This window comes from Molossus molossus, unplaced genomic scaffold, assembly GCF_014108415.1.
Source record: "Molossus molossus isolate mMolMol1 unplaced genomic scaffold, mMolMol1.p scaffold_m16_p_22, whole genome shotgun sequence".
NCBI lineage: Eukaryota > Metazoa > Chordata > Mammalia > Chiroptera > Molossidae > Molossus > Molossus molossus.
In genome coordinates, this window is record NW_023425358.1 from 37,566,521 (window position 1) to 37,706,981 (window position 140,461).

Consider the following 140,461-nt stretch of genomic DNA (forward strand, 5'->3'; position numbering starts at 1 on the left):
CCTATCCTGATCCAAGAAAACCGGAAACGCCGTCCGGGCCTCGCTCTGTGAGCATGTTCTTGTTTCCACGGGAGTGATCCTGATGGCTCCATGCCCACGCCGTCCGAGCTCACACACGCGTAAGAAACGAGCTCGGAAGGAGGCTCGGCGCGGAAGCTCTGCGTGTCCGGGTGTGCACGTGTTTGCGGACGAAATGACTCAGCCCCCGCTTGGTCCCCTCTGGGGAAGCTCCCGCTGGAGTTATTTGTTGGTTTGTTTCTTACAAGAGGAGATACCCACACAGAGCACCTGATTGAAAAGCTGTTAGCGGGTCCACAGGGAAATAGATCGCTATTTCTCCCCGTTACCCCGTCCCCTAGGACAGGAAACCACTTTCTACCCAATGAGAACGTGTGGCCTTCCGGGAGGACCCGTGGGCTCGCGCCGTGTGTGACTCAGGTGAACGTACCACATGCACATTGTGCTCAGTGCTTCCCAACGGCGGTCGATTTGCCTCCCGGTGACGTCTGGCAATGAGCTGGGGACCTTCTGGCTGTCACAATGGAGGTGCCACCGCCCCCTGAAGGGTAGAGACCCGGGATGCCCACTGTGCCCCTCCACCAAGCGCCATCCCGCCCAAACATCGGTAGCACTGAGGTTAAGAACACCCGGCTTTTATCACGAACCCTCGCTCCGGAAGCTGCTCTGACTACTGTCCCTCAAGCTGTCGGAGCGGTTTGAGGGCGGCGGCGATGGTGTCATGATGGAGATGTTCCCATAGGACTAAAGTAGCTTAAATTACCGGGTCCTCTTGGTTGTCCCGTGAAGTCCGGAATCCCCCCGAGTCCTGCACGCGGATTCGAGCTCGACGGAAGGTCCTCGGAGCGGGGACAGCGGCGGAATTCCCGGGACCCCAAGGAAAGAGCGTAGGTTCTGAAGGGAAACGTCTAGCTTGGACGCAGACGTCAGGGAAATGCGCTGCCAGAGTGGCCCCGGTATTAAATGCAGGCACAGGTATTAAAATCAGCAGGGAGCTGGCCCGGCTTTCTCGGCGGCGAGGGCAGCAGAACACCCATCGCGGGGTGGACGGTGTTGCAACCTCATCGAAAGCGGGGCGGGCCTCGTGCGGTGCTTCCGGGGGCTTCCGGGGGCTTCCGGGCCGGCGCGTGTCCTACCTTCGAACGGCTCAGAGCGCCCGGCACAGCGCCACCCCCACGATGACCTCTACCATCCCGGGCCCGGCCAGGATATTATTTTCATAGAGAAAAAAAAAATGGGTCTCTTTAATCAGCTTTAAAAAAAAAAAAAAAAACATTGTGGATGGTCACCCCTCTTATTTAAAAGTTTAACTTGACTTTCATCCATGTATAATCAGAGTTCCTCTGGTATGTTTGATTCCTGACAAACATGGATAAAAGTCTTGTGGCCCATTGCTAATGAGATGATGAAACAGCAGGGATCGGGGTTTTAATTACTGCCGGCGATGCGCCGGAGTGGGACCGACGGTATTTTCCGTTGCGTGGAGAAGTTGTAACTTCAGGCTTATGACAGGCCCTGCTGTGCTTCCCGGCCTTTGATGATCACTCATTTTTGTCTCCCGAGAACACACAAAAATTTCTGAGCCAGGGTCCTGAGGGGCTGGCAATTATTGGCATAACCTGCTTCAGGTTCCCGCTCCAGCCATCCCGCGCAGTGAGGGTCCCCCTCCTTAACGCCACTGTCCCACCAGGGACGCCGGACATTCAAGATGTCTGTGAACTTTGCCTTTCATTCGGCAGCATTCTGTCTCCCCCAGCGTGGGCTTCCTGGCAATCATGAAATGCTTAATTGAACTGGGAGGTTTCTGGGATATACGTTTTCATTTCCTTTCAAAGTCACGCTGGACGTTTTTTTTTCCAAAGCCTTATTTTTATTCGCTTTTGTGGACGTTCATTATCCTCATCACTCTCATCTATTTAAACATATTTCTGACAACGGCCCCTTTGTCGCTGCAGACGGCTGGCGATGGGGATGTTGAAAGGTGCCGTTTGGGTCGAGCGTGTGAAATGTAAAGAAAGGTCTCGGCTCTCCTCCCGGTGGAACGGGAGCTGGGCGGGGACCCCTCAGGGCTCGCTCACGGGACATGCACCTGTGCACACACCCCTCCCTAGATGGCCAGGGCAGTCGACAGACAAGGCTCAAAAGGCTGTGTTTAGCCATAAAAGCTAGAGCACGGAATTAATCTCACTTGTGGTCAATTACCAACCCAATTTGAATCCAGCTAACCAGCTGATCAACTAACTCCCCAACTCATCAAACAACTAACCAGCTTATCAAACCAACTAACTCCCCAACTCATCAAACAACTAACCAGCTTATCAACTAACCCCCAACTCATCAAACAACTAACCAGCTTATCAAACCAACTAACTCCCCAACTCATCAAACAACTAACCAGCTTATCAACTAACTCCCCAACTCATCAAACAACTAACCAGCTTATCAAACCAACTAACTCCCCAACTCATCAAACAACTAACCAGCTTATCAACTAACTCTCCAACTCATCAAACAACCAACCAGCTTATCAAACCAACTAACTCTCCAACTCATCAAACAACTAACCAGCTTATCAAACCAACTAACTACCCAACTCATCAAACAACTAACCAGCTTATCAAACCAACTATTGAACTCATTGACCAATTAATCTTTGACTCTCCAATTAACTTATGAATTATAAGGTAATAATTGAGAGTCAGAATCAGAGTCATTGACTGAGTGGCCAAGTGGTTTCCATTTCCAAGGTCTTGGATCATAGACATAAAAATGTGTCCTCAAACACTACATTGGGAAAAGCCCACAAATGAAAACAAATTTACAGGAAACAAAGGCAAATGGACTTTGTCCATCAGCCTCTGCATCCACTCATTCGGAATTTCTGTTTTTATCAAGACGGCTTTTGTGGCTTCTGAAAATGTCCTGTGTGTGACCTGTGAAGCCCACACACCGGCTGTGTATTTTCTTCTTGGCAAAGGGAAGCGGAAAATGTTTTAATTGTGTGTGTGTGTGTGTGTGTGTGTGTGTGTGTAACCAAATCTTTATCACTCGTACCAGTGAGTTCAGACCCGTCGCTGTACCCAACGGCACGGAGTCTCAGTGGCTGAACACAATAGATGCCTGTTTCTTGTTGGCGGATGTCCATGGATGGGCCTGGCTGGGCAGCTGTCCTCCAGGCCAGCTCCTTGTAGCCAGTACTCTCCCTCAATTCTCAGCTGGAGCAGCCCACTGGACTCCCCACGTCTGGCCTCAGGAGCAGAACCAGTTTGAAGACCTCCTGGAGGCTTCTGGGGCCACCTCCGGAAGGTGGTGACTTGACTTTACCACCTTCCACTGGCCAGAAGGGGTAACGAGTCATCACTTAGAGGCAAGGGAGCCCTGGGAGACAATGAATTGGCTTGGCAAAAACTTAAGTGACTTTTCTGAGTTAATTATAGTACTTGACCCATATAGAATGCTTTTTAGTTGCTGAGAGTTTTATTGACATAGTACCTCATTTCCTCCTCAAAGTCATGGAATTAAACAGAGATTACTGTTATTTGCAGAAAAGAAAACTGAGGTTCAGAAATACACATCTTCTTACGCGAGGTCAGATAGCCACTCAGACAGACAGGAGCCCAGGGCTGGCTTCCCCACGCCCCTGTGAGGTCTGCTCTGCTCATGCCTTGGTTTGTGAAGTCTGTTGTCCTTTGGAAATAGTTATTTAGATGAAAGTAGTAGCCCTCCAAGAATTAAGAGGTTTAATCATTAAAGACCTAAGTTACTCATTACCGGCGTGCAGTGAAATAGTGCATTTCTAGGGTTTACTGGGTTCTGGGCATTGTTCCAGGGGCCTTTATATTTGTGAACTTTTTTAATGCATTGAGCTACGTTATCGGGTGTTTGTCGTTATCATCGTGATCATCATTACCCCCTTCACCATCACCATCACCATCACCACCACCATCACCATCATGATCGCCATCATTACCATCACCATCACCACCATCACCACCATCACCATCATCACCATCACCATCACTATTATTACCATCACCATCACCACCACCATCACCATCATGATCACCATCATTACCATCACCATCACCATCACCATCACCACCATTACCATCATGATTACTATCATCACCATCATCACCACCATCACCACCATCACCATCATGATCACCATTACCATCACCACCACCATCACCATCATCACTATCATTACCATCACCACCATCACCATCATCACCATCACCATCACCACCACCATCATCACCATCACCACCATCACCACCATCATCATCATCATCACCATGATCACCATCATTACCATCATCACCATCACCACCACCATCACCACCACCATCACCATCTTCTTCATTTCTGTCATAAACAGTATCTCCACTTCACAAGGAGTGTGAGTGGCTTGTCCGCGGCCACACACCAATGAGTGGCAGCAGGGGTTGAGCACAGGCAATGACTGCAGGGTTCACACCTTGCCTCCTGCAGGCTCAGTACTTACCCGAGGCAGCCAAAGTCCACTCACTAATATCTCCCCAACACTTAACAGAAAAGTGATGAAGGTAGAAATAAACAAGAACACTTTATTTCTTTGATTACCATCAACATTTTTCACTTCAATGAGAATTTTAAAATACAACTTACATGCAAAATATTTTGTAGAAAATGTTATTTTGATACACACCCATTGTATGTAAGCTCCCTCTGTGCGCCTATTTTGTTGGCATTGTAGCAATAGAGACATAATTTTTCCTGCTTCTCTCTCATTAGTGATCTTTTCTGGCGGCGCCCCCTGTGGAGGTAGCTGCTGTGCTGGATCAGCTGAATGTGCGTCCGTTCATCACACTGACTAGCAGTGGGATTCCTTCCCGAGTTTCACCGTCACAAATGCGTAAGCTGTGTGCTCTGGGTAAAGTGTTTCTAGAGGAACAGCTTCCTGGGTTACGGGCCACAGAGTGGGACCGCAGCTCACAGGCAGGGACCACTCCGTAGCTCGTACCAGGTGTTTCCTTCGACAGGAAAGAGTGTGTCCATGTGGCCGGAACGCGGACAGAACCAGCGCACACAGAGACGCACACAAGACGGGGGCACACTGAGACGCCGTCTGCAAGGTGTCCTGCTTCTAGACTTAAAGATTCTTATTGAACTGAAAACATTTTATCATTCTCCAAGAAATAGAGCATTCTTCTTCTCTGCCTTTACCTTCGTTGGCTTTTTGTTCATTTAAATGAAGTTCTATAACACGGAATATGTCGTAATTTATGACTTTTAAGTTGAGGTGTATCAGTTCGGACAAGGAGCAGGGGCCGAGGTGAGTAAGAAGTTTGGAGGAGAGCCCTGGCCGGTTTGGCTCAGCGGTTAGAGCGTCGGCCTGCGGTCTGGAGAGACCCGGGTTCGGTTCCCGCTAAGGGCACGTACTTCGGTTGCAGTTTGTCCCCGGCCCTGGTTGGTCGTGCGGGTGGCAGCCACTCGATGTGTCCCTTCACGTCGATGTTTCTCTCTCTCTCTCTCCCTCCCACTCTGTCTGTACAAAAAATGGAAAAATATCCTCGGGTGAGGATAAAAAAAAAAAAAGAAGTTTGGAGGAGAAACAGGGCCAGGTGTCAGCGGGGACCCCAGTTTTCCCCACTGGTCCCCTCTGTCATTCATGTGGCCGTTTATCCATCTGGGTCCCGAGGTGGCTGCCAGAGTCCCAAAGGGAGAGCCAGGGGGGAAGCCGGGTGTCGGGGTCACGGCGGCCACTCGTCGTCGCGGCGACCACCCTGGTGACAGATCGTGGTGCTCAGGCCGTGCGGCAGCTGGAGAAGGGGGCGGATTCTGGAAACGCTGTGGAGACGAAGCTAAGAGGGTTTTCTGAGGGTTGGGTGTGGGGTGTACGGGGGCAGCGGGGTCGACCAGGACTCCCCGTGAGCGCAGACCCACCTGTTCCCCCAAGGAGCCGTCGTAGGACAGTTACCTGCGAACAGAGTCCCTGGCGTCCTCGCCACGCGGGGTGCTGACGCGAAAGGAAAGGCGTGGAGAGCGGAGGGCCCATGGCCACGCCCCTGGGAAGAGAGCGCAGGGGAGGGCGGGGGGCGGGGCGAACATGGAGCCGCCAAGTCCTCGCGTCACATTTTCACTGTGAGCCCAGCTCCTCTGCCACCTACGTGATGTGCGCGAACGTTCGAGACAATGCCCAGAAATTAAATTTCCAGAGTGTAGCATGATTTGCAAAAAAAAAAAAAAAAAACCACACAGGGCAATTTTAGGATGAAGATATATTTCCCAGTGTGACACCATTGGAGTCATTTTTATTTATTTATATTTTTTATCCTCACTCGAGGACATTTTTCCATTTTTTGTTCAGATAGAGCGGGAGGGAGAGAGAGAGAGAAACATCGACGTGAAAGGGACACATCGAGTGGCTGCCACCCACACGACCAACCAGGGCCGGGGACAAACTGCAACCGAGGTACATGCCCTTAGCAGAACCGAACCCGGGTCTCTCTGTGCCTCAGGCCAACGCTCCAACCACTGAGCCAAACCGGTCAGGGCTGGAGTCATTTTTAAAGGCCCCTATGCAGACAGACAGACGGATCTTCTCGGCGACAAAGGTGATCGTGGGAAGGACACGGGACTCTGGTCGGAGCGGCTTCTCTCGGCAGAGGGGGCGGGAAGTCCCTGGCCTGGGGTGGACTGTGGCTTCACCCCTTTGTACCTGGTGCCTTTGGAGTGTACCATCTTGTACACGTTTCACCTACTTAATAAAGGCTGATTACTCAAACGTTAAAAGAAAAAAGAAAACATCTAGCTGCCCAAGTAATACATTAATACTTACAAACCAAAAACAAGCCCAAATCTGACACATCCATGTCAGACTCAAGTCCCTGGGGCCATGGCCAATTCTCCAGACTAGCTTTGGGGGACCTCTGGGGGACAAGGTGAACGCCAGGGGCGGGGGTGTGGAGAAAGTCTCCGCGAGCCTGAGCGCGCCTGTGACTTCCCACGATCGGGCCCAGCAGAAACGGACTGGGACAGCCCCTCTTCTAAATGAGAGAAACGGTGCGATTCGAGAGGCAGCCACTCAACGGAAACCAGTCGATGCTGGTCGACCGGCGCGGAGGGGGCACCAGCCTGCTTCCTGTGGGGAATGATGTAGCGCGACTTTATTTTGGTGGGAAATAGAGAGAAAGCACTTGCAGTGACATCGGCAACGGAAACACCAGGGACCCCCACAGCTCCAGCACCGGCCTCAGAGCCGTGCCAGACACGGCGTGTTTGGAGGAGGACAGAGGAAGACCCCGCCTAGTACGTCCAGGTGCCTGCCTCTCCCACGAGCCTGGGGCGGCGCTGGTCTGGCCGCCCGTGGCCTCTCTCCTCACCGATCGTGGGTGGGCCCCTGGCCCCCGCAGAGCTGCTGAGAGTCCCCGCGTGGGGAACGGGGAAAGCGGGCGGGTGGTTTGGGGAGACCCGACGCAGCGCGCCCGTCGCCCGTGGCCTCGGAGCGGGCCAGCCCTGAGCCATCGCTGTTCCAACACGTCCGAAATGGAAAACAAACATTCTTTAACCGACAGCGCGGTTCGTGCCAGCTCCCGAGAGGCAAACACGGGGAAATCCATCCCGTGACAAGGCCGACTCGTTGGCAGGATCCCGGCGCCCCTTCCGGAGACGGCCTGCGGTGTGTCCCAGGGCCGACCTCCACCGGCCCCGCAGAACTCGCGCCCTCCTCCGCACAGGCTGGTGCCCGGCCCAGGGCGCGACTTCCCAGCCACTTCTGTGGAGCTCGCACACGCCGTGCTCTCTGTCCACACCATGGCCACACACATGCATGCACACGCACACCTGGCAACACACACGCATGTGCACACACACACCCCCGTGGCCACATACAGGCGCGCGCACACACGCGCACACACGCGCTCTGGGGACAGCGCCGAGTCCCCTGCCATGTTGAAAACGCGCCGCCGCTTCTCTGAGCACGCTTCCATTAAAGGGGCACATCTGTTTCAAGTCCTCTTTTATGAAAATTGCTGAGCTTCCTCTGTGCACTTTTAATTTTGAAATTCTTTGTAGCAATAACTTGAGATAATAACCAACCATATTTTTGGCTCCTTTAAAAAACAAATGGGGCGGGGGGAGCCTGACTGAGCCATCCCAGGGCTTTGAACTCCCTCTTCTAATCCCCCCCGAGGCCCAGGGGGACGGCCTCTCATCTGCGTTTAGAAAGGCTGAGTCCCCGCAAGGGCACTTGGCTCCTCTGGGAGGCGGCAGAGCGATGCCCGGCCGCAGGCAGGGGGCACGGCTCCTCACATCCCTGCTCAGGGGAAGGTGTTCAGCTGCCCCTTCTGAGCCTCTTTATCCCCCCCAGACCCTCCCACGCCCAGGGGGCCGCCTGACCGCACAGACGCTGGGTCACCTTTCAGTGCGGGAACCGCCCACCTGCCGCACCCGGCCTGGGACAGCACACAGCGGGCGCGGCTCTTCACAGTCTGTCTCTCTGCTTTCCCAGGGGGTCCGGGGGGGGGGGGGACACCAGCAGGGACTGAGCGGACTTGGATCCAGGCGCTGAGATTCCTCCTCTGGACTTCCTGGCACCAGCCCTGTCCTGTGTCCTCCAAGCGCTGATTCAGAGGGACCGCGTTGGGGGCAGCGGCACCGTGAGCGTGTGGGCCCGGTGTCGCCGGTGGGGGTAACATGGCACGGGCCGCCGTCTGGCTGACCCCTTCAGAGAGAGACACAGCTCCCCTCGTGTGCCTGCCCATCACAGGAGCATCTGGAGAGGGGTCCCTACAGCCTGGGCAGGAGGGGCTGCTGCCGCCCGCCACTTGGGAGCCCGACACCCCGTCCTGGAGCTCTCGAGGGCACCTCGGGAGTCACGCCTGGGAGGTCCGCTGGGAGGTTCCCGGGACAGCCGGCCACATGAGACCCTGGGTCAGGAGGTGACCGTCCAGTTAGCAATCCCTGCGCCCCCCGCGCCATGCCGGGGTCTTTCTCCCTTGCTCTGGGTGTGGAGGGTCAGAGGGGAGAAAAGGTGCCCAGGCCGCCCTCAGGGAAGAACCAGAGCTCGGTGCCGGGAAGAACGCACTCCTGCTGGGGCGGCAGTGTGAGCTGCAGCTGATACGCGCACACAGACCCCTTCCTGCGAAGCTCAGAGCTTCTGGACCGTTTGCGCATCCGGCCCAGGGAGAGCCTGGCTTCCTCCTGGTGGGGGGGGGTGCTGCATACGTGTTACCCGGGTGCAGAGCTGGGGCCGGCTCTGAGGATGAAAAGGCAGGTGTCACGGCAGGGAGCCGCATCCAGCCGGTGACAGGGCTGGACGTCCACTGCCCGGGATGTCTTATCCCTCCCGCGGCTGGAACGCCTGCCGTCTGCCGCCGCTGACACAGGCCCCGAGGAGACGCATCGGCAGCCCCCGCCCCCGAGACAGCACCTGACAGTTCCGATAAGGCCCCGGGCATCGCCAAATGGAGATGGGCAGATGGGTGAACAGAGGGCTGGACAGACAGAGAGATGGACAGCCCAGCAGGTGGACCAGAATGCGAATCATAGCACCCAGGGTGTGGGCCCTGGGTGCTCCCACTATGACTCCGCCCTTTTTCTATGTGTCTGAAAATTTATGATCAAATCTTGGGGGGAGACCAGGCCCTCGTCTTTCTGTGTCTGCCGGGCCGAGAGCTGGTACACGGGGGGAGGGGGGCTCCCTCTGTCACCCGGAAGTCCCTTCACAGCGAGGGGGTTGTTCCGGGTGTGAGCCAAGGCAAAATACCCAAATAGATTTTGGAAATAATTTTTAAAAATATGTTCTTATTGATTTTTTTTTAAGAGAGAGAGAAACATCGATGTGAGAAACATCGGTCGGCTGCCTCCTGCACGCCCCCTACTGGGGATCGAGCCCACAACCCGGGCCTGCGCCCTGACCGGGAATTGAACCGGGACCTCTCAGTCCAGGGGACGGCGCTCAGTCCACTGAGCCACACCGGCCGGGTGGAAGTAATTATTTTTACTGTTAGATTATTTCTCTTTGCATCTATTTTTGGGCAGTACATAGACTTCTTTTAAGTCCAGCCGTCTAGAAAAAGGCAGGAGGTCCCTTCCAGAGCCAGAGAAGGAGGCGAATCCCTCCCCCCCCCCCCGACGACTCGTCATGAACTGCGGGGTCGGGACGAAAACCCGGAGGGTCACTGGTGAGGCAGAATCACAGCTGTCCCCAGGTGCTGAGGGACCACCCTCCCAAGAGGGGGCCTCGCAGAGGAGCGCGTTTCAAAGGAGACACGTATTTTCCACCCCTTTTTGTGAAGTGTTTTCAAACACAGGCCCGGCTAAACCTTGTCAGAAGCGAGCAAAGGGGGCTCATGGCAGACAAGGGGGCTCATGGCAGACAAGGGGGCTCATCGCAGACAAGGGGGCTCATGGCAGACAAGGGGGCTCATGGCAGACAAGGGGGCTCATGGCAGACAAGGGGGCTCATGGCAGACAAGGGGGCTCATCGCAGACAAGGGGGCTCATGGCAGACAAGGGGGCTCATGGCAGACAAGGGGGCTCATCGCAGACAAGGGGGCTCATCACAGACAAGGGGGCTCATCGCAGACAAGGGGGCTCATGGCAGACAAGGGGGCTCATGGCAGACAAGGGGGCTCATCACAGACAAGGGGGCTCATGGCAGACAAGGGGGCTCATGGCAGACAAGGGGGCTCATGGCAGACAAGGGGGCTCATCGCAGACAAGGGGGCTCATCGCAGACAAGGGGGCTCATGGCAGACAAGGGGGCTCATCGCAGACAAGGGGGCTCATCACAGACAAGGGGGCTCATCGCAGACAAGCGATGAAGCAACGGACGCCGAGAGGGGACAGGTCAGAGGGGAGATGGGAGTCCCAGGTACGTCGTCCCCGCAGAGAAAAAGGGTGTCATGGCCGCTGAAACTCATGCACCCCCGGAGGGTCGCGGCAAAGGGCGGGCTGGCGGCTCTCCCGGCAGCGAGCAGCACACACATCGCGACCAGAAGAAGCCGAATCCGTCATTTCTCAGGCGAAGATCCACCATCGTGTCGCGATTCCGCCTCTCCCCGGAGACCCAGCGGTGCAAGCCCTCGGCACCTGTACTAAGAGAAGCCCGTGCACTCGGGTTTTCTGCGTGCGCAGGTGACTATTTCCAAGAAGTGTCCGAGGGCCAGGGTCCCGAGAGACATTTGAATTAGGTGCTGGCGTGGAGGTGCCTCTTGTTCGCCATTGACCCTTCGAGTCGAGTCTCACAGAGAGGTAACGACAGGATATTTCCAGTTCAGTGGGTCTTTACTTGCTCATACTTGTCAATCAGTTAAATGTTTTTATAAAAGTGAAATATATTTATAAGTTTCTTTTTTTTTTAAATCCTCACCCGAAGTTAGTTTTCTATTTATCTTCAGAGAGAGAGAGGGAGAGGGAGAGAAACATCGATGTGATAGAGCCACACTGACTGGTTGCCTCCCGCCCGACCCTGACCACGGCCAGGGGTGAACCACGACCGAGGTACGTGCCCTTGGCCGGAATCGAACCCGCAACTCATTGGTCCATGGGCCGACGGGCTATCGCTGGGCCAAACCGGCCAGGGCAGAAAGTTTCTTTTCCATTCACCATTGTTTTTTATTTTTTTTTTTTATTTTATGTATTTATTTTTGTACGTGCCCCTAGCGAGAACCGAACCCGGGACTCTCTGGTCCGCAGGCCGATGCTCCAACCGCTGAGCCAAACTGGCCAGGGCTCACCATTGTTTTTAAATCACACACACGACCTTGGCAGTCTGGATAATGTCCACGCTTCCGAGTATAACGGAGCAAGTAGGTCAACTACGCTGCGTGTAACAATACGTAGTCTGCAGCCCGCGTCAGAGTCCCGCGCTGACCTGGGCCCACTGGGCCTTGGTCTTGCTCTGCACCGTGCCTCGATTTCCCCCATGTGTCCCGTGGGGGAGCACCTGTACCCAGAGGGTCACTGCAATAGTCGCACTCCGCTTTCTCCGTGGGCCTCGGGCCTGCACCCCAGCCCCGGCTGGAGCATCAGCGACAGCGACTTGCCCGGGTCCCTGGGCATCTGCCCCCATCCAGCCGAGTTCGTCCCGGAGCCACTTCCCGTCCAGGTGCAGGCTGCCCTCTGCCCTTCGCCCTCTGCGCTCCGCTGGCGGGCACTCAGGACACCCAGCGCTTGTTTTTGCCACGGGGCGGGGGGCAGGGGCACAGCACACACACCACAGTGGAGGCTGAACGGGGAAAGGCTGTCAACCTTCCCAGGACCCTGACGATGAACCTAAACCGGTCGTTTGACCTGAGAAGCGCTCCCCTGAGCGCGCACGAGGTCGGGCTTGGAAAGGCCAGGCCGTCGCCCGCGTAGCTGACCACGGGACCACCCAGACCGAAGCGTGCCAGGGTGACGCCCACACCCTCCGCATGCTCGGCGGGGTGCAGAGCTGTTTGCTGGCCCGATCCCCGCAGCTCCGCCACCTCCACGTTCACACAAGCTGGTGGTTTGGAGAACGGAGCAGCCTGCTCAGCTCGCCCCCTTACCAGGGAGGCTGACGTCGCCCGTGTGCCACCCAAGTGGAGGCTGGTGAGTCACTCTCGATTCCTCTGGCCATCTGGACAGGTGGGATTCGGCACCGGAAGGGGGTGGCACAGGTGTTGGAGGGCTGACAGACACAAAGGAAACATGGAATAACCCCCCGATCATAACCGCAGAAACCACTGCCACCCTAGGTGGGGGTACCCAGGGGACAAGGTTGGGGTCATCAGCACCCTAAAGCTCAGAAGAGGGGGTGCTGCCCAGCTGGAGCAAGTGCCTCAGGAGCTCACAGGAGGGGCCACGCTGCTGGTACCCGGGACAGCTTCTGGGAGCGCTGGAAGAGGCGCTGGGGCCCACAGCTGCTATTGGGGTGAAGGGAGCGTCCCGGCTGGACACAGGGCTGTGGCCAGGTCAGCAGCAGAGAGGAGCAGGCGGCCGTCCCCGGCACTGGCCATGCCCTTCACAGGCAGAACCGCCAGCAAAGCAGAAACCCGCGCTGCAGGGTCCTAGCCCGGCGTGGCCAAGCAGAGGGTGGGCAGATGGACTGTTGCTGATTGAGATGAAGATGAAGAGAGTGGGACAGACTGATGCCCGCGGGCAGAATCTCTCAGACAGAGCGAGCCCCAGAGAGGAGTCTACCTGGCACGTTCCAGGGCTCGTGCAAAATGACCAGGGGCTGTTTCTCTTGTTACCCATGCAATGGCTCGTGTTTGCCCACTGTGTGTACAAACAGCCACATTCCCCTCTGTCTTCCCATGTCCTGTTACCACCTGGTACTCTACACGGTGTCTTACAAATCGGCATCGAGCATCTACCAGTCTCCTACCTTTTATTTTCCTCCTGAAGGTGCTCGAGGCTCTTAGAAGATGTTTCAAGGCCAGGACTGTGACATATATACTCTTTTCCTAACTTCAGCTCCTGTCTGGAATCCTCTTTCTTCTTCCTGCCTGGGACAGTGCACATCTGGGCAGCGGCAGCCACTTTGCAGCCATGAGGAGACCTAGGAGATGCCAGTTACTCACTAGGGATGATGGGCAGGAAGTGGGCGGAGCCGCAGATCCTGGTCGCATCATGGAGTTGCTGTACCAGCGTGATTTTCCTTTCTCTGGACTTCTTGTTCCATGACAAAGGCAACGATGGTTGTATTTCAACCCAGTAGTTTAAGTTGGTTTATTAGGAAGTAAGGAAGAAAAGTCCCTGCTAAATAGAGGAGGACACGATGTCTTTGTGATCATCCGTCTGATGGGACTTGGCGAGCCCGCGGCCACTGCCTGGCACGCAGGGGCTAACCCTTCGCGCACGTTGTGGCCCCATCGACTTGTGGGTGTCTTCGTTCTTGGGTCCCCTCAAGGACTTGGCAGAAGAAAGTGTGGAACTGGAGTCCTTGCTCTGAGGACAAGTATTTGCCTTTGTGGTACGCTATCCAGGCCCGCTGTCCAAAACCGGGTCCGAGCGCAGTCTGGGTAACAGTCAGCGGCCGCTAACCTCGCCGTGCCGACGACTCGTGTGAGTCCGGGGAGCAGTGGGAGGGGACAGCTGCGGCCCAGCCCGAGCCCGGCGGCAATGACGGCAGCCCCTGCCCACACACGGTGCCCTCGGCAGGGTCCCCGTCGAGGCAGAGATGCCGCCTACCTTCCCACCTTCCTAGGAGGGACTCCCCAGGAAGGACTTTGGAGACTCCCCCCCTGCCCCTTCCATTGCCGAGGTTCCTCCTGTAAGAGGCAGGGGCACCCAGACAGGTTCTGGGGTACAGCTCTCGAGAGACTCAGCAAGCAGGTGAGCTCCCACCGCGATGCACAGACCCCGAGACGTCGTGCAGTCGGGGGGTGGCCGGGGAGTCTGGAGAGAATACGCAGGCGGCACCGTCCGAGGGGCACACGGCTGCTGTTGGGGGCAGCACAGCCGAGGAGGAGCAGAGAGCAGGGGCGGGACGTCAGGGTGGGAATCCGGCCTGAGAGGGAGGCGTCCCCAGGACTTGGTGATTCGTCCCGGTTTGGCCAGAGCCGTCCGGGCTCACACCTGCTGCCCTGGTCTCACGTGATGCCCCCTCCCCCCGCATGGACCATGAGCACACGGACAGCGCTACCTGGTGAAGGGCGTGTCCTTGTACTGGGACAAAACTCGCCCTAAGACGAACCCCCACGGGAGGGTCCCGCAGGACGCCTGCTTCCGAAACAAGGGGTCGACGCCACAGCATGGAAGTCGGGGCCCCCAAAACAAGACCTCCCTGGTTGATCATGAAACCAGTAAAGTGGACGGCCCAATAAAATCCTCTGTCGAGGTTTCAGAAATAGGACGTTCGTTCCTGTGTGTAAACACCCTTGTCAGAGAAACTCCACCGTGAAACGCGGCCTGAAATATTCCAGCCCTTGAGAGGAAAAGACCCATCACAGAAATTCCCTTCCACTCGACGAGTCGTGCGTTTACAGAGCACGGAGGGCTCTTGTTCTTCATTTATATTCCTTTGATAAATAGCTATCTGCGCTGATAAATATTCTATCCCCCTCGACAGAGACTCCGAGATCAAATCCTCATTCTGTGAGGCGGTGTTATAGATCGCGTTACACTGGCTGATTAATTCTAAACCAGAGGTATTAAAAAAGATTTATAGGATGTGAGGAGCATAACGTTTTTTTTAAAAGGAGACTTTGATGTTTGCAAACAAAAAAAAAAATATTGCTTTATTTCATCGTTGAGAGGTGATTTGTTAAAAGTCGAGATGCCGGGACGTGTTTCTAGGCCGCCGGGAAGACAGCGGAGCAGGGTGCAGGCTCCCGGAGGCGACGGGAGGCGGCCCATCTGCGGACGCAGGTGAGGACCAGGCCCAAGCGGGGAGAATGGGAGGCTGTGCTGAGGTGAGAGCAACACGGGCCGACTCTCACGAGAAGGGGCCAGCCCTCCAAGTGACATTATTGAAACAGATACTCTTTTTCCTACGAAGAACTTGGCAAGATCACAAGAAAACAAATCATTTCCGAGGGTCTGGAACTTTTCAAGTAAAGGTACCGAATGATCACCCACATGCAATAAATTTGCCCTTTTAAATCGGTCAGTTTTCTGGGGTTCACTGTATTCACACGGTTGGGCCACCGCCTCCAATGTCGAATTTGAGAAGATTGTCGTCTGCCCTGGCCGGTTTGGCTCAGCGCTTAGCGCGTCGGCCTGCGGACTGGAGAGACCTGGTTCGGTTCCCGCTAAGGGCGTGCACCTCAGTTGCGGTTTGTCCCCGGCCTCAGTTGGGGTCGTGTGGGTGGCGACCACTCGATGTGTCTCTCTCACATCGATGTTTCGCTCTCTCTCTTCCTCCCTCTCCCCGCTCCCCGCTCTATCTGAAGATACATGCAAAAATGTCCTCAGATGAAGATAAAAATTTAAGATAAAAATCTTCAATTTAAGATTGTCATCGGCATAAAAAGTCCCTCCTGCCCTCCCCAGGCCTGGGCTTCCGTGAACACACTCCTGTCCTGGAGGACTTGCCTTCTCTGCACCGTTCATGCCAGGGGACCGTACGCCCTGTGGCCTATGTGTCCGGCTTCTCGCCCTTGGTATTAGGTGTCCAAGGTCATCGTGTTGTCACAGGTGTGAGGACCCCCTTCCTTTTTATGACAGAATACTAGTCCGAGTCCTGCGGTCACGTGAGACAGTGTCCAGACAGCAGGGCCGTGCCCGCCAGGCGTACGGCCTCACTGCAGGGACCCAACGCTCCCAAGCGGCAGACGGAGGCTAAGACCCTGCCCCAACCACTGGAGGGCGCAGACTGGGGAGCGGCAGGGGCAGAATCTGCATTCAGAGCCCCCAGCGTCAGAGTCGAGAAACCCACGTTCTCCCCAGGTGACCCGTGGACTTGGTGGCGGTGATGAGGGGACACGAACCGGTGAGGGGAGGCATCTTGATTGCTGATGAGTGGCCTCCTCAGTCCGTCCCGAGCACAGAGAGATCGAGTCCTAGGCTCGTGAACCCACAGGCGTCTTCCAACAAAACAAACAAACAAACAAACAAAAAACCCCAGGGCTCTGCCTCAGATTCTAAGTAATAGGCATGGGGATTTGAGCCATCCCAACAGCCCGTAACCAAAGCACCGGAATTACAGTAGCCAGAAAAAGCAACCTTTCAAACCTTATCCCCCAACGCGAGTCATCTTTTTACTTAAAAAAAAAAAAAAAAAAAGGCAAAATGTGGCTCCAACATGCGGTGTCTGGGCATGCAGACTCATCCCGAGCGGCAGGGCGGGGCTTTCCCCCCCACGCCGGCCCGCGGATTAAAGGCAGGCATTTCAGAAATTATTCTGTCGCTTAAGAAAACATACTTCAACAATTACTGCTTCCTCTCCCATGTAACCGAGTTCGCTGCACGTCAGGACATCCAAGGTTCGCATCAGCCCTTTAATCCTGCCTCTGGCTTCAGGTCCTTCCTGCTCTTTATGGGGAGGGCTCCGGGCCAGCAGCTGCCTGCAAACGGGGGGGGGGGGGGGTCAGGGCGAAAGAAGTCCGCTGGCCGGGAGGCGGCTCGGCAGCGGGAAACAGACTGAGCCTCGGCACAACCAGCACTTGAAGCTGTGACGACAGGGATGATGCTCTGTCAAGTGACTTGGGTGCGACGTGTGTTCGACCTTCTTGCCCAGCGTGGGGCCGGGAACACGTGCTCCGTGCCAGGAGCCGCTAAGCCTGTTTACACGACGGAATGCACCCCCGTCTCCACTCGGCTGCCTCGTTCCGTACTTACTGTTCTCCCCCGTTCATTGGCTTGGCTTCACTGTCCTGTCCGTGAGGACGGCACTGTCCTCCGGGAAGCCTGACGCCGAAGTCGACGTCATGACTCCACGCAGACCCTTCACAGGCCCAGGTTCGTGGGTCTGAATCACGCTCGCGACTGGCCAGTGGGTGGCCCTGAGCAAGTGGCTTCGTCCCCTCGGCCTCCCCCGGTTCCCGCCTGCAAACCAGCCACGGGGATGAGCATGTCGCGGTGACAGGCAGGTGGTGACGGGCAGGTTGGCAAAGCCGTTTGCTTGTTAAGGGCAGTGTCCAGGCCGCTGGCCGACCCTCCCCAGCTGCTGCTCACGGCCGTCCCCTTAGGAGGCCGTGGAGAGACCGGAGGCAGGCCGTCCCGCCCTCTTAGGAAGAGAGGAGGCTCCGCTGGCATCTGCAGGTCACAGCCCAGGTCAGGGAGGGGAGATGCCGGTTTCAGGGGCAACGGCTGGAAGAAGGTAGAGAGGTTCAGGCTCGAGAGCGGCGTGAGGATCTCCCCGCGTGCTTATCCCTCCTGTTCGCATACGGTTTGGTCTCCCCGGAAATGCTGGTTTGTCATTCAAGATGTTCTAGAACACATTTAACACGACCTTGGACCCCGGTGGTCCGCCAGAGAGACGCACGCGGGTGGCAGGGTTGTGGTCCTTGTCGCACGGGATTGCTGACACCCTGACGTGCGCCTGGCCCCATTCCACGGTCCAGCTCTTCTTTTCCTTTTTTATTTTTTCAATTTTATTATCGTTTTAATCATTACCCGAGGATATTCTTCCATTTATCATCAGACAGAGTGGGGGGGGGAGAGAAACATCGACGTGATAGGGACACACCGACTGGCTTCCTCCCGCACGACCCGACCAGGGCTGCGGACAAACTGCAACCAAGGTACGTGCCCCTGACTAGAATCGAACCCGCGACTCATCGGTCCGAGGCCGACGCTCTAACCACAGAGCCAAACCAGCCAGGGCGGCCCGGCCTTCCTTAACTCGGACCAGGCTGTGTCAAAACACGGCTCGACTGGGCAGCCTGTGAAGACACAGGCCACCCCGAATTACCGCCACCCCGACCCTGAGCAGCTTGGGAAGGTCATCGGCTCCCCTGCCCTCGGGTACGCTTGGGGCTGAGTGTTCGCTTCTTGAGAACCAGACAGGGAGGACGAGTTCAGACTCTAAAAGTCTGTTTCTATGGATGTGCGTGAACCGGCCGTGCAGGTGGGTCGGTCGACGCTGGCCAGCTCTGCCACTACAGACGTCACAGCGAGGGGACAGGCCACGTCTCCCCTCTGCTCCGCCGCATCCCTTCTCCCGAGGGCCAGGCCGCGCAGGCTCACAGCTGGCCGCCCGCGGCTCCCCGCTCCCAGGCTTCTTTCCTGTTTACACTCGAACATCAAATGTGCCTTTGGAAAATTCCCTGGTTTCTTTTGTCCTGTTTTCTTTGTTCTGATTCCATTTAGAGATGACATGTAAGGGAAGTGGTTTATTGCAACCACTGGAGATGGTGGGGAAGGGAAGCTAAGTCGGAAAAAGAGAGCACACACACACACAGGCACACGCACGCGCGCACACGCACACACACAGGCACACACACACACAGGCACGCGCACACACGCACACACACAGGCGCACGCACGCGCACACACGCACGGGCTATGCGAGCAAATCCCAAAGCCCAGCCTTCCCAGATGACCGCTGGCTGCGGCCCCGGATGGGGGCTCAGGAACCGTGAAAGGTGGACCTTCGGGGGGAAATTCCGCACAAAATGGCGTATCGGGAACTTTCCGGGAACTTTCAGGTTCAAGGCAACTTTGTTTCTGGTGACAAAGGCTGTGGAAAGCTTCTGGCCCCGCCCGCCCCAGGCTCTGCCTGCAGGTGCCTGAGCACCAGCCGCCTCCCGCAAGGACACACAAGTTCAGGTCACGCAGACCCCAGAGGGGCTAACGCGCGAGGGGCTTGGCCATAGAGGCAGGAGTCGGTCCTGGTCTAAGTCGCCCCAAATGAGCAGGACGCTGAAGTCCAAAGGGCTGGCTTGTTAGGTCTGAAGTCAGCCCACTGCCCCCCAAGCACATGCCGTCCCTAAGCCCTCGAGGAAAACCCGGGGCCGTCACTATCCGCTCCAGAGCTGTGACCAATGAGACACCATGGAGAACGACATTCACAGGCATTTGCTCCCATTTGTCGTGTTTAGTGGGTTGGGGAGAGACCAGGAGACACAACCTCGAACAATTCCGAACTAACAACAACCCGCATCTGTGGACGTGACTCGGGGTGGGGGGCGCAGTCCCATCCTCACTGTTTACGAGCGTGGTTCTCGTTACAGTCCCCGGCCGGGGTGCTCTCGCCCCTTCCTGGGCAGGCACTGAAACAATATTGTGAAGGGACTTCGAGAGTCCTTCTGTTTATCTTTCCGACCAAGCTGAGCTCCGATGATTCTCAAACCCTTTTCTGTGGCTTGAACCCCCCCCCCCCAGGAGGCTCGGCAGGCAGCTCCGTGATAAAGTCCCCCGCCGAGGGGACGCGCCCAGGGCAAGTGCGGCCCCATCGGGAGACGGTCTGCCTCACAGGACTCCGCTCGGTTGTGATGAAATATTCATCTCTATTGATATCGCAGCAATAAAAATTATGGCTAAAAAGTCCCATGGTCTCTTCCTGAGCTCAGTCGATGTGTTAAATGTCACCTTCTCAAAGGGCCACTGAGCTTTTGATTTCGTGGGATGGGTTCCTGGCCTTAATGGTGAGAACTGAAACACAGTAACAACCCTTGACCCCCCAGGGCCGACCAATGTCAGGGGCATATACTGACCCACTATTTTTTTTTTTTTTTTTAATAGAAATAAGCTGTTTTTACTGTTTTGAAAAGAGTGTGGGTTGCCGTGGCCGGGTTGCTCAGTGGTTGGACGTCGTCCCATACACCAAAAAGGGTTCGGGTTCAATTCCCAGCCAGAGCACATACCCAGGTTGCAGGTCCGATCCCCAGTTGGGGCGTGGACGGGAACCACAGTTTCCGGTTTCCCGAGATCTCACACGCTCCATCCAGTGGTCTCATGCAGCCGCCCCAGTCTGCTCTCGTTCTGTGCCCGTGGCCTCCTTACATGTCCACCCTCCTTCCCCATTACCTTCCCGATCGGGGCAGGAGAGCACCCGCACCCCGGACAGCTCTTCATAACCTACCGGTGATGCATCACGTCACCGAGCTCAATGTAACTTCCTGTGATTTTGTAGCAACGAACAAAAAACTGCAAGGATGTGATTTTTTGCTCTTTGAATGTAAGCAACTGAAGTGAAGCTGGTGAAATTTCAAAGGCTCCAATTCACAAATAACAACACAGCTCAGGTTGACACATGGCCCACACCATCTCTGCGTCTGCCACTGGTCAGTTCAGATGCTCAACAATTTCCAAAAGCGGTGTATTTCAGGTTAGTTAGAAAGCCAGCCTCAAACTAATACAAAACAATACTGAACGCAAACTGTCACTGAAAAATGAAATGTTTCTGAAAGCTTCCACAACAAAGGGTTTCAAGAAGGAAGTCTTAAAAAAAAAAAGGAAAGAAATAAATCCAGAGTAACTATGTTATTAAAGATAGGTGGACATTAAAATGTCCACCAATGAATTTAATTATGTGATTTTATTATCATCGTTCAAGACAATATGAGTCTCTTTCCCGGTGATATTTTTCAAAGTACCCTCTCCTATGCAGGCTTCCTGTACCCCAGATGTGGGGACTTGGTGACAATTTCTACTAACACAGAAAGTAGTTTGGGTATCGGTTGAGGTTCAGCTTGGTTCAGAACAGAGATCAATGAGCACTGGATACATAGGAAAAGCACACTTTTTTAATATAAATGGAATCCTGTAGTTTTCTCCTGCTTTTTAAAAAATGTTCCTCAATATGCAGGTTTATAAAGTTCATCCATGTGGGCATATGAAGCTGTAATTTATTTTCACTGCTGTATTGTATTCCATTTATAAAGAAACTATAATTTAATCATTCAAAAAAAGAAAAAGCACTTTTTTCCCCCCATTCAGTTTCCAGAATCTGACACACAGTTTCATTTAGTAACTGATGCCACAGAGGGTATTGGTCCTGTGGTTAATATAGAAACAATGTTTCCCCCGACCTCTCTGTAGCTTTTCTTTTTAAATTCTAGGCTAGCTTGGTGAGATGAAACATTTGCACCATCAGAAGAAGGAGGGTTAGAGAATTACCTACATCTTGCTGTATCACAACTTACGTCTTTAGAAACCCAAGATTTCACACACTGCACACCCCAAGACACTCCGGCGATATTTCACACACACACTGTATCTTTGGCAGCCCCAAGGAGTTCAGGCATTCAGGGAAAATAAACACAGGGAAAGTGTCACTTTTACCCTCTAAAGTCCATTCAGGATATTTCTATCCCTTGTGATTGAAGCTACAAAGATCGATTTCTTGCTTTATTGCGTCATCTACTGGCCAAGTTGCAGAACATCTTTTTCAACCAAATTTTACATCCCTTCTGCCCAAGTTTATGCTTTTATTGTATTCCTAATTGTGCCTTTTATTTGATAAAAAGTGCAAACCTTTGTGAGGCCGTGTGTGTGTGTGTGTGTGTGTGTGTGTGTGTGTGTTTGCCCCAAATTACTTGTCTTCAAGTGTCTTGCTTTTTCTCATCAATTGTTTAAGTCAGGATTAATTCTCATCTAATGTCAGGATCACAGACCTTGCCTCAAATTATTCAAACTTTTCTGAGCATAGGACTCGCTTGGCATCTTTCAGTAAAATTATTTGCTCTCATCCCAAACCTACTGAACCCGCATGATCTGCGAATGTGGGTTTTTTTTTTAGAGATTCCCCCAGTGGATCTTTACAATCAAGTTAGTGTGGGGAACAATGAAGTCCAGCCTATTTATTCCTTGCACCCCGCAGACAAGAGTGGGGCTTGGGCAGGTGCTTTAGGGAGATTAACCCTTCCCCAGCCCGTCCCCTCCCCACCTCCGTCGACACAGACCCGCTCAAATATGAATTCTAAAATGTTCGCTACACGAACGCAGTTTTAAGACACGTCCCCAGAGGTAACCACATTGCCACCACCCCTACACTCTGCTGCAAAGCAGCTACTGAATTGTTACAGGACTTAGCTCGGCACATAATTAGTGCCCATCAGCCCCACTTCCCAGCCGACAAATAATTCTGTTCTACGTTTCAGTGCTCGCTGTAGTTCTGTGTGGTGTTGCCCGGTGGAAAACCAGACTCCTATTGAGGTCACTCGGGCGCTGGCCCGGTGACTCACGTCCACGTGACGCATAAGCATCACCTGGACCTGGTTAGAGATGCAAGTCGGCAGGTCCCACCTACCGAAGCCGCCGAGGCAGAGTCTGGGGGGGCGGCGACCCGGGGTTCGCCAGCCCTGCAGGAGCTGCGGAGGCAGGGAGTTTGGGGAGCCCTGCCTTGCACGTTGACGCCCGCGCTCAGCACCCCGCTGGCCGACTTGGAGAGCTCCGTCTGCTCTGTCCGGGACCCCGCCTGCCGTCCGGCCGTGCACCCCTCCCTTCCCGAGCTCACGCGCGGACTGACTTACGGAGTGGAGGGCCCCCCGGGAGCCGGGCCGGCATTTCACAGCGGGGCGCCCGGAGCGCGCCTGGGCTCCTCGTCACAGTCTCCGCCGCGCCCCCGCACCCCCGCACCCCCGCACCGTCCCACGTGCGGGCGGGCCCCCGGGGCCACGTGAGGCCTGGAGGGCGGGGCGGGGCGGGGCCGGAGGAGAGGGGCGGGGCCGGGGGCGGGGCCAGGCGAGCCCCGCCCCGGCCGCCCGTGAAACCGCCGAGCGCGGCAGCCAATCAGGGCGCAGCGCGAGCGCCCGCCTCGCCGTTGGGCCGCGTCACGTGCGGCGCAGCGGGCGCCTTGAAGCCCGTGTCCGTCCGCCCGGAAAAAGAGGGCGGCGCCCGGCTCCGCGGTGGCCCCGGGGGCGAGCCCACGAGCCGGCCCCGGGGGCGAGCGCGCGGCTGGGCCCGCGGCCGGCGCGGAGGGATCCGCGGGGGGACCGTTGGGCGCGGCGCGGCTGTTGGTGCGCGGGCGGCGGCGAGGCTGCGGGCTCCGTGCGGTGCCGGCTGCGGCCTGCGGGCCCGGTAGGCGGCGGGCGGGCCGGGGCCGAGCCGCGGGTGGGCCCGTCGCGGGTGGGCCGTGCGCGCCCCTGGGGGCCATGTGTTGGCCGCCGGCCGGGCGCTGGGAGGTCGCGGGGACCCGGGGCCTGCGCGCCGCCACCGTGGGCATCACCGCAGCCTCGCGCCCCGCAGGGTGGGCGGGGACCCCTGCGGACCAGGGGTGTCCGGCGGCCCAGGCCTGAGGAAGGCCGCACCCGCACCCCGGCTTCAGCGCGGCCCCTGGGTGGGGGGCGGTGCCGCCCGTCACGGGGTGAGGAACAAGGTCGCCGGGACTGCGGGGCGCCCCGCGCCGGGGGGGGGGCTCCTTAGGGCGCGGGGGGGGGGGTGGCGACAGCCTGGCCCGGGTGCCCCCCACGCCTGCGCGGCCATCGCCCCGGGTCGCGGGCACACGCGGGTTTGGGGTGCTCGGGACTCGGCCGCGGCTGAGGGTTTCGGACACCGGTGGGCTGCGTGGGGGACTGGCTGCCGGTCCTGTCGAAATGCCAGGAAGTGGCAGAGGCGTGTCCCGTGCAGGGGGACTGGGGGTGTCTTTTCTAGGAGCGTGGTCACAGAACAGCCTCTGGGAACCTGTTAACACTCAGGAAGGATGATAACCCGACTTGTCATACCTGCTGTGGGGAGCACTCGGTGGTCCCTGGTGGGGGCTCCCCTCCCACCCACGGCTGTCGCCCGCCAGCTCTGCAGGCTCTCGGCACTGTCACGGGGTCCCCTCTTGTCTGCAGCACTGGGACCAGCCACCTCTCAGCCTAACCCCCGTCTGGGGGGAGTGTTGGCCTCACTGGAGGCAGCCTCCGCGGGAGCGTTCCGCTGACTTTCGTTAAACTTCAAAAAATTTACAGTTACAAGTGATCTGCCTTTTCCACTGGGGTTAACACTTGCTGACTGCTTCCTCTGTGCCAGGTACTTGTGTTTCACGTGTGTTCTCACGTGACCTGTGCGGCAGGTTGTCATAACTGCGTCTGCAGGTGAAGGCCCAAGCCCCAGCTATGTGAAGGAGCAGGGTCTGGGGGTGAGCACTGAGGTCTGGCCCTAAACCTCCTGGTGCTGCTGCTTCCTACGGGGGGCGGGGGGGGGGGGGCGAGGGGGTCACATGGCTGAAGCCCAGCACGGATCCTGGCTCCTGGCTCACCTGGTGTTGCAGGAGTGGAGGGGGCTGGGTCAGGCGCAGCAGCAGCAATGAAGGAGTCAGTTAGAGAGAAAAGCTCGGCGTGCTTCTTGGAGACCAGGTGCACGGTAAGGCCACACGCCAGGAGAGAGCCGGGGGTCCTGAGTGATGTAGACCTAGGAGGAGGAGGTCTGGATGCACAGGGCCTGGCGTGGAACTTGCCACCCTGCCCGGCCCCACCGTAGATACATCCCCGTGTTCAGTCTCCTAACGGTTTTACCGTCTGTTTATAACAAATCAACTGGAAAGTGAAACCCACGTTAAATGAGCGTCCACGTTAGCCCGGCCAGCAGCACAGCGCCGTCCGCAGTAGGCGCCGGAGCTGGTCCTGCCTTGAGTGGGTGTCGAGTGGTTGGAAACGGAATCGCCAGGTGCTTGTGTCAAGATCCAGACGGAATCCGTCTGAAGGTAACCTGGGGAGACGGCCACCCCCGAGTGCACTGAGCGCTGTCCCCTCTGTTCCCTTCCAAGAAGAGAAGATGACGGGGCGAGCCCGTGCAAGAGCGAGGGGAAGGGCTCGCGGTCAGGAGACCGTGCCACACGTGGGCGCTGCTGCGGTGAGTGCCCACCATTTCCCTCCTGACGCTGCCGGGCCCAGCCTGTTGTCCCCCACCCGCTGAGGCTGGCCTGTCGGCGGGTCTGAAAGGTGTCTGATGGAGGGGCGGGCACCAGGAGGAAGACCGGGCTCCGTCTCGACTTCCTCAGAGCAGCGTCTTTACGATGACGTTTGATAACTAGATCAGATCGGTTTGAGTCGAGACCAGTTACTTCGTGTCCTACCAGGGACGTCTGGACACGAGGAGGACGCTCCTCTCTTTGCTCCTCACTGCAGGGCCAGCAGCCTCGGCCTCTGCAGCCGCTGTCCGAGGGGGACCTAGCCGGCCGCGGGCGACAGCGAGGACCAGTAGGAGCAGCAGCCAAGTCACAAGGTGAAGAAGTCACAAGGTGAAGGGAGAGTGTGAGTGTGTGTGTGGGTGTGCTGTGTGGGGGGGTGTGAGTGGTGTGTGTGTGTGTGTGTGGTGTGTGCGCTGTGTGTGTGGTGTGTGTGGTGTGTGTGTGGTGTGTGTGCGCGCATGCTGTATGGTGTGTGCGGTGTGTGTGGTGTGTGCACGCATGCTGTGTGGTGTGTGCAGTGTGTGTGGTGTGTGCACGCGTGCTGTGTGGTGTGTGCGGTGTGTGTGGTGTGTGCACGCGTGCTGTGTGGGGTGTGTGCGGTGTGTGTGGTGTGTGTTAGTAGTGTGAGCGGTGTGTGTGGTGTGTGGGTGTGAGTGGTGTGTGGTGTGTGAGTGGAGGGGTGTGTGTATGTGAGCGGTGTGTGTATGTGAGTGCTGTGTGTGCGTGTGTTCTCACGTACCCGTGTGCTGGGCTGTGGGCGGGGCAGCAGGGAGCGGGCTCAGAGCACGGGGCCTGGAGGGAAGCCTGTGCTGACTCCCGCCGAAGGCGCACGCCCGCTCCCTACCCGCGGACACTCCGCTCCTCTGAGAGGCAGCAGCTGCCCACACGGTGGGGCTCTGGGGCACCGCAGGCCAGGCCCGTGAGCACCTGCTCCTGTGGGGACCACGAGAGCACCGTCCCGAGAGCTGTCCAGTAGCTGCGCAGCCTCTAGTGTGTCCTGGGGAGACACAGCGAGCACGTCTGTCGAGGCGTGACGGGGCTGCGTGAAGGGCTCGCGTCGCGGGCGCGAGTGCCCTTGGTTCTCTGATACCTCCTGCTGCCCGGAGGGGTCGGCAAGGTGCCCGCCGCCTGCTGCGGAGCCTGCTGCCTGTGGGCGGACAGCAGACCGACACCCACCCTGCGGACGTGTCGCGGCAGACCGCCTTGTATTTGTATGCAGATACTTCAACCAGGTTTTTGCGTCCAGAGCTGGTTTTTAAGAAAGACAAAGTCATGTTTTTCGGGGAGAAGCTCAGACCCAGCCTTGCTGCCCGCTGCTGCCAGGGGGGACTCGCACGCCCGGCCTGTTGACGCAGTTCTTGCCGGGGCCACGGACGCTGGGGACAGGGTCCTTGGCTGCGGAGTTGATGCGAGGGACCGATGGGGACGGCTGACCCGGCAGCACGGCCTAGCGGCTCCTGCGCAGGTCCGAGGGGACGGGGCGGTTACGCTCTCCGCACGCCGTGAAGCCTGCGTGCTGGGTCGTCCGGGGAGAGCGTGAAGCGCCCGTGGAAACGCCGCCGTGATCCGGAGCCACCCCCGCCGCGTGGGCTCGTCCGTGCTCCCGGTCACTCAGGTGTCAGTTTTCTTTCTTTTTTTAAGAACTCCAGATTTCTGCAGGATTTCAGGAGTTGTCATTAGCAGAGAGAGGGGGTCGTCGCCGAGATTTCCACGACCTCGGGGTGAACACGAGGCAGAACATCGACCATGTGAAAGAGTCGAAGACAGGTGGGTCAGCTCGCAGGCGGTCGCGGGAGCCGACTGCGCGTGCTCGAGCCGCGTGTGCACCCGGAGATGCAAGGCAGGCGCGGGTCCCCGGGGGGCTGCCTCCAGCTGGGCCGAGTCGTGTGAAGTCTCAGAGGTCATCCTGCCTCTGCACACCTTTGCCACGGGTGCGGCTGGTCCAGCTGAAGGTCAGCCTGAGGAGGATTTGTTTCTAAGGGGCTGTCGGGGGTGGGCAGATGGCATGGCGCCCCAGCCGGGCGTGGGCGAGGGTTCCTGTGGCCTGCTCTGCCCTCGGCTCCCAGAGCCGGCCCGCGTGGTGCCCGGACGGACAGACGCAGTGCCCGCTGCAGACCGCCTTGTTGTGCAGGCTCCTCCGGCATCATCGTGAGGCTGAGCACCAACCACTTCCGGCTGACCTCGCGCCCCCAGTGGGCCTTGTACCAGTACCACGTGGACTACAGCCCGCTGATGGAGGCTCGCCGGCTGCGCTCCGCCCTGCTCTTCCAGCACGAAGACCTGATCGGAAGGTGTCACGCCTTCGACGGAACCATCTTATTTCTCCCTAAACGGCTGCAGCACAAGGTGGTTCCACACGTCGGGATGGGGAGGGGAGGGGAGGGCAGGGGTTCCCAGCCCACAGTACGCTGCCAGTGTCGGGGCCCCCAAAGGACCCAGTGCGGCCTGTCTGCCACCCTGCTGCGTGTCCCTCGCGCCCGCCAGGGGCCGGCTTGTCCCCGGACGGCAGACAGCGCTCTCCTCGGAGACGCCGGCTCGTCGTCAGAACCTGCTGTGCTGGCCGCTGGGGTCCCCAGCTGCGTCCGGGGTCAGGGCTCCTCTCGCAGGTTCACAGCTCGCTCCCCGCCACCCGCACCAGGTCACGGAAGTGTTCAGCCAGACCCGGAACGGAGAGCACGTGAAGATCACCATCACCCTGACCAACGAGCTGCCCCCGACGTCGCCCACCTGCCTGCAGTTCTACAACATCATCTTCCGGAGGTGCGTGGGCGAGTCCTCCTCACGCGCGAGCTGGGCACTCAGACTGGCACCGCTGAGGTGTGGCACCCCGACCGAGACGCAGGTGGGCTCGAGCAGGCCGCTCCGCCCGACGGCCCCGTCTGCGGACACTGCAGTTTGTGCTGAGGACCCCTTCTCAGCTCAGCCCCGACTGCTCCTCCGCACGACGGGGACGCCCCGGAGGCGGGCCGGTGGGCTCGGGTGGATGCTTCTTCCTGGGGACACTGCACCTCTGTGGCCCGCCTCCAGCCCAGGTCCCAGACCCCAGACCGAGCTGGGACGACCGCAAAGCTCCCCCTGGGTCGGGAGGAGGCTGCAGTCTGCCTGTGAACAGTGAGACCTGACGGTGGTTGGACTTAAACTGACCCCTTCAAGTGGGTTCTGCCATAGCTTTGGTGGGTACTTGTTCTGGGTTAACGAACGAGGAGACTCTCTCTAAGTGAGGGGTTGGCAGACGTCCCCTGTGAAGGGGTGCGTGGTGTCATCTCAGCCACGGAGCCCACGGCAGTGCGAGCCCACGGCCGGGCTCAGCACAGCTTCCCCGATGCGCACCGACGCTGGGATCTCACGTAATCCGTGCGCCTTTCCGCGTCTCCGTCCCTCGCCAGGTGAAAGAGCCATCTCAGCCGCACGAGGGCCGGCGGGCAGGCTGGCTCTGGGCCGACCGGGGCCTCGGCCTCCAGCCCAGCCACTCCACGTGCCGCCGCGGTCACGGCGCTGGAGGGGGTCGCGGCGCTCACTCCTATCCTGACCTCTCCCTTCCTAGGCTTTTGAAGATCATGAATTTGCAGCAAATTGGACGGAATTACTACAACCCGAGCGACCCGATTGATATTCCCAACCACAGGTGTGTGTGAAGGTGGGACGGGGGGGGGGGGGCTCCGCTCGCGTGCGGCCCGTGGTGCCAGCCAGGAAGGGCGCATGCCGCTCGGCTCAAAGAACACCGGAGACACCCCAGAGCACGGGCTTTTGCAGGTCACGGGAGGTCAGCCACGGGTCACGGGGAGGCACACAGCAGTCCCCCCCCAGGTGCACCCGCTCCCGGGGATGAAGTCCCTCAGCTGACGGCACTTCGGAAGCTGGTGTGCGGGAGGCGCCCGGGTGCTCTGGGTCATTACAACCTCAGACGCGCTCGGTTAGGTTGCCAACTTGTTCGAGCCTTGGGCCAGGGCACGGGGCACTTTAATGGAGCCGCCGTGCTCAGTTGAAATGATTTCCACGCTTCCTGTGAGAGAGCAGCGGAAGACCTCGCGAGGACGGGTCTCCTATGGGAACGTGGAAACCCAGGCGTGCGCGCCTCGCCGTGGGGCTGCGCAGACAGGGTGCTGTGTCGCAGGTTGGTGATCTGGCCCGGCTTCACGACCTCCATCCTGCAGTACGAGAACAACATCATGCTGTGCACCGACGTCAGCCACAAGGTGCTGCGCAGCGAGACGGTGCTGGACTTCATGCTGGGCCTGTACCAGCAGACGGAGGAGCATCGCTTCCAGGAGCAGGTCTCCAAGGAGCTCGTGGGCCTCATCGTGCTCACCAAGTAGGCTGCTGGCCCACGCGTGTGGGGGGGTGCTGCTCCCTCCTGAGGGGCAGAGGCTGGAGGGTCCTGCTCCCTCCTGAGGGGCAGAGGCTGGGGGGGTCCTGCTCCCTCCTGAGGGGCAGAGGCGGGGGGGGGGTCTGCTCCCTCCTGAGGGGCAGAGGCTGGGGGGGTCCTGCTCCCTCCTGAGGGGCAGAGGCTGGGGGGGGGGGTCTGCTCCCTCCTGAGGGGCAGAGGCTGGGGGGGTCTGCTCCCTCCTGAGGGGCAGAGGCTGGGGGGGTCTGCTCCCTCCTGAGGGGCAGAGGCTGGGGGGGGGGTCTGCTCCCTCCTGAGGGGCAGAGGCTGGGGGGTCCTGCTCCCTCCTGAGGGGCAGAGGCTGGGGGGGTCCTGCTCCCTCCTGAGGGGCAGAGGCTGGGGGGGGTCTGCTCCCTCCTGAGGGGCAGAGGCTGGGGGGGGTCCTGCTCCCTCCTGAGGGGCAGAGGCTGGGGGGGGTCTGCTCCCTCCTGAGGGGCAGAGGCTGGGGGGCATGCTCCTCTGCAGAGGGCAGACTTCAGGGGCTTTGACCCCTTTCTGTCCTAACCTTACTGCCTCATAGTAACTCGTCCCTTCCCCATCCATCCACCCACCAGCATCCTCTAAGAAGTCCTCTCCCCTTTTTCCTTCCGTGACGGGCACGTCACTGCGCGACCTGTAACCTTAGCGTTGATCTGACCTGCGAACCAAGTGCTAGTAAAGGTCCCTGTGGCACAGGTACAACAACAAGACGTACCGAGTGGACGACATCGACTGGGACCAGAACCCGAACAGCACCTTCAAGAAGGCCGATGGCTCTGAAGTCAGCTTCTTGGAGTACTACCGGAAGGTAGGGCTGGCATCGGCTCGCCCACGTGAAGGGTGCGGACCTTCCCCCAGGGCCTGCAGCCGGTCCCAGCTGGGCCCGTCCGCCCCGTCGGGGTGTGTCCTGCCGGCTCCCTTTGAGTAGAACAAACGACGGCATTTGAACCTGAGTGTGTGGGGACAGGTGGGCAGGTCGCAGGGCGGACCCTGCGGGTGAGCTGCTGACCACCGTCCCTTATTCTGTCAGTGCTTAACTGGGGACAGGGACGGGGGACCCCTGAGCACCCCGCGTCCACCGTGCCCCATCCGCACGTGCCTGCTCCTGACCGCCCCGTGCCTGCGGACAGTCAGGCGGGTGCCGGCTGACCTCCCAGCACGGTGCTCCCGAGACGGCTGCAGCCACTGGCTCAGTGGTCACTCGCTCGGAGAAAACACCAGGGGCCAAGAGAGCGTGGAAACAGTGCCTGAGGGGACAAGGACATGTTCACACGGGGCTGGAACTAGCGCGCGGTCTTCAGAGGGGAGCGCTCCAGCCTGCCCACGGCTAAGCTCGGTGCCTCAGGACCTGGGGACTCGCATCTCTGTGCGACCCGTGGTGACCTGCTGCCCCAGGGCTCAGCAGGGCCGGCTCGGGGGGTACCCCGCCCTGGCCGGGGGGCCAGGGCCTGTGGGGGGCGCCTGGAGCAGCGGGTCCCACGGCCTCCCTGCCCCCACCCGGGGTCGCCGTGGTCACCGCCTCTTGCTCTCCTTTGCTCTGAAGCAGTCAGCTTTCTCAGTCACTGGCCCTTCCCTTGGCCACTCATCTGGTCTCTTCGTGGTCACTTCTGCCTCCCGATCCACTTGTGGGCGTGTCTTTCCCCGAAGGAGTCCGGTGGCTTCCCACGGCTCTAGCGCCTTGGTGCACGGGCTTCATCGGCGAGCCCGAGGGGACCCCGCCTGCCTGCTGCCCCCCGTCACGCCGTCCCATCTGCCCGGGCCTCTGCCCACTGGCCTCGGGCTCCCAGCTCGGTCCTTTCTGAGGGGCACATCTCGCCCCAGGTGTCTTTAGTGGCTGCGATCAATCGAAGCGGCGTGGGGTTGGAGTGTCTGAGAGAACCGCGTCAGCCCTTCCCGGGGACACGTGGCGACTGGGAGGCGCTCGGCGGGGGCTCGGGGGGAGACGGCCAGTCGTGCTGACGCGGAACGTCACAGTGACAGAAAGAGGGCCAGGCGGGCTCAGCCAGCAGACTGCACGGGCCTGAGGAGACGGAAGGGGTCCCACAGCCCTGCACCAGGACCTGGGTGGGAGAAGGAAGTGGGAACAGATCTGAAGTCACCCAAGTGTGCGGTCCCAGATAACTGTGCGGAAGGAGGGTCGATGCACGTGTTCTACGTGAGGTTTTCTTGTCTGAAATACAATTAACTTCTCTGGATGGTTGGCAGAGTTCAGTGCCGGACGAAGCCAAGACCCGGCTGGAATCCGCAGCCTCCGTCCACGCAGCTGCGTGGCCGGGACCTTGTGGGGCAGGAGCGAGGGATGGGCGGTTCCGCGCCGTCTGTTCAGAGACTACGACCAGTGAAATGTGTGTTTAGTGGAGACTGATGCTCTTAATAAAGGGAGCTAAGTCCAGCTGGTGCGGCTTAGTGGACTGAGCATGTCCCATGGACCGAGAGGTCCCAGTCGATTCCCGGTCAGGGCACACGCCCGGGCTGTGGGCTCCATCCCCAGTGGGGGGCGTGCAGGAGGTGGCCGATGGGTGTTTCTCTGTCACATCGATGTCTCTCTCTCTCTTCCTCCCTCCCTCTCTAAAAAGTCCATAAAAACATTTAAAAATGAATAAAGGGAGCTGAGTTAACCAGACAGTACAATGCTGGGAGGGGACCTACCGCCAGTGACCCAGAGAAGACCTGTCAGCCTCAGGCCGGAGCCTGTGGCGGCTCTAGACTCGCTGAGCTGAGCCAGAGATCCGCTCGCTCGTGCGCACGCTCGCCTGAGCCGACCTGTTCTCAGGTGCAGACTCACCCAGGGCTGCACCTGGGGGCTCCCGGGCGGGCTGGACCTCAGTTCCCAGGTGTTGGTGTGTGTGAAACTTCGGGAACAGCCCGCGGCCGCGGATCTCTGCCCTCCCCCACTCGTCCTCTGCGCGGGGAGGTGTGTGTTTTAACGCTCTATCCTTACAAACTGCGCTTTCCCAGGCAGTGTGCTCGAGGGTAGACCGTCTCGGGGCGTCTCGGGCAGCTGGGCGTCTCGGGCAGCTGGGCACGCGTCTCCTCGCAGAGCGGAGGGGAGTGAGACACGTTCTCTGTCAGCCTGTGAGCTGACGTTTGCCCTGATTTGTCTGCTTGTTGCCAAGTGAGACTTTCAGAAGCTGCTTGTTTCTAAACCAAGAAATCAAGTCACAGTGTAGCCCCCTCCTGACCTCAACCACCAGGGTTTGTAGGAAAGAGCCGCTGGGGGAGCATCGGAGGCACAGCCTGGCTGAGCAGGGTTAACAGTGTGTTGTAATTTCTTTTTAAATCCTCACCCGAGGATACTTTTTCATTTATCTTCAGATAGAGTGGGAGGGAGAGAGAGAAACATCGATGTGAGAGAGACACACCCACTGATTGCCTCCCACACGACCCTGACCAGGGCCAGGGCCAAACTGCAACCGAGGTACGTGCCCTTGGCCAGAATCGAACCCGGGACCGTGTGGTCCAAGGGCGACGCTCTAACTGCTGGGCCAAACCGGCCAGAACTAAAAACGCATTTTTAAAACTTGACTTGGAAACTGCTGTCTTGCTGTGGGTTTATTCTTCAGTTAACACCTGCCTTTGTCGGGCACCGTGTCGCTGGAGGCATCTCCTGTGAACAGTGACCCTCTCTCTCCTCGAGCAGCAATACAACCAGGAGATCACAGACTTGAAACAGCCGGTGCTGGTCAGTCAGCCCAAGAGGAGGCGGGGCCCGGGCGGCATCCTGCCAGGCCCGGCCATGCTCATCCCTGAGCTCTGCTACCTCACAGGTACGCGCCCGCTCGCTGCCCGCCCGGAGCCCGGGAGCCGAGCCCCTGAAACACCCTCCTCACCACCTCCGCTCCCGACAGCGAGATGCGAGTCCCGTTCCTTCAACGTGCCCCTGTCGTGTTTTGTTCGAAGGTCTGACGGATAAAATGCGCAACGATTTCACCGTGATGAAGGACTTGGCTGTGCACACGAGACTCACCCCGGAGCAGAGACAGCGCGAGGTGGGGCGGCTCATCGACTACATCCACAGGTGATGCCGCCGCGCCGCCTGCTGCCCGCCTCTGCCCCCCACCCTCGTGCCACAGTGCCAGGCGGGCTCCCCCTGTGCTCAGTGGGCTGATGGCCCAACTCGGGACCTTTCCAGTCCGTCGGGAGCCAAGTTCCTTGGGCAGTGTTTCCTCCATGTGCCCTCAGGGTGGGTCTGCTCTGAGGAAGGTGTCGGGGCCTCAGCCCTGTGAGTGGGGGGCTGGAGGAGGAACATGGACTGGAGAGCACACGGGGTGCCCTGCGTCTCCGCAGGGTCTGGTCAGATGCACAGGGAGGGGCGGGCGGGGGTCCCTGCGCAGGCCGCTTGGCTGTGCTCCCTGACGCCTGGCGCCGCGTCACGTGCACTCGACAGAGACGACAACGTTCAGAGGGAGCTTCGAGACTGGGGCCTGAGCTTCGACTCCAACCTGCTGTCCTTCTCGGGGAGGGTCCTGCAGGCCGAGAAGATCCACCAAGGCGGGAAGACAGTAAGGCCCTGGCCCCCTGGCATCGCCGAGGTCTGGCGGGGCATTGGCGCAGCACGGCAGGCGGGAGCGCGCAGGGACGGCGGCACAGCCGTCCCCCCCCAGCCCCGGCGCGGCCCTCGGGCACCACTACGGGCTCCTTCGCCTTTGTGAGGAGCCCGAGGCCCCTGCGCTGTGGGCGAGGCCTGCGGGTCTGCCCTGAAGGGCGTCACAGGGCACCCCAGACGCCTGGGCCCCTCCCGCGGGGACCAGACCCGTCCCACCTGGGCTGGGGAGGGCGGGCCGAGTGCAGCCTCCCTCCACCCCGGCCACAGCCAGCCACTGTGTAGTCTGTACCGGCCGGTGCCCGCGGCCAGAGCGCACTGCCCGCCTCTGCCACCTCGGTCAGGTGCGCGCCCTGCACAGCCACCGTGTCCTCTGCCCGAGGTTAGGAGAGACCGTGACAGAGCAGCTCAGACAGGGGAGCACCTGGGGCCACTGTCCTTCAGGGACACGATGTCCCCGAGAGCTCCTGCCGTCTGCGCCACGTGGGAAGGGGTCAGGTCAGCGTGGCCCTGGGTGTGGCTGTGGCTTTGTGGCTGGCCCTGGCCCACGAGGACGCGCGGTGTCTCTGCCCTCTCCCCTAGTTCGAGTACAACCCCCAGTTCGCAGACTGGTCCAAGGAAACGAGGGGTGCGCCCCTGATCAGCGTCAAGCCCCTCGATAACTGGCTGCTGATCTACACGCGAAGGAACTACGAAGCGGCCAACTCGCTGGTGCAGAACCTGTTCAAGGTGACGCCGGCCATGGGCATCCAGATGAAGAAGGCGATCATGTGAGCGGGAGCCGGGTTAGGAGAAGGTGTGGGGCCTGAGGTGGACGGACGTGCTGTGAACCGTCAGGCGACGAGCTCAGCGTGAGGACTGCCCACGGTGCCTGTCCCGGGCATGTGGGCGCGGGCGTGCGGGGCCGACGGCGGGGCCTGCGGGCACTGAGGGCCCAGCACTGCGGTGCCCGGCGCGGGTCCACCGCTTGCTCAGTGTCGGCGCGCTCCGCCCTAGGATCGAAGTGGACGACCGGACGGAGGCCTACCTGAGGGTCCTGCAGCAGAAGGTGACATCGGACACCCAGATCGTGAGTAGCTCGCCGGCCCGCGCGGTCGTCCGGCAGCACCTGTCCTGGGAGGGGCACGTGGCATCTCAGAGCCTGAGCTCATTTCCCGAACGTGGTCATTCGGTCTCTGGCCTGGCCACACTGCGTTCCACCTGCAGACAGCGCCGCGTGGGTGCTGGCTGTGCCGTGTGCAGCGGGGGGCGGGGGCGGACCCATAGAGCCGCGCACCTATCTGGACTTGGAGCCTCTCTGGTCCTCTGGAAGGGGAGGGTCAGCCCACGCTCAGCGCTGGGGGTTCTGTGCGGGGCGCGTCGGGCGAGGGCACAGGGCGCCGCGCGCAGCATAGGCCTGGTGCTCCAAGCCAGGAGGTGCATCGGTCCATCGACTGTCCCTTTCTTGAGCCCTCCGTCCCCGAGGCAGGTCGCTGTCATGTTGTCTGGGGCCACGGAGACTCGGGGTGGAGAGGGTTTGCTGGGCCTGTGGAAAGGGGAGATGAGCCTCTGAGCACGTACGTTGGAGAATCCCTGTGGCTTAAAGCTGGGGTCAGCTCCAGACATACACTCGGAGCCCCAGGGTCTAGGCAGGGGCGGTGGAGGGTTATCCTCCTGCTTTACCAAGACGTAGTTGGCGTGTAACATGGTTCAGGTTTAGAGGGCGCAATGTACACACTGCGGAGGTCACCCAGCGGGTGAGCCACACCTCCGCCAGCCCTCAGAACCCACCTCGTGTGCTGAGCGCGGCAGCTTCGGGCACCCAGTGTGGCCACTGGTCGCCGCGCTGTGACGCCCCAGCACCGACTGGGCTGTAAGTGGGTGTTGGCGCCCGTGGACCAGCACCCCCGTGTCAGGAGGGGTGGTGTTTTGACCATTTCATTGTTTCCAGATTGTCTGTGGAGACTCGCTAGTGCGGTCAGGTTCTCAAGCCAGAGGTTTAAAAAGTTAAGAACCATGATCCTAGGGGTACCCTACAGGGATTGTGCGTAAACAAAAAGCATTTTGGAAACCCTCCTGTCGGTCCCACGAGTTACCTGTTCTGCCCCGTTTGCTTCCTCCCGGGCACTCCTAGCTGGTGATCGACCATGTTTAGCTGGGCCACGTATGATGCATCCACTGCGGGTCGTTTGCCTGAGACATTGATCAGCGTCCGTCACTCAGTCAGATGCAGTGGACAGTGTCTGTCACGTTCACAGTCTGACGCAGTGGACCGTCTCGGTGTCGCACTCACAGCCGGACGCAGTGGACCGTCTCGGTGTCACACAGTCGGACGCAGTGGGCCGTCTGTCGCACTCAGTCGGACGCAGTGGACAGTCTCCGTGTCACACTCACAAGTGGGCAGAGCTGAGCAGGACATGGGACCGTCGTCCCTGCCCTGGGGGTGGTTTCCTGTTGTCTTCCCTGAACGCCATCCTCAGTTCGATTCCCTGTGATGTGGGTGTGTCTGTTTCCAGGTGGTTTGTCTGTTGTCGAGCAATCGGAAAGACAAATACGACGCTATTAAGAAGTACCTGTGCACAGACTGCCCCACGCCCAGCCAGTGCGTGGTGGCCCGCACCTTGGGCAAGCAGCAGACGGTCATGGCCATCGCCACGAAGATCGCCCTGCAGATGAACTGCAAGATGGGCGGCGAGCTGTGGCGGGTGGACATGCCGGTGAGCCTCCTCCACGCGTGGCGGAGCCCTGCTGCAGGGACGGGCTTCCTGGCGCTCTGCGCCCTGAGCGGCCGTGTTTGTGTCCCAGCTGAAGCTCGTGATGATCGTGGGCATCGACTGCTACCACGACACCACGGCCGGACGGAGGTCGATCGCGGGCTTTGTGGCGAGCATCAACGAGGGGATGACGCGGTGAGTGGGGTCCCCCAGCGCCCGCGTGCAGGGCTGTGGCCCAGGGCTCTGAGGCTCCTGCTGCATTTCCACCCGGTCCCCTGACTGTGGAGCCAGCTGCAGAGGTCGGGAAGGACAGTTATCAGCTGCCCTGTCACCGTCCACTGTCCCCACGGGCCCTCGGCCTGTGCAGTCGCCCTCCTTCAGCTCCCCTGCCTGCCCTGCGTGTCTGTGGGAGGCACGTGGCACCCCTGTGGCCCCTCTGACACGCCTGTTTGTCACCGACCTCTGACCCATAATTCGTGTTCACATGACTTCGTGCTGGAAGGCCCACTTCGGCGTCACGGTCACTCATGGTTGGACAGCGTGGAAGTGTCTGCAGTGCCCTCGTTGGCACTGAGGGAGCTGCGGGGAGCAGAGCAGGGGCGGGGCGCGAACAGCCCGGCCTCTGGGGGCCACGCTGGGGCCCTGGGAGAGCATCTGCGCGGGGGGTTCCACAGGACTCGCCGTGACCTCCGCCCGGCCTCCGCCTGGGCCCCTCTCGGTGCTGCTGTCTCGGGAGGGGTCAGTCTGGAGGGTGTGGGGGGTTGCTTCCTCGCTATCCTGTCTGAGGTGCGCGCGTGTTCGGAGGTGGCAGCAGACGTCCTTGCGGAGGGAGCGGAGGTCACGCGAGGCTGGAACAGCGGGGACACAGCCAGGCGAGCAGCGGCCGCGTGCTGACCTGGCCGTCTCTCTCCGAACAGCTGGTTCTCACGCTGTGTGTTTCAAGACCGAGGCCAGGAGCTGGTGGATGGGCTCAAAGTGTGTCTGCAAGGTGAGTCGGCCTGCGGCTGTGAGACCCCAGGCCCCCGAGGCCCAGCCCCACGCAGGCCAGGGTGGGGGAGCCGCGTGCGTGCGGACTCAGCGGGGTGTGTTACAGCCGCGCTGCGGGCCTGGAACACGTGCAACGAGTACATGCCCAGCCGCATCATCGTGTACCGCGACGGCGTGGGCGACGGCCAGCTGAAGACGCTGGTCAGCTACGAGGTGCCGCAGTTCCTGGACTGCCTCAAGTCGGTGGGCAGGGGCTACAAGTAAGCACGCTGCCGCCGGTCAGGCACCGTCCCTCCTGGGCCTGCGCCCGGGAGCGCCCGGAGGCGGGGGATGGGTGTGCAGACGAGGGTCCTGCGCCGGTCTCCTCCGCCAGCCGCCTCACCCGGAGCCGTGGAGCGCGGGTCGGGACTCCCGTCCCCCTGCAGCCTCCCGAGTGGCTGCAGCGAGGACCCCCTGCGGCAGGCCTGCCTGGTGTCCGCGGCCGGTGGCCGGCTGCATTCAGCGCCGCTGGAGGGCGCTCCTTCCGTTGCTGCCCCCTTCGGACAAAGGTTGCTTGACACCCACGGTTGTCCTCGGGACCGGGGTGTGTCCCTGCCCGGAGGTCAGTGACTCAGACCTGTCACAGATGAGCTGATCCCAGACGTCTGACGGGACGAGCCAGACGTCAGCCGAGCACACTCGTGACTCGTCTGCGGCCACATTTGCTGAGCTGCTGCTTGTGACGTCACAGGACTGAACCCACGTCCCCTTTGGTCCTGAGACCCTGGCTGCTGGCAGCTGAGGGCGGCGGGCAGAGTGGCATTTCTAGGTGCCCTGTGCACACTGACGTGGCGCCAGCCCCTGCCCCCCGGGGGCTCTGCGGGTCTGCGGGTCCTTGTCCCGGCAGCACCTGGGGCAGCCCTCCCGGTGCCCTCGGGAGGACCTCTGCTTCCCGGGGCGGGGGAGAGTGCCTGTGCCCGAGGGAATGAGCGGGGGACCGGAGGCGTCCCCAGAGCGTCGCCAGGCACTTGTCGCACACACTAGCGTGACTCCGGGCTTCCCGTGGGCTCACCCCCATCCCGAGGTGACGTGTGGGTGGGGGTGGGGCGCTTCCAGCAGATCCGAGATGAGCCTGGGAGGCGGGCAGCAAAGGCGGCGGGAGCTCCTCGGGCGGCCACCTGCAGGGAGGCCCTTGGGGGACCAGTGGGCTCCAGACGCAGGGCCGGAAGTTCACCAGGGACGCAGTCAGTCGAGGCACAGGAGCCCCCAGAAGAGCTGACACGGGCAGAGAGGACAGACGTGAACCCTGTAGTGTGACGGGTGGGGGTGCGGGCGGCTGAGCCACGCGGGACAGGCCGAGGCCGGCGTCGCGAACCAGGCACTGAGAAGGAGGAGTTGGAGTTGGCGACCGCGCGGCAGCCCCGGGACCTGAGAGTCGGCACCTCTGTGCCGCAGGGAGGGAGGTGCTGCTCATAGCGCGCGGGTGGGGGCGGGGTCCGCGGGCTGGCCTTGGGCGTGGACGAGACCTGGCTGCTGTCTTCTCCCCCAGTTCTCTGCTGGTCCTTCACGTCGGGGTCTCCCTGCACAGCGTGGCTAGCGCACGGGCCCGGGGCGAGTGTCCCTGAGCTGGGTGTGGGGGCCCCGGGAAGGGGACACTACCTGTCACCTTGTTCCCCTCTCAGCCCCAGGCTGACGGTGATCGTGGTGAAGAAACGGGTGAATGCCAGGTTTTTCGCTCAGTCTGGAGGACGACTTCAGAACCCCCTTCCCGGGACGGTCATCGACGTGGAGGTGACCCGGCCGGAGTGGTGAGCGCCCCTGCGGTCAGGCGAGGACTGTTTCCGGTTGTCTCTCTGCGTGTGCTGGCCCCTGTTCCTGGTCAGCTTGAACACGTGGCCTCTGTCCTGGGCTGCAGCTGTGCCGGACACTGAGGCCTCCCCCGCTGGCTGGCGCCGAGATGACCGCACAGCCCTGGCCGTGGCGGGCGGCACTCTGCCCACAGCGAGGCCCTGTGTGGTGGCCGGGGCACCGCAGAGCAAGGAGGGTGCAGGTTCAGCAGGAAGCGGGGGAAGCTCTCCTTGCCGGAGCCGTAAAACAGCGTGGCTGCTGCGACTCAGATGCTGGCGCGGCCGGGGCGCTGAGGGGCCGGCCCGGGGCGAGGCTGCGGTTCCCGCGCCCCTGTGGTCTTTCTGTTCTTGGGGGAAGTCGTTTCCAAAACCTTCCTGCTCCTGAACAGGCAGAACCTGGCGGTTGGTTCCGCTCTCCAGGCCCGTCTGTGGCTCTTGGGGGGTCGCAGAGGGGCTTCCCGCCTGCCAGGCCACGTGCCGTGTCCCTGCACTGCCGTCGGTGCGTGCGGACGGGAGCCTCGGTGTGCTTTCTGTGTTCACACCGCGTGCGGACGGGAGCCTCAGTGTGGTTTCTGTGTTCACAGCGCGTGCGGACCGGGAGCCTCGGTGTGCTTTCTGTGTTCACAGCGCGTGCGGACGGGAGCCTCGGTGTGGTTTCTGTGTTCACACCGCGTGCGGACGGGAGCCTCGGTGTGGTTTCTGTGTTCACAGCGCGTGCGGACGGGAGCCTCGGTGTGGTTTCTGTGTTCACACCGCGTGCGGACGGGAGCCTCGGTGTGGTTTCTGTGTTCACAGCGCGTGCGGACGGGAGCCTCGGTGTGGTTTCTGTGTTCACAGCGCGTGCGGACGGGAGCCTCGGTGTGCTTTCTGTGTTCACAGCGCGTGCGGACGGGAGCCTCGGTGTGCTTTCTGTGTTCACAGCGCGTGCGGACGGGAGCCTCGGTGTGCTTTCTGTGTTCACAGCGCGTGCGGACGGGAGCCTCGGTGTGGTTTCTGTGTTCACAGCGCGTGCGGACGGGAGCCTCGGTGTGGTTTCTGTGTTCACACCGCGTGCGGACGGGAGCCTCGGTGTGGTTTCTGTGTTCACAGCGCGTGCGGACGGGAGCCTCGGTGTGGTTTCTGTGTTCACAGCGCGTGCGGACGGGAGCCTCGGTGTGCTTTCTGTGTTCACAGCGCGTGCGGACCGGGAGCCTCGGTGTGCTTTCTGTGTTCACAGCGCGTGCGGACCGGGAGCCTCGGTGTGGTTTCTGTGTTCACAGCGCGTGCGGACGGGAGCCTCGGTGTGGTTTCTGTGTTCACACCGCGTGCGGACGGGAGCCTCGGTGTGGTTTCTGTGTTCACAGCGCGTGCGGACGGGAGCCTCGGTGTGCTTTCTGTGTTCACAGCGCGTGCGGACCGGGAGCCTCGGTGTGGTTTCTGTGTTCACAGCGCGTGCGGACGGGAGCCTCGGTGTGCTTTCTGTGTTCACAGCGCGTGCTCTGCTCGACCGGCTCCCTGCGATCCGCTCTGACCCCGAGCAGTGGGGCAGCGGGGGCAGGTTCTGTGGGAAGGGGAGTCTGGGCGACAGCTTAGCCTGGGCACCCCTCCCCACTGCCCTCCTCCCCACTGGCCCCCCACTGCCCCCCCGCCATCCCCACTGCCCCCCCTGCTGTCCCCACTGCCCCCCCCGCTCCCACTGCCCCCCGCCATCCCCACTGCCCCCCGCCCCCACTGCCCACCCCCACCCCCGTGCTGTGGACGTGGAGGCGTGGACCCCGGTGCACCCAGCAAACATCTGCGGAGCCCAGGGCACCCTGACCTGCTCCTCCACCTCTGTTCACACAGTGACACCTCAGCACCTTTCACACTGCTGGGCGATGGCTCACCTTGTGCTGGACTTGAGGGGAGCCCTGTGTCTCAGGGACCAGGCTCCATCGGTGTCTGAGGTCTTTCCGCTGCAGGAAAGGCGACCCTCTTAGCCCAGCCTCCGGAGGGGCTCACGCCCGTGGTGTGTGCTCGCAGGTACGACTTCTTCATCGTGAGCCAGGCCGTGCGCAGCGGCAGCGTGTCCCCCACCCACTACAACGTCATCTACGACAGCAGCGGCCTGAAGCCCGACCACATCCAGCGGCTGACCTACAAGCTGTGCCACATCTACTACAACTGGCCGGTGGGTCTGCGGGGCGGCCGGCCGGGGCTGCAGGCGCCCGAGCGGGGCTGACCGCCAGTGACCGGCTGTTTCCTTCGCTGCAGGGCGTCATCCGCGTGCCCGCTCCTTGCCAGTACGCGCACAAGCTGGCTTTCCTGGTGGGCCAGAGCATCCACCGCGAGCCCAGCCTGTCCCTGTCCAGCCGCCTCTACTACCTCTAGTGCCGGCCGGTCTCGTCTCCAAGCTCGTTGTCTAACTGCTCTTTGTGGCTGAAACACGGGAAGGGCATTAGGAGGTCTGGAGTCTTCATTTTAACATTCTTATTCACCGACTTATTTTATAGGTAAAAGTCAAATTTTTTTTTTTTTAATCCTCACCCGAAGACATGTTTTTATTGATATTTTTTTTGAGAGAGAAGGGAAGGGGGAGAGAGAAAGAGAAAGAGGGAAACATCGATTGGTTGCTTCCTGTACGCGCCCTGACAGGGGATCGAACCTGAAACCTGGGCATGTGCCCTGACCGGGAATCAGACCCGCCACCTTTCGGTGTACGAGACGACGTTCCAGCCCACTGAGCCACACTGGCCAGAGTAGATTTTATATTTTAATCGTTTGCCTCTCAAATACACTGTGAAGATTTTTGTTTGTTTTGAAAAAACGCGGCTAGGGTACCTTGTATCGTAAACAGACTCGGACTGTCTGAAAGTACTTCCGGGAGGGAGAGTCTGCCTGTGACCTGCACTGACCTTGTCTTTGGGATATTATCTGAACGTCAAGGAGAAAGGGCGGGAGAGGGAAGCCCCCTGCCGTGGTAAGGTGGCTCGTATTTGGGTGTCTCTTACCCATTTTTAAAGGTAGAGGCTGCCGTTAAAACCCTGTCCAGGCACAGGGAGGCTGGAGGAACAGGGTGGTTTCGTTGGGGGGCTTTGTGCTATGGGGTTAGAAAGATAGTTGTGCCCTAGCCGGTTTGGCTCAGTGGTTGGAGCGCTGGCCTGCAGACCAGAGTCCCGGGTTCGGTTCCCGCTAGGGGCACATACCAAAAAAAAAAAAAAAGTTGGGAAGTTTTACATTTCTGTCCAAGGAAAAATTTAAGAGTCTTCAACGGAAGAGGCCAGTAGTGTGTGTTCATGTTCCTAGTTGTTCTGTTGTAGCTGAGGCATCATTCTGTTGTTACACAATAAACTGAAGTGATTGTTCCCGCAGTGGGGTCGCCATGTGGTTTCATTTTCCCGGAAAGCGCGCGTCATCCTCGGGCTGCTGGGGCTGGGGCGTCCCTTTCCAGGGCCGACCCCTCCCGCCGCACCCTCGGTGTGAGCTGGATGCCCAGGGAGAGGCGAGAGCCACCCGCCTGTGGGAGCTGTCGGGGTGTCATCAGGGGCAGGCTGGGCACCGGGGGTCTGCGAGGTGAACAGGGCACGCTGGCCACTGGAGCGACGCTCGCTGGGGTGACCGTCTCAGTCACCATGCCTTTCGGGTTTAGCCTCGTTGACCTTACAGATGGACCACTTCAAGCTTTCTCTTCGTTCTCCGAGCGAATGACTGTTGTTCACATTGTTCTAGTGTTAGTCCAGGGTTCCTGACCTGTTTGATTCCTAAAAACTGGACAGAAATGGGGTGGTGACGTTTCAGAAGGACCGCCACCCAGACGGGGCTCCGGGGAGATGGTGTGGGGGCAGGGCCCTTCGGGCATCGGTTTGTTTTCAATCCGCACCCAAGGGCATGTTTTGTTGATTTTTATTTTATGTTTTTTAGAGGATGGGAGAAAGAAACTCATCTGTGCAAGAGAAACATTGTTGCCTCCCACTCTCGCCCTAACTGGGGATTGAACCCACACCCAGCACGTGTCCTGACCAGAAATCAAACCCGCCACCTTTTGGTGTGCAGAGAGGTGCCAACCAGCCAGGGCTGGTCTTTTCTTTATGGACCTTTCAGCCCTCGAAGTCTCAGCAGGCGGCACTGGCCCTCCGAGCTGAAGGCTGTCACGTCTCGGACCCGTGACAGATGGGAAAGGTGACTCTGGGGAAGGTGCCGCAGTCAGGGACCCTCCCGCTACACCGTCAGGACCGCTCAGGACGGAGGCGCTCAGATCAGTGTGAGCCAGAGGTGCACCGCCCAGCGGGCTGCCCTGGGCCCTGGCCCAGCCCTGGGGCCCCTGCCCCTGCCGGAGTCTGTGAACAACCCTGATTGGCTGGTACCGGCTCTGATTGCGGGCTCCTGCAGACCCAACTCCGAGCCAGGGCCCGCTATCCCGACCTGGGCAGTGACACCCAGCTGTCTCTCCGGGCTCCACTTCCTGCTGCTTTGGCTTTAAAAAAATTTTTGTTAATTCTCACCCGAGGATATTTTTCCCTTGATTTTTAGAGTGGGAGGGAGGGAGGGAGACACATCGATCAGTTGCCTCCCTGACTCGGGCTGGGGATCGAACCTGCAACCCGTCAGTGCACAGGCTGACACTCTAACCACTGAGCCACCGGCCGGGGCCATCCATAGTTCTGAAACTGGAATTTTTAAAAAAATGTAAACACTCCATTTAACCCAGCATTTCAGCTTTTCTGTTTTTTGTTTTCACATCAGAGCTCCAGAGTTGATGCCCTCTGCACCCTGTGCCCTGTGCCCACCACCTCCCCACCCACCCCCAGCCACAGCACCCGACTGCGTGGACGGCGACCCTGCCCATCCCAGTGCAGGGCCGTGCCCTGCTCCCTCCGCCCTCGTCCGCGCCCTGGACGCAGCCCTGGACGCAGCGTGACGGTGATGCCCGGATGCGGCTGCAGTAATGCCTCTGGGTCACACGTCCACCTGCCTGCAGCACGTGGGCATTACCTCTCCCAGGACACACCCCCTGTGGGAGGGGCCTCTCCCGGGACACGCCCCTGTGGGGAGGGGCCTCTCCCGGGACACGCCCCTGTGGGGAGGGGGCCGGACCGAAGGCTGGAGGAGAGCCTGCGCCTGCGCCTGCGCATGAGCCCGCCACGCTGTGGCCAGCAGGTGCTCTGACTCTGCCGCGGAGGCCGGAGCCCGCCAGCTGTGAGCGGGAGTGTTTCTCATGCAGGGCATGCTGGCTCAGGGCTGGTGGCCTGTTTTTGTCACTGACTGGGTTGTCCCCAGAGCAAGTGTGACTGCGTTTTGGGAATGAGCCCGAAGCACAGGTCAGACGGTTTCAGAACAGGCGCCCAGGAGAGGGAGGGTGGCCGCGCATCCTGTTCGTGGTGGAGACTCAGCTGCGCTGCATGGTCGCGTGTTCAAAACAGAACAGAATAGGTGCGTCGTAGAAAATAAGTTTATTTCCAGAAAATATCTGACACCATACACATGCACAGTCACAGAGTCATGTCCTTTTAATAAATCTGCCTTGAGGTCACATGGCAATGGTCAGCACAGCGCTGGAGACAGTGGGGAGCCCTGTCCACGTACACCTCCACGGGTACAGAAGGAGTGGGGAGCCCCGTCCACGTACACCTCCACGGGTACAGAAGGAGTGGGGAGCCCCGTCCACGTACACCTTCACGGGTACAGAAGGAGTGGGGAGCCCCATCCACGTACACCTCCACAGGTACAGGAGTGGGGAGCCCCGTCCACGTACACCTCCACGGGTACAGAAGGAGTGGGGAGCCCCGTCCATGTACACCTCCACGGGTACAGAAGGAGTGGGGAGCCCCGTCCACGTACACCTTCACGGGTACAGAAGGAGTGGGGAGCCCCATCCACGTACACCTCCACAGGTACAGGAGTGGGGAGCCCCGTCCACGTACACCTCCACGGGTACAGAAGGAGTGGGGAGCCCCGTCCATGTACACCTCCACGGGTACAGAAGGAGTGGGGAGCCCCGTCCATGTACACCTCCACGGGTACAGGAGGAGTGGGCAGCCCTGTCATTTACACCTCCATGAGCACACAAGAAAGGCAGCCTGAAAGTCTGCATAAAGAGTAAAAACACTTCACAGTGGACAAGAATTACAGAGCAGTGACCATTGGACGCGCCCCCGCGAGTGCCAGTGGGGAGGGCGGGGCATCTGGACCGACAGTGGGCTGTGCCGTGGCCTGTGTGGGGCGGGGATGGCTTTTTGTGTGCTGTTGCTGCTCGTGTCTGTGGCATTTTGGGGAAGAACGAAGGAGCAGAAGGGGGTGTGCCCCAGAAGGACGGGGTTGGGGGGGAGGTCTGCTTCCTGGCAGGTGGCCACACAGCAACTCTGCCTCCTGCTTTGGGGGTTGAACGAGGAAACGTTCCTGCCGATCGCTCTGAAAGGTGCAACACCAGGGTCTGGGAAGGGACGGCCCGGCCGAGGCCGACAGCCTGCCTGTGTGCAGGGTGGAGCGCACTGGACACCACACGGACGAGTGGACAGCGGAGCTTTATTGGAAAGTACAGACCACGTGCCGCAGTAAGGCAGAACAAGGCGACTCCACGAGGGTCTCGAGACCAGAGTGAGGGGGCGGGGATGCAGTGGGGGTGGGCACTCTGGGGGGGCCACATGTGCTCGGAGACTGGGGTCCCCGGGGAGCTGCCCAGCCCTGGCCCTCCCGGCGGGGCCCTCCCCTGGGGCCTGGGCAGTGAGAGCCGCCCGGACGAGCCGGGCGCAGGTGCCAGTTCCGCGCCGCAGGTGCTCGGTGGCGCCGCGGCGGCTCCGCGGTCAGGGCGGGCGGTCCTGGGGGCCCGGTGCGCAGCGGGAGCTGCCGGCTGGAGGCCTCGCAGCGCCGCCTCACTTGACGGCGCCCAGCTTTTTCAGCAGCCTCTTGCCTTTGAAAAGCAGCCCCTTTTTCTTTTTCGAGGACATTTCCCCGCCTCTCCCAGGACTCCCAGTACCCACAGATGACGCAGGTGACCCCGAATGGAGATGGGCTGTGGGGGATGGCGCGCTCCTTGCTGTACCTGACCCCTCAGGAGGAACCTAGTAGGTACAGTGTGACAGTTGGTTGAGTGTCAGCGCCAACACACCAAGCCACGCGGCCGCGTCGCACGCCCGGCCCCCGCACAGGGAGAGGGGAGGGTGATCTTGGTTCTTTCAAGGGTTCAAGTGCGTGGGCAGCACGCCCCGCCCCCCACCCCGGGCCACGGGGCAGCTGGGAGTCCCGCTTTGCCCTCAGACCAGAAGCGGGGGTGGGGCGGGCGCTACTCCACACGGACAGTAACACTGGCCGAGGGCCCGTCAGTAATGGCGGACGTTCTGAAAGGGGTTTTGTTGCCTTTGAAAGCCACCTGGGTGTAGGAACCCTGGTGTGGTCGAGTGCGTTCCTGGGTTAGAAACATTGGAGATGGCACACCGGTTGAAAGAAAAAACAAAAACAAAAAACTGAAATGAACCTTAATTGCAATCAAAGGAAGCCTCGAGGCCCTTAGTGAGTGCGGGGCTAGCGCGTAACCCACGGGAGGCGTCGCGCGCACGCGGTCAGGTCCCAGCGTCTCCACGACCACGTGGGAGCGGCTGAGCTCACGTGGGGCCTGCCGCCTCCGAGACGTGGGCCCGCTCCCCTGCCTGACCTCGCCAGAGCAGGCGCCTCCTGGCGGGGGTGCAGGGCTCCGCAGGCGAAGGGCGCCAGCCAAGGGGCTTCAAGCTTGCTTGGATTTAAAATCAAGGTCTAACTAATGGAAACACCTCAAGCACCCCAAAGTCACCTGAAGATACCATGGCCTCCACTAAGGCAGCACTGGAGCTGCGTCCCGGGGGACTTAGTATTGCATTGGTAGGCCACCAGCCCGCCTGCCCCGCGTCTCCGCCGGGGAGGCTGAGCGCACTGGGTGGAGGTCTGGGGACTGGCGGGGACACGCGGTCCGCGGGCCAGCTCGGGCAGCGGGAGCGGACCGAGGGCCCTGCTCCCTGCCGGCCGCCTGATCTCCCCGAGCGTTTGGAAGGAAATCTGGTAAACATAGAGGTTGTGCTTTTCCAGAGTGTCTAGCAATGCAATACGCAGCTTCCGCTACGAGTCGACATTGGGACGCTACGCAGACAGACAGCCAGCCTCGAGAAATAGGTTCCCGATGTCGGCCTCCCGGGTGTCCTTCCCGGGAGCAGGAGGAACCGGGCAGGAGAGGGCGGGTCTCACCGGCTCGGCTGCGCCACCAGACCGAGCGGCGCCCTGGCTCTCGGTGCTTTTCCGAGACCAGACCTCTCTCTCTCTCCCGCAGTGCACGTCAAGTCTACCGCGCTAGCCGGCAAGGTAGCTTGGTGGGCATGTGACAGGTATCTCCGGTTGCTCACTTACGTGAAGGCTACATTGCCTGATTAAGGTGTGAAATGAACACTCTTCTTCTGTTTCCAAGCAGATGAGCAAAGAAATAAAAATATATATATAAAAATATAATATATAAAAACTCGCAGTGATGAAGTAAAATAAAAATGAGACACTAACATGACTGTCATCTGCTAGTCAGATGCGCCCGCGGAGCTCAGGGCGGGTCTCCGCTGCCGCCCTGGCGTCTAAGGCCCGCCAGCCCCTCGCCCCGGCCGTCAGAGCGTCTGCCGGGGGCGGGGCGTCCCCTCGCGAGTCAAGGTGGGTCGCTGAGCCTCCAGAGGGTCATTTTTTTGTGAAATAAACTCAAGTCAGAAGTAAGCGCTTTTGGGCACGACCCCCATGGAAGGGTGGAGGGCAGACTCGGGGTGTATGCTTTCGGCCCAAGACGTGAAAATAACAAAGACTATGAGCGCGTGGGTGGCAGGGACCCTGGGCGCGCCGGGGGCGCTGCTTACCCGTTTGGCCTTGGACCGCGCAGGCGCGTCCTGGGCGCCGTGCGACGGGGCGTCGGAGAGGTACACCTCCACGTCGTCAGGCACTTCTTCCAGGAAGTTCGAAGGCACGAGGCCTTTCTGCCCGTTGAGCTCCCCCTGGAAGCACGGGCAGGCAGTGAGGGAACCCTCCCTTCCCACAGAACCCTCGCCGCCCTCGGCCGAGGACCAGCCCAGAGGCCAGCGGCCTGCGGGCTCCGTTTGGTTCAGAGCATAGAACCCAAAGGGGCTCCAGCGTCCGCAAACTACCGCGATAGTCATCGTGACCTCGGCGACCCCCGTGATTTGGCTGGTAGGGCAGAGCCGAGGCATCTGATTTGCCGTGGGGCGTGGGCGGTTCTCGGCACCAGGCACCGGTGCAGCCTCTCCCGGGGGTCTCAGCTCTGAGTCCTCCGAACCCAGGACACCCACCCGGACACTCAGTCCATCTCGAGGTGGGGGCAGGGTAGAGAACAGGTGGGCGAGGTGACCTGCGGCAGGGCCGAGCGTGGGGGTCCACTCAGCCAGGCGTGGGCGCCCCCTTACGCGCATTCTCACTGTAGAAACTCGGGCACTGAGGGGCAACCAAAGTGACGCAGAGGCCACCGCCTCAGGCTGCTACACATCCTCCAGGCCTTTCTACCCAGTCTCATGTCTCGGGAGGTGACGGTCCGCAGGTCCAGCCACCATCTGGACCAAGGTGGTCACAGTCCCCTGTGTCATTTCTTCCCTCCCCCCAGTGCCAACCTGCCCCACAAGTGCCCAAAACCAAGGCCCAGGTTGGCTGCCCCAGGCCCCCGTGGGAGTCTTTTCTCTGTTCACAGGCCTGGGAGACAGGGCCTGAAACAGGACCCTCCTGCACCAGGCTTAGAACTGCCCAGCACACGGGCACCAAGGGGAGGGGTCCCGCGGGGGCACCCCCACACCAGCTGAAGGAGACCTGCACCTCAACCAAACACAACCCGATGAAAAAGAGGCACAGGACGCAAAGATGCTTCTCCAGAAAGGCGTGCACACCCGTGGAAAGATGCTCCGCCAACCTCATAACCCTTAGGGAACTGCAGCCAAAGCCACGGCCGCGCCTCACCGCTGCTGTGGCGGCTGCTCCCCAAAACAAAACAAAACAGCCACAGGCAGAAACCAGCGCTGGCACAGGAGGAGGACCTGGAGCCCTGGTGCAGCTGCTGTGGGAGACCAGCCGGCAGCTCCTCAAGTCCCGGTACCGCCACCCCATGACCCAGCGCGCCCGCGGAGGGGGGTGGGGGGGGACAGCACAGACCGGACATCCCAGGAAGGAAAAGTACATCTTGCTGCTTCAAAAACTTACATAGTAAAACCCATCCTCGTCGATGTCGCCAAAAACAGAGATGATGTCTCCTGTGCAAAAGGTGAGCTCCGCCTGGGGGAGAGAACGTGGGGTGAGCCCCCCGCTCCCACACCAAGCCGTTTTCTCAGGAAGGTTCTTCGTGATGATCCTTTTCCTTATGGTGCTGATGCGAGCCTACCCCTTCAGTGGGGTGAGGAAGCAAGGGACAGAGCTGGCAGAGCCGCCGTACCTCCACGTCGATGTTGGGCGAGCTCTCCCTTGGGTCGTAGTCGTACAGGGCCACCATCCTGCGCGTGGGCACCGAGTGCTGCCTCCCGCTCCTCCTGCCCCTCTCTGCTGAGCACAGGGGAGAAAGCCCCCGTGACGTTACTGCTGAACAGCAACTGGCGAGTGACCAGGTCTCAGGTCACGGGCACTGGCAGCAGTTCTGCCCGGGGCCAGTCGCCTGGGCATCCTGTTGCTAGGTCTTGCTTTCATTCAGAACACGCAAACACACCTTTGTAGGACCTGGGGATTCTGCTTCCTCAGAACAAAATATACATGTTGCAGGGGTGATGTCAGCGCTCCGAGGTGCTGGTTCACAGGGGACATCCCTGTGAACCTGAGGCGACAAGGACAGTCCACGTGCTGTCTCCGGAGATGGAACCCATCACAGCCCCCTCCTTCTGGTTTCAGTCAGCTCATCGGGTCACAGCACCACCATGGCCTCCGTCCAGTCTGCCACGCCCCTGCATCGTCCCCTCCAGCCCAGGTGGCGAGTGACCTGTCTTCTGTCCCAACATGCCTGCCTCCTCCACCACACTGTCTGGGACCACGCGGCATGCGGCTAGAAAGACAGGCCTGTCCTCTGGACAGTGCACCCGAGACCGTCCGTCATGGGTTCTGTCCACCCCTGGTTCTCTCTCGCTAGTGAGCACCGTGCGGATGCACCAGGGTTGTTATGTCCCTTTTCCGTCAAAGACACTCGGGTTGTTTCCAGTACCGGGGTTTGCCGCGTGGACCGTTTCCATCGCTCTGAGTTGCTGGCCGGTACTGAGTGTTTTGCAGAGTTCACTGTGGACAGTTTCCTCGCTGTGTCCCCACATGACACAGGGGTACGCTCTGGGGTGCATTGTATGGGGGCATTCATTCCACCCTGGGGGCCCCACTCTCATGACCTCATCACCTCCCACTCTTCTCCCCTCCTAACAACTGCCCTGGAGTTGGGCTCTCAGTGTAAGAGGGTGGGGAGTGGGTGGGGGTGGCGGGAGGGACAGACGTGCAGTCCAGATCCACCGGGGAGCAGGGTTGCCCTGGCCGGTAGCTCAGCGGGTCAGACCATCGTCCTGCTACACCAAGGTTGCAGGTCGGATCTCTGGTCAGGGCACATAGGAAGCAACCAATGAACGCGTAAGTGGACCGACAAACCAACTGTTTCTCTCGCTCGCAAATCAGTTTTTAACAGCAGCAGCACAGGCGTCTCTTTTCTAGGGGTGGCAGACGGCAGCGAACAGAGTGTCCCTAGAGCACGCGGCCTCTCGCCGGCGCTGGGCGCAGCGTCGGCCGGAGCACAGCGATGGGTCGTGGTCAGGCTCCCCTGCCACGGGCGCGGGGCTGGGCCCCAGCTGCCCTCCGGGGCGCGCCCAGCACAGTCCCGCGGTCCGGCCGAGCAGGTGGCCCCTTACCTATTTTCTCCACAGGTGTGTTGAGGGGGAGGAAGCCTTGTCTGAGCAGCTGGTCCATCATCTCCTGGTCGTCGGCGTGGATCTCCGAGACCATGTTGCAGGGAATGAGGCCGAGCCGGGCACAGGTCTCCCCGCGGTAGAAGCCGTCGGCGTCCTTATCACCGTAAACCTGGGGCGCGGGAAGAAACCGAGGCCTTGTGAGTGGCAGGCTCAGAATATGTCACACACGTACAGTGCGGTGATTGGCTGCCTCAGAATAAGTCACCGGCTTACAGTGCAGTGATTGGCTGGCTCAGAATGCCTGTCACCCTGCTTAGAGTGCAGTGATTGGCTGGCACAGAATACGGCACCCTGCTTACAGTGCAGTGATTGGCTGGCTCAAAGTACACCACCTGCTTACAATGCAGTGATTGGCTGGCTCAAAGTACACCACCTGCTTACAATGCAGTGATTGGCTGGCTCAGAATAAGTCACCTGCTTACAGTGCGGTGATTGGCTGGCACAGAATAAGTCACCCGCTTACAGTGCGGTGATTGGCCAGCTAGGAAACAGGGCACCCTGCTTTCCACGGTCCTGTCCCGTGTCCCTGTGCATTCAGGACGGGCAGCCAACAGCGGGTGGCGTCGGGGCCTCCAGTGGCCCGCGAGGGCACAGCCCTAAGGCCAGGCCGGGACACCTGCTGGGCTGCCTGCATGCGGGTTTGACATCGCGCCGTGGGAGGTGCATGATGGGACACCCCACCCCCACCGCGTGGATGGCCGGGGACCATGGGGGAGCGGGAGCGGCTGGTCCACAGTCAGCCGTCTGGACTGCCCAGGACACTTCATGTAGGACCCCGTGGCGCTGTCGGCAAGACAACTGTCGCGACCCCCACGGCCACCGGGTGCCGCGCGTCCCTCCTGGCCCGTGCTGCTGAGCCCCTCCGCAGCACCGCCCACGTCCCCACCTTGATGATCTGTCCTTCCTTGAAGGGCAGCTCCTCCTCTGCAGCGTCGGGGTTCGGGGACATGCTCAGCGGGTCGTAGTCGAACAGGGCCACAAAGATGCGGGCCGGGGGCTCCTCAGCGCCAGGGTCGGTCTCAGACTCCTCGTAGAAGTCCGGGGACAGTCGGTCTCGGTCGCCATATTCATCTGGGAGCAGGAGGCACAAGGACAGAGCTGGGTCATCCCGCTGGTGCCCTGGGGACCCAGGCACACGCACTTTGCCCCCTGGAAAAAACATGCAGTGTGACGTGTGGGCAGAGATGGGTCATCTCCACCAGGTGGGTGCGCCGAGCAGACCCCTACCAGCTTCGGTCTGAGTGTAGCCAGCCCAGGACACAAAGGGCGGAGCGACCTGCCTCAGGGCAGCCTGAGCGCCAGCTGCTGGGCCGTCCCTGGGCCGCACCTGGCAGGCCATTCAGCGGTCACAGGCGCCCAGACCTGTCTGCACCGGGCTCCTCGAATGCATTTGTACGTTCTAAATATCTGAATGGCAAGGGCTGCATTCTCCCTCAGTGCGAATGAGTGGCCTCCACCCAGTGCGAGCGGCCAGCAACGACTCTCTGAAATCCTGGTGTCTGCGCCTAGACGTTAAACATCGCTGTCGAACGCACCATGTGACCACCACCTGGATGAGTGTGCACGGCACCAGCAGAGAGCTGGGGCAGAGAGCGCAAGGGCCATCTGCTGGCCGGTCCTGGGGTTTGATGGAGGAAGGACCTGAGGACGAGCGTCCATCCTCACAAGAGGGGGCAGGCGGGTGAAGCAGCCAGAGCTCGGTCACCAGCGCAGAGCCCACGAGGTGGGACGGCAGGGTGTCACAAATGTGAGGAAGGACAGATGACAGAGACAACCGAGCCACTGGCTTCTGCCAGCAGCAACATTTAGTTGAAAAAGAAAAAGCACCTCGGTTGTGGGAAAGGTCGATGCTTCCAACGCGGTGAGCTGTTTGCATTATTAGAACTCGGGACCTTTTTGGGTGCCTAGCTCAGCCGAACGTTCAGCCGCCTGCCTTCGGCGAGGCCACCCAGCGAACACAGCGGCCTTTCCGCCGCCGCACAGGACTTCGGTTTTGTTTGTAACAAATGGCAAGACTGGCGCCTTCCTCGTTTCCAGTGTCATCTAAACAGCTGCCGCCGCCTTCTCGGCGGCCGCTGGGCACACTTCACCTTCGTTTTCTGGGAAATCTAACAGCACCTTTCCATGTGAGAGTACTTACAAACGGGCTTTATTTATCTTGTGCTGTTTCTGAGCCACAACTAACGGAGAGTTTTCTGTATTAGGATGAAAATGCCAGTCCCGAGCCCGGCTGGTGTGGCTCAGGGGTTGAGCGTCGACCCTGCACCAAGAGGTCACCAGTTCAATTCCCATTCAGGGCACATGCCCAGGTTGTGGGCCCGATCCCCAGTGGGGGGTGTGCAGGAGGCAGCCGATCGATGTTCTCTTTCATCAATGTTTCTCTCTCTCTTTCCCTCTACCTTCCTCTCTCTCTAAAGTCAATAAAGAAAAAAAATTTAAAAAGAAAATGTTACTCCCGATCATTTTTTAAAAACGTTTGGATTGAAGACTAAGCCGCCATGTGCCCGGTGTTTGAAAGAAGACAATGGTGTCAAGCAGGCCCACTAACCGATGGACCGGACCGCCGCGGGCCGGGACCTCTGAGGACCAGCGCCTCCGTGGGGAAACCTCCGGCCCCCGTGATCTGCCCTGTTGGCCCGTGCTGCAGCCGCTGGGTTCCCTAAAATCTGAAGACAAAACAGCAAAGTCATAAGTCTTGCCAGCCCTGGGGCCACAAGAATGAAGGAATTAAGTCAGCCAAATCAATCCAGCTTAGAAGCAGAAGCTATAAAGGCAACTAAACTTAGCTTTTAACTGAAAGGTTAGCTGAATGACCTGGAAGACAACGCCACCCACGCCAGCCGCTCATCCCGGGCACCCCGACTTCCACAGCGGAGTGGCTTTTCGACTCCCCGGGTGGGAGGGTGGCGGGGGGGCCGGGGGAAGGGAAGAATTCCTCAGGGGGCATCTTTGTATTACTGCAGAAGCCAGATGTGTGGACCCGAAGGGAGAAGGGCTTTGATGCGACTCATGGTCCCAACGGCCCCTTTGAGCTTGTACAACCCTGAGCTACAGGCCCCCCTCCAGCGACCACAGAAGTGGGACGGTGCCGCGTGGCCTGGTGTCCCGCTGAGACAAATCGTCTGCGAGGTCAAGGACAGAAGTTCTGGGAAACTCAAGGCGACATCCTGGCTCGGAAGATACCGGTCCCATTTGGGGCTCCCCTGGATGGCGACCTGCATGGACCTGCGCCCCTACACGCACTAAAGGTTAGCATCGTGTCAGAGGATCCAGGCAAAGTCTCCAGACCCTGGTAAGTAGTTTGAGCCAGACGTTCTCGGGGACCCAGGAAAGGAGCAAGGCTTCCGCATTCCAGTGACAGAGGGCTTGTTACTGGCGGGGCCCAGGCCACCGCCCAGGGTGAAGTGTGGGGTGTGGATCGGTGCCCCCTTGTGGACAGAGAGCAAACTGCATGGGCTCAGAGCCCCGGCCAGGCCCACCTGAGGTCTCACGGGAGCGGTCATTGGAAAGGCAGGCGTGACAGGAGCACGTGCTCTGGGGAGAGGACACGACATACAGATGAGGGACGAGCCTGACCACCACTAACAAGCCTGGACGACCAGGCAGGGGGTCTAGAACTGATGATGGAAATTCATTCTGGGAGCCGGATTTCGGGGAGGAGCCCTTGGTAAACCACGTGCAAACATGAACTCCTGGACAATCGCCATTGTCTCTGCTCAGTCGCGGACGGAGGCCACACAACGACCGCCACGGGACCCACACCCACAGCACGAGCCGACCTTCCGCACGACACCCTGCTCTGAACCTGTCCCCACCTTCACTCAGAGAGAGGAAGTGCTGTCACCGTTCAGCTAACCCTTAATTAAAATTTAGATTCAGTTGCCCTTTAACCAAAGCAGCCAGAATCATCGCTGATTGGGGGGGGTGGGGGAGAATCGTTACTCAAAAGCAAAAGAAAGAGATCCTCAGCAGGGTCAACGGATCGGGAAGCGATGGGCCAGTAAATCAAAACCGCATGGAAAACGGGCAGCAGCCGAGTCCCAGGGAGGCGCCAACATAAGAGGTCAAACGAAGGTGCAGACGGATTGGTCTGGCAAGCGCAGGTGAGGAGGGCTCACGTCACACACCACGGGGCCTTCGGCCACTCGGGGAGACGCCTGTGTGTGTTGGGTGGTCGCCCTACTGGGGGGCGTGTTTATGCTTTTCTTCCAGACGTCGGGACCCACGGGCTGGTCCCAGCCATACTTCCTGGGGGCGGACCTCTCCGGGCTCGGGCGGGCGTCCTCGCTCCTGATGACAAGGCCGGGGTCCACCTGCTCCCCAAAGTCCTCTTCGATGCTGCTCTGCCGGGTCAGCGTCCGCCGCCGGGCCAGCAGGGGCCTCAGGCTCCGACAGGGACACAGCCCGGGGCTGGGGCTGCCCGTGGCCGCCGTGTTTCTGAAACTAAATCGTGGGTCCTCCTCCTCACTCCCACAGTCCAGTCCGCTGTCTGGGCTGAACCGGCAGCCCCTGTCTTCGAGAAGGAAGTCCTCAGCGTGGGAGCCAGCTGCGGGGCCCCTGGGTTTCGAGGGGAACCAGGAGCCCCGCGGGGCCTCGCTCCCCCAGCAGCGCCTGCCGGGCCTGGGCTCCCGGGCCCCGGGCGAGCACGCTGAGCCCTGTCTGTGCTCTGGGTCCTCCTCGGCTACTTCGGGGATACTGAACAGTCTCGTGCTGTGCGGGGCCTGCGGGGGGCCCTCGGGCTGCTCCGGGGAAGGCCCCTCGGAGCTCCTCTGCTCATAGCACTCCTAGGGGGCGCGGCAGCGGTGTGCGAGCAGACGTGAAGTGGGCGCGGGAGAGAACACAGACAGCGTTAGTCTCGGAGGCCAGGAGGGGCGAGCATGCGGCGGGGCGGGGTGGGGCGGGGCGCAGATGAGGGCGGAGCCGGGAGAGGGTGGCACTGGGCAGAGCAGCAGGGGCCAGGCCAGACCATGCAGCTGAGCCAGGGAAGTGGGTGGAGCCGGGGTGCACCGGGCAGCGGAGGCAGGATGCTGCCCGCGGGCCAAGCTGCTTGGTTCTGGGAGCCGGCTGTGCCCAGAGCGCCGGGAGATGGGAGCCCTCTGCCAGCTGGCCGTGCCCACCACCGCAGGGCAGCTGCCGCTGGCTGCCGGGCGTGACTGAGCCAAGCCGCAGAGCAGTTCCCGCCCACCCTCCTTCTCTCCCTGGCACTCAGCTGAACCCCTCTCCCGTTTTCCATGTCTTCTAAGTGTGAGACGGGGCCTTGTCACTTGGCACCGGGCCTCGCTCGGGGACCAGCACCTGCTCACAGTCTTGCCCAGAAGTGTCTGCAAAGGCTTGGGGGTCTGCCTGACCCCCTCCAGGTCCTGGACTTCGAGGCCCAGGTGGACAGCCCTGTCCTGGTCCCAAGCTGGGCGTCTGCACAACCTGCCTGGACTGTCCTCCCAGCTGCGCTGATAGGCCCCGCGGGGCGCCCCTGCCTCGGGAAGACTGACCCTCCAAGCCGGGCAGCCCCGGCTCTCCCTCCCCGGCCTGCCGGGTGTTTGTCGGACAGACTGCGTGGGAACATCATGATCTGTGTCCTGCCTGTCTCCACGCTGGCCTTCAAGCTCTGTGAGCACACAGTGTGGCAGGGTCACCTGCTGCGGCTTCTGCCAAGGGTGTGGGTCCATGGAGTGTCAGGTGAGCAGGTGAGTGAGCAGGTGAGTGGGCAGGTGAGTGGGCAGGTGAGTGTCAGGTGAGTGGGCACACGCCCTGGCTGCTAAGAACACACCTCGGGGGCCAACAGGACGGCAAGGGCATCAATTCTGGGAACATTATGGTGAAAAGCACCATGGTGAGTGCAGGGGTCCACGCGGGAGCGTCCCAGGGCCAGCAGGGACCATGCGGGCGACTGGACCACTCCAGCCGGGAGTCGGCTCCGCTGCAGCTCAGCGAGCTCAGGGCACCAGGTCCCAAACCCTGTCTTGGAAGTTCTAGAGAAGCCAGATGCCAGGTCAGTCTGAGACATCTCCTGATTTTTAAAAATGTGAGAAGGCTGTGGACAGACTACAGTGACTCTGCAGCTGTCAGCCACCCCACTTCCTGCCACAGCCTCAGGCCACTTCCTGCCACGTCCTCGGGCCTACTTCCTGCCACGGCCTCGGGCCACTTCCTGCCACAGCCTCAGGCCACTTCCTGCCACAGCCTCAGGCCCACTTCCTACCACATCCTCGGGCCCACTTTCTGCCATTTCCTTGGGTCCACTTCCTGCCATGGCCTTGGGCCACTTCCTGCCACGGCCTCGGGCCTACTTCCTGCCACGTCCTTGGGCCACTTCCTGCCACATCCTCGGGGCCACTTCCTGCCACAGCCTCAGGCCACTTCCTGCCATTTCCTTGGGCCCACTTCCTGCCATGACCTCGGGGCCACTTCCTGCCATGTCCTCGGGGCCACTTCCTGCCATGTCCTCGGGCCTCCTGCCACAGCCTCAGGCCACTTCCTGCCATGTCCTCGGGCCTACTTCCTGCCACAGCCTCGGGCCACTTCCTGCCACAGCCTCAGGTCTACTTCCTGCCAGCTGTTATGTCCTGCTCGGCTGTTCCCAAGGGGGTGGGGCCGTGATGTGGGGGTGCCATGTGGCCATTGGGTTTTACAACAACCTTGCTTCCCCTCTGGGCCTCTGCCCTGGGAGAGAAGGTGACTTTTCATGGCTTTCTCAACAGTTCTCAGGAAGTACCGTCCCAGGAGCCTCCTCCACCAGAGGGAGCAGCAGCCTGGACAGCAGGAACACTGACGGGTGCTTCCCCTGGCCCAGCTATGAGCACTGGGGCGTCCTGGGGGAGATCAGAGACCGGACCCCCGGGGCAGCTTGTGACCTTCCCCCACTAGAAAGGTCCCGAATCCTGCTGGGCGGGTGAGGAGCCAGCGAGGGCAGCGGGAGCTGCAGCCGGGGGTCTGCAGAGGGGCCTGGCATGCAGAGCACCAGTCAGCCCTCTGTGCGGGGGCCCTGGGCTGGCAGCCAGATGTGGTGTTGCCTTCCCCACCACGCGAAACGCATGGCTCAGCCCCTGGAGAAGATGGCGCTGGCTCTTCCCCCAGCGCCCGTCCCTCTCCACAGTCTATCCATCGGAAAGCCCACAGGGTCCGGCCAGCTGTCCAGCCTCCAGTCTGTCGCCACTTTAGGTCGGGCAGGGCCAGAGGGCAGGGGTCACGTCCACGCTCACATCACAGCCTGGTGCCGGGAGGTGACAGCCCGCGGATTCTGAGCGGTGCCCCAGGCCAGGACGGGGCTCAGTCCAGGCACATGCCTCCCGTCACACCCTCTATTGGCAGCCACACCAGGGGACACTGAGGACTGGACTCTGGTAGGAGTGGTCCAAGAAGGGGCTCGTGTGTGCACCCCACTGTCCCCCAGGGCATCCATCCCTCCTCACCCTCCTGCAGGGCCCAGCTCAGTGGTGGGACCATCCCGAAACCCCCAGCCAGCCCCGCCTGTCCCAGCCCCAGTTCTGACTCGGGAGAGCCCTGCTCCCGGGCCGCTGATTCTCTGGGGACGAGCACGTAGGTGGGTGTGGAGTGTGCGGCCTGGCTGAGCTGGGTGCCCCAGGAGGGGGCCAGACGGTTCCCCCAAACTCCTGCACCCAGACTTTTGGCAGAGAGGACGGACCAGAAGGAAGGATGGGGATTCCCGGATGCAAATTCAACGGTGAGAAGGAAGCCTATTCAAACCGATGGGCTTCCGGGGGCCGGTGGGGAGGACCTGGCGGGGCACTGACCTTGAGGGCGCGGTGGGACGTGCCACTGGGCCTCCGCCGGCCCCCGCCCTCCAGCTGCATCTCAGAACACAGCTCCTCCTCGTCCTCCTCCATGATGTCCGACAGGTCCGAGCCCCGGCTGCTCTCTGTGTGGTACTCGTCTCCATGGCAACAGTGCGGCTGGGCGGGAGGGGTGAGGGTGAGCATCCTCCCGTTCCCTCCCTTCCCCACTGACTCAGTGTCTGTGCGGGAGGCGCCGGGGCCTCGGCGTCCACATGGTCGGAGCTGAGAGCCCAGAGGGAGCAGGCCCCTAGAGACCATCTTTCTGGGGGACGGGGGTCTGACCGCCCGAGGCCTGGGCAGGCGGTGGCGAGAGGAGCTGCCCGGCTGCAGGCCCGGCACTCACCGGCTTGCCGAGCTCCGAGCCCTTCAGAAAGTCGTCCACCGACGCGCCCCTCCTCCTGACGTCCGGGGACTCGTAGCCGTCCTCCTCGTCGGAGTTGGCGTAGTGCCGGCTCCTGTCCAGGAAGATGCTCCTTTTCTCTAACTTGGAAGGAGAGGAGAGAGGTGGGTGAGCGGGGGCGTCGGGACGGGGCTGGCAGACAGGCCGCTGCCTGGAGGGCCCGGGACCGGAAACCGCTCTGGCTCCCGGTGGGCTTCTGAGGCCGCCCAGGCGGTGACACAGGCCGCCCACGCTCACTGCACGAGGCCTGGACTCGACTGGAGGCTGCCTGTGGAGAAGAGCCTGGCTCTTCCTGTGATCGCTTAGCGCGTCCTGGAGAACGGAAGCTCCGGGCTTGCTCTTGCCACACCTGCTGCCAGCGGGGGCTGGCCGGGACGCGGCAGCGCCAGGCGTCTCTGGGCCCCGTCTCTGCCTGCGGCCGCTCAGGGTGTTGCGTGGGGTCTCGGGTGGCAGGGTGCAGGCAGGGCCACCCACCAGGCCTTCTGCCCACAGAGTGCCGTCAGCTCCGAGCACTGCGGTCCGGCCCTGCTCTGTGAGCTGTCGGGGTGGAGGGTGTGGCCCGTGACAAACTCGGTCATTCTAAAGTCTTCCCTTCGGCTGAGGCCATGGGCTGGTGTTCACGCGGCAGAGGCCAACACCTAACAAGTCAGAAGTCGCGCCCGAGAGCCTGGCCGCAGGCCTTCGAGAAGCTGAAGGGCTGTCACGGTAGCCCTCCTGCCCCGGTGTCCTGGACGCGGCCTGCCTCTCGGCTCTGACCCCTCCCAGGAGTGGGGGTCTCCTGGCACTGAAACAAACAAGGGCTGCCGGCGTCACTGTCCTGGAGCCCCAGGCTGACCTCCTCGTCCCCTAGCACGCGGAGCTGGGTGCAGCCCACGCTCCCTGCCCCACGGCCCAGACGAGTCCTAGTAACAGCCACACAAACGTACGCGTGGGCTTCTGCATCATGTTTACATGCGTGTGAACACGTCTGCCTGTGTCTCTCTCTGCGCACACACAGTGAGAACTCAGAGGTGAGCAGGGCCCGAAGGGGTGCCCCTCTAGGAAGATGGTCCCCAGGCTGACCTGGACACGGACCAGAGCCTGGCTGGGGGTGGCCACAGCCGTTTTCTAAGCCGGGCTGGTAGACCACCAACTGCCTCTGGGTGCTGAGGGCCACGCTCACCACATAAGAGCACCTTCTGATTCCGTCAGGATCAGGCCTAAACGCTGCCCCAAGGGAGCGTCTGCGTGAGGGTCCGTGCGCCCGGCAGCAGGGGCCCCAGCGCGGGGCCAGCCTTACCCCGCTGCTCTCGGCCACTCTCTGCGCGGCTTCCCGGGCCATGGCCTTGGCGACGGAGGTGGACACCGGGGCCCCCTGCGGCTGCGGCAGGACCCTGCTGGGTGAAGGTGACCGCCTCGCGGGCAGGCCGGGCAGCTCCAGCAAGTGCCCGTGGGAAGGCGCCCGGCCCTGCTCCCAGGCCTCGTCCACCTTGACGTGGGGACCCAGGCGGTCATCTTTGGTATCGGGGGCTCCGGCACTTGCTAATGGCTTCGGTGTGGGGGTGCGCGGGGGGGCTGGAGGCACCAGGAGGTCGGGGGGGATGGCAGCGATGGCAGAGTCCGCGGACTCGCCCTGGACAGACAGGGTCCGCACGGTCACACCCTTGGCTTCCAGGCTCCGCAGCCGCGCCAGCTCCACGGCCGTGCCGTCCGCCGTGGGGGCCATCACCTCTGCCACCTGCCGCAGAGAAAGCCCACTCTCAGGCTGCCCAGCGCCCGCCAGTCCCTGCGCCCGAGCGGGTGCGCCTCGGACCCCCTCGAGGCCCAGCACGTCCAGCTAACTGCCGCGCAGCCTGGGCGTCTGAGTCTCGAGAGGGGACCCCGGAGGTCTGCAGACGCCAGGCCCCTGCTGCTCGGGGCCCATTACGTGGAAGGAAAGGCTTCCGGGTCAAAGCCAATTCAGAGACAGAGGCCCAGAGGGGTGGGGACACGAGGTCCTTGGTGGCCAAAGCGGGGCAGGACGAAGGGCCAGGCTGAGGCAGGACGGGCTTCCCGCCCGGTGGAGACAGGCGGGCCTGCCTGGTCGGGGAGCGGACGGTCAGGCAGGGGCAGGGCCGAGCTCGCAGAGCGGCTGGGGGAGCTCAGACACTCACGCCGCCCGCAGGTCAGCCGCGCAGGGCAAACTGGCAGGAGGGGACCACACGGCAGCTCCCACCCCAAAGGCAGCGAGCTCGACTGGCGCACCAGGACGGGCGGGGCCGGGCCGCGGGCTCCCGACACCCCGTGGCCGCCAAGGCCTGACCGCGCGTGCGCGTGGGGACGCTCGTGCTTCCAGGGAGCAGGCACTCCATCCGGCCAAGGGTCTGGTGGGGGATTCGCAGGCCCGACACCCATCGGGGACATTGGGGAGCTCGAGACAGGTGGACTTTTCATCCCGGGGGGCAGGAGAAGGAGAAGGGTGTGGAGCAGCGGGAATTCTGGGAAGGGGGCCGGGGCAGAAGTGGGGGCTCGGTGCCCTGCGGCGCCCTGGGGTGGCTGGGGGGCGGTGTGTATTAAGTGCTGGTGGGTTGGGGGGTGCTCCCAGGGGCCGCCCCTCCACGGAGCAGGTGTCCGCCACGCTGGGTGCGCCTCCCGCCCCAGCGAGCGACTCACCCTCTGCCCTTCCGCACACACGCGGTAGCCTGTGACAGCGGCCCCGTTGGACAGCCCCGTGGGGGTCAGGGCGGGCGGCTTCCAGGAGACGTGGACGGTCGCTGGGGTGGCCCCAGCTTGGACGGTGATGTCTTGGGGGGCAGCCGGGGGACCTGGGCCCGGAAGGCAGAGGAACATTACGGCTCGGCCCGTGGCCGGTGAGCTGCTGGGCTGGGCACCCGGAAAGGAGGTCATTCGTTAGAGGTACAAACCCCGTTATTACATAGGTAAGTCTCGGGGAGCAGGGTCAGTATGGTGATAACGACAGTGACCGACGCACCGCGGTGATCACCCCCTAAGCCATGCTCATCACTACACCGTACCCCTGAAACCTGGGCTGCTGTCTGTGAACCCCACTCTCCAAAAGAAAGTAAACGAGAGGAAGAGGAGAGACGGGCGGGGAGGGTGGGGAGGGCACCACAGCCGTCCACTCGGGAACCAGTCCCCCGCCTGGGTTTGGCGGTCTCCAGGCCCAGCTGCGCCTCAGGCCTGGTGGGCAGCGTCAGGACTGCTGGGGTCCCGGCGGCGGCGGAGGAGACACCCCCTCCAGCGGTGCCCGCTCCTCCCTCTGTCCCTCTCTCGAGAGGACGTGAGCCTGGGCTGCGCGCCATCCAGGCTGCTCCCTCGTGGGGTGTGACAGAGAGACATGGTCCCGATGACACCACTCGAACCTGGAATCAGCCCTGCAGACCTCCCGTCCACGGACCGGAAGGGGCCGCACCGGACGCCGAGTCGGCCGGCACCCTGGCCTGGGACTCGCGGCCTCCATGACTGTGCGAGGTCCGCGCCTGTTCCTCCGTCACCCAGTCTGGGTACCGGCTCCAGCGGCCCGACGGCCGGAGACGCCTGGGCCTGGGAGCTGCCCTGTGGGACGGCCACAGCCTTCGCCTGCACCCCTGCCTCCAGGAAGCCTGACCCCCACGGACGAGCCCTCGCCTCCCTCTGTGCAGCCCGCTCAGGTGTCTCGTCCCTTCCGCAGCGGATCGCAGGACTGCGCATGGGCACCGAGGACGAGGCCCCCCGACCCCACACACGATCACGTCCCGTGGGCGGGCAGGACACCCTGTTGTCGTACAACAGGAGTAAGTCGACCTTTCCTGAGCCAGTTCCCATGCAGACGTGTCCCCTCCTCAGAGTCCTTCTGTCCCGCCCGCTTACGACCTTGTGGGTCAGGCCCCTGTGGATCCCAAGGGCCCCAGAGCCCATGGAGAAGTGAAACACGAGCCCATCGAGCCTCGGGAAGCTGAGCCCGCGTCCGTGGAAGACGTGCACTTGGTGAAATGACACTGAACCGTTTGGGGATCTGCTGGGGAGCGAGGTGGCGGGTGGGCGGGGACGGGCAGAGGCAGAGGGTGGGGAGCTGTGATGGGCACGGGGCTGTGGAGGACCCTAGGGGCACTGCTTGGGCCTCGAATGTCCCTGCAGAAACGCCTGCTTGGGGGGCACCTCGTCCAAATGCAGCAAGACCACAGGACAGGGACAGCTGGGGACCGAGGTGGGACCACCTTCCCTCAGCGGCATTGGGATCTGGGTGAAGCAGGAATGAGCAGACCCAGGGGGTTCGTCCGCCTCCCTGAAGTGTGTGCGTGGGTGGGGAGCCCGCCCCTCCTCCACACTGACCCAGGACACGAGGAGGAGCGGGGGCGACACAGAGGACACAGCCAGAACCAAAGCAGCGTCTGCAGAGGAGCCCCCGTCTTCTGCAGTCACCAGGGGTGTGACTTACACCACGCGGAAAACAAGCGGAGGGATGAGGCTGCTTCATTCACTCCGCTCACCGAGCAGCCCAGGAGGGGTGAAGACGGGCTCGCTGCGTCCTGGGTGGTCTCTCTGCCCGACTCCGTCTCTTACAGGACCAGCCTCTCGGCCCCGTAGTGAAAGGAAATGTCTCCAACATCGAAGCCCTGAACACTCTGAACTTTCTCTCCCCTCATCACAGTCTCACACACACACCCCTTGTGTTTCACAGGGATTTAGGGGACTTTCCAGGATACCGTGGCCGCACACAGACTTCCCCTCTGCCCACCCCACCCCCGCCACGTGGCACGGCGGCATCACGGAGCCCTGGAGGCGGGGACGGCTCACCTGCGGGCAGCGTGGAGAACTCCGCGAAGGCTTCCTTCTTCTCCCGCTGCTCCAGGGGCAGCTGCCAGGGCATCTGGTGGGGCCGGGCCAGGACCCTGACCTTGTAGGCCGTGCTGGGCCTGAGGCTGCAGAACTGGTACTTGTACCGCGTGGCCTTGACCACGTCCAGCTCCTCCTCGTTGAGGAAGATCACGTGGCTGTAGTTGCTGTTGGTGGGCAGCCAGGACAGCTGGGCGGAGGTCTGGGTGATGTTGTCCACCCTCAGGTGGGAGGGGGCCACCACCACCTCCTTGCCCACGAGCAGCGTGCACCGCAGCGGGTCGGAGCTGCCCCTGCTGGTCACGCACTGCACGGACACGCGGTGGGTGCAGGCCGCCACGTTCAGCTTCTCGATCAGGGCCTTAGTTCTGCCCGCCAGCGGGAGGCTGAGGCGCGGCTCCTGGTCCACCAGCACGCTGTAGCCGCCCACGGCCCCCCAGCCCGGCGGCACGGCCGGGGGCTCCCAGCCCACAATGACACTTCTGGCGAGTTGCTTGATGAGGGTGATTTTCCTGGGGTAAGGCACAGTGTCTTCTCCGACGTCGTCCACGCTCACGTCCAGCGTCCCCCCGCCGTCGTCCGTGACGCCTGCGTCCAGGCGAGGCGGGGACTGCAGGTCCAGGATGGTCTCCCCGTCCAGGCCGAGGCCCGCGTGGTTGAGGAAGTTCTGGCCCTGCTCGGTCCCCAGCGCACTCAGCCTCGCCTCGCTCTCCTGCACGAAGTCCACGAAGTTGGAGGGCACCAGGCCCCTCTGCCCGTCCAGGAGCTCACCTGCTGGGTGCAAGGGAGAGTTGTCGCCCACCCACACGGGCCCGGGCGGGGCAAGGGATGGGTCACAGTGGGCTCCTCAGCTTGTCCCGGAATCCACTCGGACGGCACCTCCAGGACCCCCCCAGGAATCCACTCAGACGGCACCCCCAGGACCCCCCTAGGAATCCACTCGGACGGCACCCCCAGGACCCCCCCAGGAATCCACTCGGACGGCACCCCCAGGACCCCCCCAGGAATCCACTCGGACGGCACTCCCAGGACCCCCCCAGGAATCCACTTGGATGGCACCTCCAGGACCCCCTCAGGAATTCGCTCGGGCGGCACCCCCCAGGATCCCCCCAGGAATCCACTTGGATGGCACCCACAGGACCCCCTTAGGAATTCGCTTGGACGGCACCCCCTCAGCACCCCTCCCTCTGCCTGCTCCCGCCGCACCCCAGCCCCAGCCACCTCTGAACACCCCCAGGGCCCAGCGCCACTGGGTGCTCAGCAGACGCTTGTGGGGGGACCAGCAAACGTGTAAACTGGGGGTTCAGAAGCTGAACTATAAGCAACCGGCTCCTAGTCTTGAAGCCATGGCCACAGGAGGACACGTCGAAGGGGACTCTGCCCGCAAGGCGCTGGGCACAGCTTCGTGAAAGTCCCTGTCTGGTGCCCAGACCACCTGAGCTGACTTGCAAAACAATGCCACCCAGCCCTGGCCGGTGTGCTCAGTGGTTAGAGCGTCGGCCCGCAGACCAATGCGTCTTGGGTTCGATTCTGGGCAAGGGGATGTACCTCGGTTGCAGTTTGTCCCCAGCCCTGGTCGGGTCGTGCGGGTGGCAACCACTCGATGTGTCCCTCTCACATGGATGTTTCTCTCTTTGTTCCTCCCTCCCACTCTCTCTGAAGATAAATATAAAAATGTCCTAGGGTGAGGATCAAAAAAAAGAAAAATGCCACCCAACGGGCTCTTTACAGGCAGACTGGCTGTGGAGGGTCACAGTGGGGACCTGTCTCATGAAATGGCCTAACCAGAGGGACGGTGAGGTTCGGGGGACCTCCCAGCACCAGGGGGCGGGGACCTCGCCCCCTCCCGTCCACAGGGAGCACGGCTGGGGACCCAGTGACAGGGGCCGGGAAGGGCTGCACGACCCACAGACCTGCCTGAGGGTGTGTGAAGCCCCGGAGACACCACCCTGCTCAATCCGAGGGTGGACTCTGCCCAGACCTATCGAGGGGGCGGGTCTGGAACAGTGTCCTCACCTTGAGGGCGCTCACAGACCCCAGGGGCATGCCACCATGATGGGGACAGTGGTGGTGATGATGGGGACAGAGACGGGAGTGGTAACTCCCACCTGCTGAGCAGGGACTGTGCCCCAGGCCCCCCCAACCTTACCTGTGCCCCATTATCCTCAGAGCCTCCCCAGTGGGGACTGTGACTACCTCCCCTCTACAGCCGGGGAAACCGAGGCATTAAGAGGTGACATGAGCACCCCACTGTGACACAGACAGGGGGCTCTTGCCTTGGGCACGTACTTCTACACAGGGGTACAAACCAGTGCCAGAACCTGACGGTCAGTGTGGGTGCCCTGAGCTGGGGGGGGCACCTGAACAGGCCCTGTAGGAGAGGACGCCCCTGGGGACCCCGGTGCTAGACGAGAGGCTGCCGCAGAACTGCAGAGGAGAATGTGATCGTATCATCTCCAAGTGTCAGAGGTCAGAGGATTGTCCCGGGACACCTCCCTCGGGCCCCAGAAAGGGAAACCTGGTAACTCGGGCCAGCGGTGGTCAGAGCAGAGCGCAGGGCCAGCAGGAGTCGTGTGGGGCCTGTTTGTGAGGCCCACAGGTCAGCCCGGCGCGGGGACCGGCCGTGCACACTGACCGACCGCCACGCTGAACAGACCTTCGTAGAAGCCGTCCTCGTCCATGTCCCCGTAGACATAGAGGTATTTCCCTGCCGTGAGTGGCAGCTCAGCTTCTGGGTTCTCATTTGGGCCGTCGAAGGGGTTGTAGCTACGGGAGAAACAAACTCACTCAGGAGGTGGGCCGATGGGCGCTGAGTCAGCACGAACTCCATTCCCTGCGCTGAGACCCAGGCCATGGCTGCCTTCCTTGCACGGCGCTAAACAAAGGGATGGCCCTGGCCGGTGTTGCTCAGTGGTTACAGCGTCGGCCACGGACCAATGAGACTCGGGTTCAATTTCAGCCAAGGGCACGCACCTCAATTGTGGTTCGTCCCCAGCCCTGGTCGGGGTCGTGCAGGAGGCAGCCAGTCGATGTGTCCCTCTCACATCAATGTTTCTCTCTCTCCCTCCCTCCCTCCCTTCTACTCTGTGTGAGGATAAATGAAAAAATATCCTCGGGCAAGGATAAAAAAAGGGGGGGATAATTCTGAAGCCTAGCTGTACATTTGGAATATTTGTATCAGGTGACCTATTTATAACTCTGACATTTCTGTTCACACCTGTCACTTCTACCATGACTATAAATTTCCAAGTTAGTCAACAAAGGAGAAAGATCATTAACCGTGTAATCTTTCCATATATACAATTTAGCAAAGGTAGAATAGTGTTCCACGTATTGTTTAGTACATCTGCTTATTTTTCACACTTCACAAGGCAGCATGACTCTTTCCACCTCACGAAATCTTTGATCATAACCTTTTTAATGGGTGCGTAATATTCCACCGGTTGGAGGAGCACAGTTTGACTTCCTGATGTTGCTTCTAACTTGGGGCTAATATAATCCATGTTGCCATGTTCTTCTTACCCTCTCTGCACACATTCTTTCTACAGATAAATCTCTCAGAAGTATATTTGGTCAAAGTCACGCACCTCCCAAAATGTCCTGACAAGTGGACGCACTGTTTTCCCTTCCCCTCCCGCTGAGAGTATAAAAGTGCCTGTGACCTCTGGTCCTCAGAATATTGGAATTAACATCTTTTAGAGCCTTGTCCAGCTTGCAAGTAAAAACATATGTTGCGTACATTTGGATGTTCTCATTAAAAGTTTCATTAGGTGACACAATAGAAAAGGCCTCAGTAAGAAAACAGAAATGACATTCCTAGTAGTCGCAGGCAACAGGCGCATGTGGTCAAATCGCCACGCCGACGTGATGATACGCGCAGTCGTATCCACGTGGAGGCCACGCTTTTGTTTTGTTTTTTTTAAGTTTTTTTTTCCTTTATTGATTTGAGAGAGAAAGGGAGGGAGAGATGGAAACACTGATGAGAGAGAACATCGATGGGCAACCTCCTGCGTGCCCCCCACTGGGGATCGGGCCCACAACCTGGGCATGTGCCCCGACCGGAAATCGAACCAGCGACCTCTTGGTGCAGGGTCGATGCTCAACCACTGAGCCACAGCAGCCGGGCTGAAGGCCACGTTTTTATTTGATCAGCAGTAAATGTTAGTGAGAAGGCAGAACAGACATTCTCATTCCCAACTTTGACAGCCTAGTGAGGTGAGGGGCTTGTCCAAGGTCGCGAGCTTGTTAAGTGACAGGGTGGGACCAGAACCTGGCCTCCTGATCCCCGTCCTGTCAGGTGTGGCCCCACGCCAGGCCTCTCTGTCCCCAGGCCCCTGTCCACAGGAGCCTTGCTCAACCTTCTCTCAGGGCCCGGGAAGGGGCGTCCGCAGCTCACGGGGTGTCCCGACCCACCCCCGTGCCTGCCCCCAGGCCCCCACTCACAGAGGCTCACGTGCGGGAAGGGGGGGCTCACCTGTAGCGGGCGACACACAGGTGCACCTTCCCCGAGTATCTCTGCTTGGAGGGGTTGGCGTTCCGTTCATTGTCCATCTATCAGAGACAGGGATGAAATTCCGTGACGAAGCCGTAGTCTCCCATTGCAGATGGGAGACACACGGACAACCCCGTTCACCGTCCCTCAGGTGGGGGGGTTCCCACAAGATGCCGCCGTCCCCAAGCCCAGGACAAAGCCATGTGGGCTCCTAGGCCATGCAGAGGACCTTTATAAAGGACCCCGTCCCCACAGCAGGACTGGACTCGGGTGAGGACCTGCCCCCACATAATTTAAGGCTCAGGATGCTCCCTGAGCCAAGCCCTGAGGGGCCTTGGAGACAAAGACAGACAGTGAGCTGTGCGCTCTGCTCTCAAGGGCACAGTCCAGAGGGAGACACGGGCCCACTGCACTCAGGGTCAGGATGAGACATCCGGGAGCACTGCCTGGAGCAGGCGGCACAGGGGCTCCCCCTCCCAGCCCCCGCCCTACTTCCCTGCTGTCAGGGAGTCTGCAGAGCCAAGGACTTTGCCCACAGGGTTTGCTTCCCGTGGCCACAACCACCTCGGGGCAGGAGGGGTGGGGACAGGCCTTCACGGGCACCGTGCTGAGGAGTAGGTGAGCCCGAGGGGTCACGGGCACCTCCCAGGACAGGGCGGCCGCAAGCCCACTGTCTGCCTGATCGCACTGCCCAGTCTGAGCTGGAGAGGACTTTGCAAACAGCGCAAGACCTGGCCCCACCTGCCTGGTCCCTGAGCACTTAGACAACTCGGCTTCCCGGGGCCTCCAGGGCCTCCCGGGGCCTCCAGGGGCCTCCCGGGGTCTCCCGCGGCCTCCAGGGGCCTCCCGGGGTCTCCAGGGCCTCCAGGGCCTCCCGGGGCCTCCAGGGCCTCCCGGGGTCTCCAGGGGCCTCCAGGGGCCTCCCGGGGTCTCCCGGGGTCTCCAGGGCCTCCCGGGGCCTCCAGGGCCTCCCGGGGCCTCCAGGGCCTCCCGGGGTCTCCCGGGGTCTCCCGGGGTCTCCCGGGGTCTCCAGGGGCCTCCCGGGGTCTCCAGGGCCTCCCAGGGCCTCCAGGGCCTCCCGGGGCCTCCCGGGGTCTTCAGGGCCTCCCGGGGTCTCCCGGGGCCTCCCGGGGTCTCCCGGGGTCTCCAGGGCCTCCCGGGGTCTCCAGGGGCCTCCCGGGGTCTCCAGGACCTCCCGGGGTCTCCCGGGGCCTCCCGGGGTCTCCAGGGGCCTCCCGGGGTCTCCAGGGGCCTCCCGGGTTCTCCAGGGGTCTCCCGGGGTCTCCAGGGCCTCCCGGGGTCTCCCAGGGTCTCCAGGGGCCTCCCGGGGTCTCCCAGGGTCTCCAGGGCCTCCCGCCCACGGCCTCAGCTCCTTGCCCCACCTCCCAGCTCCACTCCAGGCAAATGGGCTTTGGGCTCCTTTGTGGACACATGACAAGGATGCCCCTGGCCATTCTGGGGACGGCACCCTCCCCTTTGTCTCGTCACTCGCGTCACTGGCTTGTTGTGTGGTCTCCATGGTGCTTGGTGTCACCTGGCTTCTTACATGTTGGCTTGTGTATGGCCTGTCTCCCCTGGGAACTCCGTCTCCAGGACAGCAAGGGCCTCCTCTGTCACGTGGGGCCTGTCCCCAGGCACATAGTAGGTGCTCAGTGGACACTGGTTGATGGGTGAACGGGAGCAAGGGGAGAGCCCAGGAGGAGGGGGAGGGCGGTGAGGCCCGTCAGTGTCTACACCAGACGTCACGAGCCGGTCGGTGGGACCCCCGGAACAGGACTCACGTCGGACTCAGATCTGCATCTTGGGGCTCCAGATCTGGACAGCAGGGTGGGCCTGGTGGACAGAGGGTTCGTTGTGTCACCGGAGAGGGGGAGGGGTCGAATGTAGTCTCGGATGGCAGTTCGGCTTCCGAAGGAGCTGTCCTGACCTGCCACGACGTGGAGACAGGACAAGATGAAATGATAACGTGCTCCGGCCGTTTGCTCCCCGTCTCTGGCATCCGCTTGGGATTTCCATTAGAGGACCCACCGTCTCCCTCTCTCAGTCTGGCCTGACCCCCATGCTGGCCGTCCATCAGGCAGGGCCCGCCCCTGGTGACGGTGGCTTGGTGGTGATGTGGGGACAAACCCGCCAGAGAAGCCAGGTTGGCAGGTCCCCGCCCAGGAGTGACAGCGGGGGCCCCGCCCCAGACCTCCTGCTCAAGTTCCGCTCTGGGCTCCTCGGCAGTGTCGCCCCCCAGGGGCCCGGCTTCCCCCCTGCAGGGGCTCAGAGCAGCCCGGAGCGTGTACACTGCAGGCACGCTGCTGACCCCGTCACGGGCACCTGCGTCTGGCACGCTGCCGCCCGCCCTCCCAGACCCGGCGCTGCGTGGGGGTCGGCCCAGGCGGGAGGGCTTGGCACTCACCTGACCCAATGGAGGGGGCCAGCCCGTTCATGAAGTGTGGGAAAGGCTTGCTGGGGGTCGGAGGGACGTCCAAGGAGGCCACACAGCTGCCGCCCAGCAGGTCGATGTGGCCCGCGTGCTGCCGGAACTTCTCCAGGTCCCTGGACAGCAGGCTGAACTGCTCGCTCTGCACACGGCACTTGTCCTCCAGCTCCCGCACCTTGCACTACGAGAGGCGCTCGGGTCAGCGGGCGGCGGGAGGGGCCGAGTCTGCGCGTGTGGGCTGCCTCCCCCCGTCGGACCGGCGTCTGATAAAACCACGCTCCCTTCCGGGGTGAACGTGGGGGCCACAAGCTCCTCCAGCTCTCAGCAGTGCGCCACGCACTGCCCGGTCTGTGTGCAGCCGGTTAAAATCGGAGCAAGAAGAGGTACCGTCCAGACCTGGGGGAGCTCACTCACCCACCGGTGCACCTTCCTCCTGGGGGGCCATGCACCCGTGGGCCTGATCCCTCAGAGAGCACCTCGTTAGCAATAAAGGGGAACTTCTACCCGCAGGGCTTGTCTAGAATGTGGCTCGGGTGACGCCGCAGCTGGTGACACCTCAGGAGCACCGCCGGGCGGGTGTCCCCTCCGGGACTCAGGCAGGGAGGGTGCCCGGTGGCTCTCCGTCTGCTCTGGCTCCTGCCCTGGCTGCTGCCCGCACCTCCCCTCCTGGTGCAGCACGAGGCTCCACTCTCCTCCTCGGCCCGCACTCCCTGCCTGGCCACCCTCGCTTTGTTAGCTCCCTGACTGAGTCCTCTGTCGCTGTGGCCGGACGGGAAGCTCCAGGACTTTGCTCTCAGCTCCCTGAGTCCTCGGTGCTTCGCCCAGAGTCGGCTCATAGTAGGTGCTCAGTAAACGTCTGCCAGTCGGTGCTGAGCTCCGAGCTCCTGGCCTGGGCAGGAAGCCCTGCCTCACCGACGCCCCTCACGCCGTGACCAACAGGAGTCCATCTACCATGTCCTGTCGCAATTCGCAGACTGGCTCCTCCCACAAGGGCGGGCACTTCCCTCTGCTGCTCCCCTGCTGTGTCCCCAGCGCGAGGAACAGGGCTCGGTCCCCTCCTCTGGCACTAAGCTGTTCAGTTTCCTTGGAGTGAAGCGCTGCTTACAAACCAGGGGTCTCTTCAGCTCTCAGGCCTGTTCCTCCTCGGGTATCAGAGGCTCCAAAGCAGCTGCCAACTGAGACCCCGGGGCTCCCAGACCCCTGTTCTCACTCGTTTCAGGGGACAAAGGTCTGAACTACAAGGAGTCGAGAACGAGGGGCCCGCTGAGCCCCAAGCGGGCGAGTCCCCCTCTGGAAGCTCCTTGGGCTCCAGTTTCGCTCCCACAGAAGGGGCAGGTTTTCGGGCTGGACCTTCCAGGACCAGTGACCGGCCCTGCAGGTGGAGGCCTGGGCGGCTGAGGCCAAGCCCCGAGCTGGGCTGAGTGTCTCCAGGGGCCCGAGTCACACGCAGAAGAAATGTTTGGACACAACGTCTGTCAGGGTTCAGGGCCCAACGGCCCCCTGGCTGGGCGGCGGGCAGGCGGCGGGCAGAGCCAGGCCGGGTGAGTCAGCATGGGCACTGCAGGTGTGTGGCGCGTCCCTGAGCCCGCGTCCCAGCCCAGCCCCCATCGCCCGCACGTCCAGGTGGAGGGTGCGGGTCAGAGGCCCTTGGTCCTGACCGCCCTGCCAGCACAGGTCGCCGTTACAGGCAGACAAGCGAGAACCAGAACAGGCAGCAGAGACCCGCGGGTCGGGGTGGGTGTCTATTCGAACGCAGGTGAACACGGCCAGAGCCCTGCCGGCCAGCGTCCCGGTTCCAGCGTCCGGTTCCCCCGCCCCGTGTAGGCCCTCCGACTCCGGCTTCGCGGAGGGCAGCTGGCGAGTGGGCGCCATGCCCTGCGACTGGCATCCACACAGGACGGGGACGCTGCGAACAGTCGCCGCGGGACAGCAGCCCCAGGAGCATCCCCAGGAGCATCCCGGGCAGACTGGGTCACAGGAGCGGCTGGTCCTTCTGAGTGAACAGGGCCGAGACGCTGCTGATCACTCGCTGAGCACGTACTATGAGCCTGAGCCGGGCTTCCCGTGCGGGTGACGCTCAGAGACCGTGGGCTAAGCTGGTGTGAGCCCACCGCAGAGCAAGGGAGATGAGGCTGGGAGGAGCCAAGGTCAAGGTCACACACCCTGTCGGGCAGAGCAGGCCTCTGACTGCAGGCTGAGCTGGGCCCACCCCTCGCTCACTCGGGGTAACCTCAGTGGGCCTCAGTTTCCTCGCCCATGAAGGACATGCAGTGTGCCCTGCAGAAGCCACGGGCAAACCGTGAGCAGACCTCAGCCACCCCAGGTCCCTCGCATTTCAGGCGCCCGGGCGTCTGTCCTCAGCAGGGTGTGACAGGCGCTCAAACCCGTGCAAACACATCACAGCTCCCTGCTTCGGATGGTGGGCCAGAGGCACGGGGCTCCCTCCACACCTACTCGGGGGACTCCACCGGGAGCACCTTTCCCAGCGGCCCCGCCCCCGAGCAGAGTGCACACAGAGCCGCACGCACTCATCTGCACAGGCTCTGCGTTCCGGGCGGGTCCCAGGGCGCCGCCAGGAGAGAACCGGGAAGCGAGCTGCCAGGCTGGCACTGGGCGCGCATGGGCGCCGCCGGGTGTGACCAGCGCCCTGCGAGCTGCCCGCAGGCTCGGCGCCCCGGCGGGGGGTCGTGAGAGTGTTCATGTTCTGTCAGGGGCGCACTTCCCACCCAGGCATCATGTGGGCAGGTGACACATTCGGGTGGGACCCGGGACTCGGGGAGCCAATGAGGCGGAGAAAGGCCTCGGGGGACAAAGATGGAGTCAGGGTTCATCCTGGGCGGCTGGACCCCCAAATACTGTCCCTGTCCCCGCCCTCCTCCCTCCCTGCATGGTTCCGGCTGCAAAGGCCATTCCGGAGGTGGGGGCAGGGACTCCTCGGGGACCCGGGCTACAAAACACGGATGAGCACAGAGCGTCATCTGCTCGCTTCTCGGGTTCTCGCGTGGACAGCACCCTGGCACACAGGCCCTGGGGTTCAGACGTGGCAGGACCACGCCACAGGCCACCTCCCTGGCTGCACGTCCCGGCTTCTGCCCGACGGCCCGTGAGCATGGCTGACGCTGCAGCTGAGGCCCAGAAGCACGGACGTGAGCCCCCACCCCCTGCCGCCTGTCCCCCCACAGACACAGAGCTGCTACGACAGACACGGGACACACAGGTGCAACGTTCAGGCTTCGGGTCTGAATTCTGATGACCGATGACCAGTCCTGGGCCCTCAGCCGGCTCCAGACCCCGCGGCAGGCCCCCTGCTCACCACTTGTCCCCCCTGGGCCACCAGGATTCACGGAGCTGTTTCAGCCTGAAGGTTACAGCTGGCAGAAGGGGAAACCGGGCTCGCTGGGCCCGCTCAGCACTCCGGAGACCAGAACCGAGCCCCCCAGGGCCCAGATGAAAGTCGGATCCCTCAGGGGCTCACAGGCAGCTCCCCAGCCCCCCCGCCACCCCAGGCGCCCACCTCCCTCTGCTGCTTCAGGGAGCTGCGGTTCGGGGAGCAGGGGGTGAGCGGGCCCAGGGCGCGCGGCGGCTCCATGCACAGGAAGCGTCTCCAAGCACACGGGGGCGGAACGGGCCTCCCTAAGTACCTGCATGCTCTCCAAGGTGTTCTGGGTGAAGCAACAAGGCACAATCACAGAGAGATGTGTGAATGACGGAGTCTCAGCACCTCGCATTCCCTGTCCCTGTCTCAAGCCCAAGCACGTCACAGCCGGCCGTCGCCACGCGCCAAGGCAGGCATGCACGCCGCCAGCGCCGGGCACGGGACCTCGGCGGGACGGGCACAGCGCAGCTCAGCACCACACAGACCATCAGCACAGGGCCTATGCCGGCAGCCAGCACACAAGGCCAACGGTAGCGCAGAGGGTGGTCCAGGAGCCCCGGGGCCGGGGGTTCCTGGGGGGAGGGGGGCCAGCGGAAAGTCTGCGGTCACGAACCTGCCCACCTGCCATTTGTCACGCTCACCCCTCAGATATTCATTAGCTAATGGACGCTTTCCAAAAAAAAAACAATTTTACTCTCTGTGATGACGATGGAGCCTTTTCCTGCGGGGGAGGGGCTTTAAATGGCGACAGAAGAGAGACGCAGCTTCTGTCCTAAGTGGCTGCCATTTCCCTGGGGACGGGGACAAGGTCGCCTTAAAGAGGACAACCGCATCCCACGTCCGGAGGTGGTGGGCTCGGGAGAGGCCCTGTCGGCCTTTCTGGGTGGCACAGGCCCCAGAGAGGAGGCCGCGCCCTCCAGCCGTGCCCGTAACCGGGGGTCCGGCGGGTGGAAGGTCTGGCTGCTCATTCAGACCCAGCTCTCCTGTACGATGGGTGCAGGCGGGAGAGGCCTCCGGGAGGGTCCCAGGAGCTCCGTCCAGCTCCCCAGGAGGCTGGCTCGGGCCAGGGCCAGGGCCAGAGGACGGTCACTCCCGACACAGCACCCACACTCACACTGGGACACTTGCTGCCTCTTCCCCGCCCCGCCCCCACCTTCGGGGCGCCGAGGAGGGCCCCCACCATGCTTGCTGAGGACAGCACTGTGGCCGGGCGTCCGACGGCTCCTGTGCTTCGACTCCCTGGGCTGTCCCTTGTCTGACTCTGCAAATCCCTCCCCAGGTAGCGGCTGCCAAGTGGCCCCTTAGGATTGATCAGTGTGGCCCCTTAAAAATTGACACAATTCATTGGCTGGCAGGACGCCCACAGGGGCCATTTACGCACATTCTCTCCTCGGGGAGAAGGCTCCTTGCCCCTGGACTGGAGCCAGAGGACAGGGCGCAGGGAGCGGCTGCAGCCAGGAGGGGCCTCCCGTGGAGACCAGCACCCCTCCCAGGCCAGGACCTTCCTCTGAGCTTTCCGCCCGCGAGGGGCAGGAGAGGCGGGAGACCACGTCTGAGACCCAGCCCTGACGCTGGCTGAGTGGCCGAGGGAGCACTGCTGTCCGGGTGCAACGGCACCGTGACAGCACCTGCGGTGCAGGCTGTGGGCTGAGGAGGCAGGCAGGCGCGTGCCCAGCACCAGCGACGGGCACCCCGAAGGCACCGGGCAGCCGCGAGCCGCTGCTTCTGCTGGGCCCGCACAGGGCGCCCGCCCCCGCCCCACGGACGAGCCGCGGCCCCGGCCCCGTACCTCTAGCAGCTGCACGGCTCCTTCATGCTCCTTCTTGGCTTCGACCTGAGCCTTCGGTGACAAAGAGAGACAGGTGAACGTTTAAAGGAGAAAAACCAGAGAGCGTTCTCGAAGCAAGCTACTGACTGTTACCCTCCCGCTGAGCCCCCACTGAGCCTCTCCATCATTTTTCTCCCCGTTGGGGCGAGACGGAATGGATTTCCATGGGGGTTGACTCTGTAAAGATCGGGACGCGCGCCCAGGTCTGAGAGCGCGGGTGGGAATCGGACGGGGCGCGACGGGAGAAAGGCCCACGCCACGTCCACGCTGGCCTGTCCGGGCAAAGCAGCCTCAGCGTCTCACAGACATTCCCAATGACGCGGAGACACCAGTTTCTAAAGAGGATTCTGTCTGGACGCCATAGTGCAGCCGGCCCTTCGAGTAGTGAGCACCGATAAGGAATTCACAGGCTACCTTGACATTTACGTTTAGGATTCACGGTTCTGGAGAGCTATCGTAGACCCAGCCACCCCTCTTCTGGGTCTCGGACCGATATATTTGAACACGCATGTTCACGAAGATATATGCACCCCCATGTTCAATGAGGCATTAGTCACGGTGGCCAAGACATGGAAGCAGCCAGTGTCCTTCGAGGGGTGATTGGATAAAACAATGTGGCCCATGTGCACAACGGAATACTACTCAGCCATGAAAAAGGATGAGAAGTGCCCTCTGTGACAACGTGGTCGGACCTTGAGAGCATCATGCTACGTGAGATAAGTCAGACGAAAAGGACAGGAACCGTGTGATTTCAATCCTGTGTGGGATATAAAACCAAAGGCAATAACCAATCAAACTCACAGATAACAGTGGGGTGCTCACCAGCGGGAAGGTGGTGGAGGGGGCAGTCAAGGGCCAAGGGGTCAAACATACGGTGATGGAAGGACACTCGATTTCCGTGGTGGGCACACAAAGCCGCATACCGAGGCTGTCACATAGAACTGCACAGCTGAACTTATGCAGCGTTATTAACCAAGGTCACCCCAGTTCTTTTCATTTTTTTTAAAAGTTCTCAGTCTGGAGGAGTGATTCCTCGGGGTCCCTGGAGAACAGGGGCTCAACAGCGTACAGGCCAATGCGTGTTACGGGGGCACACTTCCGCGGGTCACGTGTTACGGGGGCACTCTTCCGTGGGTCGTGTGTTACGGGGGCACTCTTCCGTGGGTCGTGCGTTACGGGGGCACACTTCCGTGGGTCGTGCGTTACGGGGACACTCTTCCGTGGGTCGTGCGTTACGGGGGCACTCTTCCGTGGGTCGTGCGTTACGGGGACACTCTTCCGTGGGTCGTGCGTTACGGGGACACTCTTCCGTGGGTCGTGCGTTACGGGGACACTCTTCCGTGGGTCGTGCGTTACGGGGGCACACTTCCGTGGGTCGGAAGGAGGGTGGCGTCCCCAGCTCGGAGTGGGGAGAAGGGGCCGAGATCTGCAGAGGTCTCATTCTCGCATTTTCCAAATGCGGGCTCTGGAAGCCGGGCGACTGAATGGAACGCGGGTGATGAATCGCACCGTTCTTGAATTCGGCTCCGTGTCCAAATGCTTAGAGCCATCCCTTTCACAGCAAGCCGACACCACGTTAACAGAACAGGAGAAGACGACCCAGCAGCCAGGAACGGAGAGGGATTATATAAATAACACCACCGCCGTGCCAGCCGAGTCAAAGATAGTTTTCAAATGGCAGGATGGGGAAAAACAAAAAGCAAAAAACAAAACAAAAAAAAAAACCAGCAGAGCGGTGGTTACATCTCGGCCAAGTTGGCAGCCACGATTTGGTTCCTGGCTTCGACTGCAAATCCGGAGACGCGTTCACAGTTCCTTGCGAGCTGCGCCGTGTGGGCAATCAGAGGGGACTGTTAAAATTAACCGTTAGAACTGGCAGCGCTGAAGCCCCCAAATCTCAGCGCCAGCGAGAGTGGGGCTCGTGCAGGGACCGCCTGCGGGGAAGCTGTGACCTTCGACTGGACGCCGGCTCCTGCAGAGCACGGTGGCCTTGACAGGGACCGGGACCCAGGGAGGCTCAGGTCCGGCGGTGGGGCAGTCAGAGGGGTGACCGCCCGGGGAGCAAACGTCCGGGGGTTGGCTCATCACTCTGACACGGTGGCTTCAGGGGAGCCAGAGACCCGCAGAGGATAGACGGGGCGCCTCCCGCTCAGAGCAGGGAGCCCTCTAAGCACCGTGGTGACTGGGTGGGGACAGTGGGCGCTGGTTAGGGTGGAGCGGGGGAGGGCCATCCATGGGTGCCGACGATGTGGCCCCACACAACGTGAATGACATTCGTGGCACCAGGCGGAGACCCCAGCACGGTCAGGTCGGTTCCCGGGTTCCGCAGAGCTGAGGAAGCTGAGGAACACACACCGCCGTCCCGCCGTGGGGGGCCGGGGAGAACACTGCTGCAGCGGGCCACTCTGCGGTCCCCTGCCACCTCCGCACGACAGCCAACCCCACTGCGGGTGGACCGAGGATTACGGTGGCACGTTCAGCTTCTCCCTGGGTTGAACGTCTCAGGAGCAGTCTTAAGACCAAAAGCAGCCCTTCCACCCGTGGGAGGAATTTTAAACCAGTGGAATCGGGCAGGGCTGCAGCCGGTTTAAGGTGGACAAAGCCTCCGCCTGGAGCGGGCGGTGATAACAGCTGCCGGCGACCCGGCGTGGACGCACCTGCCCCAGATGCTGAGAGGCGGTCTGAGCAGAGCGGCTGGCGCGGTGGGCACGCTCCGGGCTCCTGGTCCCGCTCAAGGCTCACCTTCCTCTCCGACCCTTGCAAAGACCGAGTACCGGACACCACAAAGCTGGTGCCCTGGCGTTTCATTCGTTCCTCTCCTCCCCGACCCAGGAAGCCTGTGTCCCAGACAGAGACGCGCGGAGTGCGGGAGGGGCACAGGAGAGAGGCCGCGCTCAGGCGGGAGCGCGGAGCCCAGCGCGGGCTGGCGGGCAAGGCTCCTCTGGCGTCAGCCCTCGGTGAACAAAAGTCCAGGCTCTGCTGAGAAACACCGACGTCGCCCTCGCCGGCAGTGCTGCGTTTCCGCAGGCTTATCTGCCTCAGACCCGGCTGGGGGCGCGGCTCCCGGGTGGCGGCCCAACTACCAGGCGGCCACCTCCTAGGTCCCTGCGCACGCAGGTGAAGATACGAGGGATACTGTGGCCAGTGTCCCAGCAGGGTCCTCCCTGGACAACATCTAAGGAAATATCGCCTCCGTGTGATGACAGGGACTGAGGGCTGCGACGGCCCCTCGGCGCTGGCTTAGCAAGACCCATCCTCAGAGCGAGGTCTCAGTAAATGACTATCGGGCACCCGAGGTCGCCCACCTGGCACAATCACCCTGAGGGTGAGCCGGGGAGAAACCCCCGACGCCTCTCCCCGCAGCAGGGGGACCAGCAACCCTGTGTCCTTGAGTTTGTGGTGAGGCTGTGGGGGGTGCAGGGGCCAGGACCTGAGACCCAACTAGGTGGGCTTTGGTTACGGCCGCTGCCCTGGGGAGGGGAGCAGGGCTGGGTGGGGGACACCAGGCTTCGGGAAGGAAATGAGATGAGAACTATACGGGGACCGCAGGCCCCCTGGCTCCGGAAGAGCGAGTCCTGTATGTATTTGGGGAGAGCCAGGAGGACCGTGGCTATTAAAGGTCAGGCAGGACTTGATGTCTTAGCTCCCAGTCCTGTCACAGGTGCTGGGGTACACGTTCTGGGCTACCCAGTCCCCCCTTCCTTCCCTCTGTGCTCTTTGTCTGTCTCTGTCTCTCTATCTCTGTCCCTCTGTGTGTCTCTCTGTCTCTATCTCTGTCAGTCTCTCTCTCTCTAGTAATGAGACCACACTATAAATATTTCCCTGAAACTTGCTTTGCTCCCTTAATCACACACCACGTAACCCCCCAGATAACAGATATACACGCATGCCCTCGGATGGGCATTGATCTCATCCAGTCCCCCACCCCCAGCCCGCACAACAGTTCTGCAGAAAATCCCCAAATCCTTCTGAGCCGGTTCCTGTGACTCTTGCAGGGTACCCAGGGTCGAAGGTCGAGGGGTCAGAGTATCTGTGTGGTTCTAGTTCTACCTGAAGCTGTCCGGTTCCTCGCCCCAAACACTGAAGCAACTCACCCCCAGCCGGGAACCCAGTCCCTTTCCCTGCGTCCTCGCCAGCAGCGCGGGTCAGCGCTCCGCTCGCTTCCGCGCAGACATGGAGGCGGGCTCAGGAGCAAGGGCAGCGCGCCGGGCCGCAGAGGACTCCGGTCTCCCTGGCCAGCATCGCCAGCCTGGGACAGAGGCTCGGTGAGCAGCCGCATCCTGCACCCTCACTGTCCCGGGCCCGCAGCCTGCACCCCTGCCCCACCCGAGCGCCTGCCCCCACTCACCTTCTGCAGAAGGTCGATCTCCTGCTGCTTGGCGTTGAGGACAGCCAGGGCCTGCTCATGCTCCAGCTCCAGCTGCTGCCGCCTCTCAGCAGCCTCGCGCATGTGCTGCGGGGACAGGGAGCAGGCGGGGTCAGGCGGGTGTGCAGGCGTGCTGTGCCCTGCACTGGGCCCCCCGACTCCCGCCCCCTTGCTGCTTGTGCTGCGGGGACAGGGAGCAGGCGGGGTCAGGCGGGTGTGCGGGCGTGCTGTGCCCTGCACTGGGCCCCCCGACTCCCGCCTCCTTGCTGCTTGTGCTGCGGGGACAGGGGGAGCAGGCGGGCGTGCTGTGCCCTGCACTGGGCCCCCCGACTCCCGCCTCCTTGCTGCTTCCTGGGGCTCCCCTGAGGGTGGCAGGACAGCCAGGGAGACCCTGGCATAACAAGGCTTCACCCCGCTTTTACTTTTCACATGTTAAATGCAAGAGCCGCAGGCTCCCACGTGAAGGGAAGACCCCTTTCCTGTCCTCAGTCTGAGAAACGGTCTCTGTCTCTTCTCTGCTCGGCCCCTTGGGCTGAGAAACCACCGCCACAGCTCCTCGCTCCCCGGGCAGTGGACGTCATCCCAGCGCGTCACTGCTACGGGAGGTCACGCAGTCCTCCCCCAGGCACAGGAAGCAGCGCTGTTGCAGGCCCGGTCCGCAGCGCGGAGAACCGAGGTGCAGAGGTTCCCTTACTCAGCACACAGCTGCGAGTGGCCACCAGTTCAGATCTCCGGCCCCGGACAGAGCCGCGGAGTCGCAGGCCCGGCCCTGGCTGCCCGCCCGGCTGGACCCCGTGCTCGGCTCCGACGAGTCCGAAGGCGCCTCCAGCCAGGTCCACCTTCCGAGCCAAGAGGGGTGGTGGTTCCACAGCTGTGCTCTCCTCACGACAGGCGTCTGTCCTCCGCGGCAGGCTGGGGTTCAAGCCCGAGTTTAATTAATAATTAAGTAGCTAAAGGTAATTATTAGTTAACGCCTGCCTCATAGAGGCGTTCTGAATGTTACCTGAGTTAGAACAGGACCTGTCTGTCATGTATTAAGTCCTGTGTCACCCTTTACTCCGAGTGTAAGAAAACCCCTTCCTCCTGACATAATACAGTGTCACCTAATCCAGTCACATAATAGTCACATAACAGCGTCACGTAACACAGAGCCGGGTAGTTCAGTCACGTGACACTGCTGTCATAGTAAAGCCCGGGTGCACAGACCAGTGACCGGGGCTCTACCAGCAGGACAGTGAGAGACGAGGACAATGACCTTGGTGAGATAATCATAGTGCAGGTAAACTATTCATCGAGCACCTGCCACATGCCAGGCACCATCTGGGTCCACGCACCACCTCTCTGGACACTGACCTGGTGCTGTGCTCACTGTTTACAACAGACTTGGGAAGCAAGTCGCCTGCCTAGGGCCACATGGCGCCACGTAGTAGAGCCTAGAAGCCACCTGATGTGTCAAACCTCAGAGCACTGCATGCCTAACCACGACTAACCATGCCTAACCACACCTAACCATGCCTAACCATGCCTAACCATGCCTAACCACGACTAACCACACCTAACCATGCCTAACCACACCTAACCATGACTAACCATGCCTAACCACAACTAACCATGCCTAACCACACCTAACCATGACTAACCACACCTAAGCATGACTAACCACGACTAACCATACCCAACCACGACTAGCTGTGCCTAACCACACCTAACCATGACTAACCACAACTGTGCCTAACCACACCTAACCATTACTGACCACGACTAACCACACCTAACCATGACTAACCATGACCCCTCTCCTGGCCTGAGTCCACTTATCCCACGGCCACTGGATTGTGGAGCGAGACCAAGGCAGGTCAGTGCTTTCGGGCTCCCACGCAGCCGGCCTGGGTCTATAAATGATTACTCAGCTGTCTAATGATACATTGTTGCAGCAAATTCTCCTAGAATTCGAGCCTGTGCTCCTTATTTAGCTCCAGGAAGGAAGCTATCAGTGGAAGGAGGGACCGTCTTCCTCACAAGGGTCCATCAGAGGTGTCACGTGAACATGGACATCGCTCCAGGGGTGCTGCATGGTGGTGGGGTCATGGGAGGGTGAAGAGCGCCAGGCACCTCGGTCGGCTTCTCGCTTAGAGACAGAAGGGACACGCAGCTTGTAGATCAGATGCATGGAGACAATTGGGGTGGAACAGGGTTTAGTTTCTCAGGCTGATGAACCAAGTCAACATGGAGTAGTTGTCAGGAAGGCAGAAATGTGTACAGACAGGTGCCCCCCAGGGACACAGTGTTCGAGGTCATCGATGGCATGGTGGGGGCAAGATACCTGGGAACGCAGACCTGCCTGGGCCTCCACAGCTGCGGCCCCCGCAGGGCTGCCTCCTCACGTCCACAGCAACCACGTAGGCTCCTTCAGTCCCGCCCTCCACAGCCCAGCGGAAACCAGCACCCTGTTGTTGGAGCAGCAGCCATGTCTCAGCCCTGGGGACCCCGCCTCTCAGGGGCACTTGACATGGGTGACCTCTCCTTTGTGGGGCTTCCTCCATCCTGCCCCAGAGCCCTGCGTCAGCCCAGTTCCCCTCCTGCCTGGTCCCCAGATGCTGCCCTTCTCCCGGGAGGCAATCTGCATGTCCTCCTCCAACGACCACACCCTGCACAATCCTGGGGTCCCTGGGTTCACCCTAGGTGAGCCCCTGCCTTTCACCCTGAGACAAACTCCCCCCACATTCCTCACATGTGGCTTCCACTTCTGTCTGCCTTCCCCTCCAAGGGCACCGGCCGCGTGCCACGGGGACATTTCACAGCTGGCCGGTGCAGAGGGCCGGGCACACAGGAAAACGCCTGTCTGTGACGCTCTGCTGGGGGCAGGGTTTATCTTCAAAGCACTGCTATTTATAGGATGTCGACATTAACTTGAGCACTTAAGTAGCCTACAAATGTCACCGAGCCGCTTCCCCAGGGAGCTGGATGAGACAGGAGTGAAGAGATTGGGAGCAAAGTGAATGTCTCCTTAATGTCAGATCCACGGGGGGCGTGTCCTCCGCCTGCCCCGCCCCAGCGAAGGAATTAAGAAGAACCGGTCCCTTCACAGGAGTCACCCAGGTGCTCTTACTGTCTCGCGAGGGATGCCTTGTGCGCACTGGAAAGAAGGCTGTGTTTCTGTGCGTCTGCGTGGCCCCTGGTGAGCAGACACAGCACGCACTGGGGGTGTCTGTCTCTAGGTGGAGCCCCAGGGAGCCCTGAGTTCCAGCATGCACACGCGCTGAAGGTGGACAGGACGGCGCACAGCCTGGCAGGGCTGTCTCGGTTACCGGCTGGCCCCTCACACCCCTCCTGCTTCTCAGCTCGTGGAGAGAGGCGTCTTCTCACTGGTTTTCATTGACGTTTCCCAGATAATCCGGCGAAGCCAAACATCCGACACGCTAGCAGTTCTGACTGTCGATGGGCTGGCTGGGGTACCCTGCAGAGAGCACGGGGCTCGGCTGCCCTGGACAGGGAGAAATGTGGACTCCATGGTGGGCGGTGGGGGGGGGCATCAGAATGAGAGAGTGTGCCCCCGACAAAACCTCCCACAGAGGTGGGCACGGAGCCCGAGCTCCCAGAGCAGAAACGCCCTGCTCCTAGCTGGCGTCCGGCCGCCCCGATGCTACGGGCTGTCTGCGTCAGGCCCTTCGAGGGCTCTGCTGGCCGCTGAGCCCTGCACAGAGAATCTGGAGGGTTTATCGGTGTGGTCCTCTCACAACACAGACCACGCGCTCAGGGCTCAGGGCGTTGAGTAAAGCCCACCGCGGCGACAGGGGGCAGAGGACGCGTCTCTGCGCACAGGCGCCAGGCGAGGCGCAGGGCAGCGGGAAGGAGCTGGAGGCAGAGGCAGGTTAGTCCCCACTGTGGGGGTCCTTATTAGTCCCGGTAATCAGCTGATCATTGCCATGACCTGAGCCTCAGGTTACCTACATCTGCACTGACTGATCTGTGCATCACGAGAACAAACTTTCGTTCCGGATACTTGTTCCGTTTCCTTGGAAATCCTAAGGCAGAAGGGGTTAAGCTCAGTTCCTCAGAAATGTTCTTCTAGCCCTGAGTCAGGTTCCAGACTCAGCACCCTGCTGAGTGTGGGGTGGACCCCTGTGGGGGTGCTTCCCAGGGATCCGGGGGAACCCTGCTCCCAGCATCACCCGCCCATGGTCTCCACAGCCTCTGAGGTAACGGGATGGTCCTAATTAGGTCACGGTTTGTTTACATCACACAAAACTCCATCCGAGAGCACCTCGCTCCTCGGTCTTCCTGGAGATGTCCAATACCTAAAGGTCTGGGCTTCTTGGTGGTCAGCAGGGATGAGAGGGAACAAGTGTCTCCCCAGGAACTTAACTCCAAATAAGGTCACAGTCACAGGCCCTGGGTACACGAGAACTCGGGGGACACAGTTCACCCAGCACAGCTGTCCAGCAGCCTCTCCTGGAACGGCTCTCCAGCCAGGGGCCGACAACAGCCCGCGACTGGGGGTGTCTCTGCCGCACCCCCGTCGGTGCCCGGCCCAGCCCACGCCTCTGTCAACCACCTGGCTGCTAAGCTCCCGAGAACACAGGGGACGTGCCCCCCCCTGCCAGGACCCCAGTGCTCCTCAGAGAAGACAGGTGTCTCTCGTCATCTGACAGAGCCGCTGAGGGTCCGGAGGACAGAGGCGGGAGGCAGCTCGGTCAGAACACAGGACTGGCCCGCTCCCGGCAGGAGGAAAGACGGGTGTGCAGGTGGCGGGGGCCTCAGAGGCTCGAAGGGGAGACCCCACGATGAGCGTGGTTCCCATTTGGGCCCAGCCCTGCGGGAATAGGGCATCTTTAAACTCAGCTGTAACTCACCTACCACAAAATTCACCCTCTTCAACTGTACAATTCAGCCATGTGGGTTCACTCACGAGGTTGTAGAATCATCACACTAATTCCAGACTGTTTTCGTCACCCCCAAAAGAAACTCCGGGCTCTTTAGCAGTCCCCCTCCCATTTCCCACTTACCCCAGGCCCAACCACTCACTCACCGAGCTGCTGCCCCTCGGGGCCCCAGCACCGTCCCCCAATGTTACAGCTGGAGTGACAGTCACTTCTGCGGAAGGAGGGCTGGTGGGTGCCGTGTGGTACCGTGTTCCGTGTTCATGAAAAGTAATGTGGGCACTGGACCGCAGGGCCAGATATGATCACTTTACACCTTAGAACGTCCCCACAGTGAGCCCTGGCTGGTGTGACTCAGCAGTAAGAGGTCGGTCCGCGGACCAGTCTCTGGTTCGATTCTGGTCAAGGGCACGAACCTTGGTTGTGGTTCCGTCCCTGGCCCTGGCTGGGGTCGTGCAGGGGGCAACTGATCAACGTGTCTCTCTCTCACATTGATGTTTCTCTCTCTCTCCCACTCTGAAAATAAATGGAAAAATAACCCCGGGTGAAGATTTCAAAAACATAAAATGGGTAACCACATTGAGAACCCAATGAAATTTTAACACTCCAAAAAATAAAAATGAAAAACGCCAAAGGATGCGTTTAGCTCCACTCAGCAGTGTCAGCCCAGGGGGAAAGCCTGCAGGCGACCCCAGCCCGCCAGCAAGGCCCGAGGGGCCCCACGTTCAGGCCCCTGATGGAGCGACTTGCTGGCCGGCTCTTGCCTTGGCATCGAGGTGGCGAACCTCTCCAGAACCGCTGAACGCACGAGTGTGAAGCCCGGCGCAGACGCCCAGCCGCCTCCCATCCCCCGCTCAGCTGTGTTTCACACCCCACGCGGCGGAATTGCATAATTGGCTTTGCGGACCGCTTCCAGAAACACTTGGATTTTGTCACGGATCGCTTTCTATGCCATCAAACAGCCCCGAGAGCCCGGGATTTGATGCCTGCCGGAGGAAGGGCCCGAGCCGTGCGCTCCGGCCCGCGCGGGGCAGGCGGCGGGCGGCCTCCTACCTTGAGCACCTGTTCTAGGTTCTCCAGCTTGGCTCGCAGCTGGCGCTTCTCCCTCAGGGCCACGTCGCGCTCGCTGGTCACCAGGGCGAGCGCGCGGCTGAGCCGGGCATGTTCCGCTCTCACCTGCAAGCAGCAAGGACCACAGGGCGCGGGTCACAACCCAGGTGAGGGCCCGTCCTCGCAGCACCGCGCTTCCCCCTTCAACTTCTTCTTGGAGGACCTTCGCCTCTGAGCAGTGTCTGGGCCGTGGGTCCGCTCCTGCAGGCGGTGAATACGAGTGGCCAAGGGCTGGCCAATCCGCACAACGCCTCCCTCCTCGCTCCGCCCACAGCCACTGTGATTGGCTCAGGACTGGGGGTGTGACCCAGCCTGGCCAATCAGTGTCGTGATTGATTGGAAAGGGTCACAGGACCACCCATCGCGTTGGTGAGAATGGGGTCGTGTGCTTGTGTAGGAGCCTGGGAACAAACGGGCCCTTTTGCCCACTGGACTTGGAAATTTGAAGGTACCATGTGGTCACTGGAGCGCCATTTGCCATCCTGAGGGAATGACCCATCTGAGAACAGAGCCAGTGCAACGGACGGAGCATCAAGACATGCAGAGGGAGAAGCAGGATGCTGATGACATCATTTGAGCGCCTAGATCAAGCTGTACCTGAAGCTAATGTTTTCCTTTCCATTTACATGGGCCCATAGATTCCCTGTGTTTGCTTATACCAATCTGAATTGTGTTCTGCCCTCTTTGAACTGAAAGTCCTAAGAGATACAAAAGTGTTAACCAAACTGTCCAGGATATTAATTCTTTTGTCTACAAATTTCACCATCTTGGAGGGGTGGGAAGAGGTAGAAAAGGGTAAAGGGGGGATAAGTGGTGATGGAAACAAAGTTAAGTTGAGGTGGTGAACACACAATACAATATCCAAATGATGTGCTGTAGAATTGGACACCTGAAGCCCACATCATTCTATTAACCAATGCTACCCCCGATACATCCAATGAAAAAACAATAAACAAACAAATATATTTAAAAATAAATAAATAAGCCCTGGCTGGTGTGGTTGGGCCGGTAGAGCATCAGCCCGCAGACCAAAGGGTCATGGGTTCGATTCCCAGTCAAAGCCATGTACCTGGATTACAGGTTTGCCAGTCCTGTCAGGATCGTGTGGGAGGCAATCCATGTGTCTCACATTGATGCTTCTCTCTCTCCCTCCCTCCCTCCCTTCACTCTCTCTAAAAATCAATAGAAAAATATCCTCGGTGAGTATTCACAAAAAATAAAAATAAATAAAATAAAATTTTCACCCATCTTAAAAGTGGATAAAAATGGCAACAAGGGCCCTGGCCGGTTTGGCTAAGCGGTTAGCGCGTCGACCCATGGACCAGAGAGTCCTGGGTTCGGTTCCCGCTAAGGGCATGTACCTCGGTGGCAGTTTGTCCCGGGCCCTGGTTGGAGTCATGTGGGGTGGCAGCCAATCTATGTGTCTCTCTCACATCGATGTTTCTCTCTCTCTCTCTTCCTCCTGCTCTATCTGAAGATAAATGCAAAAATGTCCTCGAGTAGGATAAAAAAATAAAATGGCCACAAGGCACAATGTGAATTAGAATGATGGCGCCCCGATGACCTCAGGCACCAGGTCCACTCTCGGACCAGGAGCCCCAGGGCCTTGTTCGCAGCGGGTTCACAGAGGCGCCCTTACCCTCGGCCTCTCCGGGGCCTCTCTGGAGCAGACAGGGCGCACTGCTGGGAGAAGCTGCCCGTGGTGGCCCCCACTGCTCCTTGCATGTGAGCCCAACCACAGACCTTGCTTCTTCCCCCTCCCCAAAAGTCACGACGGGAGCTCTGCTTCCCCACAGACTGTCACGACGCCCTCCTGGCAGCTCCCCGAGTCCTTCTGCCTCAGACACTTTATGTGCGAAGTGCTCGTTTTACCCGACGATCTCTGTGGCACCAGAAGAGAAGATGCACCCACTTGGCACTCCTGAGTGGGACAGGGTGATGGGGAAGCTGTCGCTAAGAGCTCACAGAAAGGCCTGGGGTGCGGGAGTATTTTAAAGCTATTTGCCACAGTGATGTGAGCCTGGAAACAGATTCAAATGCTCCAGGTGGAAATGTCACGGCTTAGCTGGAGAGAACCATACTCATACTTTTTTCCTTTATTGATTTTAGAGAGAGAGGAAGGGAGAGGGAGAGAGAGATGGAAACATCGATGAGAGAGAACATCGACTGGCCGCCTCCTGCACGCCCCCCACTGGGGATCGAGCCCACAACCTGGGCATGTGCCCTGACTGGGAATCAAACCGGCAACTTCTCGGTGCAGGGTCAACGCCCACTGAGCCTCACCGGGTGTGCCATACTCATATTTTGAACCTCAGCACCAGGGGCATGGGTTTGCGGAAAGCCATCATGTCTCACGTGCCAGCCAGCCAGGGAAGTCAGTCCTGGGAACAAGGTTTAAGAGCCCCTTGTCCTGGTCACAAAGCAGCCAGCCTGAGCTTTCTGAGGTGTAATCAGATCTCACCACTTCCCCCTGTGGTGTCTGCAGAAATCAGAATAAGGCCTGAACCCCTGGCTTGGCCTGGGAGGTCCTACAGCCTCTCTGACGCGACCCACGGCCCCAATGCTGCCCTTCCCCACACATGGGCCACTCCAGTCTTCTTAAGGTCCCTTCAACACGCCGAGCTCACTCCCACCCCAGGGCCTTTGCACGTGCTATTCCCATCCGGCACACCCTACCCAACTCTACTCCCTCTCTCCCCAGTCTTTACAGTCCGGCTCTAGAAGCTGCCCCTGCCCTGGCTCTGGACGGGTTGTCACGTGCCTGGTGCCTCTCCACCAAGCTGGGGTCCCTGCTCCGTGTGGGTGAGCCCAGAGGAGGGCTAGGGTTAGGGTTAGGGTTAGGGCTGCCTCTCTGACGTGGCAGCAGCTGGTCCCGCCTGGAAGCAGGACTGATGAGACCGAATACAACACACTCGATGTGAGCTCGGAGGCCTGGGCACGGGGCTGGCCTCCCGGGGCCATCGCTGCCCTGACGGTGCAGCAGCTGCGTGGAGAGGCCACAGGCCCACAAGTGCCCGGGACCCTGGCTGCCTGCTGTCAGACTCAGCGCCGGTCACTTCCAGGAACAGAGAACGCTCCTGAGAGCAAACCCGCCTCCCCGTCACAGAGGTACCAACCCTGGGACACCCTCCTGGGATCTGAGCCAGGCTACCCTGCTACCAAAGGAGCAAAAGGACATGAAGACCATTCCACCACGACAAACTGCCTGCTCCCAGAAAAAGAAGAAGAAAGTTTCTGTGTGTTCAAGAGAGGGCCAGACAGTCCCTCCCTCGTCGGGGCCCAACGAAAAGCCAGGCCAATGTCACACTTACGAGAGCCGGGGTCTGACAGGGAAAACAGACACCGCTACTCAGGTGTGGCCCGGAGGAGGGCCTCCCCTCCCCCCAGAGGTGCTTCGCCCCACAAACCCTGAAGGTGCAGTGTGCCAGCCCCTGGGCCCCTCATTCCCCACTAGCGGGATGGAGACGCGGGCACAGCCGTGAGCTGCGTCACCAGGTTGTCAGAGTTTCCTTCCCTGAGTCACATGCACTGGGTGGAGGGACCTCAGTGTGTTCATCTTCCTCCCTCCGGGGACCTGGGCGGCTCCCACCCTTCAGCTGTTGTGACTTACGCGGCTGGGAACTTGGGTGTGCAGGTAGCTGCTGTTCAAGACCCCGGGTCTTGGGGTGCACACCCAGAGGCAGAACTGCTGGGCCACGTGTGCCCGCCCGCCACCCCGCCGCCCTGGCCTGCTGAGGGCGGTGAGTTACCTGGTCCAGCTGCCGGGCCCTGGCGGGCAGGTCTGCATACTGGGAGCTCAGGCCAGGCGCTCCCTGGGCCGCATCCTCCTGCTCATAGTCCTGGGACGAAAGGAAAGGCACTGTGAGGAGACCTGGCACACACGGGGGCGTGGGTAGGAGTCGGGTCTGAAATGAGGCCCGGGGCACCGGCCATGAGATGAGGGGCCCGTTTCTTCATTCCTTCTGAGCCCCAGGTCTGCTGCTCTTTAAAAGGGCAGTGATGGCCCGGCCGGCATGGCTCCGTGGCTGAGCGTCGACCCTGCACCAGAAGGTCACCGGTTCGATTCCCAGTTGGGGCACATGCCCAGGTTGTGGGCCGGATCCCCAGTGGGGGGCGTGCAGGAGGCAGCCGATCGATGTTCTCTCTCATCGATGTTTCCATCTCTCTCTCCCTCTCACTTCCTGTCTCTCTAAAGTCAATAGAGAAAAACAAAAACAATGAAATAAAAGAGCAGCAATGATTCTTTCCGATGATGCCGTAAGGACATAACAATGGACAGTGGCGCTGGGGGAGCCCGGGGGTACACCGCGCCGGGGCCGGTGCGCTCACCTGCGCTGCCCCTTTCTGCCCGAGGTGATGGACCGCTCACCAGTGGGAGTCCTCGCATCTCCCCTTCCCATCAACACCGCTCCAAACAAACGCCGTGACAGACACAGGAGACATTTTGAAAAGTCTGTGCTCAAAACCAAGACAAAAATCCGTGAGGACAAAGAGTCTAGTCCAGAAACGGGCCGAGAGTCGGGAGCCTGTTTGCAGGATGTACGGGACTCCGCGTGGCCCCCGCGAGCACCCGAGGCAGAGATGAGCCCGCGACCCCCAAAGAAAGCCAAGGACAACGGGGGCGCTGCCCAGACTCCAGCTTGCCGGGGTCCGCCCGAGAGGCAGGGGCGCAGCCGGCTCACGCTCTCCCCGACCCCCGGGACAACGCTGGGCACCCGGGAGAAAGCCTGATTCCCCACGAGGGCACCGGGCCACAGCCAGAGGCAGGGAGAAGGCAGGACGTCCATGCGGAAGGGGCACCACGGGCAATGAACGGCCCGCGGGACGCCACCAGCAGCTGCTTCGTGTCCTGTCCACCTCACTCCCCGAGTCTGTCCTCTGTCCACGCCCCACAGGGCACCCCGGCCCGGCGGTCTGGCCAGTTCCCTGTGGATGAACACCGGGTGCTCTGACGTTGTGCTCCCCACACTCACAGCGGAGGGGTCGGCAGTCTCGTTGTTTCAGGCTCCTCCCAGCTCTTCTCACGTCCACCCCATTCCCACGCAGCCCCCTCACCCTCGGCCACGGTCATCCTGGGCTCCCCCGTCCTGTGCACCCCACTTCCAAGGACTAACGCGAGGAAGCACCGCCCTCATAACCTCGCCCGTGGGGAACAAGGATCCCGCGACCTGCAGGGGACCGCCTGTTGATGTGGAGCCACCTCCCCGCCTCTGAGGTGCTCCCCAAGGCGCACACCCGCCCTCGACTTTCTCCGGGAGAGCACATCGCGGGCCCTGGCGTCTCTGCGCGCTCTGAGACCTAAGGACGAAGCACCACCCGCCCAGATGCTGTGACCATCAGATGAGAGGGTCTCCGTGGTGCCCGGCACGCAGTCACGGCTCGGACGCGTGGTCGCTCCCCCCGAAGGCACGGCCTCTGCCTCAGCCTCCACCTCCCGCCACCTGGCTGGGCCTCGGCCTCCCGGCCTCTCGCTGAGAACAGGACGGTGGGAAAGGGAAGAACGGGGCTGGCCCTGGCACCAGTCGTCGGGGGGGGGGGCAGTGGAAACGGCACATCCATCTGCCTTTTTTATAGCTCCCCCCCCCCCGGTGATTCGAGGTCAACGGCGTGACCTGATTAAATCCATCTTCCCGGGGAAAAGCTCAGGATCTCAGCCCAGTCCAGGAGCACGGGTCCAGGGGCCAGCACGCAAAGGGAGAGCAACGGCCCTGCTTCTTCCAGTGCAGTTCACCCAAACTGGTCCAGTATGAGGTCACTTGGGATACCCCTTCCTACTGGCCCCCCACTGCAACAGGCCAGGCACAGAAGAGCTGCTGAGAGGCGAAATCATCCCCAGAACAAACCGTGCCCACCCCATGCCCCAGGAGTCACAAAACACCTGAGCAGGTGCCAAAGCCCTCCCATGGTGATGTCATCACCCAAGACGCCGCGGCCCGGACAGCGGCAGCGCCTGCCTGAGCCACGCAGGCTGCTTTGCGGATCCCAGTGTCTCACATCATCCACAGGTGTCATCCGCCCCCAGAAAAGGCCACACAGATGGTGAGGGGCACGTCTGGTCATCCCCAAGGACTCGGTCACAGCTCTGAGTCCTCCTGACCCTCCTGTGATGGGAGGCCACCGTTCGATGTCTCTCCCTCATTGATGTTTCTCTCTCTCCTGCTCCCTTTCTCTCTAAAATCAATTAAAAAATGAAAAATGAAAGGTCTGCAGTAAGGCCGTCAGACTAATGGTAGGAAAAGGGGACAATTATACCAGGAGCTCACACAGAAGGACGTCTGCCCGTCGGCCAGAGGTCAGCGGACGCGCTGAGCTCACAGCTGTTAATGAGCAAAGGAAACCATCGCGACTCCAACGTCTCAGAGTGAAGAAGGAGGCTCCCGGGGCCCCTCTGGAAGGCGGAGCAGTAAACAGTACTTACGTATCTTTGTACGAATGTGGGTGCTTTCCAGGAGGTGGCCTACGTCTGTCACAAAGGGCACTGCCTCAGCACCCTCTCCACCCCCCAGGGCTCTCCTCGCCCACTTCAGATGCCGTGTCGCGGAGACTCCGTCCTGTGAGCACGTGGAACCGGAGTTTCTGCCAACGGCCGAGCAAGGCGGAGTCGGGCCGAAGGAGAGTCACCATCACACGGCGGTATCCGGACTCCCTATTTGGGACACTTAGGGGCCAGCTGACTCAGCAGTGACCCTTCCCCCAGCCCGAACAGGGACATGTCCCAGGTTTGCCCTGTCCAGTGTGGTCGCTGCCAGACACCTCCAGCTGTTTAATTTTAAGTCTAAATCCATGCACGTCAAACCAAATCCCGGTGCAGAGCGTTGACTTCGTCTCCTCCGCGGTGTGGGCTGGGCAGTGTGACTTGCTTCCGGAGCCCGGAACGCGGGGAGAGAAGAACAGTCACTTCGCAGGAAGAAACCGCAAGGGGCCACGTCAGCTCCCTGGACGGAGCTCCGTGGTGGAGAGATGGGCGGCCCCGCTGGGAGGCTAGGCTGGCTGTGGGAGAGGAGGGTGGCTGGCTCAGGGACAAAGACCGAGGCCGGCAGGAGGGCGCAGCACGTGGGAATTTTCCATGAAGCAAAATGGCAAGTCCTAGACAGCTGTGCTGCCCGGCACACCGCCGCCATCCCTTCCCTGCCCCCTGGCCCTGCACCTGACCTGAATGCTACCCACAGAGAGTCCGTTTGACCCCCTGCTTCTGAGAACACTTGCAGAGGGGGGAACTGGCAAACTGGACTTGAGAAAAGAAGGTGGAGGATGAGGGAGACTTCCTGAGTTCCAGTTTCAAAGAAATATCAAAAGAACAATCCCATCTGTATCTGGGAAACAATATTCTCACAGCTGCAGTGGGGGGGGGGACTCCCAGGAGGCCACAGCCCCCCAGGCAATCCGAGTGTGTTCACTCTGCCCTGGGGAGGGGTGTCTGCTGCTTCCGTGGGAACAGGCTGGGACGCAGACGGGCAGGGGCTCGAATGCCAGGAAGAGAGTTCGCGTCATCACGCCATCCCCCAGGGACCCCACACGACGTCTCCCGGGGCTTCCTTCACCGGAGATAGCTCTCACGCCATCACTCTGTGCTCATGGGCTCTCGGAGTCTGCATGACTGAGAAATACGCATTACAAAACTAAACAAGTTTTGCTTAGTTTGCTATTTAAAAATAATAAAATGACAATCATGGTCATTTTGTTCTTTTTCCATTTCTTCATTGTTTTTTCCTTCTCTTATTGCTTTGGCAACGGCTGCTAGGCCAACAGTGAACAGTAGATAGCAGGCCTCATGGTTGTCTATGTTCAATCCACAGAAGTATGTCTTCTTGACAAAAGAAAATTCATGCCCTGGCGGTTTGACTCAGCGGTTAGAGCGCAGTCTGCAGAGACCCGGGTTTGGTTCCCGCTAAGGGCACGTACCTCAGTTGCAGTTTGTCCCTGGCCCTGGTTGGGTCGTGTGGATGGCAATCACTCAATGTGTCCCTTTCACGTCGATGTTTCTCTCTCTCTCTCCCTCCCTCCCTCCCTCCCACTCTATCTGAAGAAAATATCGAAAAAATGGGAGCAGGCACTCAACATGCGGGGACTCCAGTGGGTCCCTCCGGTGGTTCCAAGACCCAGCAAATGTGTCAGGCAACATTTCTGGTTAAAGGTGATTCTTTTCCACAAAATCCAGTTATCCTGTAGGATTCTATTCACACATCAAGTCCCCAAAATACCCAATGGTCCCGCAGTCTCACTCAGTGTCGACAGCAAATTATTAGTTACTCGCTTTAAAGAAAAGGTTCCCCCTGACAAAAGTACACCCAGTGATGCCAGACCCCACATTAGCTACACGAACCAGTCAGCTGCTCTCCACAGCGTCTCCACAGCTCGGGTTAACCCGGACGTGGGCTGCGGGGCTGATGGGTTTCGATGAGACGCGCGTACCAGCACCGGGCTCCAGCATGGCAGTGACGTAAAATCAATGAGGGCTGCGGACAAATGAGAGGATAACAAGCGATCCGTGTTTCAGGGGGCAGCTCATGAAGTCCACATTCTCTGGGGTAATTTTGGTGAGTGGGAGAGACAGGGAGTAGGCAGCGTGCTACAGACGCAATAAAAAAGAAAGAGAAGAAAAGAAAAACAGCCCTGACCAGTTTGGCTCGGGAGTTAGAGTGTCGGCCCACAGGCCAAAGAGTCTCGGGTTTGATTCCGGTCAAGGGCACGCACCTCGGGTGCAGTTGGGTGCCCAGTCCTGGTTGGGGTGGTGCAGGAGGCAACCAGTCCATGTGTCTCTCTCGCCTCGATGTTTCTCTCTCTTTCTCCCTCCCTCCTTCCCTCCTCTCTATCTGAAGATAAATGGAAAAATATTCTTGGGTGAGGAGTTAAAATCTCTATGTTTTTTTTTCGTCTTCTTCCCAGAAGTGACTCGACAGGGGAAGTAAATAAATTCGCGAAATGAACTTAGCATAGTAATATATTTTCCCCAGACAATGACACAGCCGCCGTGAGTGAGGATAAGAGATTTGTGTCTGAAATGCCATGGGAAGTAATGATCGCAGCAAAGATGTGGCTAAGCCCATAATGAGAGTCTTCTTTCCCGAAACAAGTCTCTGCTGAAATACGACATCTTAAAAAGCGGATACGGCACCATGAATCCCAACACTAGGAACGAACAGAGCAGGGTCACGTTTTCAGGACAAACCACCTTGCTGACTCTGCCAGTTTAATATAAACTTCAGCAGACAAGTCCATGACAAAAGGGATCGGGTTAGGGTCCGGTCTGCACTGACTGTTGAAGCAGATGAGAAACCCAGGCTGACGGCCTGGGCGCCCTGTCCAGGGTGCTGATTACAAACAGCCTTTCCCTCCGGAGCCAGGTCACCTCTGAGCAAACGGAACAGAGAGAAATAAAGGGCGGCATTTGCTTGGCTCGCTCGCCGCCGAAGAGGCATTTGATACATTCTAGCATTCACGTTACAGAGTCACCACGTACCAAATGCTCCGTGTTACCTGCTGCGTCACACACAGCGTTTTCTCTTTAACACGGACGACAACCTTAGGAGACAGGCATTGTTACTCCGGCCCCGATGTTAATAGGTAGCATTTGAAGGTTCGGGCTCCCCGGCTCCTCCTGCCTGTGCCCCAGGGTCTGGGCACCTAACTACCACCTGTACTGGGCTCCCTGGCTCCTGCCTGGACCCAGGACAGAGCACTAAGGTCAGCAGAAGGGCAGGGAGTTTCCAAAAGGTCGTTTCCGTTTCTGATTTGGCGGCAATTAGACAGGACATGCTTCATTTTTATTATTATTATTATTTATTTTTTATCCTCACCAGAGGATTTTTGCATTTATCTTCAGATAGAGTGGGAGGGAGAGAGGGCTGAAGAGAGAGAGGGAAACATCAGTGTGAAAGGGACACATCGAGTGGCTGCCACCCACACGACCCCAACCGGGGACGGGGACAAACTGCAACCGAGGCACGTGCCCTCAGTGGGAACCGAACCGGGTCTCTCTGGTCCGCGGGCCGACGCTCCAACCGCTGAGCCGAACTGGCCAGGGCGGGACATGTTTTATTTAAACACCAACCACTGTCCTGGGCACAGGGGACTCTGAGTGTCTCACTGGGCCCCTGAAGTCACTCCACTCCATAAACTCCAGGCTCAGTCAGCTCCGAGCTCACACCACTGCATTTCCTCCGAAAAGTACTCAGCGGTAACTCACCAAAGTGTAAATGTGTTCATTTCCCAGAAGAATGTTAAATGTCTTAACAAAGGACCTACCTCGGGGTAGGGGGTGAGCTATTCCACCAGCCGCCTCCCCCCTGCTTTAGGGGGGCATTCTTCCTGATGTTTTGTGACTTTGACCTTGGCAGGATTTCTCTATGAAAGGGCAAAGACACAGAAGCAAACGCCAGCCCCGTGACCGGAGGAGTGCTCCCTGTCTAGCAGAAGTTCAGAATCACCTGGGCCCGTGCTGAGCGACGAACATGAAAGGCCAGGTCTGGGAACCAGGCCTCCAGCAGCCGCCCCGCGCGGAGAGGAAGCAGCGCCAGCGGCCGAGGCGGTCGTCATGGCAACGCAGGGCACCCAGGTGAGCTCCCGGGCCCTCTGCCTGGCAGGCACAGCGGGCAGGGCGGAGTGGCTGCCAGTTCTGCGTGTGATCCGGACGCGCTCAAGGCCGTGCACTTGGGCACCTGGCTGCAAGAGAGCCTGTTTTTAAAAGCGGGGTTCTAGCCGCGTGCTTTCAGTCACGGGTGGTGCCCACCTGCACCGCACCCCGGCTGCATTTGCAGGCTGGGGAGCCCCTCGGGCGGCCCAGCCCCCTTGTCCAGGCTGCTGACAGGACAGATCCTGGCCAAGGGACGCAAGTGGTGTCTGAGCACTGAGCAAAGATGTTTGTTTTGTTTTGTTTTGTTTAATCCTCACCCAAGGATATTTTTCCACTTATCAGATAAAGTGGGAGGAGAGAGAGGGAGAGAAAAGGAGAGAGAGAAACATCGATGTGAGAGGGAGCTATCAACTGGTTGCCTCCCGTACGACCCCAACCAGGGCCAGGGACGGACCACAACCGAGGTACGTGCCCTTGACCGGAATCGAACCTGAGACTCATTGGTCCTCAGGCCGATGCTCTAACCACTGAGCTAAACCGGCCAGGGCTATTATTGACTTTTTTAACAGAAAAATCCCCCCACTGTGAAGGAGGCCCTGATGTCGTCCGGGCCCCAGTGTGCCCTGGCAGGAGGGCACCAGCCAGTCAGCAGTAGAAGATGCCTTCTTCCTACCAGAACTAACGAAGTGGCCACGGTGTCCTGCCGCCCACCGTACCCCAGAGCCCTGGCGGAAGTGCCTGGTGAAGGGCGGGTCCAAGAACACCTGTGTGTACGTATAATCCCAGAGGTCGGCTTCAAGTTCAAACATCAGAGACACGGTCCCGCAGGGTCTACGGTTTCCACCCCAACCCCTCAGCCCACAGCCATCTCACCACAGACATGGCGCAGCCCCCCGGACCACGTCCACACCACAGGGGCATCTCGGTCGCTGGGTCACAGAGAACCCTCACCAGACCCCTCCCTGCTGGACCTCTGTGTCTTCCTGCAGAGTCGATGCTGCTCATCCACCACCGCCGGTGCGCTCCTTCGGGTGGGGCGCGAGCAGGCTGGCTTCCATCCTGGGGCCTCTCTGGTTCCCTCTTGGGTCCCGGGCTCTGGGAAAACCAGCTGTCATGTTGTGAACAGAGAGGCTCAGGTGGATGCCTCCACCCAGCGGCCAGGTGGTGAGCCGGGGGGGGGGGGGCTCCTGACTTCCCCACAGCCAGGTGGTGAGCTGGGGGGTGCTCCTGACCTCCCCACAGCCAGGTGGTGAGCCGGCGGGGGGGGGGGGGGCTCCTGACCTCCCCACAGCCAGGTGGTGAGCCGGGGGGGGGGGCTCCTGACCTCCCCACAGCCAGGTGGTGAGCTGGGAAGAGGGTCTCGTCCAGTGGGGCTCCCAGCCCCAGCTGACACCTTGATGGTGAATTCACCGGAGGCCCTAGGCCAGGGGACTCAGCCGAGCTGCACCTAGACCCCTGACCCTCCAAGACTGAGAGTTTTGAGCCACTGCCTGTTGATAATTGATCACATAGCGACAGGCGGCTGATACAGCTACCTTGGGACTGATAACAGGTTTTCCCCTGAGCGGGCTGTGCTCAGCACCCACCTCCCCCCACGGACGACGTCTGGGACACAGGGTGGCTGGGAGAGCACGCGAGCCCCCGGGCTTGGTTTCCTCATCTGTCAAACGAGCTGAAGACGCTCAGGCGGCCACCTCACTGACAGGACGAGGGTGGTCGCAGGCGGTTCACCCCTCAGTGTGCAAACCGAACTGCCACGGGTGGGGCCGCCCCGGCGTTTCTCCGCTGACCACGTCCCTCCAGACCCTCCACAGCGTCTCACTGAGAACAGCTCGCGGGCCACATAGGAGCCACCCCACCCTGGACACAGCTGAGGAGAACGCTGCCCAGCTCCAACCCGCTCGGACATGTGACACCAGAGGGCTGTGATCACCACCGACACACCTCGACCCCCAAACACACACAGCGGCCGTGGGGCCCGGCTCCCTCTCCCCGAGACTAAAGGGGAGCGTTCTCTTCCTCCCAGGGTCGGGGACAGAGACGGGACCGCTGCTTCCTTCTGCAAGGGGCCCAGCGTTGCAGCTCCGAGCCAGCCCTGCGGCCCGAGCGCAAGGGGGTCAGGTTGGACCCGAGGGCGCAGCGCTGGTTCCCGGCCAGGCCAAGGGCACGTGACCTCTTTCAGAAAGGGCCGATGGGAGTCCAGGACCCACGAGAGTCTGGAACTACCTTGTGAAAAAGAAAGTTCCCACTGACTAGATCTGGGGGCGGGGCAGGTCTGCGTGTCTGACGAGGTGCCAGGGGAACCCTCCTCCTCATGAACTGTTAGATTACACGCTACTGTCAAGACTGTATTTTTTTTTCAAGTACTGTATCCACTTGGCCAGGACACTGAAATCACCGGGTAAGCCAGACCCTGGGGTTCTCTGAACAGACAGCCGAGGGTGGGCAGAGCTGCGGGCGCTCACTGCTATCCCCGTGCCCCCACGGAGCGGGAAACTGGGCTCGGGCAGAACGAGGACTTTGCTTAGGGGCAAACAGCCGGACACCACAGTGCGGGACGCAGGCAGGAGTGACGGCGCCAGGGGTGGGCTCGCTCTCCGGAGCTTTCCCGGCGATACAGTAACACACGCTCACCGTAGAACACGGTCACAACATAGAAAAGTACAGAGGAACACAGTGGAAGGCCCCTCACAGCCCGCGAACACTGATGCTTCGCCCTGCGACATGCGCGAGGGAAGACAGCGGACCGTGTCAGAGCCCGAGTCCCCTCTCCGTGACTCCCAGCAAATGAGCCCTTTGTGTCCAGCCCACAGCTGGACTGTCCGCAGTTACTGCAAAGCCACCCTCCGAGACAGCAGAGCACTCGATCCGCAGGAATCAGTAATTCTACCAAATCCTGGAGGGACAGGGGTTTCGTTTGCAAGAAGCAGAAAACCAACCAGAAGCAGCTGGTGGGACGGGACAGCCAGGAGCTGGTGAGCAGGGGTCCGTCGGGCCCACGTGATCCGGGGTCCCACCCTGTGCTCTGGCCTCTCCTCCTCTAGGTACCAAGTCCGCACAAGCTGGAACCCAGAGGGGTCCAGCGGGTCCGGCATGACCCCCGAGGTGCTCAGGAGAAAAGAGCCCTCTCCTGGAGGTGCCTCAGGACTTCAGCCCTCACCCCGTCCACGCCCAACCCCTCCGTGGAGCACCCCTGGCGGAAGGGTGGGTCAGCTGACCACGAGGCCCAGGGGCTGCCTGGGAAGAGTGGTAAGAAGCTGAAAAGAAAACGGGGTTCTGTTGGGCAGGAAGAGAGGCAGTAGGTGTTACCAGGCGACCCCGCATCCTCCTCCCCGTAGGCCCGCACACGGCAGTCTGTCTGTCCCACTCCGGCCCGGTGGAGAGGGAGGAAATCTGAAAGGCAGGGCGGGCGCTAGCCAGGGGCGCTCACTGTGGTCTGATGGACTCTGAGCAGAAATCCCGGGCAGGGGCCCTCGGTGCCGGATGCAGGCGGCTTTGCCTTCCTGGACGGGCCTCTAACTGAGGACAGAACCGGAGGCTGCAGCCTGTTCACGCTGTGGAGAGGTTTGCTGAGAAATTATGCTGTATTTGAGTCTAAACCTAAGAGGGCTTTTCTGAAACCCCTCAAGCCCTGGCCGGTTTGGCTCAGCAGTTAGAGCGTCAGCCTGGGGTCCAGAGAGACCCAGGTTTGGTTCCCGCTAAGGGCATGTACCTCGGTTGCAGTTTGTCCCCGGCCCTGGTTGGGGTTGTGTGGGTGGCAGCCAGTTGATGTGTCTCTCTCACATTGATGTTTCTCTCTCTTCCTCCCTCTCTCTCTCTCCCGCTTTATCTGAAGATAAATGCAAAAATGTCCTCGGGTGAGGATAAAAAATTTAAAAACTGCTCAAAAGTCTTAAACACAGGGGACAGGGAGGACCCACCGTGTCGATGGTGAATTTTCATGGCCCTTGAGCCCAGTCCACCTTCTTCTTCCAAAACCAGTTACCGCCGGACACCTGGAGCTCCTGCACCCCACTGAGCCCCACCTCAGCAGGGTGTCTGGACCGCATCTCCGCGCCCGGTAATTATTTTGGACGCGAAGAAGCTAACCTGGTTCAAATACAAAACGGGAGACAAGATCAAACGTGCGTCTGAATGTCAGGGGGGTGGGTTTTCCAGATCAAAAGTTACCAGGAAAAGGTCGGGGTGGGTCTCCAATTATTAATGAGACCATTCACAAGGCTGAGCTGACAAACTACACAGGGAATGAAATATGAAAACGGTTAACTCATACCTGGGATCACCCCAGAAAGAGAATCCAACCAGCATCATGGCGGATGCTGATGCCCTTTGAAAGGAGAAGCAAACTCACCTTATTTAAGCAAAACTGCTGTTTCCACGGTGACCTCAGCCTGCCGGGATGTCCCACGAGCCGGGCCGGCTGTGTCACACCAGCGGTTAAGCCACCCGGGTGCTGACTGACCAGGTGATTGGGGCCTGTGCGCCACCCTCTCCTGTAACACCCCCCCTCCCCAGCTCAGCACCCAGCGACCTTCCCAAATCAAACTCAGTTTGTGTCATCCGCAACGGTGCGAGGGTTTCCTGGTCAGCTACGGGTAGAGGCCAGTCCTTTCTAGGCACACAGGGCGCCAGGTGACTGACTCCTCGGACCTCATTTCCTGCTCCCGCAGCAGCCTGACCACTCGCCTCCAGGTCGCTGCCTCAGGGCCTTTGTCCTGGCTGCCTTCTCTGGATGCATTTCTCCGAGGTATCTGTTCGGCAAACTCCTTCGCCCTTTGCTCTCTGCCTTCTCTCTGAGGGGGAGACCCGGCTCTGAGTGGGGCGCGGGGGCAGGCGGCACTGGCTGGGCAGTGCGTCTGTGGTCCTGGTGACTGCAGGGGGGCGGGGCGGCTGAGATGCCGGGTTTCTGGAAACTCGCTGTGGGGCTGGTCAGGACCCAGGGGCCAACTGTTGAGAGCAGTTTCATCTCCAGTCGTCCTCCTTCCCCACGTCTCTGCGCCCCCCAAGGCGAACTGCAAGGGAAGACCTCCCCCCCCCCAGTGCAAGAAAACCCTCTGCTCAGAGTCTAGTCTCAATCAGCAGTTTCCAGGGCAAATTATCTCCTCCGAAGATGTGTGTCGTCGCTGTCATTTTTGTGTTTCCGTCAAGAATACCCCTGAGCGTGTGTGTGGCTCACGGGATGCGGTGTTGCACCGGGAACGCGTCTCCACGTGCGCCCTCCAGGTTCAGGCTGAGGTCTCTAAACCCCGCCCACAGGGAGTTGGGCGTTTCTGGGGTGCCGGTGAGAAAGGGGTTTCCTAGGCTGCAGGACCACGTGCACATGGACGCACGTGCTGGGCCAGGTGGCCTGAGACTGTCCTACTGATGGAGAGAGGATACCTGAGCCTCCCACACTGTTGGGTGGCACCTCCTGGGTACAGCACACTTTCCTGTGGATGCCAGGGCTCAGGTGCTCATCCACGAGGCTGCCGGGAACCCTGAGCTCCCTGGGCCCGTGGTGGGTGGGGTCATGTGGCCAGTTCCGACCAATGAGCTGAGAGCAGGCGCCACATCAGGCCAGGACGTGAAGGCTGGAGCTGGGCCACCAGCAACATGTTACGTGGTGGCTGTCAGAGCAGCCTGGGTCCCTAAGGATCAACAGTGAGAGAGTCCTGCCAACCCGGGAGGGACTTGCAGTTTGAACAAGAAATAAGCATGGAGGTTGGGGGGTGTTCGTTACTCGGGGTGATCTCAACTTTCCTACTGACCCAGGAATAGAGTTCATCTAACCAAACTCCATGCAACATGTGACATTTCAATCAAGGGAGAGCCAAGGCCCCTATCAATGGAAATGCAAGATGGTCCCCAGGCTTTGTAACCGTTGCGAACAGGGCTACATTGTATGTTTTTACATTTAATAGCCATTTACCACACCCTGGGTGCCTTCCACAGTCAGGCGCACTGTAGGCGTCGGGGAGCCAGCCATGAAGGACACGGCCAAGCCCCTGCTCGCAGAGTGGGGAGGGGCAGGCAGCGAGTCGATGTCACGTGTGGGGGTGGCAGGTATAAGGCAGACAAGAATAAGTGGGACAGAGCGGGGGTGAGGAGTGACGTGCTGACGCTGATCTCCAACTCCATGCCTGTCCCCAAACCGGGTCCCTGAGGTCACCCAGGAACTTGAAAGCAATCCGGGGGGGAGGGGCAGTACTTGCTCCATGAAGATGGGCAAACAGTACACACCAGCATTTTGTGGGGTTCTGTTTCCCACAGAGATGCCTCACCACAACCCCTAAGTGTTTGGATCGAGACCAGCAGCGAGCCCCCTGGCTGGGTGCGGGAGGAAGTGTCTCCGATGGAAGACACCCGGTGCAAAGACGCTGGCGTGGGACGGCCCGACCTGCTGGAGGGCAGCTCGGGGCATGGGGGGCGTGCAGACGAGGTCCAGGAGGAAGGGTCCCAGCAGCCTGCAGGCAACGGGAAGACTCTGCATTTTATCCTGGGCATGAAGAGACATCTTTTAGACCTGCCTGCATCTTTAATGCACACTGTAAAAAGCCTAGCGCCAATGCAAAGACAAAAAAGGGAAGGAAGGCAAGGAGGGAAGGAGCGGAGGGACTCCTAGTTTCACATCCAGGACGCAGGTTCCCCCTAGAAGAGAACCGGCTCTGTGCAGTTTGAGATGTGCTCTGCCGGCCGGCGGCTTCCACGCCCATGTGTCTGAGGTCCCAGCAGGTTGGCCGCCCGCCCTGCCGCCCTGGGCGTCCTCAGGAGGGTGCCCTGGGCCCCTAGGTGCGCGTGTGCCTGCTCATACCTGGGATCACCCCAGAAAGAGAAGCCAACCAAACCGTTCTTGTCTCCCGGCCAAGGCGTGGTCACCCGCCTCCCTGTGGCCCGGAAGGCGGAGGGACGTGGGATTAGGATGGGTTGGCACGAGCTGCTGCCAGCAGCCACGGAGCTGGCCGAGGAGCCAGGCATATGTGCACACCGCAGGCCCTAAGTGGAAGCCAAGCCCTAAACGAGTCACCCCGGGAGGGAGATTAGGGAGCGGTGTCCCTGCTGCCATCAGGCAGGCACTGCTGGCGGATGAAGACCTTCCCGTGGAAAGGAGCCTGAGACGGAGGCTGGGGCACAGGAGTCCATGCCAGAGAGGAAGATGAAGGGGCGGATGGGCGGCTCCAGCCCCAGGGGGCCTCCCTGGGTCCGTCCGCTCAGGACAGGCTGAATTCTTTTCCCTGCCTGGCTAGGGAGACCCAGCATGGCCCTCTGTGGCTGCCGCCCGGACACGTCCACAGTCCACAGGGCAGGCTGTGGGCCGCGGGCCCCACCACCCTCTCCAGCTTGTGACAGTCCGCACGTGTCACTTCCTGACCCACCCCGCAGGCCTCTGGGTTTGCAGCCTCGAGACCACGAGTGTCAATAAGAAGAGACCAGGAGGAAATGGAGTGGCGTGGGGTGTCGGGGGGCTGATCGCTTTTCTGTTACTGACTTCCTGTCTTCCCCAAATGTGTTTTAGCAGCTACAAAATATTTTTTAAAATAGGAATTAAAATGACCACAAGCACTGCTGGTGGTCCACCAGGGGCCGCCCCACAGACTGTCTCTTCACAGCCCGTCGCTCCTCACGGCCGGCCTGGGCCCGGGGCCGGGGAGGGACGGACACCAGGCGGAGGACCATCGGGCAGCGATGGCCCCCACTTCCTGCCAGCCTCCTCCCGTGGTGTCCACAACCCTGCAGCCCCTCCCATCCGCAGCCTGAGCCCACGGTCCACAGAACATTCCAGCACCATTTCTCTCCCCGGCCTGTGCACCTGGCTCTCCGTCCCGTCTGAAATGCATCCCCTCCTCCCTAGCCTGCCATCCAGCTTCTCTCCAACTTGGAAAAACCCAGCTCAAGCCCCACCTCCTCCAGGAAGGCCTCCTTCCTGCCCCCGCCAGTGTCCACCCCTCTTCGGCTCTGAGCCCGTGTGGGTGATTCCCCGCCATCAGGCAGGCTGGTCCTCTTCACTTTCCGGGCCATGTCCGCCTGCTTGCCTGTCCTGTTCATCTGGAAAGACTTTCTGTTTAAATCCGTCCACTTCCTTTAACACTTTCTCAGATAAACTTACTTTCAAGGAGATTTGATGTCACCACGCTGGACAGAGTCAGTCCAAGTCACCAGAATTCTTGTCCTCGAGTGGAAATGGACACACCTGTCAGCTGCCTAGTGCCCGCGGCTGCCCACGCACACTGGGGGCGGGGCGGGGCGGGGTGGGCAAAGGGCAGACTCCTGGCGAATGCGGTTATCTCCTTGGTTTCTTGTAGGACTGGCATCCCGGGGTTGTGGTGCATTCGTCATGCTGAAAAGCGAGCTGTGTCCGTGGGTTAAAAATTAATTCACTGTCCGGCCTGGCATCCAGCTTGGCGCCTTAATTGAGTTTTGCTGGGAGACGGGCGGCGAGCTCCCGGACCGCACGGCCCCGTCCAGAGGCCTTGGGGTGTGGGGAGAGGTTGGCGGACTCTAACGTGGTCACCGTTCTGCCCACGGCAGCGACTGCGTGTCTGAGCTCATGCTGGCTGGCCGTGCATGTGACCAGGAGCTCCGCTCCCGAGTCCCAGAGGAAAACACAGGCGAGCTCAACCCCGCGGTGGGAAAGCCCCTCTTAGGGGAGGCACAGTTATTAAGTTAGACATTTAACTGAGCAGCTACTGTGTGTTTGGTAATGGCTGTGACATAATCCCTCTAGAAGCCTACAGTAATCTTTCCAGATCTCATGAGGGGAGGATGGTCTCCCCAAAGCAGGACCGGGTTCTGGGCACAGTGACCAGGGTTCCGCCCCTGCTCTCGGTAAAGACGCACAGACCGGGTGTTCTCTGCCTGGGGGTGGGGGGTGGGGCTCTGCTCTGTCACCTCCGGGCTGTGTCCCTCCTTTCTGCCGGAGGCTTGGCCGATTTTCACACCGTGTGGCCAGGTTTAAATGGACATCCCGGAGGCTGATGGAATTTCAAGAAGTTCAGCAAAATGCCTTCTTCAAAAGGCGGAGATGGAAATGTTTTTATAGCGTTGTAATGTGAGTAACATTGACGATTCCAGCAACATGAAGCAGTTGGGATGCTGAGCGGGAACGGGCGGGGGGGAGAGGTGTTTCAGCCCCTCTGACTGTGTGGCCACATCCTGCTACTAATACAAGGGAGCCCAGGGAGAGAGGGGAGGGCGCAGGGAGGGGGCCGGGAGGGTGAGTGCGTGAACCTAGCCCAGATGTCCCCCAGACATCCCTCAGACAAGGGTCTTTGTCTGGGAGCCAGACATTAACAGCTTTCTTACTAATGACATTTCTGGGTTGGTATTTTTTTATTCCTTTGCAGGAAGCCACCTTCCAGTTGCGGCACCGAATTGCCAAACCAGAAAAAACCACCTTTTCAATATACTGTATCCATTCACTCTTTCATTCAATCATCCAATCATTTGTGCAGCCGACATCTGGGCTGCCTGTGGTCGGAGGTGCAGGGAAACTGGAAAACAGGGCCAAACCCCTGCCCACAGTGAGCCACACAGACCACAGACACACAGACAGACAGACAGACGGACAGGGTGGCTGCAGGCAGACTAAGCAGCTCTCCACTAAGGTAAGTGTGTCAGCCCTGGCCAGTGTGGCCCAGCAGTTAGAGCGCTGGCCCGAGTCCCAAAGGGTCTTGGGTTCGAATCCCAGTCAAGGGCACATACCTGGGTTGCAGATTCGATCCCCAGTCCTAGTCAGGGTTGTGGGGGAGGCAACGAATCAATGTGTCTCTCACATCAATGTTTCTCTCGCTCTCTGTCCCCCTTCCCACCTTCCACTCTCTCTACAAAAAAAATCAATGAAAAAAATGTCCTTGGGTGAGGATTAACAACAACGAAAGAAAGTTGCATCAGAAAACCAATTATCACAACAGGAGCTTCTGAGTTCCCTGGGAGACAGACCCCCAAGTGCAAAGAAACCGACCCCCCCAGTTTTCACTCAGCATCAGTCACCTGCAGTCATTCAAGGGGAGACATAAGCCAGTTGGGGCGCCTGGGCTCTGGGTCAAGGGGCCTCGAGCACTTTACTGGGAAACAGGAAGTGCATGAGCGTATCTTTCCATAGCAACTGACTTGCGTGGATCCCTCATCCACAGGCCATCATCACGGGAACCAGCCGTAGGCCGTGGCCGCAGGTTAAAAATTAAACTCCACCTGCGGCTGTGCTCCCTTATCAGTCTCTCCAGCCGCTGCTCTGTCCACAGCGTCTCCCATCTGCTCCTGGCAAAGGCTCTGTTGCCTGGTTACTAGCTGGTGACAGACACTTCCCTAACGGGTCAGGGACGAGGCGCCCTGCAGAGAGCACGCTGTCCGTGGCCGTCGTGCTGAGCGACGGGGGACCCCAGGTGGCACTCTCACCCAGGACACTCCTGGGGGTGGGAGGACCCCGCTCCTGGCAGCCGCGCCCACCCACACAGTGACTGTAGGAGAGCAGACAGAGGCTCCTGGTCCCTGCAGCAGTAGGGTGTGAAAGGTTAAAGGGAGAACCTGCTCTGGGCCTCCCCCTGGGTCTGCTGTTCGCTGCCCCTCCCCCACCTCTGCCTTCATGTCCACGTGGCTCTCCCTGGGGCAGGTCCGTCTTGATGGCTTTTGTGAAAACCTTCTCTCCAGATGAACTCAATGCTGAGATCCTGGGGATTAGGGCTCCAGCCTTTTGGGGGGAACAGAACTTGACTATAACAGACCCGTGAGTGGTCTAGCTGGGCCCCGGGCAGCCTGGTGAGCCCGTGCCTCTGTGGGGAGCGTGGTCCTTCTTCTAGGGGGATCATTGCCTCCGATGAACATGGAGACTCTTGATCCTGAGTACCAGGCTTCAGGAAACGGGTCTTCTGAAAGATGGGTGTTGAGGTGATAGACTTCGGGGGATCCTTTCCATGGGTGAAAGTAGGAAGCCCATGCAATAATAGTTTTTTAAATTCCACGTGACCTTTTGAGCCTAACTGTAGATATGTCAAGAAATAGAAAAATAGCAACAGGTCTGTGAAGAAGTGCATGATTAAGGGACTCTGGTTACAAGGGAAGCCAACACAAAGGAAACTGAGATTCCCACAACATTGTTGGAGCTCCTGGATCAAGCCATTCCTGAAGCTGTCTACTCTCTCTTCTTTTACACCAGTCAATGAACTCCCCTTTCTCCTTAAGCTATTTGAGCTGGTTTTCTGTCATCGGCAATCGACAGAGCCCTGACAAATGCATGAGCACAGGGCATAGTGAGCCCAAAGACCTTTCTGAGGGTGCTGCTGTACCAGCAGCCTCATGTGTCTATGCCACAGAACAAAAGGAGAAAGTCTGGTACATTCCAGGATCTGGCTTTGCCAAGAGACAAGAGTAAAACAGACACCACAAAGACCCTCACGCCAGAGCTGAAAGTCCGAGTTTCACAGCAGTTCCCAAAGCCCTCACCACATTTGTGATATCCTTTGCTTTTCTCCTGCAGAGGGCCACTCCTGCCCCAGCCCCGTGGGCGCTTCCCGACAGGCGCACTAATGGCTGTGTGACTAGAGTTGGCACTAAGGCGTTGATATCAACAGAGCCCATTCCATTTTGACGTGTCTACTTTAAAAAAATAAATAAACAAACAAAATGGAATTTGAAATATATAATTGCTTTAGTCATGAAGGGTAATGACATTAAGAGCTGTTTGAAGTAGACATTTTCACACAAATAACATTATGCCGAGACAGTCTGTCCTGAGGCCCCGACCGGACATGAGCCAGGAAGCTGCGGGGTGATCCCATCCGGCCGTAGTCTCAGGCTCGGTCCTGGGACACAACCGCCTGCGGCTCCCCAGGTCGCATCTGAGGATACCAGGGACTGGGTTTCCCAAATGCCATGAGTTTGTCATTTCTGGGTACCAACTATTAACATCCCCCTTTTCCTTAAACAAGCACGTGTGTTCTGTGGACATAAAAATACCGAGAGAGGGAACACTATCACTACCACAAAACCATTGGTTAAAACCCTAGTTACTATTTGTCTAATAAATGGTTACATTTTCCCAGCGGATACATGACTGCATCTGAGTTCTGTTGGTTACATTTGTCTACGTTGTTACTGCAGGACACTCAGGAGATACTGAGTTGGCCGATGGACTTTGCCTACGCCAGGCTGGTGGTCAGACCACCCTCTGCAGAGGCAGAGAGGACAGTCTCCCCCTCTGACCATCCTCACGGCTCAGATGTGATCATCCCTGTCCCAGGAGCCCACAGCATTGAGTGAAGGGTCTCACCTGCCAACCCCAGGAGGTAGGGATGTTCAACTCATCCGGGAGGCCAGTAAACAAGAAGATGACACAGGCCAAAGTCCCAGGACACGCTGGGTCCACTTTCTTCCATGCTAGTGACCCCTGGTTTCAACAAATATTGACCAAGCACCCATAATGTGCTGTCAGGTGGTCAGACTACGCACAGTTGCACACGCTCACATAGATATGTAGGGAAAGGCTCAGAAAGACCCAAGGTGGAGGGTGGAGCTAGCTCAGTGGAAGGAAGCATCAAAGACACTTGAGTTTCCACAAATCGAATATGCCATTTACTGCCCAAGCAATGACACGTGAATCTGAAAAGTCGCAGAGGCGTGTCTGTGCAACGGGACACATGCCCGTGAACGTGTGCACACGAGTGCACGTCTCCCGGTGTTGCTCACGCATCTGTCCCGTGGTATGTGAAGGCACTGTATCTGGACCCCGCAAGGACACTCCAGACTGTCAGCAGTGGCTGCTGATGGGCTTGAGCCTCCGACTCTCCACACCTGCTTTCCCCTCATGGTGAAATGATTCAAACATCCGCTCCCTTCCCGAGCGAGGACAAGAGCTACATGTAAATGCCATGATTTAATGACGCATCTGCAAAGCAGCCAACAGTCTATTAAAAAAAAAAAAAAAGCTCGTTCCAAATATAAGAAAGATTCACACACATGTGCATCACCCCTCTCTGCAGCTTCAACCCCAGAACAACTGAAATAGAAACATCAAGAACCCTTCCTGTACCCCACCAGAGAACAGAGTAACTTCTGTGTCCCCGGGCCATGGAGAGTAAATGAACTGGGAAAAATTACATGCAAATAATTTCCCACATCACTCAATGAGATGTGTCCTGTTTGAATGTGTTCTTAATGGCACAATCTGTCTGTTCAGGGCATGCAAATAAATCTCCTCTCATAAATGACATCCATTGGAGAAACTGCTCCCAGAATATCAATAATGATGATGGATACAGGGCTGGGGGTATTTTCCAAGCATCTCCCGACCCCCAAGGACCCTGCCTTTAATGATCAAATGAGAGTTTTTTGGTTTGGGAGTTTTGGTTGAAACCAAAAACAAATGATTACCAAGTATATATTGTATATCTGAAACAGCTGAACTTCACATACAGAAGATGAACACAAACTAGAAATCACAGGAGTGGGTGTAAATTTAAGTCTGCTGAATGGCTGGGGCCATTCCAACCATCACCATCATCACCATCACCATCATCATTACCATCAGCATCATTCATCATCACTATCACCATCATGACCATCACCATCATCACCACCACCATCATTATCACCATCATCATCATCATCACCATCATCACCATCACCACCATCATCATCATCACTATCATCACCATCACCATCATCACCACCACCATCATCATCATCATTATCACCATCATCATCATCACCACCATCACCACCACCACCACCATCATCATCACCATCACCATCATCATCACTATCATCACCATCACCATCATCACCACCACCATCATCATCACCACCATCATCATCATCACCATCATCACCATCATCATCATCACCACCATCACTACCACCATCATCACCATCACCATCATCACCATCATCACCATCATCATCATCACCATCATCACCATCACCATCATCACCACCACCATCATCATCACCACCATCATCATCATCACCATCATCACCATCATCATCATCATCACCATCACCATCACCACCACCATCATCATCATCACCATCATCACCATCATCACCACCACCACCATCATCATCATCATAATCACCACCATCACCACCACCACCACCATCATCATCATCACCATCATCACCATCACCACCACCACCATCATCATCATCACCATCATCACCATCACCACCATCACCACCACCATCATCATCATCACCATCATCACCACCACCACCATCATCATCATCACCACCACCACCACCATCATCATCACCATCATCACCATCACCACCACCACCATCATCATCATCATCATCACCATCACCACCATCACCACCACCATCATCATCATCATCACCATCATCACCATCACCACCACCACCATCATCATCATCACTATCATCACCATCACCACCATCACCACCATCCATCATCATATCACCACCATCATCACCATCACCATCACCACCACCATCATCACCACCACCATCATCACCATCATCATCACCACCACATCATCATCACATCCTCACCTATCATCACCACCATCATCATCATCACCACCACCATCACTACCACCATCATCACCATCACCATCATCACCATCATCACCATCATCATCATCACCATCATCACCATCACCATCATCACCACCACCATCATCATCACCACCATCATCATCATCACCATCATCACCATCATCATCATCATCACCACCACCATCACTACCACCATCATCACCATCACCATCATCACCATCATCACTACCACCACCATCATCATCATCATAATCACCACCATCACCACCACCACCACCATCATCATCATCACCATCATCACCATCACCACCACCACCATCATCATCATCACCATCATCACCATCACCACCATCACCACCACCATCATCATCATCACCATCATCACCACCACCACCATCATCATCATCACCACCACCACCATCATCATCATCACCATCATCACCATCACCACCACCACCACCACCACCATCATCATCATCACCATCATCACCATCACCACCACCACCATCATCATCATCACTATCATCACCATCACCATCATCACCACCATCATCACCACCACCATCATCACCATCACCATCATCACTACCACCACCATCATCATCATCATAATCACCACCATCACCACCACCACCACCATCAGCATCATCACCACCATCACCACTATCACCACCATCATCACCATCGTCACCACCACCTTCGTGTTTACTGGAATACGAGACTCATGTCCTTTTGTTTCTCTCAGGAGCTCTCCCCAATGTCACGCCCAGACCGCTGGTCCACCTGTTCATGCTCTAAATGCCTGACGCACCACCACAGCAGCCAGGGCCTGGCCAGCCACTCCCCACATGAAAGCCATAGGCAGAAAGAGGCAGCTATCATTCTTGCCACCTACAACCAGCTCACGATCACAGGGTATGCGTGCCACCCCATGTTCCAATCGCACCTCCAATAGGAACCCTCACACCACACATGCATAAAGGAACAAGCAGCCCGCCCAGGTGTCTCACCTGGACTCTGGACCTGGCCATCTGACTGCTTCCCTCTGCGTTTACGTGTAGGTCAAACTCAACACAGTTTCAGTGCAAAATGGAATCCGAATCTTCCCACCTGCCTGATGCTCTCTCCACTGCTCTCATCTTAGGCAACGGGACTCCTCCCTCCCCATGATGTCCACACTGAAAGTCATGCTGCCCATGCCATCCCACACCCCCACACCCCTGTCCATCACAATGATTGACAGCTCTGACTGCCCCATTCATCTGCAATCTCTCCAACGTCCGCCACTCCCATCACTGACACCCCGTCCAAGCCACCACTGCCCCTCACTAGGACGACGTGGTGGCCTCTTCATTCACCCTACTGCCACACTTGCCTCCATCTCCACACAGAATTTGGAATGATCACTTTTGAAGGCAACTTTGATCATGTCCCTCTCCCACCTAACATCTGTCACTACTTGCTAGCCATTGCTCTGAAGACTTAAAATCTATAGTCTTACTGCCTACAAGGTCCTGAATGAGCTGCCCTTTCCAACTCTCCCCCTCCGTGTGCAGACAACCACGCTCCATGCATTGAGCTCCTTCATGCCTCAGGGCCTTTGCACTGCCATTGCCTCACCACCCTGCTATCTCTGCAGCTTCCACTGTGGTCTCCATGTTGTCCTCCCAGCTAACTGGCACACAGTTGGCAGTTGACCACCGCATCTTGAATTAGACCATTAAACGATGAAGAAATGGACATGGTCCCTGACCAACACAGGACACATGGCCTCAGAAGGAAGAAAGGACAACTTACCACAAAGTCCCACGGCTGGGCTCCTGGTCTCAGGACAGGAAGTAGGAAACTCCCAGGTGGGCCTTTCCAACGTCGGGTCTGACCAAGTGCGGCTCCAGGACCCACAGGCTTCAGGTATGATATGTCATTTCTAAACTGTAGAAAAAAGCATAGTCTTCGGTCAAAAAAGAATGGCCCGCAAGTTGGTTTGTCTGCCTCCTCCACTTTCTGCCACATCTAAGATGCAGGGGACTCGGGGACTGGGCTGTCTTCAGGTTCTTAGCTCTGAGGGCTGAGTGACATCTGGACCAAGCTCATGGTCCCTGCCAGACACAGTTCTCTCCCTTTGACCGAATTTCCTGGTGCAGAACAAGGCAGACACATGTACACCCCGATGCACAGCCCGTATGACTCTGAGCAGAACTGCAAGTTGCTCCACGGACCAAGAGGAAACGGGGGTGGGTCAATCCCCTCTGTGCCCAGTGGTGACATGCCACCGCCGATGACAGCAAGGGGCAGAATGGAGACCTCGAGCCGGCACCAGCTGACTCTGTGCCTATCCTGAGGGTGGATGACCAGAAGGTGCTACTGCAGGGTAGATAATGAATCTGGGGCTGGAAGGCAGCCGGTCCGACCAGCATTCCATCTCTTTCAACAGATTAAACACTCTGTCCACGAAGCTCCTGGCGGTTGTCAGACACAAACGCAAACGACATCGCGTCCTGCCGGGACCCACAGCTGGACCGCAGGCCAGAGCAGCCACATGTCATTTTAATTTGAGGTGGACTTTAATAAGGTTTAGAATGATGTGCAGAGGAGACGGAGGGGAGCTGTCTAGACAGGGGGTCGGACGCTCATTTCCTGGAGGCCCCTTAACGCCAGAGCCCAGGACCTGGAGGCAGCAGAAGCAGCTCCCAGCAGGGAAGCGTCATATTGAAAACCAGAAACCAACAGCAGCACCCCCACCCCCACAGTTAAAAACAAGGCAACTAATAACTCCAGAAAAGATAAAGAGCTGTGTGCAGAAAGAAATGTAACCAAGTCACTAATTGGTTCTACAGTTACCAATACCGACATAGTAACAGTGTAAACACGTATTACTGACTGAACTAACAACTTAGTAGCAATTGAACTCTAGGTGCAGGTGGGAGGTGGGGTCTGGACGGCCAGCTCTTCATCTGCCACGGGACTCGGCCTCAGCCCCCAGCCCTGGGGCTGGCTAGCTCTTTGGGGTGGGGGGGGGGGACACACTGTTTGCACATTGTGGGCCATTTAGCAGCTCGTTTGGTAATAGCAGCCCAATGCCAACAGCACTCACACCCAGAGTTGTACCCAGAACGTGCCCAGGCACGACCCCTGGGGACACAGTCCCCCTCCCTGTGAATCACTCATCTACAGCAACAGGAGGTGCCTTTCTTGACTGACGAAAACCGTGAAGTGCAAAGTAGCTGTGCAGGCATCCTGTGCAGGGCTGTTGAGAGGATTCAAAGGAAACCACTCCGAGTGTTCAGAGTGGGTTACAGGGCCAGCGGAAGGAAGCCGGGGCAGAGACGGCTGGCATCCACACTCGTCCGCGGGCAACATTGGTTTCTTCATTCTGTGAGTGTCCCTAACCCACAGATCCAGCTGCAGCTCGACAGAAGGCTGTCTGCTCTGGACCCGCCGAAGTCTTCATGTGCGAATCTCGTACCAAGGGGAACCGTGCAGTAATACACGAACTCCCTCGATAGGCTTGTCTTTCCTCTAGGTGGCATGAAACTAATAGCTATCAGGTGACATCTTTGCCGGTGAAACCTCTGCCCCTCCTAAAATTTTGACTGGCATCGCTCATTGCTCTGCACTACTTTGTAGCAAAACAATCAGCAATGAGAGGCCTGGGGCGGTCTCCACGTGGGTCCCCAGGGCCGAAGGGAGAAGTCAGAGTGCAGGTCCCCAGAAGAAGGCCGCCCAGCATGGCATGTCCTTGAGTGCAAGTCACCCCAAGACCTGAGGGCTTCCAACCCACATCTCGTTTGTCCTAAGGAATCACGGTCTCTCAGAGGGACAGTGGAGGAGGCCGTAAAATAAGAACAGAAAACAATGACCAATTACAAGTTATGCCAACATTTCCTCGTTCTACCAAGGAGAAAAGACCCTGAGGTGGGACGATAATCCCTAGCCTCCTGATGCATGTAGCAAAATATGGGGCTCTCTACATAGAATAAGGAAATTCACCTCTTTTTTCCTTGTCCCTCATCTCGCTGGCTCTAGGTCTCTGCTGCTTCAAGCACTTTCCGTCCCCGGCTCTGCCCTGCGCTGCCCAGCCCCACCCACTCACAGATGGGGACGGGGGCTCAGTGCACCTCATCCCACAGGCTGACAGGGAGCCTGTCCATGGGTATAAAGAATGAAAAACAGCCCTGGCCGGCTGGATCAGCAGTTAGAGCACTGGCCTGCGGACCAGAGAGTCCCAGGTTCGGTTCCCCCTAAGGGCACGTACCTCGGTTGCAATTTATCCTCGGCCCCAGTTGGGTCATGTGGGTGGTAACCACTTGATATGTTTCTCTCACATTGATGTTTCTCTCTCTCTTCCTCCCTCTCTCCCGCTCTATCCGAAGATGAATGCGAAAATGTCCTCGGTTGAGGATAAAAAAAATAATAATAAAATAATTTTTAAAAAAGAACGAAAAATGACCTTATTTGGTTATGCAGGAAGCGTGATGATCACTCATTCAGCAGTGGTCCGGCAAGAGAGCACCTGGGGGCGGGGGGGACCCTCTGACGACTCCACGCAAAGGTGAATGTCGGGCTCCAGCGTCTCGTGGTACAAAGGCTCAGTCAACAGAACTGTTTGAGCAGAGGGGGCAAGCAACGCGGCGACTTACTGATGCCCACGCCACACGCTGCCGTCAAAAGCCACCCGAAACGCTGCCCAGGGGCTCTGCCCGGCAGACAGCTCATCGCCGGGCACAAGGTGAATTCTCCTGCTGGGAGGAGAGGGCCCTTCCGGCCACTCCATGTCAGCATGGACTCGTTCACACCATCTAACTGTCAGCAACAAGGCTGTCCACACACAGAAACCACGAGGAGGAAGCCCCGCCGGTCTGCTGGCCAGCCTGGACCCCCTGACGGTTTCACACGGATGGTTCCAACCAACCGCGGACTGATACAAGACGGAAAAGCTGTCTGCATCTGTAATGTATATTCATTATACACTAGGTTCATTCAGAACCTCCTCCCTGACAAACCTGGCCTCCTGGGCGGGGCTCCGGGGACTGGCCAACGGCGCCCAAACATCCACCACGAAGCAGGAGTGGAGCTTGCCGTGGGGACGGCACGACTTTGAATGTGTTCTGTTTCTCTGCCGGCTCCGGGTGTTTCAGCCGGCACAGCCCAACTCGCTGTCCCCCAGGCAGCTTCCCGGGAGCCCACAGAAGCGGCAGCCGGAGCAGGTGCAACCTGCGGGGCCTTTGTCCTGGGCGGCGTCAGTGCCCTGCTGCAGCTCTCCCAGGAAGGCCCTTCCCAGGGGGCCGCAGGGGCAGCCACCACGATTCAAGCCACAGCCCAGACCCAAAGGCGTGGGCCTCAGGAGTTCTCAGGGTCCCCACCTCCCAGCCCTCAAGGGCGGCTTGTCCGTCCCGGAGCCGGCCGCATCCAGGGCCACTTCCTGCCTGGTCTCAGCCATGTCTCCTTCACCACCTCTTCCAGCCCCCAAAGCAGGTACTCACCAGATGCTGGGGTCAGAGGGACCAGCCGGGCCACCCAGGCAGCACCCGCCTCCCGTCCCCAAGGACAGGACAGCAGCCTCTCCCGGGCTCTGTCTGTGCCAGGCAGGTGGCAGCAGGAAGCCTGTTTACTTATTCATGCCCTGCCCCCGCCGGCCAGACTGCTCTGTGTCAGCGGAGGAGGATGGGAATCCAATCCCCACATCGGGACTGCCGGCCACAGGCACATCTGTCACAGCGAGTCACAGCGCACACCCGGGCCAGCTCCCTCAGCACTCAGCAGGCAGCGTGCCTTCGCGCCTGGGCCTCGCTGCCCTCCGCTGTCCCAGCTGGGTTCTGCGTCCTGGTTTAACTATCGCGTGTGAAACAGCGGACACCATGTATGCAATTCTTTCGCACTGGGACGTGTTTGTGGCCCAGAATGTAGTACACCTTGGTGGGTACTCCCTATATACTTGGAAAAAATATGCTCTCTACTATTGTTGAAGTTTTCTATGAGTGACAATGAAATTAAATCAATGAGTCCAGCCGGTGTGGCTCAGTAGTTGAGCGTCAACCGGGCACCAAGAGGTCGCCAGTCCGACCCCTGGTCAGGGCATGTGCCCAGGTCGTGGGCCAGATCCCCAGCAGGGGGCATGCAGGAGGCGGCCAATCGACGTTCTCTCTCTCCCATCAATGTTTCCATCTCTCTCTCCCTCTCCCTTCCTCTCTCTCTAAAATCAATAAAGGATAAAATAAATAAACAAACAAATAAATATATGAAATAAAATCAATGAATAAACGATGACTCTCGGTTTTAAGATTTTATACCTTTTACTTACATAATACCCACATGTGTATTTTTAAATATCTATATTCTTCCATTTCTTTTATTGTTATGTTTGTTACAAATACTTGAATATAGTTTTAAATGTTAGGGGTGGTTCATCGTCAACATTTCTGTGTTGGTTTCTACTGTTTTCTCTGATTATCAGTCACATCTTTCTTTCTTCACATCTTGTATTTTGTTTGGGTCCTGGACACCGTGGCTGTTCATTATGAGGTACCAGATTCCAATCGTTTTTATGATAGTCTGGTTTGGCAACAACTTATTAAATTTCAGACAGCCTCGGTCTGTCTGAGGCTTAGTTGTTTATGACATAAATCTAGGGGACATCTAGAATGGCCATGATCATAGGATTCGTTTATCCCTACCCTCATGATGTATCACTTTTTCACTTTTTATTTTTCTACTGAGTGACCTAGATATTCAGTAAGGCCCCCCACTCTGAGTGGCCAGTAGTCACGTATCTCCAAACCCTGAGAGCAACAGCGGTTGTGCAGCCTACGGTTTCACGGTAGGAGTTTGGTCGACAGTAGTGTTCTCTCCCGGTCTCTTGGGAGCTCATCCTATGGATGTACGGCTTGTGAACCAAGAATTAAGAAGAATCTTTTTTTTTCTATCCTCACCTGAGGACATTTTTCCATTTTTTGTTCAGATAGAATGGGAGTGAGAGAGAGAGAGAGAGAGAGAGAAACATCGACGTGAAAGGGACACATCGAGTGGCTGCCACCCGCATGACCAACCAGGGCCAGGGCCAAACTGCAACCGAGGTCTTTCTGGACCGCAGGCCGACGCTCTAACCACTGAGCAAACCGGCCAGAGCAAGAAGAATCTTAATGACATTTCCCAGACTCTTCTTCTACTGAAGCCCTCCTGCCTGGTACTCACCCCTTCAGATTCCAGCCATCTACCCGTTACCGAACCCCACTTCTGCCTCTCAGACTCAGCGAGACTGTCACCCTCTGCTTGGGGCTTTGTTCAAGCTGGGAGGGTTCACGTGACCTTGAACGGTACTTTTTTTTTTTTTTTTTTTAATCCTCATCCGAGGACATTTTTCCATTTTTTGTACAGACAGAGTGGGAGGGAGAGAGAGGAAGAGAGAGAGAGAGAAACATCGATGTGAAAGGGACACATCGAGTGGCTGCCACCCGCACGACCAACCAGGGCCGGGGACAAACTGCAACCGAGGTACATGCCCCTAGCGGGAACCGAACCCGGGTCTCTCCGGACCGCAGGCGGACGCTCTAACCGCTGAGCCAAACTGGCCAGGGCTGAACGGTACTTTTAAATGTGAAAATGAGATGCCATCTCACCATTAAAACTCACTGGTAAAGTTCTATAATGTGCCCGAAATGTCCTTCAAGGACAGCAAGGAAAAAATCCACTCTGTGGTGGTAAATATTTCTTGGTAAGAAAGAGTAAACCTGTTGCGTCCGGCCAGTGTGGCTCAGTGGATTGAGCATCATCCCCTGGACTGAGAGGCCCTGGTTCGATTCCCAGTCAGGGCACATGCCTGGGTTATGGGCTCCATCTCCAATGGGGGTCGTGCAGGGGGCAGCTGATGGATATTCTCTCTCATTGATATTTCTATCTCTCCCTCTCTTCCTCTCTCTCTCTCTCTCTCTCAAAAAAAAAATTAATAAAGACATATTTAAGAGTCAATTTGTTGTACAAATGGATTATACGTGTTATAGCTGTTCAGTAAAGCATTCACTATAATAACAAAAAGAAAATAGTAAAGCGAGGCTAGAACCATGCATCACCTAAATATATGGAATAAGTGTCCTTCAGTTTGGAAAAGTTGTACGTCCTCTCAGAACAATCTTGGTTCACGGCTGGGGAAAAAGAGAGTTGGCACAAACCGGACCAATTCAAACAAAGCAGGGAGGTTCCTTCTGACGAGCGAAATGTATCCCAAAGCGACGTGGACAAATCTTCCTAGAGAACTATCATATGTTCCCCTTAAGTGTGGGAATAGTTGTGGTTCTGGTCAGTAGACACACAAACGTGTGAAAATTTTGTAAGTGACCTTAAGACAGAAATAGATAGAAATCTACCCAGTCATGCCAATGATCTGAAGCTGACGATATTTAAGCTTTAAGGTAAAGAGAAAACCCGCACAATTCAACATCGCGTACGGTGCGAGCCCACGGCGTACTATTCACGGACACGTGAAGATGTGACACTCACTGGTCAATCCAGGGAGAGTTGCTGAACCTGGCGCAGAACCGGGGCTTTTCCCCAGGGGCCCTTGGCTTTTTCTCAGAGGATGTAGGAAGGTGTGAGTTCACAGGGGCTTGCCTTTGATTAAGATAAAGTTTTAAATCAAGATCTGGATTACCAAAACCACCGACTGATGGATTTACACAGGTCTGGACAGAATGTTCCCTTGGAAATCATGTTACATCGTATCGATACTAGAAGAATCTGACTCCATTGTGGAAACTTCTCATTCACCTGAACAGTCTTAGACTTAACATGCATTTTCTTAGTTCTCCCTTTATGTTTTACTTTATAATTTACTTTTTATTCCAACTTGGAGTCTTTCAAATAGAAATTCCCGGTAAAGTTTGAGAGGACAAAATGCAGATCTTCTTCAACGATTGCAGCTCTTTGCTTTATCTCAGAGCTAGGGCACCTGATAACCTTCAGACCGCAGGCCGATGCTCTAATTGCTGAGCCAAACCGGCCAGGGCGGGCACCTGATAACCTTACCTACACTAACAGTGACCACTGTTGTTTCAAGTTTATTCAACAGTGAGCACATCACAGACCCTGAAAATACACGTCAGGTGGAACAACGTACTTACTCCTCAAAGACCTCTGCCCCTCAGTTCCTTAACTAGTAACTTGGGCACAATAAGAGTACCTGCTATGACCTCGGGAAAATTATTTAAAAATGCAGCCAGGTGAGTAATGACATTGGAAGGCAAACAATTAGGAGATCCCGGGGCCTGAACAGTATCTAATACGATATTCAGAAGCATCCTGAAATACGCATTCTAAAGAAAGTACGCCTCGTGTAAGCTATTCAGAAATTAGAATGTTGAAAAGGAAACAAATCTCCCTAAACTTCTCTCTTTGCCAGGCACACCTCAAATACTTCCAAAGTGTGGAGAATTTGGCGGCAGGGACCTTTCTACCACTGCCCACAGCCAGGACACACAACGTCCTGGGGGAGATCTTTACACCACTGCCCACAGCCAGACACACAACGTCCTGGGGGAGACCTTTACACCACTGCCCACAGCCAGGACACACAACGTCCTGGGGGAGACCTTTACACCACTGCCCACAGTCAGGACACACAACGTCCTGGGGGAGACCTTTACACCACTGCCCACAGCCAGGACACACAACGTCCTGGGGGAGACCTTTACACCACTGCCCACAGCCAGGACACACAACGTCCTGGGGGGAAGGGCAGGGGCGGGCAAGCTTGGAAAATCAAGTATTATCTTGAAAATATTATAAAAGACTCATCAAAAAATCCTCTTTATTTTATTTTATTTTTTTATTGATCTTTAGAGAGAGGAAGGGAGAGAGAGAGAGAGATAGAAACATCGATGAGAGAGAACATCGATTGGCTGCCTCCTGCATGCCCCCCACTGGGGATCAGGCCCACAACCTGGGCATGTGCCCTGACCGGGAATCAAACCGGCGACCTCTTGGTGCAGGGTCAATGCTCAACCAGTGAGCCACACCGGTTAGGCAATCCTTTTTATTCCAAAAGAAAGTACTGAAATGAAATCATGCATGACTTCAAAATTCATTCGGGTTTCTCTGTAGCGTGTAACAATAAGGAATTTTATCAGATTGCATTTTCCATTAAAAAGAGTTTGGGTAATTCTGATGTGATCTCTGTTTCGGCCATAAGGATGACCTACACAGGTTATCTTTTTCTCTGATCATTTTATTTCTGTTCTCTCTGTCTGTACTTCAACCTGTTACTAGGGGGGTGCATTTGAGGAAAAGCAAATCGGTCTGACCTGTGATGTAAAGTCACTTTTGTGTGTTCAAAATGGTGCTATTTCCAATACTAGACAAAATGTGGATTTATAGATTCAAAAGCACGTGCCAGCCCTGGGCAGTTTCGGTCAGTGGTCAGAGTGTCAGCTCACAGACCGAAGGGCTTCATTCCGGTCAAGGACACATATCTGGGTTGCAGGTTTGATCCCTGGCCCCGGTCAGGGTCCTGCGGGATGTAGGCAGTCGATGTGTCTCTCTCACATCAATGTCTCTCTCTCTCTCCCCCCCTCCCTCCCTTCCACTCTCTCTAAAAATCAATGGGAGAATATCCTCCAGCGAGGATTAACAAACAAGCACAGTGCCACTCTCAGCCACCTGGGGGACTGACTGATCAGCGGCCACTGCCCGGATGACCATGTTACCTGCATCTACTGCCCTCCACCCTCTGCCCCCACAGTTAGCGAGACTTCTGCCCACAGGCGTGCATTTAGCCAGGCTGCTCCGATGTAACGCCGAGCGTGGCAACGATCCCAGCTCCCAGCACGTGGCACGTGGCACATGGCACGCTTTCTTACATCCTTCCCCTCCTCTCTGAGCAGCTATGTTTCCACTAAACCAGAAAAGGAGGAATTATGCAGGAAAATTCTATGAGCTGCTGCCCCGCTGGGTTACCACCCCAGAGCAGGGCAGCCGCCGCGTGTCCGTGTGCTGGGGCCAAGCCAGCGGCCACTCTCACGCCTGCCGGGAGAAACGGGACAGACCGAAGCACTCCTGGGCGTCCCAGGAGGGGGCCACCCAGGCCCATCTGACCCCAAGGGCAGTTCCCTGACTTGGCATCTGAAATCCACGGGAAACACTCTGAAGGTCCAGCTTCCACAGACACCGACCTCCCGATAGATCCGTGATCTGTCGTCTGCAGGCCCTTCCATGGAGTGAGGGAGGGCTGGGCGGCTTTGCTGACGCATCAGTTTCCTGGGGGCAGAGGGGTGAGGGCGACAGGGAGAGGTGCTTCTGTGGGGACAGGCGACAACTACATTTTCTAATGTAGGGGAACTGTGGGGAATAATTGCCCCCTGACCGCAGAGGAAGATATGTCGGAGGGCTTTCAAGCAGCGATGTCTCGAACACAAATTTGCACAGCCTTGTGTGAAACAAGAAAAAAACATCACCGGCCTCGTAAATGTCCCAGGAAAGGGGGTGGGGGGGTGGCTAACTTGTGTAGGAGAGACGGAGTTCCGGTCTCTGGGTGCTCATGGGGGTCTCTGCCTCCACGGGGGCTCCAGAGGGAACACTGGACTGGGTCCCCTGGGGTTCGGCACTTTCAGTGCCGCTCTGCAGGGAAACAGCTTCCCGATGGCAACTGACGGGCCTCCTGCCACGGCAGGCGAGGACCACACCACGCCGGCTGCCCAGGGCGCCCTTGGTGCCCAGAAGACAGGTGTAAAAGGTCAGAGTGCAGGGTACGCCCAGGATAGACAGCGAGGCAGCGGCCCCGGAATCCAACAGGCTTTCCTCGAGGTCTTCCCGAAGGTTCTGAGGTGTGAAACAAACTGTGTACGTGTGATGTCACAAAATCCTCACTTCACCCTACTAGGCAGATAAGAGTATCATTCCCATTTTACAGATGGGAAAACTGAGTTGCACTGAGGTTGTTACTTATTCACAGTCACACAGGGAGGCAGACAAGGAAGCAGAGTTCAAACCCGGACGGTCCACCCTCAGGCCCTGGAGCTTGCCCACGGCGCTCCCCAAGCCCACGGCCACCCCACAACTACAGAACAGCTCTGTGGTGGACCCAGGACAGGGGACACCAGGTTTCCCCAGGCAGAATCTGGACAAGCCTTTGAGCTGAGTCTTTTTCTCTCTGTTAGTTGCATCAAAGAACCAGCCCTTTATGACCATCTTAAGAATTTCTAATGACTCGTGCTTATGAATTTGAATGTAAACATCTGCAGGATTATTGCACTTTCCACAAAGATTAAATGTGCCAGCTATATCCTTCGCTGAACATTGTCTTAGATCTCCACAGTTACCGTGACTTTCTGAAAGTCAGTTGATATAAATGCAATGTTTAAAAATGTAAACATTTTCGCCCTGGCCGGTTTGGCTCAGCGGTTAGAGCGTCGGCCTGCGGTCCGGAGAGACCCAGGTTCGGTTCCCGCTAAGGGCACGTACTTCGGTTGCCGTTTGTCCCCGGCCCTGGTTGGTCGTGCGGGTGGCAGCCACTCGATGTGTCCCTTTCACATCGATGTTTCTCTCTCTCTCTCCTTTCCTCTCTCTCCCTCCCATTCTATCTGTACAAAAAATGGAAAAATATCCTCAGGTGAGGATTAAAAGAAAATGTAAACATTTTCTAAACATTTTAAGAGCTGGCCCTGGAGGTTGCTGGCCAGCACGGCAGCTGTTTGCCAACTCGTTCTTCCCCGCTTTTCCCTAACCCACTCTCCTGCTTCTGCTTTATTTTGTTGGTCTTTTTCTAGGTTCCACCATTCAGCGTTTTGCTTAACTTGTTTTATATGTTCCCTACTCCTTCTAAAACAAGAGGTTTGAAAGCTACATGGTTTCCTCTGACTACAGCTTTGTACCTGCCTTGAGTACAGCTATGTAGCAGGAGCCAGGAAACTACGGCCCTCCACCTGTTTGTAAATAAAGTTTTATTGGCACACCGCCACGCCCATGTGTGGACATGTAACCTGCGGCCACCTCAGTGTGCTGCAGCAAAGGTGACTGGACAACATTCCAAGGGAACACAGCTATTACCTGGCCCTTTCCAGAGAAAGTCTGCTGACCTTGCCAGACAGGGTTCTTGTTGCCCTTAATTTCTAGAGTCTTGCAATTTTTCTTTGACCCCCTCCCCCCTACCAATTTTAAAATATGAAGCACTCACATGTTTTTATAATGCTCGGTGATTAGATTTGTCACCAGCTTCTTAACACACTAGGAATTCTCCCCTTTGACGGCACCAACCAGGCCCAGCAAGGAGACAGGGAAAGCGTGCCCATTTAAATGAGCTTAGGCGTGGGACTGGACCCTCTAATAACCAAACTGATGCTGCTTGGGGAGCAGAGACAAAGAGGGATATTCACTGTCTGAGAAAAGCCGATGGCATCGACCTGCAATTCTGTCCGGAGGGACAAGGACGAGCTAGCTGGTGGGAGGGTTTGGCAGGGGCAGGCCAAGCAAATAAGAAAGCTGCGTGTTATTATGCTCATGAGTCCACTGTTCAAACTACTAGCTTTAATTGTCTTTTACAAAGAGTATGAGTTCCAACCCCCGATGTTCCTTTAAAGCAGCTCCCCGGTATGATTCTCTGAAAGTTTCCCTTCCGTAGATATGTTTTTTTCTTTCTTTCTTCCTTTCTTTGGTACATGCCCCTAACAGGAACCGAACCTGGGACTCTCTGGTCTGCAGGCCGACACTCCAACCGCTGAGCCAAACCGGCCAGGGCTCCCTTCAGTAGATATCTTATTTTGCTTTAAATATGCCTGTGCTGAGTATACTCAATATCAGATACGAGGCAGCGGGACGTGGCCAAGCCACGTTTCAAACGTGGATATATGTGAGGCAGAGTGTGTCTGTATGAGGCTGAGCCCCAAGGTGTTTGACTTTGTCCGGCACCCTCCCCCCACTTCTGCACTGACCTCCCGGCACCAGTAACAGCCAGCTCAGGACGGAGGGGGCACCCAGGAGCCTGAGGAAGCCCGGGAGGCACCCGTATGACCACAGGGCTCGCATTTTGACTTCAAGGGTCCTGAGGCCTGCTTCAGCAACGCGGCTACAGCCTGCTGCCTGCCGGGCCAGGGCTGACGATGCCGCTGGTGCTGAACCAGCAGCTCTGAGAGGAGCAGGCACCCAGTTCTGTGGACAAGAGCCGGAATCCTGCTATTCATGTTTACATATTTGCAAGAGAAGCAAAAAGCCTTGGGTCTTCTCTATTCTGCGTTGGGAGAACATGCAGTCATTTCAATGATGAAAAAAAAGGATACAACAGTTTGAAGAAAGGGGGACTAGGGAGTCGTATTTCACTGAGTAAGTTGACAAAAGGTCAAAAAGCTTGATCTTTGCCACTGAGGGCTGGGTCTGAAAGCTGAACCATCATTTAAATATTTATAGGCAGGAGCTGGCCAGCAGCGAGTGCACCCAGCCGGGGCCATTTCACAGGCTATAATCAGGCTCCCTTCCGAGGGGTCGCGGGCAGGGGGGTACCACTACCGGGGGAGGGCTCCTCTCCTGCCACGGGGCCAGCAGCAGCAGGACGCTTCCTGCCAGGCGCCCAGGACGAGGCATGAAGTCGACCAGAGCACATGCCGAGAGGGCTGTGGATGGAAATAAGCAGCTGTTTTCCACCAGCAAGTCCAAGGGTGGCTGACCCACTAGTCCACACTGGCGCACGGTGGCGCCCACGGGATGTGGAGGAAACAAGACTTCCATGTCAGGGAGCTCCTTCAACCTTGCCGGCCCCCAACCCTCCCCTCAGTCATTCGGACAGAAAGGAAGCTCAGAGCTGGGTCCCCGATGGAGCGAGGACCCACACTTAAGAGTTTGCACAGCAAACCCTACACCGCGTCAGAGGCCCTCATGGCAGGCAGGTAACAAGGATGAAGGAGGCAGGAGGTGGGGGCAGGGGTGTGGAAACTGAAGAGCCCACTGTGGCCCTGCAGAAACAGAGGGGGTGACCAAGCCTCGGACCCTCCCCGCCCCAAGAAAACTGGAAGATCATGAAAAATGTTTGTGCTTTGGTTTTGAACATTGGCAACCAATCAAATGTTGGAAACCTATGTCTGCAGACCTTATCAGGGCATTTAGATCACCACCTTGGGACCTTTGCCCTTCTTCTTCCCACTCGCCTTGTCCAGGATCGGTGCCCACCTGTCAGGGACGGGCGGGGCAGGGGTCTCCTTGGTCTCTAGTCATCGGATTGGACCTCTCTCTGCTTCCACCTCCTCCAGATTTCAGGAAGACTGGTTTTTTCGGTGTTTTCTTACAAACTTTTGCTCTGCCTATTTATAACATCAATAAGGAAGTGTCGGGCTAAAAGCCCATCGGGCACCTGTGCACAGCGGAACACTGGGTTGTATAAAGGAAATCCCGCCCGCAACAGCACGGAGGGACCCGGGGAGCACGGCCCAGTGGACCGCCGGAGACACAGCAGCACAGGCCCCTCGCGTGCGGAACCCAGTGAACAAGACCAACAAGCAAAACTAGGCCCGTTCCATCGGAGTCCATCCTGTACGTCCCGCCTCGTTACTATTACCTGTCACGGAAATGGCCGCGTAGATGCTGGTCTCAGACAGTCCGGCCCCTGCAGCAGCCTCTCACACCACGAGCTGCCGCTGGCAGCCTCGGACGGTGGCCACTTCCTGCAGTGGCAGGTGCCTCTCGCCATAGTAGGTGCCTCTCGCGATAGTAGGTGCCTCTCACGGTGGTAGGTGCCTCTTGCGGTGGTAGGTGCCTCTCGCGATAGTAGGTGTTTCTCGCGGTGGTAGGTGTTTCTCGCGGTGGTAGGTGTTTCTCGCGGTGGTAGGTGTCTCTCGCAGTGGTAAGTGCCTCTCGCGATAGTAGGTGCCTCTCGCGATAGTGCGCGGCCGGGTAGCTGCTTCTGGCGATGGCAGCCGGGAACCAGGGGAGCGTGTCCCTAATGTCATCACACTCACCCCTGACTTACTTGCCGTTATTACTCCGCGAGACTATTTTTAAAATACACGAAACATAAAATTCACCGCTTTCAAGTGTGCCACACTGTAACAGGAGGTGCAGCCGCCATGTTGTGCCAACCTCACCACCATCTACTTTCAAAATGTTTCCAAATAGAAAGCACGTGCCCATTGTCCGCCCCACCCCACAGCCCAGCCCCTGGCTACCACCAGCCCCTCTGCCTCTGCCTCTGCCTCTTCGGTCTTCGTGTCCAGCTTCTCACTGAGCATCGCGTTCTCCGGGTTCATCCATGTCAGGCCTTCGTTCCTCTTCGGGGCAGAATAATATTCCACTGTTCGCACGGACCGCATTGTGTGTGTCCATCCAGCCACCGATGGGCATGCATGTCGTGGCTCTTTACATTCGTCCTCAGTCCTCTCGATGGGCTGAGATTATTATACCCGCTTTACAGAGTCAGCGTCTCTCCGCCCCCAGGCAGAGCCGCGGCGGGTGCCCTCCTGGGGGCAGGCGGCCTTGGGATGAACGTTCTCTGAAGTAGGGGATCTTGCATCCCTTGTCCCCACATTCAATCATTTTGGCTTCGTTTGCTCCTCCCTGTGTGAGACACCGGCGTGCCTGACCCGGAGACGAGGCAGGCCCTGGCCAGAGGCCCCTGGCTGACCCCTGGGGCGAGAACCAGCCCCCACGAAGTCTCTTTCTATAAGGCCCAGGTGGCTTCTTACCTGATACTCATCACACATTCTTGGGTCCCTCGGATCAAGGCCGTGATCAGCGTCCCTGTGTGGGCCGCACACGCCCTACCTACGCCTGTCGCGGGCTGCTCGGAGCACGGAGCGCAGCCAGGGGGCCACCCCCGCGTCATCCCACGGGTGCCCAGTAGGCAAACCAGGGCCGTGTGCGGCAGTCCCGTGGCTCCGCTGGGCCTGCCTGCTCACTAAACCACGGCCGGGCCGGCAGAGGGGCTGCGCCTGCGGTGCCCACGATCTGCCGCAAAGGCAAAGCGAGTGGGCGCCCCGCGCTTAGCGCGCAGCTTGCGCCTCGCGGGTGGTTGGGAGTCGGCAGAGTCAGGGCCCATCTTCCAACACCAGCGCACCGGCTGGCAGGAAGCCCCTGGAGGGGCCGCGGCCCGGCTGGGAACAGATGGCTGCGGGCTGCGGGCTGCACTGGAAGCGCAGGGAGGAGAGCGCAGGGGCCGGGCAGCGGGGAGCCGCGCAGGCTGGATGGAGGAGCGCGCACCCGCTCCGGTCCTGAAGGAACAGCTGACCGGGACCTGCGGTCAGGCACCCGCTTCCTAATGCAGCCGCCCCGGGGAGCCAGGGAGGCTCCTTCCAGGGCGCAGTGTTCCGGGGTGGTCCGCTAACACGCCCACGCGCCACTCGTATCACAAAAGAACAAGGACGTGTGCAAACGGGGGGACCGCGCCTCTGTTCCCGGGGCTCCATCGTGGTCCCTCGACTCTGTGAACTTCTACCGAAGTGTCCAGGTGACTGGACATGGGACAAAGCAAAGGACAAATCAAAGCGGCGCTTTCTGGCAACACGGAAAGGCGGGAGGGAACAAGTTACCAGTTAAGAAACCCCATCAGAGTGTAGGACGTTTTCTACCACGCTCACGCGTGGAAACAAGAAAGGACAGAGCTGCCCAGTTTGAATTCCTTGACCGGACGTCCGGTAACACGGACCGTCCTTCAGAGTGGGCTTCAGGGCGACGCCCCACAGTCACGGGGGTGCCAGCAGGTAGGGCCCCGACATGCATCCACAATGAGTTAAAACAGCACCGTGGCCGAGAGGCCCAAGAAATGAGCCCGAGGCCCAGCCAGCCCCTGCCCTCCGGTCAAATCGGCCGCTTGACATCAATCGTCCTGAGAGAGGAGCCATCCACCTACGTGTGAAATTCTGCGATTTCCACCTGCTTTTGCAGACATTCTGGCCTGGGATCCGCGCGCCTGAGGTGAGGCACTGGGTCAGGCCCTAACCGGGATCTGAGGAGCGTTGGACCGTGGGGTCCCACCGGCCCCTCCTGACCCTGGTGGGCATTCTGCAAACAAGCCACCCCGACAGCGTGGGGGCACATTGGTTTCCACATGTTGAATCAGACTCAGCAGCTCCAATGTGTGGAGTGGTTTGGAAATGTGTGACTTGTATTAACATGGAGTTTCCTAGAATCGAAGAAAGAAAAATAAAACATCACCCATAAGTGAGCAGCCCGGGGAAGTGCAGAGAGAGGAGGCAGAGAGACCGACACAGAGACACAGAGAGAGAATGATCTAGATGCACCAAACCTCGAAGCTGGTTTACAGCCTGGTCCGACCCTGGAGGAGGCAGGTGTCCTCTGGCATTTCAAGGAACTTCGCCAAGTTCCCTTCGGTGCTGTATCTCCCTGCGGCACCCACAGTGCCCGCTGCAGGGCCCTTCTTCTGGACCAGTGACCTCTGAGCGTGGGGGCAAACCTCACCAGGTAGCTTCTCCCGCAGCCCCAGGACCACGGAGGAGGAGGCAGAGCCGGGCGGGAACCACTGCTCTGTCCTAAACGAGGCCTCTTTGGCTCTCGGTCAAGGCCAAGCCCTTTCCTGCCCGGCTTTCAGAAAGGGGTCTCCCAGCCTCTGGCTTGAAAAATAAACAAATGTACCCCAAACAGCAGCATCCAAGTCCTGGTGTCATCTTCTGTCCTGTGGCTTCCTGGTTTCGGAAGTGCCAAGAATCCACCCCCCGGCTCCCCTCATCAGTTCTGAGGACCCCAAAGCATGGAATGCCTTCCCGAGAGGTCTGCAAGCCGAGGCTGAGGCTGCAGCCCGGGGGAACGGTCAAAATTCCCAAATTCCGGGGTTTGGCCACCGGGTGCAAACCCCACGGCTGGCACTTCCTGGCTGTGTGACTTCCGGCTAATTACTTCACCTCTCTGTGTCTCAACTGCTTTGCCCACAAGAGTGATTGTATGAGGTGAGATTCCTGTGGCCACCAGAAGGACGTACAGAAAACTGAGCAGCTTCAAACCACCGCAGAACTTCCGTCCCCACAGACCTGGCGGCCAGGAGTCTGAAAGCAAGGTCTCCGGGGCTCCTGGGGATGTCTCGCTCTTCCAGCTTCTGGGGGCTGCAGGCGGCCCCCTGTCCTGGGCTGGTGGCATGTCCCTCCGGTCTCGGCCTCCTCCTCTGTGAGTGTCAGAGAGCTCCCTCTGCCGCTCTGGGCCGAACACCCGCTGGGTTGCCTGTGGGGCCCCGGCAGAGGGTCCCGGGCCAGGGCGTCCTCACAGACCCTAACCTAGTGGTGCCTGTCGCCACGGAGGCGCTATTCTCTGAGTGTACAGGCTTAACAGCCACAGTTCCGGGGTTGGGGCGTGGGCCTTGCTGTGGGGCCACGCTGGCTCAGCACGCCTGCCGGTAGGGTGACTGGGAAGAGGACTCGCTGACTTCTGCAGTGTCCCGGCCCTGCGGGGCCACTGGAGAGCTGAGTGCGGCGGTGGGCAGCTACTGTGTCGTGGTGGTTGTTACAGTTACTGAGGGTTGTCGTTAAGTAGCATTAACACAGAGTGAGAAATTACTGCTTCCAGTCTCCTCGGGAGGAGGTCCGGCCAGGGCCTGGGTGTCTCTACCACCTTCCCCAGCCACTAACCGCCCCGGTGTGAGGGGCCCAGGCCAGCCCAGCAGGCACGGGGGGGGGAGGGGGGCTCGCTCTCCACACCTCTGCCCTCATTGTGAGGCTTACGTCACCTGGGATGACACGAGGACTTCACGTATGGGAACCACATAACATTCCGTTTGTTTATTTTTAGCCACATAAATGTCTTCACAAAGGGAAATGAGCTCCTGGAGAAAAAGTGGCGCGTCGGTAATAGCACAGGCTTCTGCAGCCAGGACGGGGGGGGGGGGGGACAGCGCCCCACCAGGGGTCCCACAGAGGGGGGACGGAGCGCCCCACTGGAGGGGGTCCCACAGAGGAGGGGGGATGGAGTGCCCCACCGGGATTCCCACAGAGGAGGGGGGACAGAGCGCCCCACCAGGGGTCCCACAGAGGAGGCGGAGCACCCCACCAGGGGTCCCACAGAGGAGGGGGGATGGAGCGCCCCACCGGGGGTCCCACAGAGGGGGGACAGAGCACCCCACTGGAGGGGGTCCCACAGAGGAGGGGGGATGGAGTGCCCCACCGGGGGGTCCCACAGAGGAGGGGGGAGGACAGAGCGCCCCACCGGGGGTCCCACAGAGGAGGGGGAAGGAGCACCCCACCTGGGGTCCCACAGAGGAGGGAGACAGAGCGCCCCACCGGGGGTCTCACAGAGGAGGGGGACAGAGCGCCCCACCAGGGGGTCCCACAGAGGAGACGGGGACGGAGCACCCCGCCACAGGAGGAGCGTCCGGAGCAGCCAGCAGCGCAGACACACACTCGAGGCCAACGCCGGGAGGGTGCCTGCAGAAGCCAGGGTTGGGAAACACTGATCTGACAGGAACAGCGCCCCCACCCCCTTTGGGAGGCATGGAGACCAAACCTGGGCAGGTGAAGTCATCAGCCCGAGCACCTCAGCCCACTAATTACAAAATGGACGAGAACCCAGGGACCCTGGGGCACTGCCCTGCGCTTTCCAGGCCGGGCCACTCCCGGGCCGGAACTGCGTGTCCCCAGGTGTCCTGTCCGTGACCGTGAGGCACAGACCCACGCAGGGGTGGGGCGTGGGACAGCTGGCCCCTGCGGGCCGTGCTCCCCTCCCCCTGCTCCGCAGTGCCCGGTGCCCCGAGCTGCAGCCACACAGGGCCCGGGGCTGGCCGGGGCGGAGCTCAGACGAGGGGGCCAGCCGGCTCCGCACCCAGGGCAGGGGCACGGGGCATTCCGGGGCACAGGGCATTCCCGGTCACTCCCTCCTGCGCCTCTCCTCACACAGTCTGAGCAGCTCTGCTCAGAGGAGAACAAACAAACCAACTGCAGGAGCCTTGATGGAAACGGCCGGCGCCCAGGACAGGGGTCAGGACGGCCAATGCCCAGGACAGGGGTCAGGATGGCCGGCACCCAGGGCAGGGGCATGGGGCATTCCCGGTCACTCCCTCCCACACCTCTCCTCACACAGTCTGAGCAGCTCTGCTCAGAGGAGAACAAACAAACCAACTGCAGGAGCCTTGATGGAAACGGCTGCAGCCCCAGGACAGGGGTCAGGACAGCCGGCGCCCAGGACAGGGGTCAGGACGGCCGGCGCCCAGGACAGGGGTCAGGACGGCCGGCGCCCAGGACAGGGGTCAGGACGGCCAATGCCCAGGACAGGGGTCAGGACGGCCGGCGCCCAGGACAGGGGTCAGGACGGCCAATGCCCAGGACAGGGGTCAGGACGGCCGGCGCCCAGGACAGGGGTCAGGACGGCCATCGCAGGCCCAGCTTCACAGACGACTCCTTGGGGATGGGGGTTCGGTGAGTTCTGGACGTTACCCCTGCTTTGTTTTGACCTGAGCCAAACCAGGGGGGTCCAGGTTTCAAAGGAGCGTTTCCGTTTCCCAGGTCAACACAGCGGCCCGCATTTAACAGGAGCCACAGGTGAGCCACAGGTGAGCCACAGGCCCAGGCGCGGTCTCTGCGGATTACCTGCCACAGGGTGTAGCCTGGCTGCCTGGACAGCCAAGGCTCCGAGGGCCCGGAGGCAACACCCCCACGAGGCAGGGGGCCTGGGCGGGTCTGCATTAACCTGTTAGATGGGACCTCTCTCCCCAGGACCACCAATCCCAGCCTGCTCATTCCGTTACCAGCTCGATGACTAGCCTGTTTGGAGTCCAGGGAGAGCGGCAGTGGGAACTGTAGCCGGCTCTGAGGGTCTCACCTCTTTAATTCCTTCACTTGTCAAAAGGTGCAAGTCTGAATGAGAACAAGGGTAGTAGGTCACACTCATTGAGGTTTGTTCTGTACTGAGTCCTCTTTCCGTATCCATTCATCCAATGACGATCCTCTGAGGGGGAGACAAGTAGCACTGTTCTCTCGTTTCATAGACGAGAAGACGGAGGCACAGAGAGGTTAAGAAATGGACCTGTGGCCACACAGCCAAGACCAGAACTGGCCAGTCTGGCTTGAGACTCTGCCTCCTAACCATGGCCAATGCCGCCTACAGAAGACCATTTCAGACAGACCCACGCGTGGGGGCTTCTCTCGAAGTGCCAGAGGGGAAGGTAGGTGCGTGAACAGCTCAGCATGCTCCTCTTGCCACGTGCCTAGTGGTTAGGGGTACGTGCTCTGTGCACAGTGCCTCTGTTCCTCTCCGCTGCACCCCACACTTGGCTGCATGAACTTGGGCAGGGGTCCAACCTCCCAGGTCTCAGTCCCCCACCTGCAAGATGGGGAGAAATCACCAGCCTTGCAGGGTGAGCTGAGCATAAGTGAGGTAACCAGAGCAACCTGTTCCGAGCAGGGCGTGGTACATGGGAAGGGGTGATGCACCCAGTGGCTAGTGCTACTATTATTACTGAACTCCAGGCAGACGAATTGTTAAAATTCTAGTGGAGTCGCTCAGAAAACACCAAAGGCCGCCCCTACAGTGTGGCAGGACCCCGCTGCACACCCCCTCATCTCCCCGGGAATAGAAATTAACTGTGTGAAATCCCGGAACCACCAAGGAAACACCATGTCACTGAATGTATCCTCAAGTGACAAGGTTAACTCTTCTGCTCTCAGGAAAAGCAAAGAGCTAACACCAGCTGAGTTACGGACAAGACACAGCCTCGGTACCACGGACAGGTTCACCCGCCGCCCACACCCCGGCGCTGCCTGGCTCACCTCTCCTGCCCCCAGTCTGCACCCCTGTTACCCAGAAAACGGGAGGCTGGATACAGAGCCGTCTATTATTTGCAATTGTGGGGCAAATAGAAACGGCCTACATGGTCGCGCATGATCAGGAAGCTGAGGACTGCCTTGGTGAAATAGTATGCGGCCACTCTGGAGTACGTTTCTGCAATTTCTCACATCATGGGGGGAAATGCCATTATCATGTAAAGTTTAAAAAACACACACACGCCCTGGCCAGTTTGGCTCAGCGGTTAGAGCATCGGCCTGCGGTCCGGAGAGACCCGGGTTCGGTTCCCGCTAAGGGCACGTACTTCGGTTGCAGTTTGTCCCCGGCCCTGGTTGGTCGTGCAGGTGGCAGCCACTCGATGTGTTCCTTTCACATTGATGTTTCTCTCTCTCTCTCCCTTCCTCTCTCTCCCTCCCACTCTATCTGTACAAAAAATGGAAAAATATCCTCGGGTGAGGATAAAAAAAACAAACACACACACAATTTAAAAACAGTTACCTATGTATAAATCCCCATGGAGAAGAATCTGGGAGGGGGAGCAATAGTAACAATGTTTGTGTCTGAGAGACAGTATCTGTATAGATTTTCTTCTCTATGCTTTTTTGACACATTGTAACTTGGCCACAATGAACATGCATTACTTTCATAATAAATATTAAAAGGTGCCCAACCGGTGTGGCTCTGAGTGCTTGAGCATCGACCCATGTACCAAGCAAGAGGTCCCAGTTCGATTCCAGGTCAGGGCACATGCCCAGGTTGTGGGCCCGATCCCTAGTGGGGGGCGTGCAGGAGGCGGCCAATCGATGTTCTCTCTCATCGATGTTTCTCTCTCTCCCTCTCCCTTCCTCTCTCTCTCTAACATCAATAAAGAAAAAAAAATTAAAAGCTGTCATAGAGAAATTAAAAATAAAAACCAGGTTCAGGTCACAGCACCACATGGTGGGTGGGGTTTGAATGGCAACTGCCTGAGCCCGGCTGTGATAGAAGCGGAGTGCCCAGCTCACCCGCGTCCCCACCCCCGAGAGAGTCCCAGCTCAGAGCCTGTGGCCTGGGGAAGCTGAGTTCCTTCAAGATCAGGGTTCTCTGACTGCAAACCTTACAACCTGAGGCTCCCTTGGGAGGACAGACACAAAGAAGCAAACAGATCTGTGGCCTGGGGTAACAATGTAGCGACATGGTTGGGAGCGTCACTCAGGCTCAGAGACAGTGAATCAGTAATAACCACAAACAGGCCTGATAGAGACCCACTCAGCCCAACCGGACCTGGAAGCAGCACCGGTTCTGGAGACTGTGCTTGCAGCCCACGTGCCCGGTTTGCCCGGTTTGGGTGCCAAGAGCATCTCACCAGAGGGAACCTTACCCAAGCCCGCTGCCAGGCTGCCAGGTCACCAGGTGAGGCAGCGGCTCCAAGTGCCACGCAGAGGCCTCTATTTCAAAAGCGGATGATGGGGTTTCCCTGTGGGGTGCTGGGCTGGGCTGGGGGAGCAGGGGGGCTGACAGAAGAAGGAAGGAACCTCACACAGAAACCCCCCCCCCAGCCTATCCCTGAGGATGGAGCTGACAGAGGGCACCCACTTACTGGTGTCCAGCTGCTCCTGGGAGCTTACAGTTGAGGCTGAGGGCCCATGGGTGAAGGCTGGGGACTCCAGGCCCTTGTCATGCTCCAAAATACCCCATCAGCACTTCTGCCCATCAGCCCATGAGAACTGAAGCCACGAGAGTGGCAGCCTTCCTTCGAACAGTCGGGGCCTTTGCACTGGCTGGACTTTCTCATCATTCATGGCTCAGCCTAAATGTCACCTCCTCCGGGAGGCCCTCCAGGATCACACAGTCACTCACATCAGGCTGTTGTAACCTTCTGCATGGCACTATCTCAGTTTGTTATTGATTCACCTGCGTGTTGCCTAACACACACACACACACACACGCACACACACACACACAGAGTCATCTCCATGAGAGCAGGGACCTCATCTAGCTTGTTCGCATTCTGTGCCCAGCACCTAAATGCTACTTAGTATTTCGCAGGTGCTCAGATGTTCACTGAGCGAATATGTGAGGGCAGTGCCTTCGTCACTGGGCAGAGATGAGTAAATCCCAACCACCACCTTCCAGGAGCTTCTAATGGGAAAACCGACAATAACAGGTAATTGTGTGAGAAACACTTTCATCTTCTCCACGATCCTTGGTGACTGGAAGCAGAGCTTCAGAAATCAAAGTTCATTTGAGACTCTTTGTCACTGTGAGGCTGGGTCGAATGGCCCCCCAACGACCCCCAAAACCACATCGGGTTCTCAAAAGCAAGGGCCCGCTACCCACAGGGCAGGCAGTGCACCTGGAAGAGCTCACAGTACCCGAGAAGTGACTCCAAAGACATGCACAGCCTCCCTCTTGCTCCTGCCTCTGCAGAGACACCAGCCCTGTCGCCTGGACACTTGCCCAGCCCGACCCTGCCTCCCACCTGGCTGCTGGTTTGGAACCGTGGAGCTTTCTGAACCCGGTCTCCACCGTCCGCAGGGAGACTTGGGGACTGGACCTCTGCACAGGACGTGTGCGAGCAGACAGTGGACAAGCCGAGTGTTGGCGAGAACATGGGGAAAGAGGAACCATCTGGAGCAGACACAGAAGACCCTGCCCGGACGAAGCAGACACCCCTCCACACACGACCCAGCGATCCCCCATCTGAAAGGCACCCAAGACGGTCCTGAGGCAGGACCCAGGGACGCATGCGGCCACCCTGGTGCCTCTGGAGATTGGGCAGCAGGGAGAATGACTAGCCGGAGGCACACTGCTTCACAGAGGGGTTGTGGGGCACAGGGTGCATGAGGAACGAGGAGCCAGGAAAACCCTGAGCAGAAGGGATTCCTGTTCGTCAGAACCTGATGGAAGCAACAGCGCTGACATCGTAGAGATGCAGACTGGGCAGGGCGAAGAGGGGCTGTGAGGGGGAGGTACAGGGGGTGGGGTGGGGGTAACAGGAAAGACAGAAATAACAAACCTATGGGAGAGGGAGGGAGGGAGGGAGGGAGGGAGGGAGAAGGGAGGGAGAAAGGGCTGGTGGATGGGCTTATTGAAGGATGGATGGATGGATGGATGGATGGTGGATGGATGGAGGATGGATGGATGGATGGATGGATGGTGGATGGATGGATGGATGGTTGAATAGATGAACAATGAATGGAAGGATAGATGGATAAATGATGGATGGATGGTTGGATGGATAATGAATAGATGGAGGATGGATGGATGGATGGTGGATGGTGGATGGATGGATGATGGATGGATGGATGGATGGATAGTGGATGGATAGATGGATAGATGGATGGTGGATAGATGAATGGATGGATGGGTGGATGAATAGATGGATGGATGATGGATGGATGGACAGATGGATGGATGGTGGATGGTGGATGGATGGATGGATGGATGGTTGGATGGATGGATGGATGGATGGATGGATGGATGGATGAATGGATAAATGGATGGATGGACGGATGGATGCATGAATGGATGGATGGGTGGATGGATGGATGATGGATGGATGGGTGGATGATGGATGGATGGTGGATGGATGGATGATGGATGGATGGATAGACAGACAGATAGATAGATGAAGGGAAGGAAGGAAAGCAGGAAAGAGAAGGGAGAGGCAGGATGAGCAGGGACAGTGCTGAGTCCCCACCTGCACACAGGTAGCCACGGCGGCGGCACCACTGGGCAGGACAGCAGCGCCTGGCAGCAGGCAGCCCCAGGAGTGTGGGTCAGGCTCCCCAACAAGGTCAGAGAGCTTCCCAAAGGGTGGAAGCACAAAGCAACATTGGGGACACACAGTTTATGAGCTATAACAATCTAATTCCAAAGGAACCAGAGAAATGACGCACAGAAATTTTTAGAAGGTGGTATCAGCCACTCGGGTTTATCCACAGCAGACCAGGACAGCCAGTCCAGCCCTTCACTGGCCCCCAGAACCTCCCACCAATGTGGGAAACCCTCCGCCTGAGGAGCAGGTGCACAGGGGTGGCCTGGCCCAGGGGAGATTTGGCCGGCGTGAGACAAACCCACCGGGGAGGTGAGCATCCTGTGAGGCCACACTTCACTTCGAACCCTCAACCAAAACAGAAAGAACAGAAACGCCTCCCAGAGAGGCTGAAACACTAACCCAGTGGTTCTCAAGGTGGGTCCCTGGAGCGGCGGCATCGGGGTCCCTGGAGCTGAGCGAGGCAAACCCTGGCCCGGCCCTGTTCAGCCGGGGACTCTGTTCGCCCGGGGACTCTGACGCCCACTGACATCTGCTCTAGTTAAAACCACGTTTCATTCCGAAAACACCAAGGAGGGAGACTGGGGGAAAACGAGGCACAGGTGTGTCCCCTCCCCCCCAGCGTCGAACTGGGCCAAGGGAGTGAGAGACTGTCACTGTGGGAACCGGGCTCACTTGGTTTGCTGCCCTTTCTTACATTGTAGGAGTTGTCAGGCCAGTCTGCACGCGACCCCTGACCCGGGGAGGTGTGACAGTACCCACGCCCACGCCGGGATGTGGCGGGGTGCCCACGTGCTCGGCGGTGAGCCAGGCACACAGGCCTCTGGCCAGGGTGGGGGACAGCTCCGGGCGTGTGGACAGTGCTGACCTCCCCTGACCCAGTTTGTCACCTCCTCAGAAGGGGGTGGGGTGGGTGCTGCCAGCTGCCAGTCACTTCAGCTGCCAGACTAACCTCAAAATGCTGCGTCCGAGGTCCGGGCCAGCAGCCGGCCGTGCAGCTCTGGACCGGGCACAGCCCATCACCCGCACCCAGATGCCCCCGCCGCCTTCCTCCCACACCCAGCCCACGCTGAGGCGCGAGCCTGCATCACCACCCTGGTCCCGCCGGAGCCCCGAAAGCTTGTCACAGGAGCCCACACAACACCAGGAGCCCATTCCAGCAGGTTCCAGCAGGGCCTGCGTCTGGGGCGGGGGAGGCGGTACTTTCCCAGAGGCCCCCAACCGTTCACCTTGCACACGGGGTGAGCTCCAAGTGCCTCCCCTGCTGTGGGTGCCTTGTTCCCTCGGAAACTGGGCGCTGAGGAGGCTCCGGCCCCCCAGCCAGCCCTGCAGGCCTCCCTCTCCTCCAGGCTTCTCTTTGTAGACACATCGCTCCTCACCCCTCACCGTGCCCTTTAACTTCCTTTAATGAGGGGGGCCTCCTGCCAGGAGAGGAGCCGATGCAGGGAGGTGCCCGGTGGGGCCCGGCACCTTTGCTCCCCTCCCCCAGCCCCGCCTCCAACAATCACACCAACATCCTAAGAACCTGCCAGGATGGGGGCCAGCAGAAGGGTCTGGGAAGCCCCCACCCTCAGACCCTGTGGGAACCCCCACTGCCCCGCGGCCCTCCACCCAGTGACAAGGTGGTGAGCCCCTGCACCAGCCCGCAGCCCCTCACAATGGCACGGGGGTGGGACAGCGCGTGGGCTCCCTGGGGACAGGAACAGGCTGCTTCCACAGACTCTCAGGGTCAGGACAGCAAGTCCACCCTGGCCCTCACCCCAGGCCCCCCCAAACCCAAGTTCCCTCCGGGCAGGTGGTGCTGTAGACACTGAATTTCCAGGTGAAAGAGGCTGCCCAGCACACAGGCATGCACACACGCGCGCACACGCACACACACTGTCAGAAACATCTGTTTTGACAAACAAATTATTCAAGTCAGTCTAGGGGACATGAATTGACAGATTCTCCGTGCCGGTCCCTCACTCGATGCATTCCACATCCGAGCCGAGTGGGAGATAAAACA

At 59.1% G+C, this 140,461-nt stretch overlaps 2 protein-coding genes across 4 annotated transcripts; one reads left to right on the forward strand and one right to left on the reverse strand.

Annotated features, from left to right (window-relative positions):
• The first annotated feature begins 25,062 nt into the window (after positions 1-25,062).
• PIWIL1 (piwi like RNA-mediated gene silencing 1) lies at positions 25,063-41,959 on the forward strand. Its single transcript, XM_036276970.1, has 20 exons — positions 25,063-25,140; positions 25,416-25,512; positions 26,840-26,965; positions 27,330-27,544; positions 27,837-27,958; positions 28,743-28,823; positions 29,313-29,510; positions 30,258-30,369; positions 33,202-33,328; positions 33,462-33,579; positions 33,949-34,063; positions 34,687-34,874; positions 35,101-35,173; positions 36,600-36,800; positions 36,889-36,992; positions 37,715-37,785; positions 37,891-38,044; positions 39,446-39,571; positions 41,612-41,759; positions 41,843-41,959. The coding sequence occupies exons 1-20, from the start codon at positions 25,063-25,065 to the stop codon at positions 41,957-41,959; spliced, it is 2,571 nt and encodes an 856-aa protein (XP_036132863.1).
• Positions 41,960-46,403: 4,444 nt separating this feature from the next.
• RIMBP2 (RIMS binding protein 2) lies at positions 46,404-90,756 on the reverse strand. Of its 3 annotated transcripts, XM_036276711.1 has the most exons (21): positions 90,706-90,756; positions 86,900-87,022; positions 80,949-81,053; positions 76,562-76,612; positions 75,038-75,058; positions 71,373-71,577; positions 70,750-70,895; positions 68,951-69,027; positions 67,133-67,242; positions 64,438-65,247; positions 62,314-62,465; positions 60,962-61,399; positions 59,626-59,766; positions 59,241-59,399; positions 54,038-54,155; positions 52,376-52,560; positions 51,430-51,598; positions 49,995-50,098; positions 49,766-49,837; positions 48,424-48,558; positions 46,404-46,626 (listed from the first exon to the last, which is right to left on the reverse strand). In XM_036276711.1, the coding sequence occupies exons 3-21, from the start codon at positions 81,048-81,050 to the stop codon at positions 46,438-46,440; spliced, it is 3,384 nt and encodes a 1,127-aa protein (XP_036132604.1). In that variant the 5' UTR covers positions 81,051-81,053; positions 86,900-87,022; positions 90,706-90,756; the 3' UTR covers positions 46,404-46,437. The 3 variants fall into 3 exon arrangements, with proteins under 3 accessions (XP_036132604.1, XP_036132603.1, XP_036132602.1); XM_036276710.1 differs by lacking the exon at positions 75,038-75,058; XM_036276709.1 differs by lacking the exons at positions 75,038-75,058; positions 90,706-90,756 and adding an exon at positions 47,939-47,985 and having other exon boundaries at positions 46,569-46,626; positions 86,900-86,955.
• Positions 90,757-140,461: the final 49,705 nt, after the last annotated feature.

Coding starts and splice junctions, on each gene's coding strand:
- PIWIL1 (XM_036276970.1), top strand. CDS start 25,063: ATGACGGGGCGAGCCCGTGCAAGAGCGAGGGGAAGGGCTCGCGGTCAG. Junction 33,329..33,461: donor TGAGCTCTGCTACCTCACAG/GTACGCGCCCGC, acceptor TTTTGTTCGAAG/GTCTGACGGATAAAATGCGC. Junction 34,875..35,100: donor CAGATGAAGAAGGCGATCAT/GTGAGCGGGAGC, acceptor GCTCCGCCCTAG/GATCGAAGTGGACGACCGGA.
- RIMBP2 (XM_036276711.1), bottom strand. CDS start 81,050: ATGCGCGAGGCTGCTGAGAGGCGGCAGCAGCTGGAGCTGGAGCATGAG. Junction 65,248..67,132: donor CGAGGACGGCTTCTACGAAG/GTCTGTTCAGCG, acceptor TGCACCCAGCAG/GTGAGCTCCTGGACGGGCAG. Junction 62,466..64,437: donor GTTCTCCACGCTGCCCGCAG/GTGAGCCGTCCC, acceptor TTCCGGGCCCAG/GTCCCCCGGCTGCCCCCCAA.